The sequence below is a fragment of the Trachypithecus francoisi genome, unplaced genomic scaffold (genome assembly GCF_009764315.1).
Source record: "Trachypithecus francoisi isolate TF-2019V2 unplaced genomic scaffold, Tfra_2.0 Lachesis_group10, whole genome shotgun sequence".
NCBI classification, from domain to species: domain Eukaryota; kingdom Metazoa; phylum Chordata; class Mammalia; order Primates; family Cercopithecidae; genus Trachypithecus; species Trachypithecus francoisi.
Genome location: NW_022681455.1, coordinates 50,708,630 through 50,852,808, shown reverse-complemented (window position 1 = coordinate 50,852,808; position 144,179 = coordinate 50,708,630). Strand labels below are relative to the sequence as shown.

General features: G+C 38.0%; 1 protein-coding gene across 1 annotated transcript; it reads right to left on the bottom strand.

Moving 5' to 3' along the window:
- Positions 1 to 31,480: 31,480 nt before the first annotated feature.
- TFAP2D (transcription factor AP-2 delta) lies at positions 31,481 to 91,730 on the bottom strand. The gene is made up of 8 exons (XM_033219904.1): positions 91,166 to 91,730; positions 89,644 to 90,141; positions 86,143 to 86,203; positions 76,279 to 76,444; positions 75,991 to 76,109; positions 59,433 to 59,574; positions 53,324 to 53,437; positions 31,481 to 31,863 (listed from the first exon to the last, which is right to left on the bottom strand). The coding sequence occupies exons 1-8, from the start codon at positions 91,202 to 91,204 to the stop codon at positions 31,644 to 31,646; spliced, it is 1,359 nt and encodes a 452-aa protein (XP_033075795.1). The 5' UTR covers positions 91,205 to 91,730; the 3' UTR covers positions 31,481 to 31,643.
- Positions 91,731 to 144,179: the final 52,449 nt, after the last annotated feature.

The following is a 144,179-nucleotide window of genomic DNA, read 5'->3' as shown; positions in this document are numbered from 1 at the left end:
CTGGAAATGTCTGGGAACATTTTAAAATTCTCAGTCTGCCTGGAGGGTGGTGCTGCTTCTGGCATTTAGTGAGCAGAGGCCAACAATGCTGATAAACATTAAGTAATGCATAGAACAGCTTCTATAAAAAGGAATTATCGGTATGTCAATAGTACTGAGGTTGCGAAACCCTGGTATAGGGTTTGCTTGTCCAACCTCCCCTAACTAACACCAATAATTAAAAAAAGACATTTGGGAGGGAGAAATGAAGAGATCATCATCTAGGTTACAAAAGAACATGAAAGAAGTCTTAGTACTGGTAGATTATTTTGTGTCCCTGCAATATCTGAGGAAAAATTCTATAATGTAGTTTTAGAGTGGTACACTTCATATTTTAATACAAATTGAATATGTTATTCAATATGAATTGCAATTTAATGTCAGTGAACTCTAAGGAAGCAGAATGGGATTGAATAGTCAGTTCTAACTCTCCTATGTGAGGACTTTAAAATCCCAGTGTTGGAACAGAGAGGATCATAAGGAACCATTATATCAGGCCTGTCATTTTACAGAGGAGGGAGTCAGGGCTCAAAAAAATGAAGTGACTTGCCTAAGGCCATAGATGGCTGAGTTGAGACAAAATCCCAGTTCTTCAACCTTCTAATTCTCAGTTCTTTCCCTCTATCAAACTTGATGCTGCAATTTACTATTAACACCAACCATCAGAAATGACTTAAGCATCTTTTTCTTTAATTTATCAGGTCTATTTGTTAAAAGCACACAAGAGGCAAGCACAAACCCTGACACACAGACATAACAACTTACAGATTCTTTTCAAAGTTTTGTAATAGTTAATACAATATCCCCTCTTTCTTCTGAGGAAAGAAATGTAATGATAATAAAGTACTGCATTTGATTAAATCAGATTATAATTTTGCCATTATGGTAGTCGCCAAGCCTTTATAATTCACAGTAGTAGTAACACTTTGGATTCACTGTTTCTCTTAATTTAATGCAGTTTTCAAATATGTCTTTCTCATCAGTGTAACTTGAGCATGGAATAATAAAGCACAAAAATTAAAATCAGAAAAATGAATGAACTATGCATTAATATACAAACATTTATTAGATGCCAACTGCCTGTATTGAGCACCTCAGATTGTGACAGTGACAACTAACACTTAAATGCTTCTCTGTGCCAGGCAATGGTGTAAAGTGTATGTGTTATGCGTATTAACTCATTTACTGTACTAACCACGGTCGGATCTGGAGATGACAAGAAACTAAAGGCCAATTCCTGTCTTTTGAGAATATGTATTTAATTAGAGAAGCAATGCATATGAGGCTGATACTCACTTGTACATAGAAATGTCTGATCAAGCCTAAAAGGAAAACCAATAGGAGACAAAGCTAGTATTAGTAAGAGCATGATTTTAATCAGAGAGGGTTTCTGGGAGAAGGTAGATGTACAATTAAAACTGAAAGTAAGCAGAGGAGAGGGAAAACACAAAGCAGCACAGGAGGATTGGGTGTCAGTCATTGTGAAAGTATAAAGAACCCTCTCCCAACTGCAACTGAGAAACCACATTAATGATATTGTAATATGTTTTTGATTAATTGCTATTTTTTCATGGTTATATTCTAAGGCAAAGTTCTAAAACTAATTAAATGACTCAGGGTGAATTGAATTCAACTTGACCTACCTGAACATGATACCTGAAGCCTTTATCTGCAAGCCAGAGGGGAAGCTCCCAGAACTGGGAGGGGATCTAAGCCGAGGATCCGGGGTTCTTCCTGAGTGTGAAAATGAATGTTGTTTTTCCCTCCAGGCTGGTTCTAAGGAGTTAGCTCACACCTCCAAAAGGCATCTAGTGGTCTGTCTCTTCAGCTAGCTAACATTTTCATTTGGCGGGAGATAAAAACAACAACAACAAACCACTATTTATTTTCCTGTATAACTGGCAAGGTGTACAGGATGATGGATTAATTGGCTCACTGATGTAGTCAAATATTTCTTGTTCAGAGGTGCAACTCACTCAAATATTATGTGCAGAGTGAGGTGATAAAAAAGCAGCAATAATACCACCTTTGTTTTAATATCAGTTAATTATTCTAAAATAATATTTTAGAGGAATTGTAAAATCCTAAAGCCTAGATATAAAAATTTCATATGTGGTTGACTACAGATAAGGTAAAAATATATTATGCTACTTATATTTACAAGAAAAAAAAAACAGCACCACTAAAAAGTAGGCAAAGGACATGAACAGACACTTCTCAAAAGAAGACATTCATGCAGCCAACAAACATATGAAGAGAAACTCAACATCACTGGTCATTAGAGAATAGCTAATCAAAACCACAATGAGATACCATCTCATGCCATGTCATGGTGATTATTACAAAGTCAAGAAACAGCAGATGCTGGAAAAGTTGTGGAGAAATAGGAATATTTTTATACTGCTGGTGGGAATGTAAATTAATTCAACCATTGTGGAAGATGGTGTGACAATTCCTCAAAGATCTAGAATCAGAAATACCATTTGACCCAACAATTCCACTACTGGATATAAACCATTATATTACAAAGATACATTCACGCATATGTTCATTGCAGCACTATTCACAATAGCAAAGACATGGAATCAACCTAAATGCCCATCAATGATAGACTGGATTAAAAAAATGTGGTACATATACATCATAGAATACTATGCAGCCATAAAAAGGAACGAGATCATGTCCTTTGCAGGGACATGGATGAAGCTGGAAGCCATTATCCTGAGCAAACTAACACAGGAACAGAAAACCAAACACCACATGTTCTCACTTTGAAGTGGGAGCTGAACAATGAGAACACATGGACACAGGTAGGGGAACAACACACACTGGGGTCTGGCAGCGGGTAGGATGTCGGGGAGGGAGAACATTAGGAAAAATAGCTAATGCATGTGGGGCTTAATACCTAGGTGATGGGTTGATGGGTGCAGCAAACCCCCATGGCTCACGTTTACCTATGTGACAAACCTGCACTTTCTGCACATGTACTCCAGAACTTAAAATAAAAAAAAATTATATATTATATATTCTACTGATTAATCAGAACAGTTTTGGGGAGAGGGTCTACATCTAGTTGAACAAATCCAGGAGAGGCTTGCTTTAATTGTTGCTTTGTAGAGAAAACAGAAAGAATGGCATGGTTAAGGGACTATCTTGGGTTCACAGAGTAAAAGGCATAATTTGTACCATTAGACAGTGGACTATGCTGTTTTGAAAGCAAGCCTGACTCTATTTTTACTTACTGATACGTGTTGGCTCTTGGCTTTCCCCTGTTTGATTTTTTTTTTCAGTGGGTCTCACTTGCCCCATTCATTGAATCATTATTAATGTAATCTTTAAAAGAACATTATTAGAAGTTGTTGACATTACCTGTCCAAGAGATTTGAGGTCAGGAAGAAAATACATTAAAAATCATACTTTAAAAGTTCTGTATAAAGTTAATCTGCAATTAAAATCAGAGATTCCAGATTAACCTCTGTTATAAAATGAAACAAATAAGATAAAGGGAATATGGTGGTGAATGAAGATAAATAATAAATGCTGATAAATAAAACATGATTCTTTTCATTACTTAGGTAGCTTGGGTTTCATAAGGAATGGGGAATGGCTCTGAAAATTTAAATTTTGGCATAGTTTGCTATTAGACCATGGGAATATTTTAGCTTTCATTCTCTATGCAAATAATGTCAATACTATACTTTGGGCATTCATGGGAAAAGAGACAAGATTAATTTTAACAAATACTTTAAAATCTCTTTTTATCTTTTGTTCAGAGTGAAGAAACACAGAGCAACTTTAGGATGTGGTTAAAAAATAACATAATGAGCAATGTTCTCTCTTTCAAAATCTAGAACATTGGATGGGAACTAAGTTTCCCCTTTAGCTCACCAGATTCTGGGTTTACACTTTTATATACAAAGAAAGAGTAGAACACAACTGGTTAGATACAAAAAGTGGAGGAAATTATGGAAGCCTAGAAACCCAGATATGATAATGAGTCAAGAAAAACACCTGGCATCATTTTCTTTATAGGACTCACCTTTTTCTTTTCTCACAATCTAAATCTTGAAGTAAATAAGATGGTTTAATTTAGTGCCTGAAATAGAACCACACATGGTTCATCACTCAATTACAACAGATAGATAGTGTAAGGGAAAAATCTTTTTGCTTGAATAGTTTTAGCATATTACAAGAAATAAACATGAAATGAGATTCCGTTATGCATTTTTGGCAGGGATAGCTTGGGAATTATGTGTTGTCAATTGCATCATATCAAAGTCAAATGATGTAAGCCTGTCCCATTGCTGGTGATATTAATGTTGATTGCTTCGTTAACATAGTGTCTCCTAGGTATCTCCATTTTAAAGCCATTCTTTTTCCTCTGTGGGGAGGAAGCACAGAACTAATACAATATCAGAGATACACTACAAAATACCTGTTAATAATCATAAAAGGAGGACTGAGAAACTATTCTATATTGAAGGAGATTAAAGAAATGACAACTGAATGCAAGATGTAATCTGGTATTTTCTTTTGCTATAAAATACATTATTGGTATATTTGGAGAAATCTAAATAAGTTAGTAAATTATAAGTAGTATTTTATCAATACTATGTTTCTGATTTTGAAAATTAGGGTGTGGCTATATAAAAACGTCTTTGAATTTAGGAAACACACACTGAAGTATTTTGGGGTAAAGGAGAATTATGTCTGTGATTTATTCTCAAATGGATATATAAAGCAATTTAGGTAGAATGTCAATATTTAGAGAATCCTAGTGAAGTGTATGTTAACACACTCTTCAGCAATTTATAAGGCCAAAGAAAAGACCCAGTTCTGACAGCTGGTTCTTGTTTTGATTTCTTGTCTAATCCTGGGAAAAATACTTAGATCCTGTTCTTTAACTATCACTGTCACCATTTTTCACTTTGTTCTGTTCCCATTTGTAGTGAATTTATATTCAGACTTTGAAATTCAGTTTCTTTATAGCCTTAGTGAATTCATTTTTACTAGGAATAAACCTTGCTGAAAGACTGTCTTTTCCAGCCTCTGATGGTCATATAGTCATATAACCAGTGAACTGTAAGTGCAATGTGATGTGAGACTCTAGGAAGGCTGTTCAAACGGAGCAACTCATCTGAGACGGGTACATTTAGTTCTTTGTCTCTTTCTCATTCCTCTTGTCTGCAGTGTAGGTACGAATGATGCCATGTATTGAAACTTAAAGATGGAAGCTTGTGTTCAGATAGTGGAGCTGAAGGACAGAAAGAGGCCTGGACTACTGATGAATGAAGTCACTATACCAACCCTGGACTGCCTGATTCTGTACTTCTTTTATATAAGAGAGAAATAAACTTTTTCTCATGCAAGCCATTTTGATTTTGGATTTTCTGTTAAACCTATTCTTAACCCATTGACCACATTACTCTGAGAGTCTTAATATAGTAAGATAGTTTCTCCAGCCATCTCCTACATTTAGGTATCAAATGTATATTAATTGTATTTTCCCAGTCTTTCAAGTTTGGAACGCTTTATGGAATGACCATGATCGAAGACCAAGCTATTCTTCTTTGGCTTGAAAGAGGAAAGTTGAGTCAAAAGTTTTGCTTTACTTTTAGGGTCTTCCCAAATAGGTAGAGAAGGAGGATCCAGTGGTGTGGTGATGACAGGTTTCTTCAGAGCATACATATGTTTCTCCCCGTCTTCCAAGACTTTAGGATTTTGCTAGGTCTATAAAGGGAAGGCTTCTAATAATTGGAGGAGGCTGACAATGTCAGGACATGCTTATTCATAAGAGAAATTCATAGCAGAAAATCAGCATCTAGTATAGACTCTCCAAAGACAGGACTGTCAGCATCTCACTTTCATGCTTGAGATCTCCATTGGCTCTCTGTTACATCAAAACTTCTTTTAGGACTTTAAAGCCTCCCAGATGTTTTTTCATGACTTTTACTTCGCCAATTATTTCTCCCATTTCTTATTAAGTAGTCCTCATTGTTGTACACCAGTTACATCATATCAATTCTCATCTCTATACTTCTCTTACTCTGCCTAACCTAAATATTACTCGGGATTCAGTTCAAGTTTTACCCTTTTCTTAAATCACCCTCTCATTACTCAAGTGCTCATTGATTTCTCTGACTACAAGCTAGAGTCAACAGCAAACAGCTTGGTAATTAATCATCACTGTATGTTTTACATCACAGCCATCTCCTTGAGCAAGATTAAGACTTCTTTGAGGTTCATCCTCAGTATATCTTATAGATGTCTCTTACATGCTTTTGTGTATATGGCGTTCTGTATCTATGCTGCTTTATCGAATTTCAATCCACCTAAATGAGGCAAGTAAAAGCTATTTTTTTAATTTTAGGTTTTTAATTATTATGGGCACATACTAGGTGTATGTATGTATGGGGTACATATGATTTTTGATGTAGACATTCAATATGTAATCATGATATCGGATAATTGGGTGTCTATCACCTCTAGCATTTATTTCTTTGTTTGAGGAACATTTCAATCTCATCACCTTAGTTACTTTAAAATATGCAATAGATTATTGTTGACTATAGTTAGTTACCCTGTTGCATGATCAAATACTAGATCTTATTCATTCTAACTATATTTTTGCACCCATTAACTATCCCCATTCATCCCCACTCTCCCTCATCCCGCTACCAAGAACCCTCATGGGCTAAACCTCACTTTGAACCTGGCCTGCCCTGCAGCAGTGTGATCATAGCTTACTGCAGCCTTGAACTCCTGGGCTCAAGTGATCCTCTTGACTCAGCCTCTCAAGTATCCGAGACTGCAAGTGCAGGCCACCAAACCTGGCTAATTTTTTATTTTTATTTTTTGTAGAGACAAGGTCTTGCTATGTTGCCTAGGCTGTTCTTGAACTCCTGGTCTCAAGTGATCCTCCCACCTTGGGCTCTCAAAGTTCTAGATTATAGACATGAGCCACTGCATCCAGCCTATTTTCTTTTTAAACAGTCATTTAATAGGAAGGAAAGCTGTGAGGTCAAAATAAGTAAAATGGGTAACAGAAAATAAGTTAGAAGATAAAGATTAGAACCCAAATCTTCTTTTTTTTCCAGATATTTCTCTTCCTGTTAAGCAACACAAGTTAGAATGTAAGCTCAATGAGGGTACAGTCTTTAGGTTTGCTGTTGTTGTTGTTTTGTTGATATATCTCCAGTATCTAGAAGAGTGCATGGCACCTACTAGGTCTTCAATACATATTTATTGAATAACTAAATGAGGACTTTTGAGGCTAGAGAATAAATTTTTCCCTTTATTATAAAAGACCATAGATGTATAAGCTGATTTTTCCATATCTTCAAGAAAGTGTCTTACAGTTAGATAGGAGGAATAAGTTCTAGTGTACCATGGCAAACTATAGTTAACAACAGCATGTACATTAATAATTCATCATTATTGATAGATGGTGAAACTCCTAGATAGAAATATTTACAGGGGTAGGAATTCAGTGCTTTCTTTTTTCTTATTTTTTTCTTATTTTATTTTATTTATTTCTTCATTTTTTGAGATGGAGTCTCCCTCTATTGCCTAGGCTGGAGTGCAGTGGTGCAATCTTGGCTCACTGCCGCCTCCACCTCCTGGTTTCAAGTGATTCTCCTTTCTCAGTCTCCCGAGTAGCTGGGACTACAGGCGCGCACCACCATGCCCGGCTAGTTTTTTTTGTATTTTTAGTAGAGATGGGGTTTCACCATATTGGCCAGGCTGATCTCGAACTCCTGACCTTGTGATCTACTCGCCTTGTCCTCCCAAAGTGCTAGGATTACAGGCGTGAGCCACTGTGCCAGGCTTTGGGCATTTTTTTTTTTTTTTAAGATATCACATGCAGCTGGAATGTATCAATTAGTGCTGTGGAAACTGACTTGAAACTAACTGGAAATCCCCTCAAATGTTCCAACTTAAAGTTGTACAAGCCTATTTTACCAGAGGGTTTATGAATGAACTATATAATTTTGCAGCTCATAAATAATGTATAGTAATGACACCTTCCCATTTGCTACTTACTTACACAGGTAGAAGCAGCAGACACATGAAGAAAGATCTGAAGAATATTTTGATCCTTTGGAGGAACCACATCAAACATTTGAGGCAATCAAGGGTGTAAACATTCTGTAATAGAGGTCATATTATGGAATGGTTAAGGGGTTAATAGGGACTGAAGACGTTCTGTCGGTTGAGGAGAGGGAAACAAAAGACATCTTTCCTAATACCATTGAAACTTCAGGAGGGCAACTTGTGTTGCCTGAGAAAACCGTATCAATCAGGAATGACAACTGTAACACACTGTGGCCTCTGGGTCTGATATTGCTTTTAAATAATGATCCATGAGAATGTATTCATTTTCAACTCTTCTGTGCATTTTGTACATGTAGATTCTAGGCCCAGAATTATGTAGATAATGGGATTGGCCCATTACTTAAGGTGTAAGAGTGGGAGGTAGAAAAACCTCACCCTAACACCCACTCTAGCTGTGCACGCAATTTCAGTCCAGTAGGGAAAGGAGAAGCCATCTTAGGGCTCCATCAAACCCACTTGGCCATGGATAGGTGAGGGAAAAGAAGCCTGGGAAAACTGTGGGAAAGAAAAGCGTATTCAGTGAAGAAAAGGGTCCTTTTCTCTCCTTTCCGAAGCTCCATGGGGACTCCATTTTCTCCCAGATGGTCACATTTTTACAGGCCTCCACCTTCCTGTCAATTAGCCTTCCGGTCTCCTGCCCTTCCATCCTTCGGTTAGCCTGGACCCTGGTAGTGCTTGAGCTACCTGAAGGAGGTGGGTGTCCTTTTCTATGCTCCCTTCTCTCCCCTGATTCATTTTCTTAGCAGACTGACCAAAGAGAGGTCCTTGAAACCCACTAGCCCCACAAAGTCCTGAAGTGACCTTATTCTGTGTGATTAGCTCACCCCAAATGAGTTGCTCTTTAGGGATGAACTGCCTAGTTATTTCCATGGGAGATTTTTGCCAGTGTCAAAAATAAATTTTGATGTTGAATTTGAATATGCTACAATAAATAAAGAAATGTGATTAAAACCAACAGTCCCTGGCACATACGTATACCTTACCATAAATACTGATCTGAAATTCATAAGCATCTTCTAGCCTATACAGATCCCATTTTTACCAATAAAGCAAAAGGCAAAAGAGAAAGAGAAAGAAACAGAGAGAGAGAGAGAGAGAGAGAGACAGAGACAGAGAGACAGGGATGGAGAGAGAGAAAGGAAGAGAGAAACACACTATGGGCATGGGGGAAGGAGTGGGAGCAGAAAGGAAAATCAAAGAATCAAACTCAGCCCTGGGAATGTGGGCTTAAGATGTGTAACGTACTTTCCTCTGTGCTCAACCATAGTTTTCTGCCCTAAGGTGATAGTTTTCAAGCTTTAGGATGCTTTAATGGGAGTATGAATTTAATACCATTTCTAAGCCTCCACCTTCAGAAATACTGATTCGGTTCATTCTGTAAATCAGGAGTAGAGTCTAGGGATTTTCATTTTACTAAACTTCAGAAAATTCAGATTCAGGTGGTCCCGTGAAACTTTGTAGGGGGTGGTATGTGTGTATAAAATTTCCTTTCGAATAAATGAGCCCATACTAGAAATTCAGGGTTGATTACTTGGACAAAGGAAAAATAAAGCATGTATAAGTCATGGAAGGAAATTGAAAATATTTTTTATTTGTGTGCTGCCATGATATCTAATAATCTAATAGGGAAGATATACCATAGTTATTTTTCTATTGTGCTTTTTCTTTCTTTTTTTTTTTTTTTTGAGACGGAGTCTCGCTCTGTCGCCCAGGCTGGAGTGCAGTGGCCGGATCTCAGCTCACTGCAAGCTCCGCCTCCCGGCTTTACGCCATTCTCTCGCCTCAGCCTCCCGAGTAGCTGGGACTACAGGCGCCCGCCATCTCGCCAGGCTAATTTTTTGTATTTTTTTTTTAGTAGAGTCGGGGTTTCACAGTGTTAGCCAGGATGGTCTCGATCTCCTGACCTCGTGATCCGCCCGTCTCGGCCTCCCAAAGTGCTGGGATTACAGGCTTGTGCCACCGCGCCCGGCCCTATTGTGCTTTTTCAACTGATAACATGTGATTTGATGAGGTTTACCATCATCTGAGCTCACATAAAAGGCAGTCTAGAATTTCTCACTAAACTTGCCAGAAGTGGGGCTAATCAGATAGCAAACTATATCAGGAGAAAGCACAGCATGATGGGAATGATAAACCCATTTGACCATGAGGGGCTCTGGGGTCTGGTTTTGGTGTTTCTTTGGGTAAACCTCTGAAGCTCTTTGGGCATCATGATTCTTACCTCTAAAATGAAGAGTGTGGGAAAGATGGCCTTTTGGTTCACTTCTAGAGCTGAATTCTCAGAAAGACTTTGTGATTGCCCTTTCGAGTAATTCATTGCTTTCAGAAACTGGATAAAAGTCAGGTAGTCCTTGAGTATCCAGTTATTAAGGCATAAAATACTAGCAACAATTTTATTCAGCACCTTTTATGTACCAGGATCTCTGCTTTATGCTTCATATGCATTTGCCCCAATCCTTCCCTGAATTCAGTTTGATTTCTCTACTATCATTTTATGTATTAGGAAATATGATTTGGGGAAGACAGGCAGTGCAATGTAAGGTTTAAGAAGAAGAGTTCTAGAGCCTTTAGACGTGGACCCGAATCCTGACTCCACCACTCAATAACTATATGACTCAGTATATAAAAGTTATTGAACCATCTCCATGACATAGTTTTCTCATTTGTAAAATGAGCATTATAACTGTTTTTCCCTCATGGGGTTGCTATATATGGTACACGTTATGCAAGTGTTTGCTCTGACAGTTATTAAATATTTTGTTAGAGCTGAGATTTGAATCCAAGTCTGTTTGAATATGAAACCCATGCTAGTTCTTAGCCCAGTGATTGAAACCACATTGCTGAGCCAGTGTTTGAGTCCAAATAAAGATTCAGTGAGTCAAGATGCATCATTTAGACTCAAAAATGAATGTCAAAAGTAACTGGCAAGGAAGGATACAACATGTTCCCAAACTGGGACCAATTAAGATTTTAAGCCATTATATTTCACATAAACCTTCTGGAAACTTTGAATTAAATCCATGATTCAAATAAAGTTATGAGATTAAACATAACATCCATATTGTAAGAAAATTCACATACACACACACATACAAAATAACACACACTGTTTATTTGTCACCCTCAATATGCTTGTAGGGTTGGAGGAAAACTTTCTACTTTAAAGATAAGAGAACCATGGCACAGAGCAGTGAAATTATTTAGTGAACATTGCATTAAGTGCTCTCATAGACTTTACAGTCCAGAGGACTCTTAAATGGACAGAGAAATGTAATAAAGAATTATAATGTTATGATAAGGTCTTCAGCTACCCATCCATTTATTCCTTCTTTATTTATCTGACACCAATTTTCCTGTGTTCTAACCTAGATCCGTCCCTTTACTAAGAAGCTTCATTTTATTAATTATCTGCACATTAGTTAGAATCAATCCTTCCATATTCCCCACTCATTAAATGCTTGTCGCTTGTCATTTTAAATGTATTGTCTTATTTTTATTTTGCAGGTTTGAGGAAGTTCAACTTTCTTCCATAAATAAATCTAATATAGTTGTAGAGTACAGAGAACCAATCTTGTCTCTGAATAATATTCTGAATCTGTATATTGATAGATCAATCTACCAACTGATCTATCTATCAATTATCTGGTACATTGTCTGGTAGGTGATAAACACCTAGTTGTTGAACGGATATGGGAGCAACTTTTTCCTTCACTTGCTCCAGCAATCCCGTTGATGAATGATAACTCACTTCATCTTCCAGCAGAGGGCAGTAGAATACACTCTGTAGCACCAAGACGTTGGGAAATACTGGTGCTATTTTGAAAGTACTGTATTCAGATATGTTTGAAGATAGAGAATAAGGTGACGGTTTTTGGTGAAAAAAAAATTAGAGAAAAAGAGACGTTATATTAATTCTTGTTACAAGTGAAGCAAAAAATTTTTCATTGTAATATTTTTCTTCTTCAGGGAATTTGTAGTTGGTATGTGACTCAAAACCAGAGAAGCCTATACTTTGCAATTGCCTTTGTTAATTCTTTCTGTATTTAAATACTATCTACACAGTATTTCCTTTGTTGAATGAGTTATAGGGAATAGGAACCAGTGGGTAGAGAAGAATTATAGGGAATATAAATATGCCCCTGTGATTACTAGTTTATTTAACAAGGTAAATGACTTTTTGGTTTTCTTCTAGAGCTGAATTCTGTGGAAAGACTTTGTGGTTGCCCTTTTGAGTAATTCATTGTTGTTACAAACTGGATAAATTTCAGGTAGTACATAAGTACCAAGTTGTTAAGGTATAAAATACTAGCAACAATTTTGCTAGTAGTTGCTAAAATATGTTATAGTCAGATAAATCTGTGTCCTATAATTATAAGTTTATTTATTAATTATTGAATAAACATTTTAAAAGTAACTTTAAAGAAAGATTTTTAGGGCAGAGATCTTTTTCTAGAGTTCTGCCTGCATAGATAATTTTTTTCCAAACCTTGTTTGCTTATGCCATACTTGGAAACATGTTAGGATATGCAGAGAGTTGTCTCAGCACTTACTCTTTGATCTCACCACCTGCTTGATCATATTTCATATGCAGACACTCACATGTACACATCTCTATCATCCACGACATCCACACTGTCCTTGTTCCTCCTTTTATTATGGCTATCTCTGTCTGTACCAAGTTTCAATTTGGAGGACAGGAAATAAAGGAAGTAGGAAAATCTAAATATTCTCCCAAACCACAACTCCTTGAGGTATCTCATTATTGGAGACTGTCAGGCAATGCCAGCTATTTGTAACTCAGCTACCTTCTAGCCATGATGAAAGTGAAACTGGAATTTGAGGAACCAGTGGGTAGAGAAGAAGAGTGGGCACAATGGAAGAGATAGGAAGAGTATTCTGAGCAAAGCAATATATACAGTCATTTTTAATAGTGGTCCTGTATGAGATTTCAAGTCCATATCATTTCAAATACTGCTTTTTTGGTAAAGGATTAAGCGGCTATATTGCATTTCATCTCTGGTTCACTTCAGCTCAAAATTATTTAAATAGCTCCTCTTATGTGAGTGTTTGAGTGGTTTGCTATAACAATCTTTATCATTACATCAACAATTCTTGCTGCTGTCCCAGGTACTATAGAAACAAGAGAGGTGAGGTTCCTGCTTTTAAGACTTTGTAGTCCGGTTGGGCTCATAAATGAATAAATAAATATAATAAAGAATTATAATGTTGTCCCTCCATTTATTCTTTACTCATTTGACTAATATATTTGTTGATGACCTACTTTGTGTCAGGTACCCCAATCCCATGGAGACAGGAAATAAATCACTAAACAAATAAATGAGATAATTTCAGATAGTGGTAAGTGCTGTGAAAAAAGTAAACAAATACTACGCAAAGGTAGTAGAAGAGTGTGCTCTTATCGCAGCTAATCTTGGTTTAGTTGGTAGTTTTAGTTGGTAATTACATGGTAAGGGATATCAGAGAATGCTTACCAAAGTATCTGATATGTAAACTAAGACCTGAAGGATTCCTAGGTGTGAGAGGTAAAGGGGAAGGAGGTGGGTAAAGAGCATTCCAGGCAAAGAAAAGAGTATTTGCAAGATGTAGATGGCATGACTTGTCCTGTCAAGTTGCTAAAAGTGATCCAGATCTGCCCAGGAGCCCTCAGTGAGTCTGGGTGATAAGGCTGGAGAGGCTGGCAGGCCAAAAAACAAATGAAAGGTCTCTAAGCCGTGTTAAAGTTTTCAAATTTTGGCCCATGAGCATTGGGAGCCAATATTCATTAAATGGAATTGCTTAAAGTTCTAAGAAGTATTTTCAGAATATGTTTTAATACAGGGCACCATTTTCTAGTTTATAAACTGTTCCTCTCAGAATGCCAGAAATTTTACTTTATTTTTTGGCAAAACCCCTGTATTATGCATGTATTTTCCAAATAATACTTCTAATTTCTTTCATTTATTTATCAATATTTAGGTGACACTTCACATAGGCACTGTTTGGGTGATAGGAATGTATCATTGAACATAGACTAAATCCTCCCACATATGTAGATTTATTTAAAGGTATGAATTAGCAGAGAATTCCTCAGGGAATGGTTTTGTCAAGAAATGTGAAGAGATTCTACTTGCAATCTAACAAGTTAGCCTGCCACCGTTTCACATAAACTGGCAGAAGACACAAGACTTGTAGGTCAGAGACAAACAACTTTATTACTCGTAGTAACAGAAGTAGCCAAAGTATAAGCCTTTGTGCCAGTTCCCAGTTTTCACAGAACAATGTGAAGAGGGTCAGTTGACACCTATACATGCAGTGGGTTGTGTTACAACAGGGCAAACCTGAGCTTATGGAACACAACTATTTTATAACGGGTAATAAACAGAAGCATGCCTATACTGTGCTCTGGAGGAAGATATCATCTCTACCTACTAAGGCTATAAGCAATCCTGCCCTTTACTCCAAAGGGAAACATTATCTCTATCTTCCACAATGGTACACAATAAAAAATGTCTTTGAAAAGACAGTTCAGTACAGAAATAGTCAGTGCAAAATACATGCAGAAACACAAGAGACCCACGGAGAATTGTTTCCTAACAGATTTGTCTTTGTTTTAGTTAAAGTACAAGCCACAAAAGTATTATGCGGCCAAAACAAGACTGAACATTCATCTGCTTCTTTCATTAAAAATCGTTTGTTCTGGACATATCCCATAGTGGGTCTGCATAGGTGAGATTTTGTGAACAGCTGGCCTTAGTGCATTAGATCTGTGTAGCTTGATTCTGTCTGCAGATGTTTTCTCAGATTGGATGATAATTGAGGGTTCCATATACTCACTTTTATCTGCCTTTTCTGTTAATGTTGAATTTATATGTTTATATGTAAAGAGAAGAACCAGGTATAATAAAATATAGTCAAATCCATTTCTCCTTAAAAATTGTTTTGTAATTTTTTAAATTTTTAAAATTGTTAAGGCTTAAGAAGCTGTCTGGGAGAATTTTCTGGCCAAACTTAACAGATATTTAGGAGTGGGGATCCTTTTAAATGGCTACATACCAGGGCCTTTAAGTGGTTATCAATTGTATATATAATATTTTAATTATTATTTTTAATTCTAGAAGTCTAGTTAATTTGAAATTTAATGTTATAATATTTTTCATATAATATATTTAATCCATAAGTCATAATTATTAAAATGAGAACTGCTATACTTATGAAATATAAGCAAACTCTTTTTGGGGTTATGTGTATAAAAGTATTTTCAAAATATGATAGCAGACAAGACCAATGGTTTAGAATTTTTTTTTGTTTTGTTTTTTTTAGAAATTCTAAAGGCAGGACATAAAATCTTTTAAAAAAAATCACACTTGAAAGATTAGTTTTGTTTTAAATTATTGATCAATCCAAAGCAACATTCAACTTCACATACCAATTTTACCAAATTTCCATATACTACAGTGGCTTAAGTATAAGACCAGAAGTTAAATCTCTTGTCCTTTACTTTTTGGGTAAACAATTGTATTGTAAATCTAGATGACTTTTACCTCAAGGATTTAGAGGGGGTAGTTTTTCTGGTTTTGTTTGTTTGTTTTTCCTCTAAAAGAAGGCAGAGTTGGCATTTTGCTGATGCCAATGATGTTTATATTTCTGAGGGCTGGGCAATTGTTTCTTGTTCACCTGGTCCCACTTGCACATACTTGGTTTCCTAAAAATATTTTAAAACATTTATTTCTAAGCTCCCCAAATCGCCTACCTATTTTGCAGCCAGAAGGAAATTGGAAGAAAAAAGTTGTGAGATAAGAAAGCCAAAGGGCAAGGCCGGGCGCGGTGGCTCAAGCCTGTAATTCCAGCACTTTGGGAGGCCGAGACGGGCGAATCACGAGGCCAGGAAATCGAGACCATCTTGGCTAACACGGTGAAACCCCGTCTCTACTAAAAAAAAGTACAAAAAACAAGCCGGGCAAGGTGGCGGGCGCCTGTAGTCCCAGCTGCTCGGGAGGCTGAGGCAGGAGAATGGCGTAAACCCGGAAGGCGGAGCTTGCAGTGAGCTGAGATCTGGCCACTGCACTCCAGCCTGGGCGACAGAGCGAGGACTCTGTCTCAAAAAAAAAAAAAAAAAAGAAAGAAAGAAAAAAGAAAAGAAAAAGAAAGCCAATGGGCAGACATTAAGAGCCTTTGAAGAATGACAGGTAAATTGGGTTTCATCACTTTCTAGATTAAAACTCCTCACTCCCTGCTTATTGTGTTTATGATGAAATACAGGATGTAGAGTGAGGCCACATGGACCTGGACACCTCTGCAGCCTCCTCTCCACCTATACTCCTGGCTCACCCACTGCTGCATGGCAATCTCACTGACCTCTGACAGTTTCTACAAATCCCAAGCCCTCTCCTTCCTCAGGCGACTCCTCAGGATCAGCACATGCTATTCCTTCATTGGAGGATGCTCTTTCCTTCCCTCTTGGACTGGTTAACCCCTCCCTCAGGTCACTGTCCCTTCCATTAGAGAGGGTTTGCCCTACCCCTCCAGGTCTAAGTTAAATATCTGCCATATTTTTCTTCATAAAAGCATTTAACATAATTTGCACATTTGTTAATTTTGATGAAATTATAACTGAATGAGCATTTACCGTGAATCAGGCATATGCTATATATTCTACAGAGTTTATCACCTTTAATTCTCACTATGTCATTTGTCCCACTTCACATAAGTTTTAGAGGGGTTATGGAACTTTTCCAGGGTACAGAGCTAGGAAAGTGGTTGAGCCTAAATTCTAATTGAAACAGTCTGACTCCAACGTGCTCATCACTCCTAATTCTTTGGAAAACTGCCCTCAAAATGGCTTTTTCCATGCTGGGCCCTCTCTTAGGCAATTTGCCTGCACTCATTCAGTTAAGCCTCACAACAGTCCTAGAAGGCAGTACTGTTAGTATTATCATCCTCATTTTACAGATAAGAAAAACAAGGCATGAAGAGTAATTTGGTTAACATTATGCCCAATTTGAAAGCATACATCTGTAGGACCTCATAGGACAGTGGCAAGCCAAGGTCACAATCTGGGAAACTTGAATATAGGCTCTCTTTTTAATCAGTCTTGTACATGGGCCCTAGTGCTGCTCCCTCCCTCTGGTTCCATGGATGCAGGGGCCATTTTGTTCAGCACCACATACCCAGCACTGTGCTCAGACGAGTAAGTCAGTATATATTTGTTGAATCAGTAAATAGAGAGTGTTGGTATTTTCAATCTTCACTGAAAATTTTGTTTGCTCAAGCCTAAATATATATATATATATATAGGGGTGTGTGTGTGTGTGTGTGTGTGTATAGTTTGCTCAAGCCTATCTGTCTGTCTATCTATCTATCTATCTATCTATCTATCTATCTGTCTGTCTGTCTATACAGCTGGGACTACAGGTACATGTCACCATTCCTGGCTTATTTTTTAAATTTTTTGTAGAGCTAGTGTCTTGCTACGTGTTGCCTAAGGAGCTAGTCTCAAACTCCTGGACTCAAGCAATCCTCCCACCTCGGCCTCCCAAAATATTAGGATTATAGGCATGAACCACTGTACCCATCCCAACATATATTTTATCATCAAAAACTATTTTCCAAAACCTTGCAGATATGCTTGTTATGTTAAATTATAAAACAGCCTTCACCACCCACTTTCGTCATTGGTCTGGTGCTTTTGGCTACTATATGGGGTATTTCCAGCAGATATATCATCAGCTCACTCATAGAAGAGGTGAGAAATCCTTCATTGGCCCCTCATTTTTTCTAAGAGGATGTCAATCCATTTCCAGTACAGCAGTTTTAAATTGGCACTTGTCGATTACATATTTCTAGATAACAAACTACCCCAAAACATAAGGAATATAAACAGCAACCATTTATTATTTTTGAGTCTCTGGGTTGGCGGGGCTGTTTGGCTGATCTTGGTTGAGCTCTCCTGTGCTTGGTTGGACTTGCTCATGCATCCGTGGTAGTCTGAGAGGTTGGCTGGGAACTCTTCTCGTTTCCACAAAGTCCCTTCTCCTCTGGCAGGCTGGTCTGGATTTGTCCTCTAGGTAATGGGGATGGGGGATGAGCAAAGATTTTTCCAGTATCTGCTTGTATTGTCTGTTACTATCTCATTGCTAAAGGATTTCACATGGCTAAGTTTAGAGTTGGTATAGAAGAGTACCACTAGAGGGTGTGAGTGAATGAAGGTGGAAAAATTATGACATCAGTACAACAAAAAAAGTGTAACATGGAATAATATTTACTTAGAAGGATAATCTTGAAATCACAGCAACCCAGTATGTATGAGAGGTTCAACTGGGAGGAACAGCCTTAGAAGTCCTGATGGGTGGATATTAGTTAGTTACTCTAAATACAACCTTGGATTAACCTAAGCCTATAGAAAGCTGAATAACTGGACTATTGTTCTGACCAAAAATGCTCTTGTTTTCACTGAATTGTATTTTGACATTAATGCCATTTGTCTAAGAAACAGTCTTTTCTCCTTGTTGGATCTACTGCAGTGGCTCATAAAAGGCAAGGTATGGGGGTGGGGAGATGTGAACTTTTGGCCATCAGGGCACATTTGGCAATGTCTGGAGATGTTTTTGGTTGTCCCAGCTGGAGGAGGAGTGCTATTGTCATCCAGTGGGTAGAGGTCAAAGATGCTGCTAAACCTCCTACAATGTATGGGACAGTCTCCCATGGGACAGACTCCCTCTAGTCAAAATGTCGATGATGCCAAGGTTGAGAAACTAATCTGCAGAAAGGATATTGTTAATAGGTTTTCCAGAAACTCTTTCAAAACACTTCTTTTCCTAATTATGTATCAGAAATAGTTGTGCTGAACAATTGTTTTGGTTTAGTCTTAGACACAAACACTGTAAATTGAATAAATGGTCAACTTTTCCATTTTGCAATGGCTGTTAGGATACTCATAGTCAAATTTGTTACACACCTATAGAAAATAGTCATATCTCTATTTTTGTTTCTTTTAGAGATGAAATCTTGCTATGTTGCCTAGGCCGTAGTGTGGTGGCAATTCACAATTGTGATCATAGCACACTACAGCCTCAAACTCCTGGGCTCAAGCAATCCTCCTGCCTCAGCCTCCAAGGTAACTGGGATTACAGGCTCACACCACTGCATCTGACTTTTGTTTTTTATTAGGCTCATTTTTGGCTCCATTTTATTGCCCTACCATTAATTTTCCTTTGTCTTTTTCAGCTATTTCTAATTTATGTATTTTATTATTTTTCTAAGTTCCTGGAAGCTGTCTTAAATCTTATTTTTAAAAAGATCTAGGGGGCATAAATGAATACATACTAGCATAAAGTATTTCTAGTCCGTGATCAAGGGTTTACTCAAAAATAAGTACAGAATGAGAATTGCTATTTGTAGCCACTGGAAATGAACATGTGCTCTCAGATCTAAGACCCCAAATAAATTTGAGTCTTAAATAAACAAGACCAATGACAACAAAAGATTGAATAACATTTAGTTTGAGTGTTGAACTTACTCAGCACCTTCTATTATGTGTCTAATGTATTGACTGTCATACAGTAAGTTCTTAATATGTATTTGTTGAGTAAATAAATTAATGAGTTTAATTTTATTCCATTTTGATAATGACAAGATAATTTTTTCAAAAATTTCCAGATTCAAAAAGGTCTTTGTTGACTAAATATGATGGGTTACTGATGGTTAGAATTTTAGCTTTGATCAATTTGTGAAGAAATCTAGAATTTCTGAAGTTTTTATTATGTGTTCTAGGAGATATGTGTCTCTGTAACAATTAAATTCATGTATTCATACTGGATAGATTTAGCCAGACCATAGGGGAGAAAGTTATGAGCAGTGTGCTCTTAGCGTAGTCCTGCTTTTCCTCATGATCTAAGGAAGTCACAAACAATCTTCTCCAGAATCCCTTCAATAGAACCATTACAATAGTATCTTGTTACAGAGTTATTATAGCTTTCTAACCCTAGGATAAAAGACCATAATTTCCAGTGGACTTCTGTCATTCATTAAGAAAACAAAAACCTATAAAATGGAAGCTAATTAATTAGGGTAAACATTTATAAAGCCAGAAAGGAAATGCAGCTTTTCCTTATCCCCTCCACTACTCCCAGGAAAAAACAAACAAATAAACAAACAAAAAATCTTGACTGTACTAGTAAGTAGGCTCCAATAAATAATGGAAACAATAAACATATTTATATCCATTTCAGGATACAATGATGGTATTTGAGGATATAATAATTTGAACAAAGAATGGTTTGCTGTAGATGAGACGATAGCCATCAGTTTTATTTTCCATTACTATTTTATCTAAATCTTGATTTTTAACAATTTGCTTGTGGAACTTATACATTGGAGACTGAGCTTGATACTGGCTTTCTGTATTAATATATGAGATATTTTATACCTATCACTAGGGGTGTATCTAAAAACGCTTCTAGGGCATCCAATAATTTATGGTTGCTTTTATTTCTCCCAGGTAATCATACATATTTTCTCTACATACCTTGGGCTAGTCCCTGAATTACAAATTCCGTTCCTTCATATTCCATCATTTATGACAAATGAACGAACATGTGACAACCATGTGCCAGGTAGACACTTGGGCTAGTGGTTGAGAATGCAATCCTAGGCAAGATATTAATACATGATTTTCTCTTCAAATCCTAATGACATTTAGCAGTAACAATTCCACCACTTATCATAATATTAACAGCTGACATTGATTGGGCTCTCACTATGTTTCAGGCATTATTCTTGTTTTACATGAAATATTTTATTTAATACTTATAACAACCCAATGTTGTAAATGCTATAATTGTCCTAATTTTATAGTTGTAAAGACTGAGAATTGTTTGCTTCACAGGAGAGATAATAAGGCAAATGATTATTTTAAAGGTCTTTAATAAATGACATGGTGGGCCTGGGTGCGGTGGCTCACACCTGTAATTCCAGCATTTTGGGACGCCAAGGCAGGTGGATCACCTGAGGTCAGGAGTCTGAGAGCAGCCAGGCCAATATGGTAAAACCCTGTCTCTACTAAAAACACAAAAAATTAACTGGTCATGGTGGTGGGTACCTGTAATCCCAGCTACTTAGGAGACTGAAGCAGGAGATTTGCTTGAACCCGGGAAGTGGAGGTTGCAGTGAGCCGATACGGTGTCACTGCACTCCAGCCTGAGTGACAGAGCGAGACTCCATCTAAAAAAAAAAAAAAGTCATGACCATGATGAATGGTGGCATGGGAGCATAAAGGAGAGAAACAAAACATAGTTTAGAAAATTAGAGTTGTCTGCAAACGGCAAAATTGTAAACATGAACTCCCAAGATTCCTCATCCAAATCCCTGGGACTGGGAATATAATGTGATATCACACTTATGATTATATCACCTTAGATGATAAACATTTTGTAAATAAAATTATGGCTATTAATCAGTTGCCTTCAAATTAATCAAAAGAGAGATTAGCTGGGCGGGCATGATCTTATCATATGAGTCCTTTCAAAGCAGGGATTTTTTTTTCCCTCTGGCTGGTAGAAGAATAGAAAGTCAGAGAGATATTTGTTGGTTGGATGCACTGTTGCTGGCTTTGAACACAAAGGGTACTATGTGACAAAGGCCTGAGAGTGGCCCCTCAGAGCTGCGAACAAGCCCTTACAGCCAGCAAAGAAATAAGTACTTGGTCCTACAACCAAATTAATAGATTTTGCCAACCATCTGCGTGAGACTGAAAGTGGATTTTTCCCTAGAGCCTCCAGAAAGGAGCCCATCCTGGCTGCTACCTTGAGTTAGCCTTATGAGTATCTAAGCAGAGAACCCAGTTGAGCATAGCTGAGCTTTTGATCTGTAGAAATGTGCACTAATAAATGGATTTTGATTTGGGCCACTAAACTTGTGGTAATATGTTATGCAGCAATAGAAAATGAATACAGCTCTGTTGAATTGGTGACTTTTGAGCTGATTGAATCATAAGTAGGAGCTGGATAGTGATGGTGGAATATAACGTTCCAAGCTGTGAGAACCATATTGGCAAAGTCTTAGATTCTGATGAGTTTTAGGAATTCCAAGAAGCTTAATGTGGCTAGACAACGGATTGTGTGGGGTGGGGGATGATATGGGGGAAACAGGGAAGCAAGATAAAGCTGAAAGGGACTGGAGAAGAGAGCAAGGCCAAGTCAGAATGATATATTGTCAATTGTATAGAAGTTTGACTTTGTCATAAGGGCAATAGCAAGCCATGAAGAGGATTATTTGTGATGTGCAAATCATATTCACTTTTTACAATAAATCTCTCCAGTGAGGAGAATGGAATAAAAAGCAGGACTGGAGGCAGAAAGTCTAGTTATGAGGCTATTGCAGTAATGCAATCACGAGTTGCTAGTGCCTGGAACTAAGTGATTGGCTATCTGATAGTCATTCACTAGGTCCTGACAAATTACTTACTTACTTACTTACTTTATTTATTTATTTATTTTGAGACGGAGTCTTGCTCTGTCACCCAGGCTAGAGAGCAGCGGCGTGATCTTGCCTCACTGCAACCTCCGCCTCCCAGATTCAAGACATTCTTGTGCCTCAGTCTCCCGAGTAGCCGGGATTACAGGTGACCACCACCACACCCAGCTCATTTTTTTAATTTTTAGTTGAGATGGAGTTTTGCCATGTTGCCTTGGTTGGTTTCGAACTCCTGAACTCAGGCAATCCCCACGCTTTGGCCTCCCAAAGTGCTAGGATTACAGGTATGAGCCACCTCACCTGGCCAATTTAATTTATTACAATATTTTATATTAATTTGTCAGAATCTAGTGATTAACTATAAGAGAGGATAGAGATAAGGTTAGTTAAGAGGACTCACAAGTTTCTGTCTTGTGCAACTGTATGGAGTTGTCTTTCACAGAGATAGAAAATTTGAGATGTGTAATTGGTTGAGGGAGGTTGATTAGGATTCCGTATTTTAATGTGTGTTGAGTTAGAAGATGCTGTTTTTTCATAAGATGATAATAACCATTGAAAATGGACAACATGGATCTAGAGTGCAGGAGAATATTATGGATTTATAATTCATTAGCGTTTTGCTAAGACAGGCAAGCTACAGTAGTAAATAGACCCTCCTAGCCTCCCTCATCCCGATTTCAGTGGCTTAAAATAATAGATGTTTAGGTCAAAGTAATGTGTGCTTCTTCTCCATGTGGCCATTCAGGATCCAGATACTCTCTATCTTGTGTCTCTACCATCTGTAAGACAGTGGCTCTCAACTAGGAGTGATTTAGCAATGTCTGGAGATAATTTAGCTCCTTATAATTGTGAGGGATGCTACTGAAGTCTGCATAGAAACCAAAAATCTACTAAACATCCTGCAACACACAAGATAGCTCTCATAATAAAGAATTATCTGGCCCAAAATGTGCCAGATAATTCTTTATCAATAGTGCCAAGGTGGAGAATCCTTGCTCTGAACTTTATCATATAACTCATGTAGAAGAGGACAGAACACAGAGAAAAGTGCATAACCGATTTTTACTGGTAAATCCTGGCAGTAGCAAGTATCACTCCCACTCTTCCTCTGGAGATAACTTAATCACATGGCTACAAACAGCAAGAAGTTTAGTCTAGGTCAGAGACTGGCAAACTATGGCCCTCAGGACTAATCCAATCCGCTGCCTATTTTTGTAAATGATGATTTATTGGAACACAGTCATTGCCATTTGTTTACATATTGTCTATAGCTACCTTCATGCTACATCAGCAGAGTTGAGTAGTTGCAACAAACACCACATAGCCTGCATAGACTAAAATATTTACTATTGGGCCCTTTATTTTTAAAAAATTGCCAACCTCTCATATGGGAATATACGGCAGGACAAAGGAAAAGTGGACTTTGTTAGATGACGATTGGTCTCTGCCACAAGAAAAGACACCTGAAGCTTAGCTATGTGCTTGGGAAAGACCAGCTTCAGAGGGAAGAAAACACAAAACTGATGGCATAAGATGTTACAGAAATACTTAGGAAGATCTTAGACTATAACTTCAAAAGGATGCCATTTACAGCAAACAGAGTTGCAAGGGGTCCACACAAAATGCATTTAGACTGAATTGATGACATTATATAAAATAGTGGAATTTCATTGCAAAATGAGCTACCTAGAAGCCATTTTTGGGAAAACAACCACTTAAATTTAGAAAAGAATTTCCAATAGGAAACTGTAATGCAATAATAAAATCCCTGAATCTTAAAAAAAAAAAAAAAAAAAGAAATTACGGTAGCACATTATGTTGCCCAGAGAGAATGCTGATGGTGAGAAAACAAAAGACAATATTTAAACCCACAGTTAGGATTTATTGACAGTAAGACATCATGACTGAACTTGGAAGGAAGACTAAACATAAATTTATAACATACCTCAGTGCCTGTTTTCCAAATAGCTCTTGATATAAAAAAAGATTAAGGAAATGTAATATTAAAGAATAGCTTTGAAAACTTACATTAGGTTCTAACTGGCAATAACCAACATGGCCACATTAAACTTTCTTTCTTCTGACCTTATGGGGATTTATTTAGTTATTTCAATTTTTCTTTTTTCTTTTTTTTTGTTTTTGAGACAGAGTCTCACTCTGTTGCCCAGGCTCACCGCAAGCTCCACTTCCCAGGTTCAAGCCATTCTCCTGCCTCAGCCCCCCGAGTAGCTGAGACTACAGGTGCCCACCACCACGCCCGGCTAATTTTTTGTATATTTAGTAGAGACGGGGTTTCACCGTGTTAGCCAGGATGGTCTCGATCTCCTCACCTCGTGATGATCCGCCCGCCTCAGCTTCCCAAAGTGCTGGGATTACAGGCATGAGCCACTGCGCCCGGCCTTCTTCAATTTTTCTTAAGTGTCTTGGTCTTCTTAAATTATGATGCAAATGAGAAGTAGCTGAAATAGATATTTCACTTGTGTAACAGGTATAAATGTCTGCCAATTTGAATATATGAGAAATGTCACTTTATTTTCTATAATGTGACTTAATTTCTATTTTTGAGCCTTCATTTGGAAATGTGGCCAAAATTAGCTCTCAGTACACTCAGGGTCTCCTTGGGTTACATATGTTTCCCAGGGTTGCATGGGGATCATCTGGCCTAGGTCTTCATCTGTTGATGCTGGCTTCTATATTTTGTGGTGCTATTGCTGGAAGTCTGCCAACTACATTTCTCATAACCCTTTGCAAGCTGGATTCTAATTAGGTTATGCAATGGGGCACATGTGGGAAGTGGAAGGAAGAAAGAGGGGAAAGGATGCTCTAGCGTATTTCCAGTTCCGGCTATCATCCCTCCAGCAGAAGAGGTAGGTTAAGTCTCCAGCCTCCAGCTTCTTTTGCTCTCCCAGCATTAGGACCGTCTACCCTCTCAGAAGATCCACCAGCGTTAATCTTGAGGTGGGTTCTCTCAGAGAGAGGTTCAAGTAACACCCGTAGGTAGAGGCTTGCTTACTTCAAAGTTCCTACGTTCAAGTAACTTTACTTCCTTACTTTTGTTCCCCCATTTCTGGGGATGGTAGCTGCTTTTCCAGTTATGAGTATTTGGGTGATTACTCATAATTATTACTCATAAAAGTGTCCATTTTTGCTCTTTCGGCCTTCTAACACTTATTTAACTTGTTCTCTTTGAAATCCTTGAGTAGGGGGAAGGTCTGAATTCCTGTCTGGTCTTTGATTGGTGTGTCTCAGGTTTTTCTTGTGTGTTCTTGTTTCCAACCTATGAGGACTCTGCATACTTGCCAGCTATCTGGATTGCTCTCCAGTGAACCTGAAATATTCAAGGGCTGCTTCCTTTGTTCCTCTTGCATCCACATCATGCTAGTCTGTCCCTGCCATCTTGAAGTAAACTCCTTAGGAGAAATGTGAGGCTGTCAGTGCCACCTGCCTAGATGCATATCACATAGACAGCTCTTTGCTTCTTTACTGTGCTGGGCTTTCTTCCTCCCCTGGGCTTTTCTCTGGGATGAGGACATAATTCCTCCTCTATAAGATTCACACCCCAACCTCACCCCCAGGACGTGGCCCTGTCTCAGAGATGCAGTGCTACACTAAGCTTTAAAAAAGTTATCCTTTGGCCGGACGTGGTGCCTCATGCCTGTAATCCTAGCACTTTGGGAGGCCAAGGGGGGTGGATCACCTGAGGTCAGGAATTCAAGACCAGCCTGGCCAACATGGCAAAACCCCTTCTCTGCTAAAAATACAAAAATTAGCCAGGCGTGGTGGCACATACCTGTAATCTCAGCTACTCAGGAAGCTGAGGCTTGAACCCAAGAGGCAGAGGTTGCAGCAAGCCGAGATCGCACCACTGTGCTCTACCCTGGGCGACAGAGCGAGACTCCGTCTCAAAAAAAAAAAAAAAAAATCTCCTTCTTCTTTGTTCTTTCCCCAACCACCCGTGGATTCCTTTCTGGTCTCCAGTGTGTGTGGTGTTGTCAGGGAGTTTTGGGGGCAGGTGGAAGTAATAAGGTCTTGACCAAGATGCTTTTAAACCTCAAGTCCCCTCTAGAGCCTAAGATTTTGAAACTGAAACTGAAAATTTTTAAGAAACTTTCTTCAAAAACTTTTGTTGCCTGCATTCTTCTGGGTCACATTCCTTCCCTGAGGCAGTAAAGGCAACATGTTAGCTGCCCCAGAATGTGGAAGGAAGGGAGGAATATCCAGAAATACAAGGTGTGTCTGTTAGTTTTCAAAATAGCTTACTGCCCCAAATGTTTTTAAGTCTCCTGGAAGGCTAAAGCTCCTTTTCCCTGGTCTCTAGCTTCCTGTTTCCCTGATCACAACTCTCTTCCTCAATTTTTCACCCTTCCATCTCCTGTTTCCTAGATCCTGGTCTGGCTTGTACTGGGCACCCTGTGTGTATTTTCGTCATGACACATACCATATTTGAATAGCTATTATCTTCATAGGAGATTATGAGAAGCTTGACATCAATAAAAATATTCTATTTCATTCTGTATCTTCAGTCTCTAGGACGAAGCCTGGCATAGAAAGGGTACAATAAGCTGAAGACAAACTGATCTCTGGATAAAAAAATGATTTGTCCAAATTCTAAGTATTAAAGACAGTAGCTAATATTCACATAGCACTAACATGCCCCTTTTCTGCTCTAAACAGTTTAGATACACCAAGTCTTTGATTCTGACAGTAATTCTGTGAGTAGGTATCTACTATCATCCTCATTTTGCAGATGGGAAAATGGAGGCACAGAGAGGTGTGGCAACTTGCTCAGAATCACACAGTAGCAAGTAAGAGAGCCTTGATTTGAACCAGGTAGTGGCTTCTAGATCATACTCTTAGACACTAGGTCATGACACCTCTCACATATTGACTTGACTTTTGTAAGGAGATGGTACACTCATTGTGTAAAGAATTCAGATATGTATATATATTTTTAAATTCCACTGCTCTAAAATGCTTCCAAAGAGGCATAGAAGCAAGAAAATATAGGAAAATGTTTTGTATTACCTTACTCATTATTAGCAAGAGTAGTTTATTGTCACATTTATCTTAAAAGCGCTAAGTGACAGAGTGCTGAACTCTTATCACCGTCACACTTGGTTCAGGGTACTCATAGGTCCTAAAAGGTCTTATTTTATTACAGACATTGAAGATTATATATTCTCAAAAATTGGGGAAAAAGGAACTGAAAAGCCGGAAAGGATTATCTCTATTTTTAAGGCATCTAAAAAGAAGGCAGAAGAAGAATAGACGAGGCACGTTTGCAGTGCTCTGATCTTTCCAGAGAAGAAAAATAGAGAGTTGCCGGGCGCGGTGGCTCAAGCCTGTAATCCCAGCACTTTGGGAGGCCGAGACGGGCGGATCACGAGGTCAGGAGATCGAGACCATCCTGGCTAACACGGTGAAACCCCGTCTCTACTAAAAATACAAAAAACTAGCTGGGCGAGGTGGCGGGCGCCTGTAGTCCCAGCTGCTCGGGAGGCTGAGGCAGGAGAATGGCGTGAACCCGGGAGGCGGAGCTTGCAGTGAGCTGAGATCGGGCCACTGCACTCCAGTCCGGGCGACAGAGCGAGACACCGCCTCAAAAAAAAAAAAAAAAAAAAAAAAAAAAATAGAGAGTCATTGAATTTTCATTAATTTTTCTAAAGCCAGCACACTTAAGTCAAATGGTAACTCTGATGACATATCCATGATAGTTGCATTAAATGAATTATAGAAACAGTCTTAAAATAAGCATATCTTTGTATAAAAGTTTGACTTATTTCATTAAGTTTTAAATATAAAACTGTTATGCTGTCATTAATTTGGGGTAAGTATGAGAGATTTGAATATATTTTCTGGGGAAGTAATAGTTTATCTGAAAAAATATTTCCATTATTTATCATAATATTAAAAATCAGAAAGATTTTTTCAAGCTATTTTCTTTCATTTTTTATTTATTTATGTTTTTTCTTTCCTTTTTTTTTCTAAGTCTCACTCTTGTCACCCCAAGCTGGAGTGCAATGGTGCGATCTCAGCTCACTGCAAACTCCATCTACCAGGTTCAAGGATTCTCCTGCCTCAGCCTCCCGAGTTGCTGGAATTACAGGCAACTGCCACCACACTCGGCTAATTTTTGTATTTTTAGTAGAGACGGGGTTTCACCATGTTGGCCAGGCTGGTCTTGAACTCCTGACCTCGTGATCCACCCGCATAGGCCTCCCAAAGTGTTGGGATTACAGACGTGAGCCACCACACCCGGTCCAAGCTATCTTCTTTTACTGTAAACTATAATAAAGGTAATAACTTCACTTTTGTTGAAATCCTAATACCTAACTAGTGTTCTTTATTGTTCCATATGAAATATATCTATCTATTTGAAACCAATGTGTCATCTTGGAAATATTTTCTTATTCAAATAAAAATAATTATTCATAAATTACAATGGAGGAAGCAAACCAGATTAAAGCACTGAGAACTGAAAAAAAAAATCAAAATTAAAAGGTCCTTTGGCCCATTTTGGACAAAGAACACACACACATTCATTTATTCATTTATTTAAAAAGTGGTGAGTACCTATTATATACAAGGCAAAAACTGGTATGTTAACAATGTCTATTAGAATATGATAATGATTCTAAACATGACCAGTCCATCAATTCTTTTATATCCTAATGGCTGGTTAAGTTAAAACATGGGTGCTGTCCATTTAAGGCTCTTAAAACACCCAACATCCTGATAAATAATATGCACTGTAGTTATATTTTTGTTTCCAAGGCTAGTAAGTAATAACATCCCATTGAGGTGTTTAGAACCCCAACTAGTCACAGGTAAAGGTGAAAAAGTAAGCTGGTAATATAAGCCAGATCTAATTTTTTGTCTGCTTATTGTTGAACATTTGACATGGTATATAACTACATAAAGTACCTACCAGATATGCATATCAAAATGCCATATTAAATACATATGTATTGTTAATAATAAATAGAATAAAAGCAAGTTAATGTGGAAATTTAATTGAGGAAGTAGTCATCCACATTATCTGTACATAACTTTCCTACTACTTATTAAACTGAAATATTGATCATTTTTATTTCATGTGTATATTTTACAATATGGGAAATTTCATGTGAGATTAAATAATATATTTTGTGAGAAAATTTGGAGCTGCAGCAGAATTTTGGCTTTATTCTATTTTATTTCAAAAAAACTTTAAGCCATGAATAATAGAAAAATTTTAAAAATGGAACTAAACACATGAAATCACAATTCATTATTTCACATTTCTTTATTTTAAGCTCTTCTATTATGGAATTCCTTAGTAGTGTTTTCTGTTAATTAAATTTAAGCTAGGAAATTTAATTTTTCATTGGTATGGTTCTACTTTTCTGTACAAGATTGAAGATCAAGGTCAAATAATTTTTAAGAATTATTGTTAGGTAAAAATAGTTTTTGTGATCTCTACATGAAAATTCTTGAGCTCTTTCCCCTCAATTAAAAATAATACTAATATTTCCCATGGGGTTATAATATGATAGAGGCTTTTAAAGAGTAATTAAATATGTTAATGAGAGGAGAATGTTCTCGTCTTAAACTAAGTGTCAGGAGTCCACACATTAATAAAAACATTCTTTTCTTCTTTTTACATAGACAATGACTTACATTTTTATTGGCCTAGAAGCTTGAGAATTGTTAACAGTAGAAAGGTTAGTACAATGTGATACCAGTCAGGTTTCTTGACATGTTCAGGTTTATATGGACCAAACTTTCATTCAATTATCCCCTTGCCTTTGCAGCCAGGAACCTCTTGTTTTCAGTGTCTTAACTAAAGGACAATGAAGTTATAAAAACAAGCTATGAAAAAAGAAAGCATCTTAAAAGCAAAAGTTTTCTCTGATCATTGTTTCTGTTTTCTTTATTGAACTCAGACCTGAATGCTTTTGTGCCTCTAAAGGTTTAGAACACAGCCATCGGGCAGGTAGAAGAAGCACCAAAGCAGAAAAAAGAAGGCTCTCATCTTAACCAAACAATCGTTGGCCACCAGCACTTCAAGGGGCCTCCCCTAGGTCCCTGTTCTCTTCTGGCATCTCTGAGAAGCAGGACTTCCCAGAAAGATCACTGTTCCTATTCCTATGCTTTTCCAGGCAAAACAATGCCACTGCTTTCCATCAGGAGCCCAACAGAGGCAAAGCTACTCTTTCCTATATCCTGCCCTGACCCACTAAATGCAGTGGGTCTGTTTTCTTGAATTGCTAGGGTGGTGATGTGAAGAGAATGGATAGAAGAGTTCCTCTCTTATCCCTTCAGTAATATACTTTTCCAGTATCTGCTTAGCTATTGGGGTGGGGTCAATGGACCTGGGATTGGGTGGGAATGTCATAGATGTAAGAAAGTTTCCTGGAATTTTTAAATACCACCAAGGCACTGGTAGTTAAGTGGGCTAGGGGTGATCAAAATTTTAGATCTGTTGTCAATTCACAGATTCATAACTGCCCTTTTCAGTTACCCAAACATTTATTAATAGACTAATTTCCAGAGTGATCTATTCAGTGGAATGAGGCACTCTTCAGTTAAAGGGAGTTAAGTTGAAAGACTGGAGCTGTAAGTACTGGTGGTAGATTCCAGTTTGGTCATGCTTTCTGATCCCTACCTACATAGTTGGGTAAGAAAGTGCATCAGTTAGATGTGAAAAAGCAAGTGCTGCCTCTCCAAAGTCCAGAAGTGCTTAAAAAACTGTGGTGTATATAATTCAGACAATAAGTTACGTGCACAAAGGAGTTTATCATAACATAAAATTAAAAGGTGACAATTTCATCACACAGTTACACTGCTGTTTTCCTTTTTTTTTTCTTTTTTTGGTTTTGTCCTTTTTTGTTTCATTTTTCATTTCCATTTTTGTTTTTTATGGAGGATTGGGGAAGGGTAAGATTTGGTCCACTGAAGATTAGTCACCCTCAATGATATATATATTAGAAAAAATATCAGCAGCAAGACTCTCTGGGAATAGATTCTGTTTGATGTAGCTAGTCTGTCTTTTCTGTTTTGCCCTCTTTCACAGCAGCCTCTGAAGTTTTCCGCAGGGGGGCTTTCTCCGAGTTGGCATGTCCTTGGCCAGAATCCGCTGCTCCGCCGTTTTTGTGAGTAGTGTGTTTCTCCAAGTAGTTCAGCATTTCACTGAGAACTGTTTGGAAAGTGCTTAGAGCTGCACATATTGCCGGAGTCCCAAAGCCATGAGTGATCAAACTGGAAATGAGAAGTGACAGGAAAAAAGAGGTGAATGATTTGCAGTATCATGTGAAATAGCAAATCCCTCCATATAATTCAGAACATTCAATTAAACGGGTATTTATTGTGTTCCTAAATGATGCTAAGCATTGTGGAAGATACAACACAGTTGAAGGTATTGCTCTCAACTACATAAGAAATATAGGACCCGTTTGGAAGACTTGCCATTAATAGAGCTGATATGCACTAATTATTACCAAGTCTAAATATTCAACACATGACTTGATTCTCTACCTCATTAAGAAGTAGCTAGAAAACACACCTTTAGATTCCATGTGTGGAAACATCGTGCTTTCAAGAATGCCCTATATGGCATAGACTATACATGAAGAAATTATAATTGGCTGAGTGTGCCTCATGGCTAGCTGTCCCTCTGACTTCATTCTCCTTTTCCATAGAAATGCACTTTTATCCGGGCATATGGCCATCCAGATGGAGACTACATTTCCAAGCTTCTTTTGCAGTGAGTTTTGGACATGGGACTTAACCTACCCACAATGTAACATAAAGAGAAGTGATACATGCAATTCCCACTTGCTTAAAAGGGTAGCTATGCCCTATGTAGATAATCACTTAAGTGGCAGGGACAAAACAAGATAGAAGGAAATGATTCATCTCTAGACTCCTAAATGAGAGAGAAATAAAACCCCGTCTTATGTAAGCCACTCAACATTTAGGTCCCGGAAACTAACTAACCAGTAACAAAAACTAATAAGCAAATGTAAGGAATGTTGTGGTAACCTCAGCATAGGTAGTTCTTCCAACCATGACAAATATCATCTTTGGTTGAACAAACACATAGCTGTAGATTTACTCTTTTTGTGAGCAGAAGCTACCCAGATTGTTCACTTATGTTAACTGTCCTGAAGTGACACTCTGCCAGTTTGCTTCCTATGTCTTGTAATAATATAGAAAAACATCCTTGTCACATAGAATGCCCACGTTATAATATATATACAACATTGTGCATATGTGTATAGTACATTTAATAAATAAAGCAATTAACTGCTTACGTCCTAGTTTGTAACTGTTATTAGGACATTAGTAGTTTTTAAATCAGATAGTACCACCCTTCGTAATACTTTAGCTACCTATAGTTATCTTTCTTAAGTTACATAATCTTTAACAGCAAAAATAATAATATTTTATAATAATGCAAATGAAGGATTTGGGGTTTAAGGCAGCCTATTAATATGCCTCAGTTGAGGTAATAGTAGGATCTACCATGTGGGGTTGTTGTTTTTATTAGTCTACGCAAAGGGCTCAGGAGGATGCCAGATCTAAATGAAGTCTTCGATAAATGATAGAGATTGTTGGCTGGATATATTTTCTGGGTAGAGGGTAAAATTTCTGCATGTCCCTCCTTATTCCACAGGTTGTTACCATCTTTCTTCCGAATATATTACAAAGTTTGCCCTATGCCTCCATCATAGTTAACATACATTAAAAAGAAAAAAGAAAATTCCAATCTCTGATTATGTAGGAAACAAGAATGGCCAATGCTTAAGCAATTATGTACACCAAAGTTTATAGTGTAAGACATCATCACTGCTCAAGTACTATATCCACACCTCTGCTGCAAGAAATTGCATTGCCAAGCAGGAAAAATAATTTAAGCTGTATTTCTACAATGAGACAACTAGAGGGGAAGTCAAATAATTTGAAGTTTATCTGGGATCTTGGACAACAAATGGAATTGTTGGAGTGGTGGAAGAATTAATCATGGTGATGCCCACAAAAAGAACTGGATAAAGCCAACCATTAATGTCCAGATGTTTGGCCCCAGGCACAAACTGTCTCTTTTCTCATGTTTTATTCCTATTTAGAGCTTCTTTTTTTTATTTTCTTCTGTATTGGCATGTCCTCTTTGTTGTGACTCACTTCTTCATCTATAGCAGAATATAAAATATTATTTAGTTTCACTGGGTATTATTGAAGTTAATATCTCATTTTTGAGTTCTGAACATATGTCAAGTCCTATTCTAAGCTTTTTAAATCTGTATCACTTCATATAATTCTATTTACAACACTAAGAACTAGACAATATTATTTCCATTTTACAGACCATCTGAGTCCCAGAGAAGTTAAATAATTTGCCTGAGAAATGGGATATTCTGTACTTATGCTCCTCCCAGGCTGAGGGTACATTTTACTCCTCTTCTCTGAGAAATCACATTTTCTGTGGGCAGTTTAACTCAGTTCCTCTGACTTAACTTTGTACTTGGGCATCCTTGTTGGCTTGTAAAATCAGATGCTTTTTACTCACTTTCCTGTCTAAGAGCAGCGTTTTTAAAATCAAGCACAGGTAGGTAGTTATACATAAATGCTTTTATTATCCACTTTGAGAAAATAGCTGTTTCTGTATTTAAAGATTCCTCTTAAGCTGGTATCACCTCTTGACTGATGGGCTTTCTTGTTCCAAAATATGGATCTGATCATTAGCAGTTTGCATTGTCATCTTTGCCTTGGATTGAGAACCAAGTGTACCAAGTCCTCACATTGGCTCTGACTTCAGGCACTTTGTGATTTGGGGGAAGTTATTTAGCCTTGTAAAATGACAGTAGTCTAACAAGAACATCTGCTAGGTTCTTTCCAACTCTAAGCTTCAATTTAAGAGTATAACATGTTTGGCCGGGCGCAGTGGCTCACGCCTGTAATTCCAACACTTTGGGAGGCCGAGGCAGGCGGATCACGAGGTCAGGAGATCGAGACCGTCCTGGCTAACATGGTGAAACCCCATCTCTACCAAAAACACAAAAAATTAGCCGGGGGTTGTGGCAGGCACCTGTAGTCCCAGCTACTCAGCAGGAGAATGGAGTGAACCTGGGAGGCGGAGGTTGCAGTGAGTCGAGATCGCACCACTGCACTCCAGTCTGGGCAACAGATCGAGACTCCGGCTCAAAAAAAAAAAAAAAAAAAAAAAAAAGGGTATAACATGTTTATGGTGTTCTTAAAATCAAGCACATGGACAGAGGTTACAGAAGTTGAAAAACCACTTCAGGGCTGGGCGCAGTGGTTCATGCCTGTAATCCCAGGACTTTGAGAGGCCAAGATGGGCAGATCATGAGGTCAGGAGTTCGAGACCTGCCAGATTAACATGGTGAAACTCCGTCTCTACTAAAAATACAAAAAAAATTAGCCGGGTGTAGTGGCACATGCCTGTAATCCCAGCTACTCAGGAGACCCTCTTGAACTCGGGTGAGATCATGCCACTGCATTCCAGCCTGGGCAACAGAGCAAGACTTTGTCAAAACAAAACAAAACAAAGCAAAAACAAAAAACCCCACTTCATTCAACAAAGAACTCTAAAATCAATTGTAGGATATTCAATATAAAAAAAGTCATCTTCACTTTCATGACCTTAAATGTCATCTTTCAATATGAAAAACATTATGTAAATTTTGTTAATTACCTTAATTTAACATTACCTGCATATTAAAAATATGCATAGCACTCTGCACAGAATGATAATAAATGTAAGGCAGAGATTCTTTTCTAGCAGGTTTCAGAGAAATTTATGAATCCCAATAATTAAAGTAATCTAATGTACTACAATAATGTAAAAAGAAGTATGCAATCACAGTATGTTTTAAAAAGTTCTGGGAATATCATGCTATGCTTTTAGCCCCAGTCATTCCAGAAAAATAGGTGTGTATCTCATTCACAGTGACATACAGAAAAGGAGAGGGCTGCGTTCAGTGGCTCATGCCTATAATCTCAGAGCCTTGGGATGCCAACGAGGGAGGATCGTGTAAGCCCAGGAACCTGAGAGTACAGAGAACTATGATTGCACCATTCATTGCACGCTAGCCTGGGCAACAAAGCAAATCTCTGTCTCAAAAGCACAAAAAAAAAAAAAAAAAAAAGGAGGGAGGAATAATGTAGAACTTTGGGAGGCCGAGATGGGCGGATCACGAGGTCAGGAGATTGAGACCATCCTGGCTAACACGGTGAAACCCCGTCTCTACTAAAAATACAAAAAACTAGCCGGGCGAGGTGCGGCGCCTGTAGTCCCAGCTACTCGGGAGGCTGAGGCAGGAGAATGGCGTGAACCCGGGAGGCGGAGCTTGCAGTGAGCTGAGATCTGGCCACTGCACTCCAGCCTGGGTGACAGAGCGAGACTCCGTCTCAAAAAAAAAAAAAAAAAAAAAAGACTAAGGTCACCTGCAAGGTAACAAACTATAGTCAAATCTTCTAACTCTTTGATAATAGAGATGATTTTCACCTTTGGAAAATATTTTTCAGTTACAGGTTTGATGTTTAAGTTACCCTTGGCATTTGCACATAATTTCATCAGATTACTGATGAGAGCACATTTCACATGCAAATATCACCAAGGTTAAATAGCAGCCGTGATGGTTTGAAATAGGCAGTCAAAATATAGAAGTTATTTTAAATTCTAAATTCTAAAACTCTATCCTCAATGAGGCCATGAAGACAACTTGCATTGTGTTAGATAAGTCATGTCTATGCTACATTTGTAAAAGAATAGTGACTATAGAGGATTCACAGGTCATATCAGGTTTCTTAATGTTTCTCAAGTTGCCTTCCTTCACCCTATGTAATCATGTGCTCTATTACCTTATTTTTTTAAAGTTTATCTCAAGTTTATTTCTTTTTAATACCCAAACATGACAGTTATTCCTATTTGTGTGTGTTGTGTGTCCGTCCTCTCTCAGTCAATTGAAATTCCACTCAAAGAAACTCACAATTTCTTTGATGATACTGATGAAAAATGGATTAGTTTCCTCGTGCCTGGCTTAAGATGTTGAAAAACAGCTGTGTTACTTCCAAAGGATAGAAACTTGCCAAAGTGATGAGAAGACTTAAATAAAATTCTGGGGAGAAAGAAGTAACAATCCCCAAACAAATGTAAAACTATAGCACAGAGAGGACAACGGGAAGAAAACAGATGAGGCTAAACTCCCACTCACCAAGTGAGGAAGAGGAATGGGAATAACATTGGTAGCATCAGAGCATAATTGACAATCAAAGTATATCAGATTTTTACTGCAAGTGGTAAATCATGTCCCTCATAATAAAGACCATATATGACAAGCCTACACCTAACATCATACTCAATAGTAAAACGCTGAAAACTTTCATCTAACATCAGGAACAAGAAGACGGTGCCCACTCTTACCACTTTTATTGCTATTTAACATAGTACTGGCAGTCCTAGCCAGAACTATTGGGCAAGAGAAAGAAACAAAAAGCATCCTAATCAGAAAGGAAAAAGTTCAGTTGTTTCTGTTTGCAGATGATATGATTTTAGAAAATCCTAAAGGCTCTGTGAAAAACTGTTATAATAAATAAATTCAATAAAGTTTCATGACACAAAAATCAGTTGCATTTCTAAGGAGTACCAATGGACTATGTGAAAAAAAGGAATTAAGAAAGCAATCTCATAGTATCAAAAGGAATAAATAGTATCAAAAAGAATAAAATACTTACGAATAAATTTAACCACAGAGGATTCAAGATCTATACACTAAAAATTATAAGACACTAATGAAAGAAATTAAAGAAGGCACAAACAAATGGAAAGAGATAACCTGTGTTCATGGATTGGAAGCATTAATTTTTTTAAATGTCCATACTAAAACCGATCTATGGATTAAGTGCAACCCCTCCCAAAATTTAAACAGCATTTTCACAGAAATAGGAAAAACAACACTAAAATTCACTGGGAACAACGAAAGACCCTATCTGTCTTGAGAAACATAGATAAAAATATCATGTTTCTGATTTCAAATTATATTATGAAGCTATAGTAATCAAAACAGTATAGTACTGGCATAAAAACAGACACATAGACCAATGGAACAGAATGAGTCTAGAAATAAGCCCTCATATATGTAGTAAGCTAATCTTTGACAAGATTTTAATGAACACATAATGGGGAAAGGATGGTCTCTTCAATAAATGGTTCTAGAAAAACTGAATATCCACATGCCAAAAAATAAAATTGGATCCTTATCTTACACCATACACAGAAATGAACTTAAAATTGATTAAAAACTGAAATGTAATAAAAGACCTAAACTATAAAGCTCCTAGAAGAAAAAATAGGAAAAAATATTTTTGACATTGGTCTGGGCATTATTTTTTGGATATGACACAAAAAGCACAGGCAACAAAACCAAAAATAAGTAAATGGGATTCGGTCAAATGAAGAACACTTCTGCACAGTAAAGGTAACAATCACAAAATGAAAAGGCAACCTACAGAATGGGAGAAAATATTAGCAAACCATACATTTGAGACAAGAATTAATATCTAAAATATATAAGGAGCTCATGCAACTCAATAGGTAAAAAAAATAACCTGATATTAAAAATGGGCTAAGGACACAAACATACATTTTTCCAAAGATGACATACAAATGGATAGTAAGTATATGAAGAGATGCTCAACATCACTAATCATCAGTGATACACAAATTAAAACCACAATGAGATGTCACTTCACATCTGTTAGGATGGCTATTTTCAAAAAGCTGAGAGATAAGTTGTGGTGAGGGTGTAGATAAAAGGGAACCCTGTACTCTGTTGGTAGAAAAGCAAACAGGTGCAGTCATTATGCAAAACACTATGAAAGTTCCTCGAAAACCTAAACACCAGAATGACAACATGATCCTGCAATCCCGTTTCTGGGTATATATCTAAAGAAATAAATATATCTGAAAGAGATATCTAAACCCCATGTTCATTGTAACATTATTTCTTTCTTTTTTTTTTTTTTTTGAGACAGAGTCTTGCTCTGTAGCCCAGGCTGGAGTGCAGTGGCTGGATCTCAGCTCACTGTAAGCTCCGCCTCCCGGGTTCACGCCATTCTCCTGCCTCAGCCTCCCGAGTAGCTGGGACTACAGGCGCCCGCCACCTCGCCCGGCTAGTTTTTTTCTTTTTTGTATTTTTTAGTAGAGACGGGGTTTCGCTGTGTTAGCCAGGATGGTCTCGATCTCCTGACCTCGTGATCCAACTGTCTCGGCCTCCCAAAGTGCTGGGATTACAGGCTTGAGCCACCGCACCCGGCCTGTAGCATTATTTCTAATAGTCAAGATGGGGAAACAACTTAAGTGTCTTGTAGAAGACACTATATATATATACAACGGAATATTATTTAGCCATAACAAAGAAGGCAATTTTGCCATTTTGACAACATGAATGAATCTGGAAGACATGATGCTAACTGAAATAACCCAGACACAGAAAGACAAATACTGCATGGTATCATTTATATGTGAAATCTAAAAAAGCCAAACCATAAAAACAGAGTAGAGGGTTGTTGTCAGAGGCTAAGAAGTAACAGAAATGGGGCGATGTTGGTCAAAAGGTACAAACTTTCAGTAATGAGATGAATAAGTTCTGGGCACCTACTGAATAGCATAGTGGCTATAGTTAAGAATCATGCATTATATATTTGAAATTTATTTATATTCAAGATATAATTAAGAGAGTATATCTTAAGTGTTGTCACCACACACACCCAAAATGTTACTATGTGAGGTGATGGATGTATTAGCTTGATTGTTGTGATCATTTCACAATATATATCAAATCATCATATCCTGCATCTTAAATATGTATAATTTGTATTTGTCAATTATACCTCAATAAAGCTGGTAAGAAAATAAACAGGTCTGAGATGGAAAACTGTTATTATCAATACATACTTCACCTGACATTATCTGCCAGCAGTTGGGTATTAGTCACCTCCAGGAAGCATCTAGCCTGGGGAAGAAGGGGTGGGGACACCAGTTTCTGGAGTAATATTTTTTTCCTTAAACAATTTTATTTATATTTATTTTAATCACAAAACTAATTCCTTTATTTTTATTTTTATAGATTTAAGGGATATAAGTGTAGTTTCATTGTATGGATATATTGCACAGCAGTGTATGTAATAACTGAATTAAATGAACAGCTAAATGTTTCTTGGTTTCATTTGGGAATCTCTGATGCCCAAATCTGTAGGTTTTGTTTCAAAGTTTTGCTCCAAGAACGAGAAAAAGGAATAGTGCAGATAGGCCCAATGTTTGCAGGGAAGAGTATTCTGTTAGCATATGAAAGATTAAATAGTAACTAAATTTTTTGCTTTCTTTTCAGAGTTCAATCTTTAAAGCTGGCAATAGTATGATGAATGAAGTTAAGACCTTTTTGTTAAGTCTAGAAATCACCTATTTATGGATAAAGAAAACACAAGCACATGTTTCAGAGACAATGAAGTTGTTAGGTAATCTTTAATCTTTGAGAAATCCTGGAAGATGAGACATAAAGTAGTAAAATTAAACAGAGAGACATGACTTAACAGTTAAAGCAGGGGGGAAAAGATTTTAGAAACTCTGGGTTATTAAATTATATTTAATTAGTCTAACACATTTCTGTAATGGGATAGTTTCAAAATTTGAATTTATCAAGATTGAATTTGCATATGGTAATATTTACTCTTTTCAGGTTTACAGTTGGTTGAAATTTAACCTGGTTAACTAGTTTACAGTTTACAGTTGGTTGAAATGGTGGTGTAACTACCACCATTACTCAAATCTCCCAAGCCCCGGCTCCTGGCAATCACTGCTCTAGTTTTTGTTCCTATAATTTTCATGTTTCCCCAGTTTCACATAAACCGAATCATGAAGTCTATAGACTTTCATGACTGGCTTCTTTCATTTAGTATAATAATTTTCCGATTCATTTATGTTGTATTTATCAATATATTGTTTCTTTTTATTGCTGGCAAGTATTCCATTGAATGGATTTATGACAATTTGTTCACAATAGGTTATTAAAAAGCTGAAGTGTTAGTATTTAAAAAGTAGAAGTAGGCCGGGCGCGGTGGCTCATGCCGATAATCCCAGCACTTTGGGAGGCCGAGACGGGCGGATCACGAAGTCAGGAAATCGAGACTATCCCGGCTAACACGGTGAAACCCCGTCTCTATTAAAAATACAAAAAGATTAGCTGGGTGTGGTGGTGGGTGCCTGTAGTCACAGCTACTCGGGAGGCTGAGGCAGAAGAATGGCGTGAACCCGGGAGGCAGAGCTTGCAGTGAGCCGAGATTGCACCACAGCACTCCAGCCTGGGCGACAGAGCAAGACTCCGTATCAAAAAAAAAAAGAAGTAATCACTGAAATGCTGCATGGATTTAGTAAGTTATGTAATAAAGTAACTGCATTTCCTTTTACAAATGAGTTATTAGAGCAGTAGCAATATAATTGAATGCAGGATTTCAGCAATGCATCTAACAAAGTCTCCCCACATACTGTATAAAAAGTTGGAGGGGAGGAGGAAGGTAAGCTAGATGACAGCAAAGTAAGGCAAATTCACAGCTGGTTGTACAATGACACCCAAAGTGTGGATGTAAGAGCGGTTGTCAACCTTGAAAGATGTCTCTTGTGGAGTGCTGCAAGGCTGTCATTAATCCCACTCTGCTGGACACGTTAATTAACAATGTGATTGAAGCCATCATAGATTTTTAGCTTAATGGCTGGTATGAAAATAGAGAGGAAAATTCCTGCATTGTGTAACAGAACCACAGTTCTGAAAAACCTTAATGTGATAGACAGCTTAATTGGTGGGCCAAAATCAATGATAGGAAATTTAGGGGAGATTAAGGAAAACATGTCCATTTGGGTAAAAAGCAAATTAGTGTTGCAATATACTAAGAAGGAGATCTGACTCAAGGGCTATTCATAGGAAAGAGCTTTACGAAATCAGTAAGTCTAAATTAAAAAGGCAAAGGTCAAAATTTGAGGTTTGGAGCATAGTTAGGCGGACTTAGAGACTACGTCTACCTTGGACTATATTCTCATTCATTTTCTCTTTCTTTCTGTCTCTCTCTCTCTCTGTCTCTAACTAGATTACAGCTCAGTGATTTCATTTTCCTATTACTAATTTCACACTGAGGAGCAGAAAGGCTCTGACAACTTGACTGTGAACAATACCATCACCTACTGAGAAAATTCAGACTAGGGTAGTTTATGGCACCTGATGTTAGGGAAAATGTAACTTATATTTAACAGTCATCTCCCTAATTTTATTCATGGTTTTAAAAGCTCCTATTTTGCTAGACCTCCCAATTAACATTCTCTAAAGTACCTTTCTTGCAACATAAAGCATCTCCTCAAATTGGCTCAGTTCAGGAAGGAGGTAACTGTTTACTGGATTCAGGGGTGAAGCTCTACTTTTCCGTTTTCCTCTTAAGTGTCAGGTTTCTTCCCTAAGTGTTTACATTTCAATGACTGAAAGAACACCACTGGGTAGAGTAGCCATTTCTAGGGAGCTTTTGCACTCGTGTGTGTAGTGTGTTTGTGTGTGTGTGTATGCATATATGTGTGAAAGAGAGAGAAAGAGTGTGTGTGTACCTGTAGACTTGTATTGGTTTTGCCTTCTTATAAAATGGCATCTTCTTCTTGGCCAGTGGCCTTGACCTGAATGTTTTACTGATACAGTCTGTAACTTTTTACATGGAAATGTATTGCAACCATTCAAACTGTATTCTCTAAGGTGGGTGTCAAAACTATAGAAATTGAGGCTCAGAAATGAAAGAGAAGAGGTAGAATAGAGGGTGGAAGAAAGAGACTGCTGTTTAAAAGAAAATATATTTTAATCCTTTCTTCTTTTTCCCTGTGTGGTTTTGCTAATAAGATGGTAGCAACAACCCATTTTTAACTTGGACAGTGTTTATACTTAGAAATCGCTTGACATTAATGACAAGAACCTATCAGAAAATTCCATATAATAGGAATTTCACAAACTTCTATTCGCACCTTATAATCCCTGGTTAACTGCATTTCTTGCTCATGGTCAAGGCCTTACCTACATTTATGTTTAAAATCTCCAAAGCTTCAGTTCTTACTTAGAATGTAAGCTAGTATAGGATTCTGAATGTTAGAGGAATAAGAGCCATTTTACTTTCTCTAATCTAAGTAAGTATAGTTTACATTTCACTAGCTTAATTGTATGCTAGATAAATTCTAGAAAGCTGTGTCCATATTTTTCTAATTGTCCTTCAAAAATGCTTTATATTTACTTTAATTGATTTGTCTAAACTAATTTAAATTAGACCACTAAAGCAATTTCTAAAACAGAGCCTGAAGCAATCTTCTATGGAATCCTCTCCTGAATTCTTCCTATCTTGGCAAGAGTTGTGCCTGGTATCCAGCACCTTTCTACCTACTAATCAAACACTGATCCAATATGTGTTATAAAGGAAATGAAAGTCTCTTTAGTATTTGTCACTGAAGATTAGATCACTCAGTTGTGTCTGCCAGCCATAGATAAATTTTTCTAGCTTTCTTTTGGGGTACAAAAAGCTGGAGGTAATAGACACTATCGTGCTACAAACTAGAAAACTGAAAATCAATAGAAAATAGCCTGCCATCATCATTTAAGTAATTTGACTAAAAGCTAATTTCATTTTGTAAAGTTTCAACTTTTTACCTGAAAAAGCAAGCAAGCCTTTTTCTCCACTTTTTTTTTTTTCTTTTTTGGTGTGTGTGAAGGTTGAAATGGTGTTTGGGTTATTATTCCTATTATTTTGTTATATTGCGTCATTCCAGTGGGTGTTTACTATCACTAATCTTTTGATTCCTAGAATAGCATACCGATGTCACTCAGTTCTGCTTTTTGCCTTCTGGGAAGCATGCAAACAGTAAGATTTAAATGCAAGACAAATCTCCTTTTCCTTTCCTCTGAGATTATTCAGTTACTACAGGCTTAGGTCCAAGTGCAGTCTATAATCTCACCACAGTGTTAGGTGGCCACCAGATAAGGGCCTTTTACTCATGAGAACAGCCCAGTAGAGAGGGAGTCTGGGGAACAGACCTTCAACAACAACAGCAAAGAATTATAGGTCTTCTCCGCCCCACCTTACTTCCTCTCACAGCTCTGAGTATTAGACATTTTATTTCTAAAGCAGCACAACTTCTAAATGTAGGCCATGAAAAGAGACCCTTACATGCTTGAGGATAAGCATGTAACTGAGGCTTATCCTCCAGAACTCAATGGCATCTATTCTTTGTAGCCTAAATGATTCAGAAAACAGATGAAAGGTGAAACCAGTTGATGGTGCTTATTTTCTATGTAGATTATCTTATCTCATGGTCCCAAGTACTTTTACAATGGAATTGAATTAAGATACACAGTTAAAGTATCTAGTTCTCTGGTGGTGAAGAATCATTGACATCTACTCATTAAGCAAAGCCTTGACAACACCCCCAAATGTTCTGTGGTTTCTCAGTTGGTGGTTCTCAACCATAGATGCATATAAGAAATCACTCACAAATCTTATTTCAAAAATAGTAATATATGGACTCCACCCCCAAGACCTTGATTTAGTTGGTTTGGGATGAATCCAAAGCATCAGTATTTTTTAAACAACCCTCATTCCATTTAAATGCAGAGAAAAAATTCAGTATGTCTCCTTAGGACCAAGAAATAATGCCTAACTATTATGTCTGCATTCCTCCTTGGGAAAAAGAGGATGATAAACTTCTGCAGCATTTCCCACAAGACCTTCTGCAGAATCTTAGTGTTACGTAATGTTAATATGTACTCTGAGATTTAAAAACAGTTTTCATGATCAAGTTTTAGAAACTGTGGCTAAGTGTTCCCTCTTTTCAAAAAGGGTTCTGGGAGTCTTTGGTATGCCAATATGCATTGTCATACTTCAAGATAGGTACAATAATTAGGGTTTCTTGAACCAAAAAACTCTTGACCATGAAACACTTTCAGAGAGCATCTCATAGGGCTGACTAGTGCACTATGAAACTCGATTTGGGGAAGTATGTTTATGACTACCCCGAATCTCTGTCAGATTGGGAGATGTGTGTTCATCCACTGCCCTAAAGTCACATTCCTTCTGTTCTTCTCAATTACTTTGAGGTCCCAAAGGGGAATGAATGGGTCCTTGTGTCTCCGTTTTACCTCAGTACAGCTCAATAGCAAAGCAGGCTAACATTAGAAGAGACTACAATCAATTACATCCAAGTCAACTTCTTGAAAGTGATAACATTTGATGTTTGTACTATAATTTTTACATATGAGAATGGAGATTATAGGGACACATTAACCATCTTGTTACATTTCTCCTTATCAGACATATTTTCTATTTGGAATAGAGAAATGAAAATGCTAAGCTTTTTAAAATGGTTTTTATTGAACTGTTGATGTTTTAAGATGACTAAGTTGACAAAACATAAAAGGAAGATATGAGATGATATAGAAACTCAGCATAAGGAATGATTTTAAATGAATCTGTAAATTAAGAATGGAGTAAAATATTATTGATCTAGAAAGAACCTTAGAAATCACCCAGCTTAACTGCATTGACTCATGAACATGCAGAAGTCACACGGGTGAAATTCCTATTTTAAATTCACACATCTAGTTGGTAACCAAGTGGAGACTGAGTTAGGTCCCCTGACAATTAATCCTGAGTGCTTCCCACCGTGCCATATTGTCTTTTGTCAATTTCTCTTCAGTCCATAGCTCAACAAAGATAGACAATATTTAAATAAAAATTAACCAAAACTCTTCCACAATGTATGCGTTCCCCAAAGTCAATTATTCACACATGCAGTTATTACAGGGTCATGTTTGCAACTTTTAATTAGAAACAGTTACCTCTGGCTGCTATTGTTTTAACCACTAGTCTCCTATGTGCTAAATCTAAAAATCCATAAAAATGTCATCAAAAGCCCTGTAACTGATGCTTTAATGTATGTTCCTCCTGACAAAGATTCATTGCTTTAGTAAACTTTAGGCAGGTTTCTGAACCTTCTCCTAGTCCCATCTTTGCATTTCCTTGTAAAAATCCAGTTTTAGCAAGGAAGATCTCCCACAACTCATATCTGCTGACCCTTGCTTTTGAGATCACAGATTTAATTGAAATTTCATTGTCTCTTTTCTCACACTAAAGAATGCTTAGTGAAGAAACTCGCCCACTGTTGATGACCTTCCCAGCCACTTTTCCATCTCAAGAAAATTTTAACAAAATAAAAACAAAAAACGAAACCTATGCACACTTTAGGCTTCTTGGAGAAAACCAAACATGCTCACATTTGACTAGAGACAAACATCTGCTTTTCAGCATGTTGCCAAGAACAGAGCAATCAGAAAATACCAGTTGAGTTGACAGTAAGGCGTGTCATATGTGGAACCCTGAAGGAAATGGGAATGAATAACCCTTGAAGAGAAAGCTAGGGAAGACATGAGAACTGCGTTTAGAAAGTGGGAGGGAACCAGGATGAAAGTAACTCTGTAAAGCCCGCAAGAAGCGGGCATTGGGAAATGGAAGGAAGGCATTTCTAACAGAGTTGTCAGAGATAGAGAGCAGTCTATTATTGAGAGTTTCCAAGCTTGAGATGGATGATAACTTGACAGAGACGTTGGAGAGAAGGTCTAAATGTTGAAGAAGAGTAGGAAATGTTAGAGGCCTTCCAACACTGAGAATCATTGAAGAAAATTTAATCACCAGCAAGCACACAGATGTCTGGGACTGCCTATACATTCCTTATTTCCCAAGGCAGTAGTAAGAGGGTATATTTCTAAGAAGGTAGGCTGTCAGGATAATTTATGAGTTAAATAGGAGAATTAAGCACGTTGATCATTTTACTTCCCTAGTCCATCATCCAATTAAAACATCATGGCCCTGAGAATGAACCAGTGGAGAATATACACAGGACCCAATTGAGATATTATTGTAATCTACATTTATTTACATATATTTATTGCATGCATACTATTCGCTAGGTACTGTGGATAAAAAGAAGAAATTTCCTTATTTCCCCAGGTAAATTACCAGTATGCTTAATCTTCTATTGTAGCATCACTCTTGTATATTATAAGCCTATATATATCTATATAGAATAGTTATATCTATGTTCTATAGATATAGAATAATTATATATTCTCTCTCTCTCTCTCTCTATACATAAAATTATTCTCCATTTTAGAAGTTCTAAAGAATGGGATAATCCTCTAGTCATCTTTTCACTACCTGCCATTAACATAATAGAAACCATAAATAATAATTCTACTAGAAATAACAGAAACAACAAAATTTCAGCCTCCCAAGATACATGCTGAGAAAAAAAGTTTCCTCATTTTTTGGACAGGGTGTCTTCCCTGAACTGAGCCTCCAAGAATCCAAGATAGTCTGACTCCTTTTTTTTTTTTTTTTTTGAGATGGAGTCTCGCTCTGTCACCCAGGCTGGAGTGCAGTGGCATAATCTCAGCTCACTGCAAGCTCCACCTCCCGGGTTCACAATATTGTCCTGCCTCAGCCTCCCAAGTAGCTGGGACTACAGGCGCCCGCCACCACGCCTGGCTAATTTTTTGCATTTGTAGTACAGACGGGATTTCACTGTGGTCTCTATCTTCTGACCTCGTGATCCACCCATCTCGGCCTCCCAAAGTGCTGGGATTATAGGCGTGAGCCACCATGCCCGGCAAGATAGTCTGATTTCTTATTACATTGTCAAATGTGCTTTTGCTTAACTTCAGATTCAAGGAGATTATGAGAACATAAGAGACAAAGAGGGGAAATTTTTAAGATTTCCTGAAATCTCAAAGAGGGAAACTCCTAATATTTCAAAAAAGTAGGACTCTGGGTTTCCATCTGAGCTGAGGCTACTCTGACCATGAAACCCCATGCCACCTTCGTCTAATTGCCACCACTCTTCCCAGGAACTGTAAGTCTATGGGGTCTTCCGCAGATGTCAATCAAATCTTTTCCCCCTTCTCGTGTGTGTTGTGGTGTCTGCTGTGTTCTCTACAACAATACACACTGTTGATGGTACTCAGTAAATTATAAATAATGAATAAGCCTGCCTTCTGTCATTTTGATGGAAACAAGAAGCTTTCCAGGCTGTGAATTCTGAGAAGGGTCACTGCTATGCATACGGCTTCCCAGAACACACTGATATGTCAACTGCCATGGAAAACTAGAAGTAGTTATCTGTGCTTTGTCTGGACATATTAAATCTGCTGAAAGTATGCCACAGTTCTCAAGGCACCAAATTGGCCAACCTATAAGGTATATTTTTAAGTGGTCTGCATTGGGAAGGAGGTTTAACTAAATAAAATAGTAACACAAGTTGATGTTACTAATTAGAATATTCTCTATGCCTATCCAATTACACTCCCTCTTCACTTCTTTCCCAGCTAGCATTCAGTAAAATACGGTGGAAAATCGTACTCTGACAATTGTCCGCTTTCAAAGTCAGATGTGATATGTCTCCTTTGTAATTCATCTTTCTCTTGAGCTTATGGTTCTATCGAAATTACAGTTGTCACTGTCAGCAGAAAATTTTAAAAGGGACACACTCGGCCCGGTACAGTTGCTCATACGCCTGTAATCCAGCACTTTAGGAGGCTGAGGTGGGCAGATTGCTTGAGCCTACAAAGTCGAAACCAACCTGGGCAACATGGTGAAACTATCTCTATAAAAAATACAAAAAAATAGCCAAGCATGGTCGCACACGCCTGTAGTCTCAAGAATCAGAATCTGAGCCCAGGAAGTCTAGGGTACAGTGAGACATGATTGAGCCACTGTACTCCAACCTGGGTAACAGAGTGAGATCCTGTCTCACAAAAAAAAAAATAAAACAAAAATAAAAAAGACACGCTGTATGCTAACACATGTTTTCCCAGATTATTAGTAGAATCATCAATGTCGAATCTTTTTATTTTTAATTTTAAAATTTTTGATAGAGATGGAGTCTCTTCGTGTTGCACAACCTGGTCTTGAAGTCTTGGCCTCAAGTGATCCTTCCACCTCGGGCTCCCAATAGAATGTTTTTAATATGTTAGTATACAATACAAAACTTGATAGAATTCTCAGTGACACTTTAAAAGTGAACTGGAGTTTTTCTTCTCCCAAAGGGGGAAAAAAAGCTTATAGTTACAGAATATCCTAGAACTGTGGTTCTTAAACCTGCCTAACAATCAGAACCAACTTCAGAGTTTTAAAAATAACATAGATACCTGAGTCCAGCCCTAGAACTACTGAATCAAATCTTTAAATATTAAATAAGTCCTCCAATCCTTGAGGTTTTTTTTAGTTTCAAGAGCAATTCTGATATAAAGCCAAGTTTAACAAATACACTTGTAAAGTGCAGAGTCTATTTAAAGGCTAAGCAACAAGCTGACTTTTGCTATCCTATTGTTAACATATTCTGTTGATGCCTTTTAAAATAAATGTGCAGTAAAGAAATTACACACATTTAAATTCAGTCTACATCAGGAACCTTCACTTTGGGTTTCAATTGGAAATGCCAATCATGTATCTTTTGTTTAAAATGATAAAATTTAAGACATGCAAAAGAATGAAGTTGGACCCTTACCTTACAACATAAACAAAACTTAACTCAAAATGAATCAAAGACCGAAACAAGACATACAACTGTAAAACTGTTAGAAGAAAAAATACAGGAAAGCTTTAATGCATTGTATTCGACAAAGATTTCCTGGATTTGACGCCAAGAGCACAGGCAACAAAGGTAAAAATAAACGAATTAAACTACATCAAAATTTAAAACTATGTACCAGAGACACAATCAACAGATTAACAAAGAAATGTACAGAACGAAAAAAGTATTTGCAAATTATACATCTAAGAAGAGGTTACTATCTAGAATATATAAAAACCTCCAGCTTAATAAAAAAAAAAAAAAAAAAAAAACCTGGTCAAAAAGTAGGCAAAGGACTTAAACATTTCTTCAAAGATGATATAGAAATGGCTAACAAGCATATGAAAAGATGCTCAACATCACTAATCATTAGAGAAATGCAAATCAACAATTAAATATCACCTCACACCCATGAGGATGGCTACTATTTGGTGAAGAGATGGAGAAATAGAAACCTTGTACATTATCTGTGAAAATGTAAAGTGATGTAGCAGCTATGGAAAATGGTAGAATAGGTCCTCAAAAAATGACAAATAGGCCGGGCGCGGTGGCTCAAGCCTGTAATCCCAGCACTTTGGGAGGCCGAGACGGGTGGATCACGAGGTCAGGAGATCGAGACCATCCTGGCTAACACGGTGAAACCCCGTCTCTACTAAAAAATACAAAATCTAGCCGGGCGAAGTGGCGGGCGCCTGTAGTCCCAGCTACTCGGGAGGCTGAGGCAGGAGAATGGCGTGAACCTGGGAGGCGGAGCTTGCAGTGAGCTGAGATCCGGCCACTGCACTCCAGCCGGGAGACAGAGCGAGACTCCGTCTCAAAAAAAAAAAAAAAAAAAAAAAAAAAAAAAAAAAAATGACAAATAAAATTTCCATATCATCCAGCAATTTCCCTTCTGGGTGTGTATCCAAAAGAACTGAAAGCAGGACTTTGAAGAGGCATTTTCACACCCATGTTCTTGGCAGCACTAGTCATGATAGTCAAGAAGTGGAAGCAACCTAACTGCCATCAATGAATGAATAGATAAACAAAATGTGGCATATATAGGCACATACACACTTACACACACACACACACACAAACAGAAATGTTGTGCATCCTTAAAAGGAAGAAAATTTTGGCACATGCTACGACATGAATGAACCTGGAAGACCTTATGCTAATTGAAATAAGTCAGTTGCAAAAAGGCAAATACTATATGATTCCTCTTATATGAGATGTCTAGGGTAGTTAAATCCACAGAAACACAAAATAGAATGGTAGTTGACAGAGGCTGGGGAGAGGGGAAGATGGGAAGTTGTTTAATGGGTACAGAGGCAGTTTTACAAAATAAAAAAGTTGTGGAGATGGGTAATACAACAATGAAAATATGTTTGACACTACTGAATTGGTTAGCAATGGTTAAGATGATAAATTTTCTGTTATGTATTTTTAATCACAGTTTAAGAAAAAGACATAGTAGGAAATTTGCCATAAAGAAGTCTTTGGTTATGTGATTTGTATCATCCTACTACTTTTGTTACGAAATCAGAAGATTTTATCTAAATAAATAATTTTGACTATAATTAAAGAAAAATAAAAATTCTGGCAAACATTTAAAAAGCATAATAAATAGGAAATCATAATTTTCAAATATTCAAAATATTCAATATATAAATAATACCAACATGTTATAGATGATACTATCGTAAGTAAATATGTCGTGTTAGAAAGTTTTAAGATACGGTTATGCTTGAAATTGTGATTAAGAAACTGAAGCAACATACAATCTTGAGAGTTTTACACCTCCAATAAAACCTCACTTTCTTTTCACTAGGGGTGAGGGTAGCCATTTACCATATAGTTAGCTGCACTCTGAGTAACACCAGCTTGTTCCCATATTCTGTACAGGGAGGTAAATAAGAGCTTATAAAACCCACAAAGAAAATGTGCAGCTCACATTTTCGAGTCGGTTTTCTCTAAAGAGTTCTGTGGCACTAAGTTGGCAACTGACTAATGTATTGACAAATCAGCAAGTTGTGCCTATGCTAAGAAGACAAATGTTTTGCCTATTTATTTCACACTCTAGCTGATGTTCGACCAGTGCTCTATTTTGTTTTGAGCATAAAAAGAATGGCTTACTATCTGATGAAGGTCTCAGCATCTGTAATTGGAAATAATCTAGCATACATGTCAGAGTCTCATTTCTCTGTACTTTAATAGTATGCTCCTTCTCGAAGTAAAATTGTAATTTAACACACTTCTTTAAATCCAGAATCAAACCTCAATGAAAATTAAGTTCTGAGTTGATCTTTTGTAAAAACTATAAATCCCTTTATTGTGCACACAAACAAAAATATGAGAGATATTTGTGTAGATATAATGCTAGAAACAAATTTAAACTTGGATCGGTGGTGAAGATAAATGAAACATCATTTACTGAACGCCTACTTTATATTCTTTATCTCATTTTAGCTCACCTATGGCCATATAATAGAGTGGTTCTTATCCTATTTAAAGCTGAAGAAATAAAGGTTTGGAATGAGTGGGTGAGTTACCCCAAACAACCCAGCTCACATACATAAAGGCTCACAGACACAAGGATTTGAAAAGGTTTTGACTCCAAAATCTTTTGCTCATATCATCTGGGCATTTTATTTTCCCACAATTTTATTACACTTCCTATCACTAGCTCAACTGAGTGATAGGAGAGAAGTCCTGTGAAATATATCCTACATTTTGTGCATTTTTGGAAGATAAATCCTAAGTTGAGTCTTCAGAGATGTGTGTCTATTACATCTTGAGGAAACTTGTGACATATTGTAAAATAGAATATTCTATTTAACTGTCTCTGATGTTGCAGCCTAAATTTCAACTTATTTAAACACTTGTTATTTTATATAATGAAGTGCCCTCCTCAACAGCTTTACAATTTTTGACAGGTATTGAAATCACGTTAATATTTAATGTGTATTAGTCTTTCATTAACCATTGTTTAACTAAATGATAATAACTAAGAAAGGATACAATATGCCTATCATGTAGGCATTAAAATTCTAGAGTTTTAAAAATGTAAGGCACCTGAGTAATTACCATGTTCTTTCTCACATTCCATCTGGGGCATAAACCAACCAGATAAAAAATATTTTCTTCATTCCCAAAACACATCAGAAAATGAAATTTAAAATATGCTTCCAATAATACATTTCATGCTCTTGTGTGGTCTAACTTAAGAACCATTTGCAGTTTCTAATTGCATAGAAATTTTTATCATAGTTCTGGAAAACCAGTTAGTGATATCCTGTTAACTTCTGTCATGGCATCTTTCCATCAAACAATTTGTGTCACCAAAATAAAGAACGATTTAAAAGATTTCAGAACCCTCATCCAAAAATGCTAAGTATTATTTGAAATAATACTGTTCACTTTTATAAAGTAATGATTTCCTAACAATGCATAAAGATATAAAATTTTCCAATTTAAAATGCTTCATGCATTGTTATTCTCTCAATTTGATTTTATAAGCTTGGAATTTCAAAAAATTCAGTCAATCACTGCTATGGTCTGAATATGTGTGTCCCCTTTACCCCACTCCAAATTCATATATTGAAACCTAATCCCCAATGCAATAGTATTAAATAGAGTCTTTAGGAGGTGATTAGCTTATGAGGGCAGAACCCTCATGAATAGGATTAGTGCCCTTATAAAAGAGCCCAAGGGATCTTATTTGGCCCTTTCATCATGTGGGAGAAAATTGAGACAGTGCCATCTCTGAAGCAAAGAGCAAGCCTTTATCTAACTAACTCTGCTGGCACCTTAATCTCAGACTTCCCAGCCCTCAGAACAGTAAAAAATATATTTCTATTGTTTATAAATTACCCAGTCTAAGGTATTTTGCTATAACCCATCTGAAAGGACTAGGACAGTCACCATATAAATATATAAGTGATATCTCTAGATAGAACTGTGATAGGAATACAAGAGTCTGGGTTAGTAAAGAATTTGAGCAATCTGGAAAACCAGTCTTACCTGAAATGTGTTAAATGTCTCTGGATGTCAAGGTCTAGAATTGGAGTGGGTCTGGAGGATCCCAGCGGTGATCTATCTTGGCTCAAGAGGTCTTGGAATTCTTTACAGATTTGTCTAAAATAAAAGAATCAAATTTAAAATTGAACTTTTGAAATTGGGCTTTAATTTCATCCCATGATATTTAACCAAAGACTTGTTCTCTCTTTTAAAAGCAGTCTAGATAACATTGCATAAAGAACCTCAAAAGTTCCATTCATAGCATACAGTTGAGGTTCACAATGGTGACTTTGCTCTTAACAGCTGTAGGATAATCATACAACATTTCAAACAAATAACAATCCACGAGCACTGATAAGGCCAATGTTCATTTTTAAGATGACTATTCATAAATTAACCTCAGGATAATGGAAACCCCATATGAAATGATCACGATGATCTTTTTAATTGAAATGTGATTTTTTTAGACATCATATCTGTAAACAAATTTAATTAAAGTTATAATCTTACTTCAGAGCCATGATTCAAACAGACTTCGCAAAATCCTTTTTTCCCAAGATTGCATTAGAATTCATATTCTTATGAGCTAACTTTATATGTTAATATTTGAAGCAGATAATCACCAGTAATTTAGTTCACTAGCCTCACAGAAATGGTTGTATTATGTTCCATGTAAGCTAATTTCTTGCAAAAAGTACCCTCAAGGTAACTTTTCTGCTGCATTTTTTTGCTTTAAGTGGTTATGGTTTTAGGTCATTGGTTTCAGTTTAATTACAGTATTAGCATGTAACAATAGAGCCCTTGTGATGTGCAGTGCAAATGATATAATTCTAAAGAAGCAGAATACACTATACAAAGAGATTTTGTTTTTGTTTTGTTTTTTAACAACAAAACACTAAATTAGTCCAGTCTCTGAAAAGTAAAGGATTGCCAAGGAATTGCTTAAAAGCATCCATCATCTAAAGTGAGGTGACTCCGTAATCAAGGGATAATATGATAGTAATTAGGTTTTTTATCTGTTTTTACAATGGGCAGTCGCAAAGTGTAATATTGTAGTCCTGACTTTGACTATCAATGTAACAAAAGACAGGTATAGAAGGGTCAAATTATTTCAAATGAATATGAACTCGGCCATTATTCTGCTGCAAGCCATTTGTGTCATTAACAAATGACTACCAAAAAGTGACAAAATATCTTGAAGTACAAATAATTGATCACTGAGTCAAAATCAGTGGAGACTTCTTAATCAGGTATCTAAAATTTATTGAATTCCATCAAGGATCGCTTATGATATTTTAAATGAACAATGAGGGTCTGGTTTAATGCCAGTGTTCAAATATTGTGTCATTTCACAGAATTGCCTTATTCGTGTTTGCAGAACACAGGTGAAAGTAAAAAAAGAGTCAGAAAAAGGAAAAAAAGTCCTTATTTGCTTCAATGAAATAAGATACTCCACATCCCCTTCCTAAAGGACCAGTTGGATCTCTGAGATACAGTATCTGAATACACGCTTTTTAACAACTGTGTGTTTCTACTTTCATTGAGAAGGTTTCTTTTGAACTCCTCACATTTTTTGTTGTGAGACTCAGTTGCTTTATGAAATATACCCATTTTCAGGTGTATTGCCCATATTTTAATCAATGAATGCAACTTAATCTAAGTGTTTAGTGCCATTTTGAGGAGTATATCATCATCTTTTGTGCTTTGTGTTATTTAATATAGATTTGTTGTCTTTGTTTATTGAAATTTCTAACTAAAATTTTAAATTTAGCCTCATGCTATCATTTACAAATTACTGTATGGTAGGTCATCATTATGATCCATTCTTACAAAGAAAGATTGGTGTTGTTTTTAGACTTTTGTTTTTAGCAGTCTTTTCGTTTTAGTTTTTCTATCAGATTAAAATAAATTTTAAAACATTAACATAAAGATTGAAACATTGCTTTAGTTATTATGGCATAATATCAGAATTAATTGGATAATGGAATAAACTTTTAAGTTGACAAATCAACTTTGTTCCTGTATAAATAATACAGCAAGTTATAATAAAATTGATGAAGAAATTACAAAAAGCTAAAGAGGTGGAAAAATTTAACTCATGCTGAATAATTCACACATGAAGCTCCACCAGGAGTAATATTAGAACTCTCCCCCTTTTATATTTAATTCTACAGCTTAACTCACTCACTTTCAAGTTTAGACTTGAAAACAGATGACAATCCTGTAGATTCCCCCTAGGCAATTATCATCATCATCTCATTATGGCACTTACAGAATTATGATTTTATGACCACTTTCATTCTTATTTAAATTTTTATTTATAAATCTACAAAAAGAATCTTACATCTCAAGACAAAATGTCATATTATGAATCATGTAACACAAAATGATCTTCAGTGAATCATACATTCTAACTTTATCACTTACATCATTGTCCTTAAGGACGTAAGTTTTTAGCTGATGTCTGAAATCCACGTTCTCTATTTCACCTTTAGATGATTAATATTATGGTAACACTAAAAGTTGTTAACTATTCTGCTTTACCTTAATGCAAATCAAATGTTAGACATATTTAGTTCTAAATTCAATGAAAAAGTTTAAATATGTTTTCTATTAACCAACTAAACACATGTTTTGTCTGGTTCATTTTTAGAATTCAAAAAATGTTTCAGTTTCTATTCTTTCACCTAAGTAAATGTCTAAATTACACCAAATATTTAATCAGCAAAACACTGGAAATAAAGAGGAATTCAAAGACTAATGACACTTAATTAGTAGACTCTTTACACAATTGTATACTTGGCAATATACTTAAAGACAACTGAATCTGTAATTCATGGAGGTAAAAAAGAAATATGTAGGCCAATCTGACAATGCAGATTAGCAACTGGATCTCTCATTCAATAAATTTTAGATTTCATGTATATTTTTTATAAAGTTGTTCAAGTCTTATGAATAAAGGTGAACTGACCAGGATGTAATGAATATCCATAATAGGCTAGTCAATATTAACTTTTACCATTTTAATTGACGAAAATATCCAATGCTTTACCATTGGTGTAAAATTAGAAACTTCTCAGAACACATTGGGTCCATTCATATGTTGCACAAAACGGGTATTATTTCTACACATCCCCTAGTTTATCTAGTTATAGTGATTACTGGTTATATTACATATGTTTGCTATGACTGCAGTCTCTGATTCTCTAATTTTTATTTCACATAGTCCAATAAGAAGATAGGATGCATATAAATAACAAAAATAAAAAATTATAAAGCTGTATTATAATTTTCAGATGTTTATGCCTATTTACTCTCTGTAAAATAAGTTAATTGAAATGAGTGGAATTCTTGCTTGACATTCAATGGTCTGCAAATTGTGCAGCTATAAGCAGACAGATAAAAGAAAATTACATGTTCTCACAATGTTTTATGAAATCAAAGTTCAAAATATCACCTAAAATAATATATGTTACTTAGATCCCAGGTAAAAGGAAAATACTACTACCTAGTCAAATACGCTACTCGAAAATAGATGTCTCAGTACAATTTTGACAAATATGAATGCATTTCTCTTATTTCCCTCAAATTCTTCTAGCATTACTTCTATTAAAACAAAATCTCAGTGCCAATTTGAATGTACTCAGAGGCTACCACAGACTTCAACAGAATGATGGGAATCTCTAAGAAAATAGGAATTGTTATTTATTGTGTCAATGATGGTAGTGGTGAATACTTCCAAAACCATTCCTGGGGCAAGAAGCACAGGAAGAAGTGTTTCTCTGGATTAAGGAGTGAAAGTCTTTGAATATGCATGATAAAACCACAACCAAGTCATTTTGAGGTAGAAAAAATGAAGGTGTTTCTCTTGGAAATTTGTATTTTGGGACAACAGTAAAATTCACATGGATACGTGCATTGGTAAATCTGCATGATTCTGCCAGCTAGGTTGATATGCTATGGAAACACCTGGGAGATATTACCTAAATTCTAGTACTGTATAATTATCTTGCTCTGTAACAAGTCTTTATCTTTCTCCTACGGTAATGTAAAGGATTCAAACTAACTATATGTGCTTTCAGCTTCTTCTGGAGAAACTGAAACATGACTGAAATTATTTGGAAAAAAAAAATTTATTCAAGAAGTTATTTGGAAAAGGAAAAGAGTCCAGAGTAGAGGTAAAGACTCCCAGAAGACACACTATGCAAAAGGTTCAGATTTAGGTCTTCCTACTAGCAAGTTTTCAGGGGCTTCCACATCACAAAATTTACTCCCAGATTTTAAGCCCAACTTTCATACCTGCCTTATAATTTTCTTTCTCTATCTCTTGGTCTTCATTCTGTCTTTCTGCTATTCCTTTCCCCTTAATCTTGTTTTGCTTTTTTCCTCTATTCCTTCTGCAACCAACTTTTGCTTCTCTTCTCTTTGGGACAAGATGAGATAATCTAGTACTTTCAGAACAGCAATAGATAAATAGAGTCCTAAGTCCAAACAGTGCCAGCCACAGCAGTGTGTAAACTTCAATTAAGGGATTCAAGTGTCTTAGACAAACCTGTGAGATGGTAAGTATCCCATATACTCCTTAAATTTGTAAAAAGACCTGTGTTACATAAGAAGCTGGTAGAAAATAGAATATTTAGTTTTGGTTTTATGCATTTTGAGCCAATTTAAATTTTAGCCAGTATGTTGTAAAGGCATTAAATAACTACTTTTTATCAGTTTCTAAGAAGTAATGTTTTTAATACTCTCTGCCCTAGATTTTCTCTTAAAAAGTTTTCCCTAAGGCTGGGCATAGTGACTCATGCTTGTAATCCTAGCCCTTTGGGAGGCCAAGGAGTGCAGATTGCTTGAACCCAGGAGTCTGAGACCAGCCTGGGCACTATGGCAAAAATGTATCTTTACAAAAAATACAAAAAACAGGGGGGCATGCTGGCTCATGCATGTAGTCTCAGCTACTCAGGAGGCTGAGGTGGGAGGATCACATGAACCTGGGGAGGGTGAGACTACAGTAAGCCATGATCGCACCACTGTACTCTAGCCTGGGCAACAGAGTGAGACCCTGTCTCAAAAAACAAACAAACAAAAAAAAAACAACAAAATACTTTTCCCTGAATAAAAAATTAATTCATGAATGACAGTTATTAACCAGCTGAAACTATCAGTTCTAAAATCTTAATATAGAATTAAAAATTATTTAAGATTCTTAATGGCCTATATGTAGCAATAACTTATTTCAATAAAGAGAGGATAACAAGAATTAGTTACTACCAGAAGGATTTTCCTCTAAAACTTTTGAACATAACCTGCAGTGCTACCTGCGGTTCTGTTGGATTTTTACACAATAAATGGTAGTATTCCTACTAATTATCGAAGAACTTTCAAGTGTCGGGGAATTTAAGTCATCTCATGCAAGCTTCCCCCTTTTCTATTGTATTGTCAAATTTGTCTGTATCATTTTCCTCATTATTTTAGTTTGCATTTTAATTAGGCATTTTACAATTTCCAGAAGCTTTGAAATATATTATACCTTAAAAAAAAAAAAAAGACAATAATACTATGAAGCAGTACAAGGATGATTTGTTTACTCATACACAAGACAGGATGGGGGCACTCATGGTGATCCTTGTCCCAGAGGTCTCCCTGGTACCTCTCACCAATCCGTGACCTCATCTTCTGTCACATTCCCCAAGCATTTATGGTGTTTTGAGAGCTTTACCCTCATTATTAAGGCAAAATGAGTGCCTTAGACCAAATTACACAGCAACCAAAGGCATATTTGCCTGGGATCTACATTTCCTAAACATGTTTTTCTCCAAAGGATTTCTGCATATTCTGGAGAGGTCTTCCAAGAACTTTCATCAGTTTCAATGACAGCCGTATCACTAATCAAGGGCAGTTTGTAAACCTTGCCTGGGTACCAAAGGGGGGAAAGTCCTTGTTTAATATATTTAGCTGCTGGTGTGTGAGACCTTCCTTGTTTTAGAAAATGGGTGCCTTCTAGACTTGTTTTCCTCATTTCAAAGAAAATGAAAAAAAAAACAAAACAAACAAACAAACAAAAAAAACAAAGACTGAAGACGAAAGCACACAGAGGTTTCCCTGTTCTGCTTACTTGGTCGCCAGGATCATCTTTTTTCTTGCTGTCTGTTCTTTCTGTTCCATATGTTGTCTGGCAAGATGTTCTCCTACTGCTTTGGCTGGAAACTCTGTTTCACAAGTGTAGCCAAAATCCCGAGCCAAGTGCAAAGCCTCCCCTGTTGGCAGGTAACACAAGTGAGTTTCTCACCAGCATTCAACCTTAATAACAGTAGTGTCTTGCATTTTGCTCAAGCCTCACTCCTGGCTGTGGTCAGACAAATCATTTTTCCTACTTAAACTATTCAGGAAAAAAGACCTTTTTGGGGGGAAGAGGGGAGGTAATGAGGAAGAATGAGGGGAAATCGAGGAACAGAGAAGTGACTTAGCAGGCAGGGATAGGTGGAAAATTGAGGGGAAAAAAACAGAAACACAATCCAGAAGTGTTGACACCCCTCATGGTTCTGGTCATTAGACCAGACTGACTTCCCAGGTTTCACACATGATTCCCAAGGGAAATGGTCCCATGGACAAGTCATTTTGTGCCTGCTGAACCTACAACCTATTCTTAGTGTGTCTAAACTATTCAGATGTCTTTTCCATGAGACCTATTAAAATACCTACAGAGGATCCAGATAACTTTTCAAGGAAGTTGAAGAACTTTGGAAAATCATGAATAACTTTGTTCTCTCACAAAATCCTAAACTCAAGTAAATTTTTAGGAAGTGGAGTAAAAATGGCTTCCCAGCAAAGTAAAATTAAGTGATGAAAATCAATCTGGAAAACAATGGTATTTTTAAATCTCAGTCGGGGCAAATCTTACCTGACCACTAAATTTTTTTTAAAAAATCAAGTTTTCTAAACAAAATGTGGTACATATATACCATGGAATACAATGCAGCCACAAACAAGAATGAGATCATGTTCTTTGCAAGAGTAGCTGAAGGCTATTATTCTAAGCAAACTACCACAGGGACAGAAAACCAAATACTGCATGTTCTTACTCATAAGTGGGAACTTAACAATGAGAACAGATGGACACAAAGAGAGAAACAACAGACACTGGGACCTACTTGGGGGTAAAAAGTGGGAGGAGCAAGAGAATCAGAAAAAATACCTATTGGGTAGTAAGCTTATTACCTGGGTGATGAAGTAATCTGTACACCAAACCCCCATGACACAGCTTACCTATATTACAAACCTGCACATGCACCCCTGAACCTACAAGTAAAACATAAAATCAAGTTTTTACTGTATATCTGTTAATACTAAGCATTTACTTACCTACTTTATTCAAGGCACAGTGCTAGGTAGGAGTAATGGGGAATATAAAAGAGTACCAAAGATTGCCTGTCTCTAGGAAAATGACAGTCATAACAATAATAGTAGCAACAACAACAAGTATCTTAGTTGCACTTCATACTTTTTATTGAACCTATATGAATATTACCTATAATCTTGTCATGTTTGTTGTTATTATGGTGACAGTATATAATATAAGATGTTATATTACAAGTACCAAGAAAAAATGAAATAGCTGATAATATGAAGAAAAAGGAGGAAAAGTTTATAGATATACAAAATATACAAAAGGGAACAGTTAATATCAATGAAAATACCCTTAGTAAAGATGCTAGCAATTTGGGAGACAGAAGCAGGAGGATCCCTTGAGCCCAGGAGTTCGAGACCAGCCTGGGTAACATAGAAAGACCCCATCATCTCTACAAAAATTTAAAAATTAGTCAGATGTGGTGGTGCATGCCTGCAGTCCCTAGCCACTCAGGAGTCTGAGACCAGAGGATTGCTTGACACCATGAAGTTGAGACTGTAGTGAGCCATAATTACACTACTGCACTCCAGTCTGGGTGATAGAGTAAGACTCTGTCTCCAAACAAAACAAAACAAAACAAAAAGATACTATTTTTTTCATTCCCACAAGGTGAGACCTCTTGTTCTAGGCCTTAGCAAAAAAGTCTAGTTTAATATAAAAGGTATTGCAATAAGTAAACATATTAGTGTAGTTAATGTTTTGTAAACTCTGATCGTGCCCCTCCCCACACATATTTCACATAAGCAATGGCAGGTCTTTAGCTGCGATTTTAATATTTGTATGGTGAAAAGCATCTTGTTTTTTCTTTTATTTTAAATGGAGAGATGATGTAACTAAATGGAAGTGGTCTCTATATTAATCTGAATAGTGCTAGTTTAATGAAGTCACGGTTTAAGGTAAGAAAATATGTGAGTATTTGGCAGAAGAAATGGCACAAAGGTGTGTGTGTGTGTGTGTGTTTTAAAGTCATTGTTTTGTCATACAGGACACTCACTGTTGCTTGAAAAATGATAGAAGGGAGATTATTTGAGAAGTTTGAAATTTGGAAGTAAAAATGTTTTAAAGCTTGACCCATCAAATAATGCTACAGCACCTGACCAGAGGATAAACTCATGTGGACCTTAGGATTCAAAAGTATCTTGTAAATAACAGTATAATACCATCAATAGTGTCATCTTTGTCCAGCAAGTCGAGTTACGTATATTAATATAGCTGCACATCATTATTGTTCACACCGAAACAGATATTTAAATAACATTTTAACAGAGACTATCTATCTATCTATCTATCTATCTATGTCTATCTATCTGTCTATCCATCTATCCATCCATCCATCTAATCCTTTTGCTTTACTGTTTGCACAATAGTGGGAGAGGTAAAACAGGGCAAACAAGAGGATGGCAGCACGCCTCTTGAATTTTGTGCTGAAACTTGATTCTTGCAGATCTGTCCCATTTTATGCAAAGCTCTCACCGTGTGGCTTTTAAAAACAGTTTGAGTGGGACAGCTGCTATTTACATTTACACGGACAGCCAGATTCTTCCTTCCCTCAGTTCTGTTTACTACTTTCTCCTGCTTGTGATATAACATTGTTACAGGATGTATAGCAATGCTACATCAAAAGAAGTGGCAAGTGAAGACACTCTGATATGTAGTTAAAATGTGTATATCATGCCACAAAAGCTTTGTGTGTGAGGGCCCAAAAATGAATGAATAAATGGATCCATTAATTAAAATACACATAGTATTCAGAAACAATGACAAATCTATAGTTAAGTCCTTTACAACAGATGTCTTAGTCAACACGTTTAAGAAACTAGACATTTTACAATCAGAAAAGCATATTAACATGACTGTAAGGAGTTTGATTTGGGAAAATAAAAAATCCATGAGCTCCTCTGTCTCTGTGGTGGCACAAGATGTCTATATGAACAATGAACTGAAGTGCAATAACCTGTGGTGGAAAAAGCAATCCAGGAAAGCCTGAGGACATTTTCCCTTCAATTCCCAGAACAGCAAATATGGCTGCTATCACCTCACTTCTGGGAGAGAAGTAGAGCACCCTTGTTCCTTTTTTCTTTCCTTTCTTTTTTATTTCAGAGCTACTTTAAGCTATGCCTTTATTTCAATGTATTGCAGCACTTGGCCATCTACCTTTTTTTTTTAATTTAATACAACTGAAGCAACACACTAAAGTTGAAACACCTTCATTTTATTCCATATCATTTCAAGAATTACATATTTTAGAAGTAGGATAGAATTGTATTTCCATCTTTAGGTCTTAGGCCAGCATCCTTAGCAAACTAGCACAGGAACAGAAAACCAAATACCACATGTTCTCACTTATAAGTGGAGGCTAAATGATGAGAACACATGTACACATAGAGGGGAGCAACACATACTGGGGCCTTTTGGAGGGTGGAGAGTGGGAGGAGAGAGATCAGGAAAAATAACCAGTTGGTACTAGCCTTAATACCTGGGTGATAAAATAATCGGCACAGCAACCCCCACAACACAAGTTTACCTATGTAACAAACCTGCATCTGTACCCCTGAACTTAAAATAAAAGTTTAAAAAAAGAAGTAGGGTATATGGGTGTACAGGTGGATCAGGTTGGTGCTTGGAGAAAAGTATTCCAAGAGCAAGGGTTCAGGCTCTATGTGCCACGTAATAACCCCACCTCTAAAAAAGTGAAAACCATGAAGGATATTCAACTTTTCAACAGTAACAGAACCAGATACTTAATACTTGTATTAAATATATCCCTTAAAAAGCAGGCACAAATAAATTCCAGAACATAGCAAGAATGTAAAAGATAAATTTGCTTCTTGATTTTAGAGAATTCATTTTTCCACACTCCAAAGCAAAAAGTAAAAAATTAGGAAGAAATATTAGGAAAAATTTAAGTGACATTCATTGGTGTTGCTCTGAAATAGAAAGTTAATGGCAAAATGTTTTTTAAGGACAAACTGATTGCACATTGTGCCAAGATCCTGGGTTTTATAAGAAGCAGGTTTAAATGCATTTTAACAATAAAAATAAATATACCTGACTTTCAATCTGTTATACAGTCATTAAGAATTTTTCTTTCTTTAGACTGGGTGTGGTGGCTCAAGCCTGTAATCCCAGCACTTCGGGAGGCCAAGGCGGGTGGATCACGAGATCAGTTCAAGATCAGCCTGGCCAAGATGGTGAAACCACATCTCTACTAAAAATACAAAAAAAGAAAATTAGCTGGGTGTGGTGGCAGGCACCTGCAATCCCAGTTACTCGGAAGGCTGAGACAGAGAATTGCTTGAACTCGGGAGCCGGAAGTGGCAGTGAGCTGAGATCGTGCCACTACACTCCAGCCTGGGCGACAGAGTGAGACAATGTCTCAAAACAAACAAATAAAAAACAAAACAAAAAAATCTGTCTTTAAAATTATGGTATTTTTAAAAAATTACTTTACACAACAAAAAAATTAATATTTAACACTAATTTTTACTAAGCAGTACTTAATATTGTTATTCAATAGATAATTCTCATCAACGGTCACTCTAACAATATGGCCTTAAAAACAATTTATTTTAACTTAGTCTTACAAAACCCAACGTTATTAAATGAAAATAATAATTTGTATGTGTTAAACTCTGGTTGTGTACTTATGATTTGAATCTTATTTTCATGTATAGGGAAATAGCGCATTTCAGTTCTATGAGATTATTCCAAGAAGTATCTATTAGAAAGTAAATTCGAGAATTAAGTAAATTCTTATAATATCGAGCTTTAGCAAAACCTGGAGCTGAAGGACAAAGTAAGTATATCTGATGCCCTGACTTACAGATTTCCCAGACTATTTGAAAAGGAATGCATTCTACAGCTCTATACATCATACGATCTATGGCATGAATAGGTGCCTTATAACATAATAGTTTCACTAGTTTGATGACGCTTTTGTCAAACACCAACACTTTATGTTTCAAAGTGAAAGTTTCGTTCCCCATTCAATATCCTGCACTTAGCACAGCATCTAATTCACAATAGGTACTCAGTAGACATTTGTTAAATGAAAAAGCTTTCAAATTATGTTAACAGTATATTAATTATGACAATAGTTTTGTGAAGAATCCCCTCCAAAGAATATAGGGAAGAACTAGAGCAAAAGAGATTCGTTAGAAAGAATTAAATATATACAGAAAAAACCTCTGAACAATAGAAAAATAGAGTATATCCCTCTATCAGTGGAGCCATTTAATAAAATAGACTATACTTGAAGGCAGGCTTTCTCAACCCTTGCTACTCCCATAACCTATAAACTTGCTTTAAAAAATGTGTTTCACCCCATATCAATTAATCTCTGGTGCCAGGGCATCTGCAGTTTTTGAATGCTCCTAAAGTAATTCTCTCAAACCAGAGTTGAGAAACCACTGTAGTAAGATAAAGAGAAAGCACTAGGTGAGGATGAACTGTATATCTTCCAAAAACATGAGGATTCTATGACTAATACAAAAGGGAAAGCAGCCACTAGCGAGTTAATATGAAACTGTAAGAGCCTTTGTCTGGATGAGTGCTTGCATGATGAGCCCTCCCTTATTTGGCTAATATGGTATGAACTCTACAGACAAAAGAGAAAATGTGGTAGTAGAAGTAGAGATAGCATTGTTAGGGAAAGAAAGACTTCAGCCTATTGGAAAAGCATATTTGTATAGGTGGATTTAATATAAGATGAAGCTTGCACTTAAAGTTAGTCGGGAAAAGGTAGATTATCAATAGAAAGTGGTAAGCCAACAAAGTGGCCACCTGGAAAAAAAACAAATAAAATTGAATCTATAGCATACATTTAGCCATGAAACAAAGTCCAGGTGGATCATAGATTTAAACATAAAAAAATGAAACCACATAGTAATTAGAAGATAACATGGTTTTTTAATGATCTTGGAATTAAAAAGGCCTTTTACAGTGTTGCAATTGAAACTAAAAGCCATGAAATAAAATATGAGAATATAATTACATTAATGTAAAAAAGTTCTGCATGCAAAGACCTCAATAAACAAAACAAATAAACAAAAACCCATAACAGCCAAATGAAAAATGAAAGTATGTCATATAAAAGACATACTAAGATGTAATAAGCCAATTTTCCTGAAAACTTACAAATAAGAAAAGTACAAAAAATTACTCCATAAATACAAAATAAGTAATAGGAAAGCTCATAAAAGTCCAAGAATATTCTCAGTCTCCTTCATAATAGAGGTTTTTTTTTTTTTTAGTCAATCAAACTAGCAAAGATAAAAAAATTGATAGTCTCCTGTTTAATTTAGAGTACAGGAAAGTACTATAATGTCAATGCTTTCTACCCTCATTGCTAATAGGATTATAAATTGGCAACCACTATTAAGAAGAATCTGCCAATAATCAATCAAAACTATAAATGCAAATTATCTTTTGACCCTGCAACGCCATTCTTAGACATTTATTGAAGATATGTACTTGCATATCTGTGGAACTATTTATATAAGTTTGAGGTTCTTCACTGAAGCACTATTTGTAGTAGCCAAAGACTGAAAACACCTAAATGATATTCAGAAGAGGACTAGTAAAATAAATTGCAATATATTCATTCAGTGAAATACTGCGAGTGTTTAAAAGAACAAACAACTTGTAAGCGCTGAAAAAAAAAGAATGAACACAAAGATAAACTGTGAAAAAATTAATTGCAAAATAGTGTCTACAGAATGCTATAATTTGTTTTAAAAATGAATAAAAGAGGTACACACATATATCCTTGGAAGAAAAAAGATCAACTAATAACATTTGTTTTCTCCTGAGAGGGGAACTGAATGGGGAACAGAGTGAAAAGGAAGTATTTTACTGAATACTTTTCTGTAACTTTGAATCCTGAACTATCTGTTTGTATTATTTATTTAAACTTATATTATTCAAAACGTAAAATTACTCTTTGCCTTATTCTTAGAAAGATTTAATTCTGAGCTCGATTATTTATTGTAGATGGAACATTGGTAATTCCAAGTCTTCCAATGTTATCCAATAAAATTTAGTCATCACTAAGAATAATTACAGTCTGCAATTTGATTGGAATACCTACAAATTTCAATAAATTTAATAAATGGAGGTCACAGCTCATTCCTATAATCCAGCCTGTGGGAGGCCAAGGCAGAGGGTCACTTGAACCAGGCCAGCCTGGGCAAAAAAGTGAGATCTCCATCTCTACCAAAAAATCCAAAATTAGCCAGGCATGATGGCACATGCCTGTGGTCTCAGCTACTCAGGAGGCTGAAGCAGGAAGACCCCTTGAGTCTAGAAGGTAGAGGCTGTAGGGAGCTGTGTTCACGCCACTACACTCCAGTCTGGACAACAGAGCTCTTAAGACTCTATCTCTTAAAAAAAAGAAAAGAAAAAGGAAAAAAAGCATTATTTGATCCATTAAGTTTTGAAAGGACGAATCACAGAAAAAAGAAAGACACTAGGAAGACAATTCAAATGTCTTTTTAGTGAGCATCACTATATGCAAGAGTGAATAATGAGCTAGATCAAAGGTGGCAAGGGAAAAATGAGGCAAATTGGTTTGGCTATATTTGTCTTTATGTGGCACAGTCACCATGAGTAGGAACAGGAGATTATGGACACCCAAGCACATAGTCAGACATAATGATGTATATATAGTATCCTATTCCTTCTGCCTCTACACGCAAATACCTTTCCCCCCAGAAATGAATGAAATCTTAAAATTCAGCCCAGGGGAGTGATATTAGAAAGTTTGCAAATAATTGTAAAAGATATACTCTAAGACGGTATAGATTTATCCATAACATTGTGTGATACTATTTCAGGTTCATTGAGACCAATTTTTGAATACTGATAAATGTAAGTTTCTAGATAATAGATAACAATAAGTTCTATTATCTGATTACCAATTGCCAAAGCAGAGTCTCCTAGAAAGAAATTATTCTGTGCTTAGAATAAGACATTTATGGGTGATACAAAATCTAATAGTCTAAAAAATATATTTTCTTGGAGAAAACACTGTCTCCAAGAAGATACTGTGAGTGCCAGGATGTGTGTATGTAAAAGGGAACAGCAGAGTTTTTCCAGGTGAGACTGTCTGACTAAAGTGAACATCAATTAGAGCTATTAATTCAAGAGGTCAACTCACTATACTTTTCATATCAAATACACTTTTGGAAGAAAGTTGAAAACCTTTCTCCCAAAGGTGGGACTAATTTGGGAATGTAGTATTAGGAGAAGACCAGTGAAGGAGTTACTTGGGAAATGAGGTCCATGAGTTCCTCAAGTTTCATATGACTTTTAGTTTCATATCTCACCACCACCACCCAAAAAAAAGCTCGTTGTTGGTATCTGTGTAAGAGCAATGAGAATATTAGCTTTGTTCTAAATTCTATGAGAAGAATGACTTACGACGAGCATTCCCTAAACAGATGTTATCCCTAATAATTGGCAAAATGATTCCGTTTTTTAAGCCTACAAGTCTCATGTAGTCAAAGATACTTCCTTTCAAAGTCATAGACTAATCACATCAAGAAAACTTTTTTGGTAGATCTTATCTGTAGGAAACAGTTCATTGACAAATCGGTTGTTTTCTCTTGCTTCCTTGGAATGCAATAATTTCGGCTCAAGATTAAAGGCAGAAGGGAAATACCACCAAGTGGCAGGATTTCTTTCTACTGCCTTTTGGCAGTTTGGCCAGACTGGAATAAAAAGGTTTTGTAGGGGAATCTTGTAACTAATAACTTACTGAATTGGCATCCTTTAAAAAGTACAATGGATACTATTGATAATTATTCCAGAAGAGATTAAACCAAGATTTAATGTCCCCCTAAATTTGATGGATTAAATAGAAGCAGAAGGTTCATCAGGTTTTAAAAACCCTGTACTGGTGGACAAAGTTTTTGAAGCCTGGACACAAGAAGTTCAAGAAACTTGTCCAGGGTTCCTAGCAGGAGGGGAGGACCAATCTAATGTGAAAAATAGGCTCAAAAACTGATAATCTTTTTTCTATCCCTGAGTTTTACTTTAGTTAAATTCAGAAGTAACTCAGCAATGAAACTTTTCATGATATGTGCCACAAACACAAATCCAAATGGAAAATATGCCATGATGCTGCAAACCAGAAGATCTGGGTTCTCATCCTTGCTGCGCCCAATTGTGTAATCCTGTGCAGAACAGCTATTCTCACCTTGCTTTTAGTTTTCTCATTTGAGAATAATGATAACTGAAATTTATTAAGCAATGATTTTAGGCTGGGTACCATGGTAAGTGCTTTGCAAACATTCTGATTTAACCCTTGCAACAATCTTATGAGAAAGGTATTATTTTTTAACACTGCCTTATAAATAAGGACACTTATGCTCAGACAGATTATGTGTCTTCCCTTACAGCAAGTGTAGAAGTGAGTTCAGACAAGTTTGTTTGACTCCAGAAACCACGCTCTAAGCTACTATGCTCTAGTGCTTAGACTACTCACTCTTAATTTTCCTACAGGGCTTAAGTTTTATGACTTTTAGTAAATTTCACTATTAAGCAGCACTGTTATTTAGGAGAAAGGAAACTAGGACACATGTACTAGTTTTTATTTAGTGGCTCTATGAGGGGCCTATTGTGCAAATGTTTAATCTATGTGAATGTAGTTAATCCTACAAAAGAGACATAGGGCAGATGTTGTGGTAGATACGGGTGCTAGACCATACAATTTTTATCTTTTCTTTGTATATGATAGAGTTGTTTCTGAGAAGACTCTGCCCAGCTAGAGATTACATTTTCTACCATATCCCACTGTCATCCTCATCATAAGGTGTGATCATGTGACTAGTTCTTATAGAATGTGAATAGTAGTAACTGGGTAATTTCCTGGCTAGAGTGGATAAGAAGCAGTATACTTTCACCACCATGCCTTTCCTCATCTGTGACAGAAATGAATAGGACTCCTAAGACTTAGGCACAGTAAGTCTTAGGATGGATGGATTTACTATGGATAGAAGAATTCTGGGTCCCTGGGTCTCTGAATGAGACACTGACATTAAAAAAGATCCCTGATAATGAACATTCACATCAGACTGTGATGAGTGAGAAATTAGCTTCTATTATGTTAAGCCACAGAAATTTTGGGAACTGTTATAACAGCTGGCATTATCCTCATCAGTATAGATATGATGGTCTTTATTTATGAATTAGGAAAATGAAGCTCATCTAGGTTAAACAACCAGTCCAAAGTCAGGCCCTACTTCAGAGATGATATTATTCTGAGGATAAGAGGTGGTAGGGGGAATACCAGGCAAAGGGTTAATAGATTTTCAAAGTGGCACAAAACAACTAATTTACATGAGCTAAGATGTCCAGGATAGGGTCTGAGAGTATATATTTTGAAAAGAAAGAGAAGAGCAACAGTTACCAAGGATTTAAACTGAGAAAGATTGATGGAGATCATACACAATATTTGAAACTGGTTTCCTTTCTTTTGCTGACACATATTTATACCCTTCATTGTCCCACACTGTTTAAACATAAACAGACACACACACACACACACACACACACACACACACACAGAGAAAGAGAGAGAGAGAGAGAGAGAGAGAATTTGATCTTCTATCATAACAAATTTCGGCTCAAGGTATTTGTATTTACAAGCTTAAATAATCTGTACTTTCAGAACCCTGAGTGTTGCCTGAGAATGTTATACAAGCTTTTGCAAATGCAGCAAAACTGTCCCAGGAAGCACACCACTCAAGCAGATGGAATTTCCTCTTGGTAATACTCTACAATATCATTCATCTTGGAACATCCTAGGTAAGAAGGGAGTGATATGCAGGAATGACAAGATCATTGACTCCTTGTATTTATTTGAATAACCACCATTTCTGCAAACATTCTTCTGAAGTAAAATATGGAGGAGGCATCCACAGAAGTTGCCAATTCAAGAGTAATAAACATATAACAAGAGTGTTAATATTAGTCAAATTCCTTGAATGTTTTCGAGATAGAATAATTTCCACTCTAGAAGAGAATTATTTCCACCCTAGAAGAGTAAAATTATTCCAATGTCTCTTCAAGAAGATCAGTTAAGCAAATCCAAGCCACTGTATTTTTCGGAGACTGACATCTTTCTGATATTATGGATACTAGAATGGGTGAGAGCAATGTAATTAGCAAAGGAAAATTGAAAGAAGAGACTTGTAATAAAACAGCATACAAGGAGTTATACCTAATTATTACCTATAGATTTAAACCACTTAGATGAAGACATATGGGTTAGAAAAAAAGTTAAATGTGGTATTACTTTCATGGGACTCAATTTAAATATTTCTATCTCATTCAGAATAAAATATATCTATGTTACGTAGACCCCCCCAAAATCCCCAGTCTAAATATCTGCCTTATGAAAACATTCACTTTTCAAACACTTTATCAGGTGGAAAAACATTCAGTCAGTCAGAAGTTCTTCATCCCATTTGTTAGTAGGTACAATAATATGTGTAACAGAAAAGTTGTGAATTATTGGAATATAGTATAACTTTGCATCAAATAACCCTGTCTTATACATCCCTAAAATGATTTCTAAAAATAATGACTAATATGTGGGCTTTGAAAACAATGCTAGGAGCTATTCATAAAGTGACTCCATTTAAAAGGAATATAGGAAAAATGATTTCTAAAATAATTTTTCTTTTATTTATTTATTTTTTTTTTGAGACGGAGTCTCACTCTGTCGCCCAGGCTGGAGTGCAGTGGCCGAATCTTGGCTCACTGCAAGCTCTGCCTCCCAGGTTTATGCCATTCTCCTGCCTCAGCCTCCCTAGTAGCTGGAGTTTTTTTGTATTTTTTAGTAGAGACGGGGTTTCACCAGGTTAGCCAGGATGGTCTCTATCTCCTGACCTCGTGATCCGCCCATCTCGGCCTCCCAAAGTGCTGGGATTACAGGCTTGAGCCACCGCACCCGGCCTCTAAAATAATTTTTCAGAAGTGAAAACCAAAGGCAAGCATAGAAAGTTAGGGATATGCTAATGAAACCTGTTATGTCAGTAACAAGTGTTGTTTTTGAAAAACAAATGTTCGTTTGCTAATTTGAATCCCTGTCATAAGGCACCTTATTGTTCATTTATTGACTCTTCACAAAGATGACATCATCTCTGTGTGGAAAGCCTTCCAGGGTCCCCACATACTATTCCTTCATTGGTATTCCATAAAAATATCAACAATGTCAAGGCTGTATTCAAATCTTCCCCGGAAAGAGGCAGAGTCAAGTACTGCAAAGTCATAGAAGTTTAACCTTCATGAGATTTATTTCTAAGTCTGCTCTATGAGGAATACAATCAATTAGATATTTTTTTCTCCTATGCTCAATATTATACCAAAATGGGGGGGTATAATTGAACCCCAGTAATGTATTGGGTCATCAGGATGTTTGAGAAACTCATCTGGTCATGGCTAGACTATAACAATTTCAAGCAACAGTTTCAAGGGATAGTTAAGAAAAGCTAAGTTACTAGCTATTGGTAACTAAAATGCAATATAAGTTAATGTAGAAAATCCAGAAGATAAAGGAGAGATTTCAGTTTAAAAATGATGAAAGAAATAGTAGTATTCTTTCCCACAAGACCATAGAAAGGCCGTATAAGAAAGCCAGACTGGATTAAGAAAATGTGGCACATATACACCATGGAATACTATGCAGCCATAAAAAAGGATGAGTTTGTGTGCTTTGTAGGGACATGGATGCAGCTGGAAACCATCATTCTCAGCAAACTATCGCAAGAACAGAAAACCAAACACCGCATGTTCTCACTCATAGGTGATAACTGAACAATGAGATCACTTGGACTTGGGAAGGGGAGCATCACACACCAGGGCCTATCATGGGGAGGGGGGAGGGGGAGGGATGGCATTGGGAGTTATACCTGATGTAAATGACGAGTTGATGGGTGCAGCACACCAACATGGCACAAGTACGTTATGCACATGTACCCTAGAACTTAAAGTATAATAATAAAAAATAAAATAAAATAAAAATAAAAATAAATACATTTAAAAAAAAAGGAAAGCCAATGGACTGTTTTAGACACTAGAAACCTAGTTTTTGAATTTTTGAAAATGAAAATGCCTAAAAAGTTTCTGGCTCTTGAAAAATACTTGATTGAGGGGGAAAACATTACCCAAATCACAGTCAATTCAAGAATTTATAAACATGAAATGCTAAGTATGGTGAAATTCACACAGGAGTAAAACTGTACGAATGGAACAAACATTAGACCCATGTTGGATCAAGTTGCCAAAAATGCTGATAAACATCAACGATTTCAACGTCCCAGGAGGTTTGATGAATCAGAGTTAGGTCACGATTATTCTGTATACACCTAATACTGTCTGCAGGGTTCCAGGGGCCATGACCTAGTTCAGAAGATGGCATCTTGCTGGCTGGAAAGGAGTAATCAGCTGTTACCACCAACCCAACCAAAATATGAGGATAAAAATATAAAAGAGAGTCATCAACAATGAAGTCACTCTTCTTGTCAGTTCAGGGTTATAATGAAGCCTATTTCAATTTAGATATAATGTCCTTGTACGTCAAAGATTAAGCTCTCCTTATATCCCAGGATAATTCATAATTTTAAAAACTGTAGGTCATGACTCATGACTCGACAGTGAGTTGTGAAATAAATTTAGTGGGGTTACAATGAATATTAGAAGAGAACACAAAATATGTAATCAAATTAAAATGTCAGAGAATATTGCATATAAGCACTAAAACTTTAAAGAGTGTGTGTGTGTGTATGAAAGTGGGTTTGAGAGTTCTTACTATGTGCGGAGTGGAGGGATGCAAAGGGTCCATTTGAGTCTAAATCTGTTTTCTAAGGTTTCATCAATGTGCCTGGAATTCAATAATGAAAGATTTATTTCTCTATACCCTGAAGATATTGGGGATTTCAAAAGCACACAATTAAGATAAGATGCTCCTCAAAAGGATAAAATCTTGTTTCATTAGCCAAGGCTGATAGCTATCTGTGAGCAGAGGCCACAGGAATAGAACACAAGTCAGGCACTTTTGGGATAGGAGAGGTATGCTGAAAGAGTAGGATGGTAAGACTCCAGAGATCATCCTAGGATTCCACACATTTGACCTGCACCCTTGCTGCTAATACAGATTGACGATTCCCACACAGGATATTCCAGTGCTCCTGGCTACCATAAAAATCAGTAAGAATTGTGAACATACTTTTTGTGGCTCTTCCGTTTTGTACTGACCAGTACTTTCATAGACAGCATGGAGAAAAGTCTTTACTGGGATTGATAATTTTCACACTAGTTAGAAATTTCATGAGCATTCATAAACAATCATCCTGGGTAGTGAAAAGGATTCCAAGGAACAATTAAATCAATGATATTTAAACATCATTATACATCAGAATCACCTGGGGAGTTTTAAAAACTTTAGATGACTAAGCCATCCCCACAGAATGAGTTTCAGTTGATTTGGGGATGAGACCCAGGCACTTTGTAAAAAACCTTTTCAACTGACTCTACTGTGGAGTTGGGTTTGAGGACTACTCAAGTCCTACCATCCATATGATTCTTGAATCCCCTCTATTATCCTGAGCAAGTGTTTTGTTGTATTTTTAAACAACGATAACTATAATTTTGCCCACATTTTTACTTAAAATTAGTAGAAATCTGTCTCCCTTTGGAATCAACCCATTAGTCATTTTTTTTTCTCCTTTGCTCTTCCCCAGTGTGGGTGTATGATAGGTTACAGCCATCTACCATATGCCAGCCTTTAGTACCAGCACACACAGGCAAACACAGCACAAGACCTAGAACATGGTAATAGTAACACAGTAAATGTCAGTTGTCAATAATATTATTGTTGTGGTTGTTATTATCATGACTACTATCAGGGAACACAGCAAAGATGGCTGTTAAGAACAAAATCACTGGCCGGGCGTGGTGGCTCAAGCCTGTAATCCCAGCACTTTGGGAGGCCGAGACGGGCGGATCACGAGGTCAGGAGATCGAGACCATCCTGGCTAACACGGTGAAACCCCGTCTCTACTAAAAATACAAAAAACTAGCCGGGTGAGGTGGCGGGCGCCTGTAGTCCCAGCTACTCGGGAGGCTGAGGCAGGAGAATGGCGTAAACCCGGGAGGCGGAGCTTGCAGTGAGCTGAGATCCGGCCACTGCACTCCAGCCTGGGCGACAGAGCGAGGCTCCGTCTCAACAACAACAACAACAACAACAACAACAACAAATTAAAAGAACAAAATCACCAAAACAATTCTGCCAAGACAAATGTCAAGAACGCACTACTTCTCAATGTTGTACAGTAAATGCTACATACTGAAAATCTGAAAAAATTATAGATATTTGGTTTTGTGTTTCACTCATTACTTCCTACAGTGCCATATAGGCAAATAACGAATACATGAAGTAACACAGGTATGTTCAAGGTGAAGCTTGGCAAAAGTCCTCTGCCTTTTATATTTTAAACAATAGCATTCTGCATGATGAAAGAACTTTCCTTTGACATTCAAAAAGTTCCCCACAATTAAAAAAAAAAAACTTTCAATAATACCTCTCCTTAAAAGAAGATTGAATAAGAATATGTAAAGTTTAGACCTTAATAGGAGAAAAAAAGGGAAAGGTAAGTTGGATAAAAAACAACTTCTGGGAATACATTTATTTCCATTTCTCTTTCTTATACTACTGGTTAACCTCAACCTCTCTCCAACTGAGCTGAGCTTATCCACCCTTACAGCCATAAAAGTTCACCATGTCTTTAGAGAGGTCTACTAGGATTAATACAGTACGTTTTCAGTCTCAGTATCATGCCTAGACCCCTGTGAACTCTTCATAAAGGGTTATTTCTCCTGTAGATCATGTTGTACTGAATTACAATGAGTTAAGTTAGATTTACTTAAACTCTACAATAAACAATAATGCAAATGACAAGAGCACTGCCAATTTCATGTTGCTGTTACTTAGAGGCTATTTGGAGAAGTATCCAAAACTTCCATTGTCTTATTTCCTATTACTACCAAGATTAGTAAATTAAATGATATTTTATGAATTATCTAAATCTTACATTAAGTCTAATTGAATCATCATTGTCAAGATAATTTAGGAAATTTACCTTAACTGTTAACTGACTTGCTTAATGGTACAGACAAAAATAAAACAGCGTAATCTAACAAACCTGAGTTTCAAAGACATGCCAACCTTCCAGCATTATTTTGCTAAACTGAGAAGTCATACCTTCGACCAAGGAAGTGAGGAGGGTGACATTAGCTGCTTTCCGTCTTCCTGCTGGTAAGTTTAAGCCAAGCCTATCCAATTTCTCTCTCAGGCAGCGGCCCCCATTCTTCGATTTTGCTCTGTACAAAAACAAACAAAAACTAGGTTTTAAAAATTCACATTCTGATGAAAATTATGAGATGACTTGACCACATGGGGAATATACTATCAGATGGGAGACATTATGACTAAGGATTGAGGGTATGATATCAGTTAGAAATTCTGTGCCAGAATACAGCTTTGTCTTACCTTCTCAAAATGCCTCCCAAGAGTGAAGCATTGAGGCACTCAGGTGGGGAGAGGCGCCTCTTTACCTCAGCAATGGTCACCTTGTATTTGGAAGTAGAACTAAGAAGGGACAAACGGCCAGGGACAGAGCAAAATAAGTCTGTGGGGTTGACCACACAGGTGCCACCTTGAGAGAAAAAAGTATAGCACATGTTAGTGACAATGAAAGAAGCTAACTGCATGAGAGGCAGTTAACATCAAAAGACTGTACTGGATTTGGGAATACATGCTAACAGTTGTACTTATATATCCCCCAAATCATCACGGAGAGCTGCTCTGAATGTTCTTTCAAATACTGCTCAGGGTCGTGTCTTTTCAATGTTTGTGAAGATGTCTGTGAGTGTACAATTGTTAGGAAACATTGGCATCCTATGGAGTGTAGACTGCCTCACCAGTGTTAATTTGGCAACATTCACACTAAGAAACACTTCAATTAATTAAAAACCTGAATTCCAATAGTTAAGTTCACAAGGAGTAGGTATTACTTATACATGGTTGTGTGTGTTTATGTACACACACAGATGCACAATGTACACAATGGATGGAAACGTTTTATCCACAATTACTGTCTTTTCCAAAGTGTTTGAAAACTGCCATATTTTCCTCATCCATCTGTCAATTAAAGGCACCACAGTCACTCACTCCCAGGCACTGCTAAAAACCAGTTACTCATTGAAAATTTCCAATCCATACAGGTGATGGTAGGTTAAATACCTCTACTGTATGCCAGCCCTCAACATTAGCAAAATACCTAGAACACAGTAATTAATTATTATTAATAATTTAATAATTATTAAATGTTAGCTAACAATAATATTGATGTTGTAATTTTCATTGTCATTATTACTATTAGGGAGAAAAAATATATAATTGTCAGTAGCAAAATCATCAAGGCAATATTGCCATGCTGGGGTTCCTGGAACAGAAGCTTTCTGTCTCCAAGCTCCAGAAAGCCCCCTGAGTTTCAATCTCCTCCAGGAACAACAGTATATGTTCCCTATCCTCCGGCAGTCAACAAGAACTGAAGAGGACTTGAGGATCCAAGGGTGATCATCTCTGAGAAGCATTTCCCGCTGTCCAGTTCCTCCTCCACTGCAAGACTTTGGAGCCAATGTCCACCCTGCTAGCATGGTGTCTATACAGTTCCAGAATCCAAAACTGCCTCATGCATTGAGCAATCTGAAGCCAGAGTTTTTAAGGGTCTGAAGCAAATTCAAAGTTGGCTTTTTGATCATGTTTTTACTTCTTCAGTTAGGGGCAATCTTACGACCCATATCCAGAAAAGGGACAAGTTCTATGAGAGAAAAGAGGTTTTAAAAAAGTAGGTGGGGGAAGAAAAATGGGTAGAAGAGCATTGTCTAAAATATTTTTACTTCTCAGCATTTTAGAAGCGCAAAATCTCAGACTCACCTCCAAACTTTTTGAGTCAGAATCTGCGTTTTAATGAGAGCCCCAGATGATTCATGTGGTCATTAAAGTTTGAGGAGCACTGAACTAGGACTTACCACTTGCCTCCCAGGTATCTCCTACCCTCATTTACTAACTAGCACATACGGAATGTTACATTGGTGGTAGAAATTCTGGCATTCAGATTCTGGTATTTTCCCTGGGCTGGGTTGCAAAAGAACCTGGGAGGACATTTTAAAAGGCAAAGGGATCCCAAACCTGAGGAGACAGAAAAAGTTAACCTTGCCCCACTCTTAAAATATTTCCACCCCTGTACCTTCTGGAATTCTCCCTGTCTTTTGGTTACCCAAGTTTTCCCCGCAAGTGCTGGAGACCAAGGTCTTTCTCCCTAAGCATTCTAAAGCCCTTCCAAAAAACAACAACAACAAACCAACAAAAACCAGGAGAGTAAACAGTGGGAATGTCAGGGTAGCCAACCATTTTCAGGCTAGAAGTTGGGTCCTGTGCACTCTGCCAAAACCTCCATGCTAGTGCCTGAAAACCTGTTCTCAGTTAGAAATCTGAGAGTTCATAATCTCAATTGTCAAATTAAAATCCATTTCTTGACATCAAACTTGTAGCCAATACAACGGCAAACCATGTAAACACCTGCTTTAGGAGCTAAAATCAAATTCTCCTGTGATTTCCCCCTCTTCATATTCTTAGTGAGTTTAAAGCCAAAATACAATAATAAAAATTTGCCCCAGATTCCTGGACCTAAAACTACGATTTCACTTTTGTTATCAGTTTCACTCTGTACTTACAGATGCAACATGTATTTCAAAAACAAATTCTTAAATGACTTCTTAAAATTTGAGATGAACAGGAAAGCAAGGTAGGTATTAATGAATCTGTATTTTAGAGTCATACTGTGAGAATTATGATCCTGATTATTTTAGGAATTAGATAAGTCTAAACCAAATATATTAAACAAACAGAAATCAATGTCTTTATGCAAAATTCACATAGCCCTCTTCTAAAAATGGATCTCTACTCACAGTCACTATGAATCATAAGCAAATTTATATTCTTAAATAAACTTTCCTGTCTTGCATACTAGCCAGTATACAAATGAGGACACAAGGAATCTCACCCAGTTGCCAGTTAGCTTCAAGTTTATGATGAGTGAGAGAACAGAGCGTTTGAGTATATGTATGAATTATTTGCTTGGATGCTAAGGGTAGGGAATAATACAATTTTAGAACTTTCTTATCTTTACTAATCTTCAGCAGATTAGAAACCTAATTTAGGGAGATATAGATGATTATCATTTTTAAAAGAATTTGTTAGATCAGGCTCTCCCCAACTGGAAGACTTTTGGCAAAGTGAACCTTATGTGTTGAAAACCAGCTGCTCCCAGGGAAACCACTTAGTCTGCTACCCACCCACGCACCAATTCCCTGGGCCCAGAGTCTCCCTCTCCTACATCTAGGTTGGGCTTCTGGCTTATGCTCGAGTAGACATTTATTAGGTAAGTTACACAAGCTGCATATTAAGAGTATGCTTTATGCACACACAAATTGCCTGAAGGATTTATTTTGTATTCAGGATTAGCCATCAACTATAGAGTCTTTTATTTTTTATGTCACAGCATCTTTAAAGGAAATTTCTGTTGCTTTGATACTTGGCATTGCTGCAGCCTTGGGGAACTCTCTAGTCCTGGCTAAAGATTTGGCAACTTGTAGAGTTTACAGCAACATGGGGAACCTGATATCTTTCTTCTCAGTGATTTATTCTTTAGAGAGGTGGAAAAAAGTAATAGGTCAATATCACCAGGGTTTTGTCTCTAGATTGAAGGTACTGAGGGAGTGATACTTCTTTAACGGAATCCAGACTACAGATGGTAATGATGAGATCTCAAAGAAGAATGTTGTGAAACATTGGCCCACACCAAGTCATTTACAGTAGTCATCCCCAGTGTTACTAGTTGAACTTCCTCATGGTGCTTGTGTCGCATGTCAGCTCTTACTGAAATTATGTGATAATCATTCTAGAGTCAGCATCCCAATTAGGAATCTCTTTGATTCTATAGCCAGTGTATTCATGCAGAACTTCCCCAGAGTTCATCCCTTTTCCATATACAGTTCACAGAAGCAATACTTTCACAAAGTTCACTATTTTTAAACTTGGAATTTGGAGATAGGGCTTTCTATTTTCAGTGATGCTGCAAATTCTGATGGGTAGCTATGGTAACAGCGGTAAGAAATCAGAAACTATCTACTCAAGGTCGTTTGCCTAGGACACGGCTTTCATAAAAGGGATAACTTTGCCATAGCTGCAGGAAGAAGTCAGCCAGAGACTTCCGGCTCAGGTGTGACAAAACTAGGCACAAAATACATGGATGCAGATCCTCCAGCTGCCATATGTTGTTAGATCTTATTCGGTTTGAAGAAGCATGGAGTGGCTCTACCTTCGCTGCCTTGGCATAGCTGGGGACGTCTGGACAAGTGTCTGCAGACAGTGTGGAGCAGTGGAAAGAGTACTGGTCTATGAGTAAGAATTTGACCAACTAGCGACTCATGAAACTTTGGGCGAATGACTCTGGGTCTCAGTCTGTCCATCTAAACAATGAAGACGCTCACACTTGCTCTACTTATCTCCCCACCTTGTAAGGGAGGTGCAATGGGAAATGGATGTACGCACTCTTGGCAACCTGATTATAGGCCACCCAACCCCGTCATTTTTATTTTTTTTAAACAACTACCCCGTTGCAGGGTGTGAACTGCGGAGTAGGACAAGAAAATCCCCCCACACCCCGCTCTCCCCAACACACACACACACCGCCACCGTCTGTGCTGCAACTGGATGGGAAAGACAAGCGCCGGCGCCTGGGTGAGCTTTTTCTCTTCTCATCCCAGGCTATTAGGGCAGAGGAAACAGCGGCGGCTGTCTCCAAGGAGCCACGAGTCCCTGGAGCCTCTAAATCTGCCTCTGAGCCACACGCACGGCCTCCGCGCCTCCCCCCTCTCAGAACGCACCCGGCTGTGGCGAGAGGCCCCGCGCGCTCTGCAGGTGCGATCAATACTTCCTAGAGGGCTTCCGGGCGCTGGGCCGGTGCGCGCCTCCTCTCCAAAGCCACAGCGCCGCCCCACTCGTCGTAGCGTCGGTGTTGACATAATTAGACCAAATCTTGAGAGCAAAATAAATGTTCTGTTCGCCTTACAGCCAAACAGATGTTTACAATTCAAATGAAAGAAATACAAACGGCAGGGATTTTTCTTCTCCCCTTCTTCATCTCCAGTGATCGCTCGTTTTTTTTCTGACACATTAAAAATGTGTAAGCGATTACAAGAGTTTCCTGTCCCTGTTTGTTCTGCGGTTGCATTTCTGCGAGGTGCACCTGTGAGTTGCGTGGGTAGAATTATTCTCGGCTGCTTCCCCTCTAGCCTCTTACCCTTCCTAACCCTCCTCCCCCATGTTACCCCTCCCCCACGGCAGCAGATATTAATTGTAATCAAACAGCAAAGGATGCGGACTTAATTGGAATCAAGTAGGCCTTTGATGATGTGTCAGGAACGAATTGTGCTGTTTGGGGGAAGGGTATAACATTACAGATGTAGCTGGATTACCAGGGCCGAATGAGCTTCTTCTTTTGTAGATTTTAGGCAGAACAAAAGAAAGAGAGGTGTGCGTGAAGAGACTGGCTGTTTTAATGTGGTAGGTGTGTAATGGTGTATATTAGGGTGTGTGTATGGCGGGGATGGGGGGGAGATTAATCCCCATTCCCCAGTGCAGAAAGTGTTTTGGCTTCTGTTGATTTTCAAAGCAGTTAAAGAAATTAGAGAAAAGGCTGTAGGCTGTTCTTCCCCTCTGCAACCCCCAACCCCCAAAAAGATTTCCAACAAATCATGCCTCTGGATGCTTTGGTACAAGAGTTTTAGATTTCATATAAAGGAGACTGAATTTCAAACCTGCAGAATCTGCACTGGGGACCAAGGAGGCAGGCGAGGCTTGAGGTGTATCTCCGGCTCTATATTCACCCATAATGGATGAACCATAGAGATGAGTTTTGGCTAGCCAGAGTAGAGATTCCAGGTAGTCCATCTGGAATCCGAAGAGTACGGACAAAGGAAGAAGGGCAAAGCTTCCCATACTCCTCCAATTGTACTCCTTCAGGAGCTGCTGAAAGAGCCAACGGTTTTCTCCAACCTGGATTCCTAGGCTCTGCGCCTTCTTGAAACCCAGAGAAGCAGAGGAAACCGCGTCCTCCTGCCAAGCAGCCTGCTGCCGGCCTTGAGGCCGGCTAAAGGGAAAAGCGGTCAGGTCCTTCTACTCTGTTATTGGCAGACTGGGCAATTGAAGCTAAGGTTCCATTTCAAGCATTTCAAGGAAGCATTTTTTTTTTAAAGAAATTAAATCAGATCTGACAATGTTTATACCGCGGCGTAAATGCCTTTGCCTTGGCGTGCCAGTCACCTCTAAGCGATCTGATAAACTCAAACTCTCTTAAAACGTGCAGAGTTCAGATCATATTAATTCCCCCAAAATGTTTTGATTCAAAGTAGTTTGTATTTTGTGTAGCCACGGGCAGGAAAGCGCTCCTGCCTGCCCATGGCCGGGTCCGCTCCCTCTTCGCGTGGCCCAGAGGCTACGGCAGTATTTAAGCTTCTGAAATTAGCCTGGGGCTGCAAGGCAGAATGATCACAAAGCGAAACAAGGGCGCTTCCCCTCTCCACTTTTTTCATTTCTTTCCTCTCCCGCCCCCCGCCCCCCGCCCTTTTTAGTTGCCATCCCGATTTCACGAAAGAGACCAGGGCCAAAATGTCACTTTCCACCCACGTAAGGAAAAGCTAGTTCTTCTCATCTAGCCCATTTCTGAGGTCCACAGCCACTATCCACTTGAACCCCTACCCTGCGATTCCAATATGGATCCATTTATTATGAGCTTCATAATCACCATCGTCATCAACATTGTTCACTTATTATTAAATACTCAGAGCAAGAAATGAAAGGGACCGGTGTCTGACAAAGGGGAGGGGGCCATAAGGGAGCCTCAGAAGGTTCAGGGGGGAAAAAAGAGTGGGTTTTTCTTTCTTTTTTTAATGATTAAAAACACAGACGACTCCTGTAAATAGAAGCCTCATTTCTTCAAGAGATGCCTTTTGAAACCCGGTATCTGAATATTCAACGAAGGCAAAGCTCCACTCTGTACGTACAACATTAATATGATCTCTGCAGAATTTGCTACTCAGTAATATTAACATATCAAAGCCTACGCCCGAGGCGAAAGAAGCTATCGATACGCGAGCACAGGGTAAAGTAAAGATTATTGGTTCTGATGGTTGGAGTGGCGGAGCTGCGGGCAAAATCGCGCACACCATTAACCGAGAGTGAGCGCGCAGGGAGCTGCGCCTCCGAGGCGGTGGCAAATATTTTATCTAGGTGGTAATTACCTCGCTGCTGCCCCCTCTTCCACGAAGTCTTTGGCTATCGGGCCTTCATTACAGGCTAAAATAATGTAATTGCCACTTAACAAAGTGAGTCAGGGCGACGCTATTTTGTTCTTTACAAGTTGAAGTCACCAAATGTAAAGAACAACTGAGAACGCCCGAGCCCTCCACACCACTGCAAACCAGGACAATGTCCGTGATTAACTCATGTAAAGTACATAGGCACCTATATTTCTTCAAGAACACCATTTGGGGTCTTTGAAAGTGGAATCTTTTTTTTTTTTCCTCCCATAGTACATTCTAGAAACCATTAGAAATGTAAATTGATTCGGGAACTTAGCAGAAGAGAGAAAATGGTGAAATGTTGTGCTTCGCAATAAACCATGTTTTATGTGGTGAGTCATCTGTAAAGCATGAACTGGAAAAGAAACACAATTTTATCTCAGCTGTTAGACAATATTGGGTTATATGAAGTATTGCAGTATAGTAGAGCACTTGAGTTAATGTCTTTCTGATTTTTGATGAACACAAATAGTCTGAGCTGTTGATGTTAGGGGTCCTGTGTACTATCATGACAGTTGAGAAAATAGGCTTCTTTAGTGTTTTGTGAAAGGGAGTTCTGAGATGAGGGGCTGGGCAGGCTGCAGCAAAATATACACCCTCTTTTGGGAATACACTTTCTTGCTACCCACTTGTAAATTGTCATGAACATTGATTGTTTCAGAGTAAACAGGCACGTATAGACACACACCCTCCTTTCCACGGGTCAACTAGGTTAACTGGCCTTTCTCTAAGACACGTGGAAATGGAATAAACTCAGCAGCTAAAATCTGAATTTCTACGAAGGGGGATTTAGTCACACAAGACAGATGTAAACCCCAAGTTACATTCCCTTTCTCTCTGTAGCTTCACTGTTCTCATATGACATCAATATTTGGTTTCAAGTAGCAGATTCAACGACGATTTTTAGGTGAAAAGAATAGGGACCGAATTCTACAGGAATAATAAGGCATCACCTAAGGAGGATAATTTCTGTGACTCTGATAAAGTAGCTAACATTTTGGAGATACTTAAGAGCTTTGGCCTTTCTTGGGAATTGTGTGAGGGGGTGAGAGGGTGTCCAATAAATCTCTCCTCAGAAATTCAATTGATTCCAAAGCCTCTTCCTCTCCAGCTCCCTCCTCAGCCTCAAGTAATTCTACCCTCTATCAGATATCTTATGCTCAGATGCAGTTTCCAAGCACACGAGAAGGTGATCTTCGTATAAGTGTGGAACTGAATGCAAAACTGCAGTAGCAAAAGGCCGACTGTGGGAGAAGCGGGCTCCCGTACCTAATTAGTGGCGCTGTCCTTCAGCACCACCGACGTCTCTACGCGCCCTGAGTGCTCTTGCCTCACCTTATTTTTACCCGTCCCAACAGACCCCTGATCAGCACATCTCACCTGGTCCCCTGTTCACTGTGTAATTTTTTTTTTTGCCTCCTCCAACAGCGTGCATTCAATATTCATCAGTCTTGAGCCTATTTTATTCCATTTCAATATGTCTGAGTACCAGCGTGGATGGCAAGCTTAATACTCCTCATTTAAAAAATATTTGTGGAGCTATACCACTGGTGTGTGTGTGGTGTGTGTGTGTGTGTGTGTGTGTGTGTGTGTGTGTGTTAATCTCGATAGGGTGAACCAACAAGAGTTGAGGAGCTCTTTTAAATTTAATGTAAACTACCCACATCCACTAGAACAATACCCAAGTTTCAAAGGGAAAGCACTCTTTGTTTTCTTTCCCCGTCAGTTTAAATGGAGTTTACATTGGACATTGGGATGTAAAATCTGCAGTTTAAATATGAAAGAATCACTGATTTCTACCAGCACATTTCTCTATCCAGAAAAGCAAATCTTTCAAGAAACTTTCAAAGGGATGGAGAGGGGCTGAAGGACACTTATTTGGTCCCATCTGAAGAGACTCAGTTTTTAGTGTTCTGTTACTGCAGACAACTGTGGTCCTGTAGCAGGAATTAGTCTTGGTGAATAGACCACATCTTATTAATTCGTATGAAGTTAGGATAACAGCTGGTCTTTCTTGCCTTGTGTGCTGCTCGGGTTACTCAGCTTGCTAGGAAAATAAACTTCAGAAGCTTTGGGTACAGTTAAGTAGGGGAAGCTAGCAAAATCTGCACTGCCTCAAGGCCCTGAGAACGTCATAGTTCAAAACCTTTTGTCAAAATGGAACATCTGAGATGCAGCCCCCTTTAGTGCCAGAACTGAAAGCAACAGCTCTCTCCTCTCCTCTTGCCTTCCCCCACCTTCCAACTCCATGGGTAACTCCGGATTCAGATGTTTCCCTCAACAGATGGGAACAAGAAAGCTTTATCCAGTACAGTTAACACCACCTCCTCCTACCCTCCCTTAAAGAAAGAAATGTTCTGGACACTTAGAAAAATAAGGGCAGCTACAATATTGGTGTTTCATTAGCCTCCCCTAAAGCCTCAATGATCTAGCCTTTCACAGAATCCTTCAAAGCCTCAAGCTAACACCATCACCTCAAACACCCAGGCTGTGGCTAGCACATTTAGGGCTAAAAAAGAAACTCTGCTTGAGGATGTGGTATTAGTGCTGGGGGAAGGGGCTGTGAGAAGCTTCTTTCTTTCTTTCTTTTTCTTTCTTTCTTTCTTTCTTTCTTTTTCTTTCTCTCTCTCTCTGCCTTTTTCTTTTTTCTTTCCTTCTGCCTCTAACTTTGATTCTGTTACTGGTCTATGAGGAGCAACAAATATCTCCTATCACAAGCCTTCTGGGCACAGCCTGGGTTTAAACCTTAATGGAAGAAAGGAGACTTTTAAATGTGGATATGCCAGTGTTGGACTAGAATAATTGACTAAGTATAATTGTTTTCTTAATCATCAGAAAAGGAATCTGATGATTTTCAGATCTTCTAAACAAAGTCACAGATAGGAGAAGAATGTCTAGGGTTAGCATGTTATTACTTGTTACTTACCTCTTCTTATCACTCCACCTTGGCCATTGAGAACAAGCCCACACTGGGCTTCCACAGAGCCCTTAATAAAAGAAACAGAAGTAACATTACTTAAATGGATACTCACATATATGACCATGTAGGTGAAGTCTTTTAGACTAGCCCATTTCTGAACTCTGTCTCAGTAGACATTTAAAAGCAAGCATTGAGCTGAAGCAAGCTTTCCAGCAAACATAATTTTTTAAAAATTGCAAGAAAAACCACAATCTAAAAGTTGTATAAATCTTAAGGTATATATTTTACATCACCATACAATATTACACTTCAAAGTGCCTGGGAGTCTTTCATCTTGGCATAAGAGAATGAGAAGCCCTTTGAGTCCCCATCAAGACATACAGCATATATACAGACAGTGTACACTCAGCACTTTCTGAGTAGAGCAAATCACACCTAGAGTGTCAAGTCTGGGACTGTGGGTTTCTTGAGGACACAGAGGAACTATTTCATATGCAGGATTCAGGATGTCTTATAGAGGTTCTGTTTTACCCCAACTGTAGGAACATCCTATAATGCCACCCAAAATGGACCTTATGAAGGAAAAACCTTCAGGTTCACTCACTGTAGACCTTCAAGATCCTAATGGATTGAGGAATCCCTGGAGCTGGAGAGATGGAAAGGGTTTGCTGATTTTTGATTAAGAAAAATAAAAATTTCTCCCTGTCTGTCCTTTTCTTTTTTCCCAAATCGAAATGTGTTAAAGGCTCATTTTCCTTTACAAACAAACGAGGTATTGGACATGAAAGAGGGCTTGAAGGGTGTTAACCTACCCAACAGCCCGTGAAGAGTTAAGTAAATGCGGAGAGAGTCGGTGCATAATAAAAACCCACTTTACAAAACAACCTTTACAACCCTGGCTCCCTTTCGCCTCCCCATTTTCACCATATTGAGGCAGGCCTGTAAGACCCCCCTTTTCAACCTACTCACGAGCTCTTTCTTATTTTAAATGTTCTGCCTTAAAGTGATTATCAAATCAATATGAAAAAAAAAAACTTGGAGACTGAGCATAAATTAAAGCGGTGATGGGAAAAGGTGTGACAGTTTCCTTTGTTGGCCATAGCAAATCTTTTTAGGGGACTCAAAGATGGAACTGAAGCCACAAGACTGTTTGCATCTGTTAGGCAGACTTAGACCGCCCTCCAAACCATTGGACTTTCACTTAAAATTCTGTGCAGGGAAAAGTATATTTACATTTGTTGCATTTGAAATGAGGCATATGCTGATGAATGTTTTAAAAAGGAAGAAATAAAAGGAGAGAGACGGGTTTCTCCCACACACGCCCTCCCCATTTCTTGTTTTAGAAGTAGCTATGTCTCTTTCTTTTTCATTCTGCCAACTTGGTGCAAGAACAGTGGAAGAAAATAACTTGTCAGATTTACAAACTTGCTATATAGCATTCATAGATTAGATAGATAAAGATGGATATATATTATGATATATACATACATGGATATACCTATGTAAGGGTATAAACGTATATCACACACAGTACTATATTTCTTCTAGTACCTTGGAGTGTGTCCCTTAGTAAGAGTAATCTTGCTTCAATATGAGTAGTAAAAGAGAAAAGGGACATTTGTATATGGAAAAAGAGATAGGCTGAAGAAAAGGTTTCAAAATATCTGAAATGTAGATGATAAACGGTCTCAAAGCTCTCCAAGGCAGTGAACTACTTTTCCTTCCACTCTCTGGCGCACGGTTACAATGTTTATTTTCTTAGAAGAAACGAACCTTGGTTTCTTCACTTAACAAACTTTTTTCCCTCATAAGTAAAACATGTTGTTTGGTCGGATGACATTGCATAAATGACCAGTTGAATGGCACTAAGTCGAAAATGGGATAAACTACGGTGTCCTTTTGCACGGGATTCGCTCTTTGTCTAGTGCTTGCAAATGTTCTAATCCCCTCTTTTGAAAAATGCCCGGCTTTGTGCCTAGCACAGAAAAAAAATTTGTACAGATACAAAAAAATCAGCAACAGACGCGGCTATTAAAAGGAGTAAATAGGTTTTAGTTGAGTTAAGCATTGAATGGCAGATTTTTTCCCTCTTGAGACATAAGGGGATCCTTGTGAAAAATGTAAAAATGCCCTGAGCGTATAAAATTATTTTGTGAATATAAATGTAGAAAGTCAAGGTTTATGCAGCCAAATCTTTTTTCTTGTGAACCGATCTTACTGCTATGGCTCTTTGTTGGAACTGTAAGGGCTTTCACTTTAATTTAAATATAATCTCTTGCTCAAAGGTAAATGAGGAGGAAAGATTTTCTGTGCGCAACAAGGGATCTCTTACGTCTCCAACTTGTGTTCTTAGAATATTTCCCTATTTGTCCTGGAGAGTGTGAAGAAGGTGGCCAGCTTTGTGCAGACAGAAAAAGTAGGAACTCACAGATAGAACTGCACTTTCAGCTAAAAAGAGCTAAAAATACGGGTCTTTTGAATTCTTTTCTGGGTATTTATGGGCTCATTTGTTTTAAATATGCCTATGGCAACATAATTGCATACTCATAAATTCTATTGTTGGCAAAGAATGTGCAAACATGTGTTAAGAAATAAAATAGAAGAGGGATCATCTGATTGAGTGATGGCCTCCACAGTGTCTGAATACCTGCCTTCTTTCCTTCCTTCTTCTTTTTCTCTTCTTTCCTTCCTTTTCTCCTTCTTCCCTTTCTTCTTTATTTTTCCCCTCTTTCGCTACCTTTATTGCCTCATTTTTGTCTTTTTAAGGAGGTGCATTTTACATAAAATGTAATGGCTTGAAGAGCAAAAATAAACTTGTAAATTACCTAACTGGGCTGCAGTTTTGAGTGCACATCAGGCAGAGAGAATTGAACTCAACCTACACCCCGGTAAAGTGCACTGTGCAGATTATTTCCTTGGGGTAGACCTTTGAGATTTTCATTTGCGATTCTTTACTTTCCATAGATATCTAGTGAATTTGGTGAAACTTCTGCTCCCAACAATTTTCTTAGAACAAGCCTATTTGTAGTAAAATCTCCACAAGCTCAGTCTGAGACAAACACCTGGGACGCCTCGGAAGACCCTGTAAAGTGCGGAGATTGAGGGTACGATTGGTCATCAATTTATTGGGTCTTACTCTGAGTCCATTTGGCCCAACCCCAGACTTCTCGATCTCCTCTACCTTATTCCCTCAGGGTCACAAATGTTGATTCACATAAGACTTCTGTGAGAACAAACCAAAGGTCGAGGGCCGCAGCCGCCCTGACTCCCGCGCGTCCAGGTGAAATGCCTGCATCCAATGAGAGGAAAAGAACAGGCACACTCCTCCTCTAATTGTTTTGATAACTTTCCATAAGTGGTGTGTGTGTGTGTGTGAGAGAGAGAGAGAGAGAGAGAGAGAGAGAAGAGAGAAGAGAGAGAGACACTTTACAGTCGGAGTCTTAATGGGGCGGGAGGGGGAGGGCAAAGAGGGGAGGGAGCAGACAAATTCGCTGCATGCTTATTTACCTGCAAGTCGTCTGCTCCCGCGGCGGCCAGCCCCAGGCTGGGCCCTGGCAGGAGTCTTTGATCTGGGTGCATTCCATACTGAGAGCCATGGCTCATGAGGGACAGGTCGTGGCGGCGGTAGGCATCGAGGCAGCCCAGCTCCCGCCTCTGCTCGTCCAGGCAGGACGACTTGAGCGCCCGCGCATTGTGCAGGTTAATAAAGTCGGTGGGCTCCCCGTGGTGGATCTGCTGGTAGTACTGTTGCGAGTGGTGGAGCGAGTTCAGAGAGTAGGCGTCGGGGGTGACGGCCGGGTGGCTGTGCTGAAACTCGTAATGGAAGGACTGGTGGTGGAGCGGGGTGTACTGGTGGTTAGTGGAGAAGTAGGGGGACGCAAACTCGGTGCCGGTGGTGGAGTAAGTTAAAGGAGAGGAGGAGGAATAGGCGACAGTGGAATTGGCTACGGACTCCAGACAGCCAAGCTGCATCAAACGGTAGCTGTTTGATCCGTCGTGACGTATCTGGAAGGAAGAGGGGGAAAAGGGAGAGCAGAAAAACTTGAGGTTTGTCATTTTGCAACCAAGGCACCGCTCTCCCGGAGCCAGGAGCTTTCTCTGGCACTCCAAGGAAAGCGAGCGCGTAAGACTCGGGCCGAGCCGAAGCCAGGTCTCAGCGTCTTCACCAGAGAGCCTTTGCGAACAGGCGAACTGGGGGTGGGCGGCCTCGTCCTCATAGTCGAGAGAGCGGAAAAAAAATCCCCCACACTATATAGGTGCGGGTGACACCACACACGCACACACACACACAGACATACACGCGCAGACACACACACAGCCCCTGCCCAACTTGTGCAGGGAGCTTGGCGTTGGGATCCAAGTTTGCAACTGACTCCGGGGCCGCGGTAGCAGAGGAACGAGTCCACCCGAAAAGAGCGCTGGCCCGCGCCGCCTTGCCTCTCCAACTAGATCCCAGCATCGAAATTCTGCGCCTGTCTATGCCGAGATGTTCGGCCCGGGCTGCTCAAAATCATTGTCCATATATTTTTAAAAATCCAGTGTGCAAATCGTTCAACTTCCTCCCTTCCTTAGTCATTTGAGGGAGGGAATCCGACTCCCTCTTTTCTGCTTCCCTTTCCTTGAATAAGCCCATTTCAAAAGGGGTGCGTTTTCCCCATCCCCCTTGTCCACCTACTGCTCCCCCATCAGTCCCTTTTCTTTGCTTTTCTGAGAATCTTTTTTCCGTCTCTATCTCTTTCTCCTCACCGCCCCCCCCTTTTATTATTAGGATTATGTTTTCCCGCTCATTATGGCAAATGTTTCTTAACGTGGCAGAGAGTTGCCCTCCCTGGCGACAGATGTCATAACGAACTTTCTCCCCTTTCCTTCCTTAACTTCCCCCGAAAGGCAGATTATAATTAAACGTAACGGTCCAATATAGATTAGAGACAGGGGAGGCTGCCACCGCCGCCGCCACCGCCGCCGCCGCCACACACACGCGCGCTCAAAAAAAAAAAAAAAAAAAAAAAAAAAAAAAAAGTAATAATACCTCGGCATCGTGGACTAGTCCCGGAAAGGTAGTTGACATGTTGGGTTTCTCCGAAAGCTTACGATGCAATTTCCCCCTCCAAAAAAAGAATCGGGAAAAAAAATCCAAAGTTCTTGTATTTTCCAATTTTTAAAGGAAAAAAAATGTTCTATAGATAGATATCTAAATTGTAATGGTTTTGCCCGGATCAGATAGCTCCTTGCCTCGTACCCACTTAAAAACCTGTAGGAACAAAATTTTCCCTCTGCACAAAAGCAGCTCCCTGGAACAGATTTTGTACTTGCTGAGTATTTCTTTGGCTGATGTCGTAGGTCCCTTGGTAATATAGAAGTTTTGAAAATTAAGCATCAGCACTGAGAACTGGGAGGACAATAGGCAGAAGAGATTTATCCCAGGAGACAAGGAATAAATATTGTATCTTCGCCTAATAAGGAACTGGAGGTTCTTTCAACATTTTTATCCATTTTTTCCAACCTTTATCATGCTTTTCTATACCGACTGAGGTGGGGACTCATCTCTGTGGAGAGTATTTGCACACATTTATTGTGAAGCTAGATATCTAGCTCCAATATATGTATATTAGAGATAGAAATATATATTAATTAAAGCTTCCTTTTATATGGGTAAGTGTTCATTCCTATTGGTTCCACTCCCTAGATGCTGAAAGCTGCTTTTTCCAACAACCACCGAATCAATTTTGCCCAGATTGGGGTGTCTGCCTTTGCCCAAGTGGAAACAATGCTGGTCTTTCCATATTTACATTGAATTTGGGTTCTTTCCCCTTTTTTGAAAGGCAAAATCAGGCGGTGGCTTACACTTTTCAGCAGCTTTAAAAATAAATAATGGTGATGGACAGTCCCAAGTTTCCATCATCAGGAAATGGTGTAACTGGCAATGCATTTAGGAAAAATGCAAGGGAATAAAGATTTGAGACAAGATTCTACATTTAGGTAAAATGTTGTCTTTCACTCCCCAACCAAACCATATCCCCCCTCTTTTGTGTTTTTCTTCTTTCCTTTTGGAAACAGCACTGGTGGTGGTGGGGCGTAGACCGTTTAGCAGTAGCATTAGGTTTTGGAACACGATTACCCCCAAAATAACCCTTAAACGCTTGGAAGTTATATTTTATAAATAGAGGGCAGGAAGGAAGCAGTGCACACCTATTTCCATCTCTTCAGTGGATTTCTTGACTTTCAAACAGTTTTTGAGCTTTCCTTCGTTCAAAATTCAGCTTCCTTCACCAAGCTGTCTAGTGCCTGGAGGGGGTGGTGGTGGCTATAAACCTGAAAAACTGAGGCTTTGCTCCTCAGTGTCTATATTACAGGAAAGAACTGGCTGGCCCCACAGACTCATCTCATAGATAGAAGGGGTAATTCAGTCTTAATTGCCATTTCATTTGGTTTGCTTTCAAGTGTTTAAGCTGAGAAGGTGTCTTAATAATAAGCCGCAGGCAAACAGGCATGTGGCTTTTTTTTTTTTTTTTTTTTTTTTAGGTTGGGGTTTGGGAGGGTTTATTAGGATCTGCTCATGCAGGCTAACTGGGGCTGTCACTCAGAGCTCTTTGCTTTATACAAATGGACAAAGGCACACGACAAGAATTGAAATGTATTGTCTGAAATGGAGATACACGATTCTTCAGCCCCTCATGGGGTCAGCAGCCAACACTTGCTCCCTATTTCAAGGTGTGCCAGTGCCGCCCGCCCCACCGCCCTCCTTGAAATTCCATATTTTGGCCTAATGAGGTAAGGAGACTGAGAGACCAATGATGACAAAAAGGAAGAATATCCAACTTGATCTTTAAGTAAAAGGGGTAAAATGAGTGCTGTTGGCTCTAGGGGAGTGGGGCCTCCATAGCTTACCAAGAGAGAAAATAACTAATCTAATCATCTCTGGTAGGTGGAGACTGCCCCCACGACCTTAACCCAGGCACCCCAGTCCCTGGGAAAGTGCAAACCACTCCCAGGAAGAATATGTAGGACTCACAGGTTATCTTGGGGAATGCCCAAGTGTGCTTTTCCTGGTGGATGATATTGGCTAGCCCTTCTCAGACAAGTTGCAATCTCCTTCCCAACCCCTCTACTGTCAGATACCTCTTCATTGAAGGTGAAAGTACCTTCTTTTCCCAGTTTAGGTCCAGGCAGCAGACATAAAACCCTCTCCCTGGGGAACAACAATGGGGAGGCTCAGGAAGATGTGGCCGCCTGCTCTGCCTGCTGGCCCAGCGTGTTTGGTCCACATGTTTGTCCCTGTCTGGAATAAGAGCCACACATAACCCCCTCACCCCTGCCACCACACTCAGAAGATGTAGCTTTATGATAGTCTTGGTAATGAGCTCTAGCCTTGAATTGAGTACACCCCACGGAATGACCCCCAGTAGCCCGGACCCTGTGAACATCAGGACATCACCAACTAACTGGAAATCATCCCATTCCACCCCCTAACCCCACTTTCATGGTTCACTTTCCTGAGTGATGTTTAGGTATCCAAACAAAGAGTGTCCAGGGTTTAACTTATGTGCTTGTTGAACTCTTGTGGACTTGAGGGGAACTTAAAGATACTGAAGAATGAGAAAAAAAAAAAACAAAAAACCTTTCTTTTGTACTTAAGGAAAATGAAGCAGGAAGGATAAAATGCCTCCTTTAGTTTCGAGATTTCCTTTGCCAGGGCCCTTGACCACCTTAGAAAGCGTCTCTCTTAACCCTGTGTCTTGGCTTCCCACATCAGCATCTGAACTGCAGGGAAACTTCATTTGGCCAACTGCTCCCTCCCACCTCATCCCAACTTAAAAAAAATAAAAAAGCTGTTTCCCCCTGAAAGAAACAAAGTTGAGGAAATCATCCATGCCATATGCACATACTGGTCAGCGCTCCCTTCCATCTGCTCTGGGGTTGCTCAGCGCGCCCCTTTTCTAAAGAAACTCATTGAGGCAGGTGTGTGGTGTGTTCTGTGCCTGTGTGTGTGTGTGTGTGTGTGATGTGTGCATGTGTAGCGTTCACTTCTGTCAGACAACCCCCTATCCAATTAATAGTCTTGAGCAATTAATAAGTGTGTGACTTGACCCAAAGACTGGGCATTTTAGCAAAGTTGATTCCTCTTTCTCTGTTTTGCTTCTTTTCCGGAGAGTGATTGGCCATTCATTTTCCAGCGGGTGTCGTAATTAAATTAACTGGCCACAGCACTCTGGAGACTCCGTGACTATTGCCTGGGGCCCCCTCCAACAGGGAAACCATGGTGCGCATTCCAGCCTCAGTCAGAGGCCAGGCCGGCATCAGTCACTCAAAATAGCCGGCAAGAGCAAGGTGGATATGCTGCTGGCCTTACACCCCAGAAGCTGAAAAGGTTTTTCCTCAGCACTTAGTGCTCCTGTTCTTCCTTCTGGTTCCATGCTCCACATGCCAGGAAGGAATGTCTTCTGGCAGTCACTTTAGGAATCTGCAAAGAAATCTTTATATATATCATTACTGTCTTGTTTAGGATCCAGAGCTGGAAGAGTTTTGGGGTAGACGCAAATTCCTTCCTGGGCTTTTAGGCCAGTGTCATTCATATCACTCCAGTTTTCATCCAATCTCAAACATCTTCACTGAAAGAGTTTGCCACTCCACTCTGTGTTTGAGGTTGCTGAGCAATTACAAATGAACTCATGCCTATCCTTAGCTTTAATAAATGTGTATTTCTTCAGGTTTCTTTCTTTTTTTCTTTCTTTTGGTACTTAGGGTTTCCTCTGCTATTGCAAATTGATTTTGTTTTTTTATTGCTTGAATACACTTCTCCCACAATATTGCCTATATAATACTGAGCAAAATGGAATAATTATTGGAATTATTTTGGGCATTTTGAAACAAAAATATTTTCTTGGATGTATTTAGACACATGAATCAACCAGAATATGTTCTTTGCTCTCTCACTTTTGCCTTCCCTCCCCTTTTCTTTCTTTCTCTCTTTCTTCTTCCTTCATTTCTTCTCTTTTTCTTTCCCTTTTTTTTTTCTTTTATTCCTTCCCTCCTTGCTTCCCTCCTTCCCTTCCTTTTTAACAAAAGGTAGATAGAGGCGGGATTGAATCTCTTATACTTATGCCTTAAGCAAGCATGTGTGTACATTGTCTAAGAATGAAATTTAGTGTATTCTGCTCCAGTGGGAGATGCAGCTCTATAACCAGACATGAATTTACACAAAAGGAAACAATTTCCATGGTCACAAAGCCCTGTCTTTGAAAGAACAGTGGAGCACTGAGGATCCCATATAGGTGAAGGATGTTCATTCCACAAAGCAAAACAAGATATGTAGGTCTGAAAATCAGCACCTCTCCTTACTGCTTCCAGCTTCTTTCCTTCCACTCCTTTCTTGGATGAACATGAAGAGCAGAGGTGCCTTCAGAGAACCCACAGTAACCAAAGGACTCTTGTGACCTATCTAGGGGTGTTTTGTTCCATCTGCCCTGGGACACCCTTTCACCATTTTGAGAATCCCCAGCCCTCTCAGTGCCTCCACTTGGTAGGCTTCCAAGAGGCACTCAGTCTGGGGTCTTCTAGAGCCAACCACAGAGGGAACCCTCTGGCCCTTTTATAGTAGGGTCTGAGTTTCACAGTCCCTCAGGATTCTAATGGTTCAGAAACGGCTTCTAGTCCAAGGACCTCCTGTGGTGTGCTTCTTCTAAGCTCCTAACCTCTCCCAGTCACTTCTATGGAGACCGGATGGGGACAATACTTCCGGTGGTGGAAGAAGAGTGTATTGGGTTCACCATGCCGTAACCCAATCCCTAGTTTATTCATTTATTCCTCACTAGTCGAAGTGAAGACAGAAAAGTGCTCCAAACATCAGGGCAATTCTGGGCAGAGACAGCAATCAAAAACTCGATCCAGTTGTATGGATGGGAATATTCGGAGAGAAAAGGCATGGTAACAGCATTCATGCGCAGACATGCGAGGTTTCCCCTCCCAGTGATTGCTTCCTTTCCTTCTGGCTTGTGCTGATGCCGACTCTGGGTCTCTTTCGAAAGATTCCTCCCCTTTCCAGTTATCAAATCTGATGATTCTTAATAAATTATCAAGTAATCAAACTTGATAACTATTCTACTTCTTCTCGGTATTCCACACCCATCCCACTTTCTATGACAGAAGGACCACATTGTGTAAAACGTTACCTAATTGCAAACAAGAAAAGGAGACTTTTTTTTTTTAATTGAGACGGAGTCTCTGTCCCCCAGGCTGGAGTATGGTGGCGCGATCTCGGTTCACTGCAACCTCCGCCTCCCGGGTTCAAGTGATTCTCCTGCCCCAGCCTCCCAAGTAGCTGGGACTACAGGCACGTTCCACTACGTCCGGCTAATTTTTCAGTGGAGACGGGGCTTCACCGTATTAGCCAGGATGATCTCGAACTCCTGGCCTTGTGATCCGCCCTCCTCGGCCTCCCAAAGTGCTGGGATGTAATTACAGGCGTAAGCAACTGTGCCCCCGCAAGGCAGGCCATTTTTTAAAAGAGCTTTAGGATGTTTAGGGGAAATTAACATTTTTGACAGACTCTGCAATCATTTTAGTTTAAGGGTTGTCATTGATTTTTTTAAACTCATTTTCCTTTCTTTTCTTTTCTTCCTCCTCCTCCTCCTCCTCCTCCTCCTCCGCTGCTGCTCCTCCTCCTCCTCCTTCTTCTTCTCCTTCTTCTTCTTCTTCTCCTCCTCCTCCTTCTTCTTCTTCTTCTTCTTCTTCTTCTTCTTCTTCTTCTTCTTCTTCTTCTTCTCTTCTTCTTCTTCTTCTTCTTTTCAAAACCTCCTCCTTCACGACCCTATCCCGCCCCCTGAGCTGTTTGTTAAAAGTCTAACACGGATCTGTATTCCTCCTTAGCCTTGCAGGCGACAGGCAACACGGATTCCATAATCGTACAGAGAAAACGCATTTGCAAGCAATTAAAAAGCCTTGCGAACGAATTAGTGGAAAATTAAGTGGGAGAACTCCCTCGTCTGAAGTCTTCTCTTTGATAACAATGGAACTTGGAGCCCAGGCCCTCATCTGAGACAGCAGGCTCCCTTCCCTTCTGCAACAGCTGCCAAGCAGTGCTCAGGCAGGGCGCAAACTCACCCGCCCTCTGCACGAAGCTCGGGCGCATGCAGAGCCTGCCTCGCCAGCCCTACCGCGTCAGGCGGGACGTTCGCTCCCAGGCAGCAGGGCCGGAGACTGGGAGGGCACAATGCCCTGGAGGCCTCCTGGCTGGTTGCACGCCTTCAGGCAGGAAGCCAGCTCTTCTGGCTAAGGTCTTGCTCCCGTGGGAAACTTGTCCCTTTCGGCCAAGAAATGTTTGAGTTCCGAAAGAGGCTGCACTTTTTCCTCTTTTTCCTCTTTCAGTTGTTTAACCTTGCAGCGCTGTAAAGGGCTTTAGAAGTCCGTCTGCCGGCCTTCTGATTGCATATGGAGCCTTAGTTTACCAGCGCTTTAAAAAGTATTGATTCATTTGATCCTGAGAACACTCCTCTTTTCTGCCATTCATGTATAATTATTACCCTGTTTGTATAAACGAAAAAATAACAGCAAAGTAGCAGCAACAAACATTTATTGAGCTCTTGTCATACGTGCCAGGTCCCGTTCCCAGCCCTAAGCATTGTATCATTTCATTCTTTCAACCCTTGATGTAGGTGTTAGTGCAAATGTATTCCCCTTGCAAAGGATGAGGAAACGGACGAGTTTGGCGGCAGCTCATCCCAGGCATCACTCCCCCTCAGCAGGTCTGTGAGCTGGCGAAAGTGAGACTCAAAGAGGTGTGAGTGATCCCTGGGGTCACAGGGGCTGTGGCCCCAAATCCAGAAATTCTGCTTTGCCCACCTCCATCTTCTGGTCTTTACTGTTGCATCTAAACTTTTCCAGGTTTTTAATTTCCTCTTTTTACACCCCCGCCCCCACCCACCGTCTCCATCCCTCTCCAAACGCCTGAAAGAAAACGCCCACACAGAGGCCTGGTCCAGGCTTCTTTTGCAGTACAAGTCATCGTCACACCTTCCAGGGAAAGTCGTCTGGACTACTGCGGCCTCAAATTCAACCTCCTGGATCTTACCGCTAGCTTTGCAGGGGACTGACAAGGGTGCGGTGCTCCCAGGGTTGCCCTCTCCTCTGGCTGGTCCACCTCTGGTTCTCTTCGGAGTCGGTGGCTCCAGCCGGCCAGTCGAGGATCTCGGAGGCTGTGGCACGCACCAGGGAAACCAGGCCGCAGGGAACACCGGATGTACCTTCCAGTCTCCCGCGCCCGCTTCGCATTCAGCGGCAGGCAGCTGCGGCTTGGTGAATTCCGCACTGGCCCCGGGACCCCCTGGTAACTGAGGTTGCACGAACTGAGCCGCAACCACAGGGCCTAGGCACCAACCCTACTTGGGCATCTACTCGGGCATCAGTTCTACTTGAACAAGTTACTTAATTTTCTCACCTGTAAAACGAGAAAAATAATACACTTAGCTGGTCCAGCTGTTGTGAGAAGTAAGTGAATATATATATTGCTGAGATCAACGTGGACAAGGTATGCCTTTAGAAATATTGGCTATTATTTGGAAAGAGGGAGAGTTGTTAAGGAGGCTACTACAGAGAGACGGTATTAGGGGAGACTCTTGCTTCCCCAGGGCCCATTTTGTGAGCCTTGGACAGATGGTACCAAAGAAAATTCGGCTGGAGGAGACTCCAGAGGCCATCAGATTCTATCCTCTACTGCCGTATAGGGTCACACAGCCAGTGGAGCTACAGAGCCAGGGCTGGAGCTAGAACTCAGATGCTTGCGTCCGCTCAGCCCCAAGTCACTGGTTCAGGATTCAGGGAATGGACCGCGCGTAGTCGGGTCGTTTTTTTTTTTTTTTTTTTTTAATGTTTATTTTGTATTTCCTCATGGCTTCATTAACATTTTGGCCTTTAATTTTTTTTTAAATTTCATTGTTTCTTCTTTCTTCCCCTCCCTTCATGTTTCTCTCTCTCTTTCTCTCTCTCTTTCTCAATTCTTTCCTCCCTCTCTCATTCTCCATCTTTCTCTCCCTCTTTCTCTCTCCCCACATTTACCCCTAGCCTCTCCTTCCATGCCTTCCTGTCAATGTATTCAGGGGTACCGCCTCTGCTTTCCTGGAATTCTGCTCCGGCTTAACTCCCTTCTAATCTCCCTCCCTTCTAATTTCCAAAGGTTTCTGTTTCATTTTGCCTGAACATCCTGTGCATGGTCTCAGTGAAGTGGGGGCGTGGAAGTGTTTCTTCATCGGCAATACTTCATGTTCTGGTCACCCTGGTACTTAGCTCCTCTCCTAACTTCTAACCAACCCCTGTGGATCTGTCTTGTTGCTGACCCCAAGCTCCTGCCTCTTCTCCTTCCTACTAGCCTTGGGGAGCTTTGAGGCAACCAAGGCCTCCAGTTACTTTTTTTTTTGTTTTCTAAAAGAGCTTTGTCTGTTTCTTCTGTCAATTACCCTAGTAGCCTCTCAGAGGCCACGTTTATTTTTCCATTGACCTTTACTTCCTTATGTACTGGAACAATGCCTTATTATTTTATTTATCTTAATCTCTGGTGCAATCGCCCTTTTATTCTTCAACTTGACTGTGCTAGTGTTTGCCTTTACACTTTCTCGACTTCATTGTGTAATCTTGCCGAATCTCCACACTCTGTGCATGCTGTTTAGACCTCACGTCTGTCTTTTACTTACCCTTGAAGAGTTATGTTTTGAAACTCCTGGCCCATTCATATTTGCCTTAGTCCTTTGTTTCCTACTATCTCTTTGCTGCCTGAAATGCCTATGTATAGTGTCCAGAAATCTGCACAGTATCTGCTTTATTACAGATCTGACCCAACAGAACATTCCATTAAAAAATATATTTTCCGGCCGGGCGCAGTGGCTCAAGCCTGTAATCCCAGCACTTTGGGAGGCCGAGACGGGCGGATCACGAGGTCAGGAGATCGAGAGCCTCCTGGCTAACACGGTGAAACCCCGTCTCTACTAAAAATACAAAAAAAAAAAAAAAAAAAAAAAAAACTAGCCGGGCGAGGTGGCAGGCACCTGTAGTCCCAGCTACTCTGGAGGCTGAGGCAGGAGAATGGCGTAAACCCGGGAGGCGGAGCTTGCAGTGAGCTGAGATCCAGCCACTGCACTCCAGCCTGGGCGACAGAGAGAGACTCCGTCTCAACAACAACAACAACAACAACAACAAATATATATATATATTTTCCTACTTTGGCCCTGCCACTTTTGGTGGTCTGTGATAATGCCCCTTCATCCTAAGCTAGTTCTGGTTGTAGGCACCATAGAGACATTAGATAATTGCTAGGATGACTTTCACTCCTTTGATTTCCTGTTGAGCAAGTGGAGGACAATGGAGTATTCACTGACTTTGCCACTGATTGGCTCTGGGACCTCAGACACTTAACCAGTCTGCTCTCTTTCACAGCCAGGCTGTATTAAATGAGGACAAATAGGTATGAAACAACTTTGGAATTGATAATGTACTTTAAAATTATTTAGTATAATTTATTTCTGCAACTCACGTTCTTTCTGGTAGGTCAAGTCTCCTGACTGGCTTAATATCAATCGTAATAGTGATGAAAAGTATTGCTTTTCTTCTATGACCTCTCCTTTCCAACATTCAACTGTGGTCTGTCTGTCTTGATCATAGTTATTTCTACTGACATCCTTGTTAGAGTACTGTCTTTCAAAAGTCTAGATTCAGAATGTGATACTTTTTATTCAGGCCTCTTCTCCATTTTGGTGTCATGAAAAGCCTTGAGGAAAACAATAGCCACCCTACTGAATCCCCTCTCTATCTCTCAATGTCGTCTGCAAAGGATGGACATTGTAATCCCAATAGGAGACTACCGCCACTCCTACTCTTTGATAATCCTCTCTTGATCAATTTCTACTCCTACTGTCAACTACCCATCCTTTTTCCAGACACTATTCACTCCAGTGATTCTTGGAATGTCTCCCCATTAGGGGCAACCTGGCAATCTGGCTTGGAAGAGGTCATGTAATGGAAAGTTCATTTTAAGTTCAGTAAAAGGGGGCAGTATAGGTTTTTGCTTTGCTATCTTTAGATGTGAAAATGTCACCTCTTGCACCCCCTTTTTTTTTTTTTTGAGACAGAGTCTTGCTCTGTTGCCCAGGCTAGAGTGCAGTGGCACGATCTCCGCTCACTGCAAGCTCTGCCTCCCAGGTTCACGCCATTCTCCTGCCTCAGGCTCCCTAGTACCTGGGATTACAGGTGCCTGCCACCACGTCCAGCTAATTTTTGTAGTTTTTTTTTCTCATCATCAATATTTATTGAGCATTTACAGTGTACTAGGCACAATGGAACATACAGAAAACATTGTCCCTGCTCTTGAGGAGCTTACATTCTAAAAGAAAAAATACACCTCTTTTAAAATGGCATTTTTGTTTGCTGTTTTCTGCAAAGTACTGAGGAAATATTTTGTAAAGTGAGCTTTGGGTATAACTTAGCCCCATCACTATTTAGGAGAATAGAGGAAGAAGAAACAGGGAGGATTTTAAAGGCAGACAATGACAGACCATTCAGGATAGGTAGGATTTTCAAGGGAGATAAACACAACCTCCTCAACTAAGGAGAGATTTGCTGCAGTAAATAGGATGAGGGAAATAGTCTGTGGGATGCAAGCAGAGGAAGCAGGGTGCCTTAAACATTGAGTGGAGCCAGAAAGATCATGAGTCCTTTTTCCAAGTACATGGCCACCAAGTAGGAATGGTTAGTGACAAGATAGAAGGCTAAAAAAGGAAGGTAATCTTGTGCACCTGACAAATAGAAAGAATAAAAGATCAAAATCGAAGGCAGGCTATAAGAGTATCAAGAAATTCTTAAAAACCAAAAAGTGATTTGGAAGCACAAAACTTATAGTTAATGCTACCCAGTGTCATGATGGGGTTTCACCATCTTGGCCAGCCTGGTCTTGAACTCCTGATCTCGGGTGATCCACCCACTTCGGCCTCACAAAGTGCTGGGATTACAGGCATGAACCACCATGACCAACCATCTTGCACCCTTCTTTACAGAGAAATTATAGACCAAATCTAGCATTGGAATTTATCCCTAGTACAAGACACCAGAAACAGGTGTAGACTGTGATGTATTAAATATGTACCATATATTAGAAATATCTCTAATGAATGCAGACATTCTGATAAATAATACAATGTAAGGCTCTTTGTATGATTGAACACTATCTACTTCTCATATATTTATGTGCCAGCAGTTAAAGAGAACAGGTTTCTTTCCCTAGTTAAATACGTTGAAACAGCATTAGTCATTTAGAAGAGCGTTCCAACCTGAATGCAAAGATTTAGATGGTGGCAAAACCAAGCACATGTAGGTGCTCTGCCCTGGCACATTCAATTTTTACTTAGAGAAGGAAGTTCTCCCATTAATTATCTGAACTCTGGTGATGGAGGACGGGGAATAATGGAGAATGTTATAAATGCATCATTTTAATGAGCTTTTAATTGACAAGGTCAAGTGTGTTTCAGATGCAGTTGACAGCAAAGTTCAAAATCCTTGAAATGTAGAAATTTTATACCTTGACAATATACTTGTTTATCATTATAATATAGGTTATGGTGGCTAAAGTTGCCCAATGTTTAAGGACTGGGGATTTTAAATTGTTAATTCTAACAATTTTGACTCTTTTTTTCAAAATCAGCAAACCAAAGGTCACTTCACAGACTGTGTTTTCCCAGAGAACAAGGAACCTTTTCATACTTCCACAGATAAATATGACTACTGCCTTATTAGAAAACGAATATGGGACGCTCATCTTGTCTTTCCCCAGGATGGTATATTTACATGAAGATGAGTCTATGTTATGACTCCTACTAGGATGGGAAGAATGTCAGTTGAGTGGCTTGGAATGACAGTTAGGAATTTATGATGCCATAGATTGTATTTTATAAAGAAGTGATTGATTGACTAGATATTTAAAAATGCTAAAGAGTAGGAACATATTTTACTTACTTGATTCAACTGTTCATTCAATGGCACCTTAGTGCAGAATAGAGGGCCATCTCAACACCTAATTATAGAACACTTTACCATGAGGTCAGTACCTTACATTATAGGGAAAGAAGATAATGAAATGATAAACCAAAGAAAATCCAGAACTCCCTTTACCAGCAGTAAAACTTGCAGAATATCTTTTTATTCTAATGAGAAATTTTCTCACCCAGTATGAGTGTCTAACAGATGGACACAAGCAATATCAAATTGTCTATAACTGTGCTGTCTTATGCAGTGATGGCAGCCACATGTGGCTATTGAGGACTGTCATGGGCTGAATTCCTATCTTAAAACTCTAACCCCAATGTGACTGTATTTGAAAATAGTCCTCGAAGGAGGTTAACTGAGGTCATAAGGTTGGGTCCTAATCCAAGGGGACTAATGTTCTTATAAAAAGAGGAGGAGACATCAGAGGAAGGTCATGTGGGGAAACAGCAAAACAAAACAAAACAAAAAGCAAATTGCTATCTACAAGCCAAGGATCTCTCCTCTGAAGAAACCAAATCTGCTGAAACTTTGATCTTGGACTTTGAGCTTCCACACATGTAAGAAAATAAATTTCTGTTGTTTAAGTTCCATAATCTGTGGTATTGTATTATGGCAGTTCTAGCAGACTAATACAAACACTTGGAGGAAACAATGACAGCATGCTGTGATATCAGGAGTTGGCCTAGTACTATCAGTGAGACCTTAGCGTTCCTGCAAGCTGGTTTGGCACTCACAGTTAGGTCTTGGTGCTCTCCTGTTGAGCACAATCTTATAGAACGTCAATATCAGGCAGGGCCACTCTGTGACCATGATGGATCAAAATGAAAGTAATAACTCTAGTAATGTCTGCACACAGACAAAACATGAACATTGTTTAAGCCACAAAATACCAAACAAGTATTTTACACTGTATAAAAAGTTTGTTGAGGTACCCAACCAGAGTTCTTCCTGCTTTCTGAGATAATTCAATACAGTGTGAACCACTGCTTTCTTGGACCATTCCTGAAATTATCCAACCAAAGTCCAAATCCTTTCTAACACTGTTTTACTCTGAGGTTCAGTGGTTTCCCATGACATGTGCCCTTTCTTGCTGAAAGTTATAAACCAAATTTCAACTACAGCTGTGTGCTTGGTGGTCTTTGGTTAGAAAGCATTGGCAATTTGAAATAAAGCTAGTCCAAACTGAGATATACTGTGAATGTAAAATGCACACTTGATTTTTAAATACTTAATATGAAAAAGAGAATGTAAAATATTTCATAATTTCATATTAACTATATGATAATATTTTGGATATGCTGATAAAATGTACTATTAAAAGTCAATTTACCTGTTCTTTTTTAATGTAGCCACTAAAACATTTAAAATTACATATGTGACTTGCATTTCACTTCTGCTGAATTTGCATTGTTTTATAATGTCCCAGAAAAGCCAATAATTGACCACCCTGACCATGCATACACAGCATACAACTTTTTTTTTTTTTTAAAGAAGTCAATTAATCGTATTAGGAGACACTATATTGTGAGTAACAAACAACTCACAAATCTCTGTGGTTTAACACAACTAAAGGTTATTTCTGTCAAACACACAATCCATTGTGAGTCGGAATACTTCACCGGGGAGCTGTTCTCCATTTGGCAGTACAGGGATCTAGAGGGATATTTATTTCTGCATTGCCATAAGGTGGAGGGTGCTGGAGGGTCTTCTACAAGTAAATAAGTTATTTGTTTCAGAAAAACATTGGCCAGATCTAGTCTTGTGGCTCTGCTTAATCATAGGGCATCTGGAGAGTGTAATCTCTTCCCCTATTCCCAGAAGAAGGAGAGAAATGAAAATGAAAAGCAATTGTAATATCTGCCATGAAGAGAGAAATGTAAATAGAAATACATGTTCTAGATCTCTAGTTTAACACAAATGTGTGACATATTTGACATATGCCTAATGTATTTTGCTTAGGAGGCCTGGACTCAGAGGGTATCCACACTGATACTGAAGATACAATTTTTTAAAAACATGCTTAAATCCTCTAGTTCATATTTGTATGTCAACAATTTGAAATGTTTAGCTACTTAGATGAAATGCGTAGTTACCAAGAGCTCGCAATTCTTTACCTCTCTTTCTCATGCTAAGATAAACTTTCAAAACAAAGTTAAAGTTATGTTTTGAAAGTGTTATGTAATAAGATTAAATAGAAAAGAAGAAACTTTTCAGGATCATTGACTTTTTAAAGTTAAGTTGATAAGGCTCTGTATTTAAATCTACATCTATTTCTCTACCCTCATCATATGCACACACACACAGACACATACACACACACACACATACACACACACACATACACACACACACATTACTTTATTCAACAAGGTTTCATAACATTAAAAACAAAGTGTGATTCTGGAGATTTCATTAGTTAAAACCCTCCTATCTGCGAGAAGGTTCCTAAAATGCAGGCGAATTTGCCCTTCTTATCTTCAAAGGTCTCTTCCTAGCATCAGAAAAGTTGTTTGTAGTAAGCCCAGGGGAAGGAGGAGGGTCTGACAAGCTTTCTCCTCCCCTTTTGTGGTTGAACTGAGAAGGCTTCTAGTATGACTAATTCTACCAATATAGATCAGTAGGTTAATTTCTGGAGGAGGTAAGCCTATGGCTGTGTGGGGTAGAAGAAAGGGGGGCTACAGCACTTGATCTCATTTTCCCGCCCCGTCCTTTTCTCCTTTCCTGTCTCCAGGGTCTGCCACTGCCTTCCTAGACCGCTAGCCCCCAGCACACAGCCTGAGAGAAAGGAGCTGTCCGTTCAGTACCAGGGCCACGTGCAACCTGCCCGCCAAAACACAAAGAACTGAAATATTAATTAAAAAAAGCCAATCTGCTCAATCCTCCGCCCGCAGGCAGGCTCTAACGGAAAACCGCATATGCTTTCCCTTTCTCCTCAATAAATCTTCATGTGGGTATTAAAATACCTAAAAGGATTAGTCATTAAATGCTTGTACATTTGGCTTAATTCGCAAGAAACTGTATGTCACAGGGTTACATCAGAACTACAGTTTAATCTAATTTGCAGTATTTGCGTAAATGCTTTATTTCTTCTGCTGATTGTTACAGAGGATAATATTAATATCCCAAGTGTCCAGAGGGAGAAGGTTAACACACCAACACGGAAATGAGCTGGATGCTGAGTGATGTATAAAACTATCAAAGCTTCTTTTAAGGTGAAACACAAAAAAGAATAAATGGGAGTGTGGCTTTTCCTCCTCAAGCTGCATTTATTATTATTATTTATTATTTGATCCTAAGGTAATAAGGAAAATGCTTTTTTTGAAAAGGGTTTTTGCGCTTCAGTTGGATATGCTGTCCTACATATTGCATTCAAAAGCTGTCTATATGGTGACAGTGAAACAAACCTTCAAAGGATTTAATTGCAGAATCATTCTTATTTTCTTCTGAGGAAGTTCTTTGTAGCAGCAGCATCCAGTCCAGTTATATTAGCCACACTCCATCCCCCTCTCCCCCATCCCCCACCTCCCCACCCGTCTAGCCCCCTCTCTAAGCATTTCACCTTCCACTGAACTACTGGAGCATGTATTGTCTGTATTATGTATCTGCATCTGGCCCTGATAATTTACTTCTTGGTCCACCTACTTATTTTTGGACATAATTTATATAATTTACTGGTCAGTAAGTTCCCAGGCAAAAAGGGATCAAAACCTTTATCTAGAAGAATGTGTTTATTCATTAAATAATTCTGTGCAAGCAGCCTGCTGATTTTTACTCACAGTAAATTTTCTGAATTTTTGCTAATTACGTTATTTTGGAAACATCCTAAATTAATGAAAAAAGCTGAGTTCTTGCCTTCTTTGGCCAGAACACCATGAAGTACAAGTCAATGAATTAATTTAAAGATACGTGTTTAAAAATTAAAAGTTTGCATTAATTTTGGTGGAATTAGTTTTTAAGAATACAGTGAGATATTTGAATATACAAATCAACACTTGATTGTCCAAATTTTATCTCTCATTGAAGTTCGAGTACCCCTGGACTGGTGAATACATGCCAATCCAGGTTTTTCCTTTGTCCATCATGTGTTTTACAAAAGGGACAATTTGATTTCCTCTGCCCGACAGGAAAGCTGGCAGTTAATACTTTATTGACATATCTTGCAGGAGGTGAAAAGAGACAATAAGTGGAAAATTTGAAGCATTCCTTGGAAGAGAAGAAGGTTGTTAAGGAATTCAAAATAATAGAGTTTACAAATGTGCCAATGTGCATTATTCTTCATGATAGGTGAGTGGATATCTGTATATTGTTATAAAAAGGGCACTGGAAGAGAGATGTTTTCTGTTTCTAGTTTAGTCACTAATTTTCATACCCATGGTAAATCTCAGAAGCTCTCTTGGTCTTAGATACTCCGTTTCTAATGTTAGGTAGGTATACCAGGCATCTTTAAGATTTTTTTTTGTTTTGACCTTCTTTGATTTTTTCTTTTTTTTTTTGAAATGGAGTTTCACTTTTGTTTCCCAGGCTGGTGTGCAGTGGTGCCATTTCAGCTCACTGCAACCTCCACCTCCCGGGTTCAAGTGTTTCTCATGCCTCAGCTTCCCAAGTATCTGGGATTACAGGTACATGCCACCACACCTGGCTAATTTTTGTAATTTTAGTAGAGATGGGGTTTCACCATGTTGGCCAGGCTGGTCAAGTGACCTGCGCACCTTGGCGTCCCAAAGTGTTGGGAGATTACAGGCATTAGCCACCATGCCCAGCCTGACCTTCTTTGGTTATAACTGAACATCTTCAACTCCTGAAGTTCTCATTCCTAGTCCTGTCATGCCGTTTGCCATTCTTCTTTTGTTTTTGTTTTCATTTTTCTTTGAGACAGAGTCTTGCTCACTCTGTGGCCCAGGCTGGTGTGATCACAGCTCATTGCAGCCTCAAACTCTACTGGGCTTGAGAGATGCCATTCTCATATAAGTTAAAAGTTGTCTTCTTTGAGTCACTGTTTTTAGTTTGTTTCTATGTAAACATAAATAATGCGGAAATTTTAGTCAACAAAGCTTAAATAATCATAATTATTTCAACTTTTATTACTTTTCTCTGAAAATTTATATTTTGTTTGTTATATTTACTCCCACAAACCTCCTTTATCTTGTATTATTGTGGAATAATTAATCCTTTGTTAAAACAAAATCATTAGTATTGCTTTCTTAATAGTTAACCAGGGTCTGACTTGATTTATCATCATAAAAATTTGTTTTATTTTGAAGAAACTAGTTATTCAAAATTAAACTGATTCTGATAATCAATATTAGTTCTTTTACCTTTCTTTAGATGTAAGTTTAACATCTTGATTTGTAATAAGATAATGAAGTTAAAGTCATGACAAGTAGTTAAGCATCAATTATGTTTATATACCTGTAACATCAGATAGTAAAGAAAACACTGAAAAATACATGAAACATTTATTTTTGCTGTTTGGGGAACTTAAAATTGAGTTGGCACAACAGTGTGTACATGGAAAAAAGTTAAAAATACATAACAAAATATTATGAATGGCAAACTGTAGTATCAAAATGTGACTTCATAAAGTGTAGGTTGAGTTTTCTGGGGTGTGGTGAAGAGGGACATGTAAAGCAGTGTGGTCATAACCTAGGCATTGATATGTGGTATTGAAAACCAAAGTAATAGAATTATAATAATTTACTCACATTTTCAACATCTAGTTTTTCTTCTATAGATTTTATTTCTTCCCACTTTAATATTAGAGCACACCTATCATTTTGTCCTTTATATAAAGCCTTTTTCTTTCTGGGAAACTCTCTTTTTTTGTTCTAAGAAAGGAAATGATACTCACATTCAAAGCATAAATCTGAAATTCCCACAAGACTGCTTGGATGATAACTAGATAAGAGAGATACATTAGGGCAGAAGTGCAGGTCATAGCATATCAAACTGAAAGCATGAGGCTAGAGTCAAGTTTGGTAGATTTTGTTTGTATGTGATCATTTTCAGGCCAGCTCTACAATTTAGACTTCCTCAAATAAGAATAATATTCCTGGCACTGAACAATAAATTGAGTTTCTTTTAAAGCAATAATGTAACAGATTACTGCAGACTCAGAAATTAGACTTGATTCAGAATAAATTGGGATGAATGACTCCTAACAGAAATAATGATAATTAAAATTAGTGAGCCATAGAACTGCCCATACGAGCTTTTAGGCTAAAGATGCAGATTTGTAAAAAATACACAGTGTCTAATGGCAATTGTAGGGCAGGAAAGTTTTGGGAAACATATCTACAAGACTTTCTAATACCATCTGTTGTCTATAATATACATAACATTTACATCTAATTTGTATCTTGAAAAGTTATTTTGAGAAAGTTTCTGCTATGACAAACATGTTTTTGCTAATATATTCTGTCTATTACATCTGAAATATATTTACAAACTTTGAAAAGAAGACTTAGGGTAAAGGATGCCATTATAATTAAAAAATATATACTATGTACTGTGTAATAGCTTTGCTTAAATAATGTTTGATTTATAGTATTAGAAATATGTGGTGTGTTCAGTAACTCAGGCCCAGAATACACATATAAAACTTTAGGACCTTAGTCTACAAATACAATAACTTATCGAGTGAAGGTTTTATCACTTGTTCACAAAATCTTTTATATTCTTTCCACCAAGAAGCATGCTTGTGTGTGTGTGTTCTTTACCCTTGAACCTAGATTGACCTTAATGTTTCTTTTTAACTAACAGAATGCAGTGAAAATGATCCTGAATGACTTTTAAAGCTGGATAAAGGTCCACCATATGGGCTGGGATGCTTACCTTTGGAGCATTTTTTTTTTTTTTAGCACGAGAAATCTCACAGTATTTCCAAAAATTTTAAAGTTGGAGGGAGCAATTAATAACTGCTAGAATTTTGTGACATATATTCTCCAGGTAAAATTTTGAAGTAGTTCTAGGTGGTCAGTTCTCTTTTATTTCTATTTTTGTATGTTTATATTTCTGCCTTTCCTTAAATGCCCTCTACCAATTATAGTAGTCCTTATTTCATCTTTGGTCCAGGTAAAGATTTAAAAAATATGTTTATCCTTACAAAGCTGAATACTACTTTTTGGCTTTACCCAACCCAATGGCTAATGATGTTGGTAACTGCCATGGTGTCCCACTCTCACTTCCCTTAGGAAATCAACAGACCTATATTTGCCGTATTGCTTTATCATTTGCCCTTTGTCCACAGAAATGTAGTTCTTAGTAATTATTGATTTGACACACACTATGTTCTAGACAATATACTAACTATGTTAGCATAAAAAGCGGGTCTTTTTCATGCTCTGCCATCTTTACAATTCATCTGGCCTTAAATGAATGCTTCACCTCTATCACATCTACCATTTAGCCCATGGAAAAGTGAAAGAGCAAGAAATGGCCCTATTCCACATTTTAAATACACTATCAGGAAAGTGCAAACAGTGTTTTTATTCAAAACATGGTCAGTGGGTACATCTAGCTTCAGTGGAAGTTGGGAAATGTAGTCTTATTTGGGGAAACAGTGAGACAACTAAACTTCTATTACTCTAAAAGAGAGGAGAATGGATATTGGAGGAATACATAGCACAGAATATTTGGCCATAGTTAGACTTATTGACTTGGCTTGATGGCTTCCAGTGAGAATTGTAGTAGAACAGAGATTTGTAGATTACCTCTGAAATTACAGTGTGGAGCTATCAATCTCTTGGATTCCAGAAAAATCTTCCCTGAAGAGGTAATATTTGATTTAGATATTTAATGATGACAAGGAAAGAATGAACTAGAAAATAGATGAATTACACTGTATACTAAGAAAAGCACATTGGAAAAGTCTTAGAATAGATAGAAAGTTGTATAGTGTATTTGGTGAAACCTAGTAGTTTAACAGGACTATCATGGATAATGTTTTTGCACAAGTGAAGTACAAGTGCCTTTGTTGAAGCTAGACGGAATGTGTCAAGTAAAGACGTTGACAGTTAATCTTGGAGACGTTGAGATCAACTAAAGATTTTAAGCAAAGGATAGACACATTACACTTGTTATACAAAATAAGTCAATATTAGTAGAGCAGAGCAATTTTTTCCAATTTTAAGTTTTTGGATTACCACTTTCTCAAATTTTGTTATACCTATTGAAGAGTCCAATTCCAGGTCAAAATACCATGTGTGATCTTTCAGGCTCTACTATAGGCAATGACAAAGGGTTTGCATGACAGGCTTTGTAAGGGACAGTTATTCTCCCCATACTAGGTTTGTTGCACAGCCAGTGCACTATATTCTTTTAGAGGGAGTTGCAGTCAAGGACTTGCACTGCCACTTCCTCCAGAAAGAACTCCAGAAGAACTTAGAGCCTCTTCAGTTTGTTTGGGCTTCCTAGAGAGTGAGACAATCCTTCCCACCTGTGCTGCATATTATCTGATCCTTTCCTGGTGCTGTTGCATGGGGACATATAGAACATTAATAAACTGGTACCTATTTCTGTCTCTTGCTTACATCACCACGGTAAGTAATTAAGGGGTTGGTTGTTGCTTGAAGTTTGACTTGTGTGAGTGAATTTTAACACTTGGCGCTTTAACACCTATATACTACTTTTCCATTATTTACTTGTTGCTTTTTAAAAAATAACTTTTAAGAAGTTTTTCAAGGCAGCCTCATCTTGAACACAGGAAATCATGGTTTTGTGAATAATGCTATAATGAATATTTTCATGTCCGTTATAGCAATCTAAGTGTTCATCAGTGGATGAATGGATAAAAAATGATGTACACATAATAGAATACTATCCAGCCTTAAGAAAGAAGAAAATTCTGTCATCTACAACCACATGAATGAACCTGGAGGAAACTACGTTAATTGCAATAATCTTGGCACAGAAAGAGAAACACCTCACACACCTGGCATAGTAAAAGAATCTCCTTTATGTGTGGAATCTAAAAAAGTTGAATTCATAGAGACAGGGAGTAGAATGGTAGTGATTAAGGACTAGGAGATGGAGGGGACTGGGGTGATGGACTGGGGTGATATTTGTCAAAGGATACAACATTTTAGTTAAATAGGAAGAATGCTTTCAAGGGGGAATGCTATAGCTACCATATTGTACAACATAGTGATTATAGATAATAACAACATATTGCATACTAGAAAATTGCTAAGAAAATAGACTTAAAGGATTCTCACCACGAATAAATATGTGAGTCAATGCATATGCTAATTAGCTCAATGTAGCCATTCCACAATGTATACATATTTTAAAACATCATATTGGACACCATAAATAGATAGAATTTTAATTTATCAATTAAAAAGCAAATAATAAAAAAACTAAAATATAAAAGAGTTGGATATTTAAAAATGCATATTGCTAAGTGAAAAAAGCCACTCTGAAAAGGCTACATACTGTATGATTCCAACTATATGATATTCTGGAAAAGTCAAAACCATAGGAACCGATATGTCTGATGGAAAAGGAGCAATTTGTTAAGTATTTAAAAAGATTTGTGGTTACCAGTGATTCACAGAAAAGGAGGAGTTATGAATAGGCGGAGAACAGGGCCTTTTAGAGACAGTGGAACTATTCTGTATGATACTATAATGCTGACTATATGACACTATGCATTTGTCAAAACCTATGGAACTTTATAACACAAAGTGTGACCCTCATGTAGACTATGGATTTCTATTAATAATAATAATAATGTTGAATCAGTATTCGTCTATCAATTATAACAAACACACCACACTGCTGTTTTTCTGTAAACTCAAACTGCTCTAAAACATAAAATCAATTTTTTTAAAGTTGGTTTTCACTATAAATCTCAAGCTACAGTCAAGCTAGTAGAATGCCTTACAACTTGAATATAAGCACTCAATTTTTAATTTTTCTACTAAGTTACTGAAAATTAGTTCTAAACATAATGAAAGTAAGAAATAAACTCTTAACCACACTATCTTGGTAGTTGCACATAGACTTTGGGTAAATGTAAAAGGAGTGATGGAGCAGATGGCTCTCAGCGATTTAGTGGCACACATTAAACTCAATTAGGAAACAATAATGGGAGTTTTGTACCATACAGAGAGAACTGTGCGTAATAACTTTCCATGGCAAGAATGCTCTCTGAGCTTATTCAGTAGGAAAGTACGCAGAGTGAGGAAACCAACATATTTGTGCTGTTTATTAAGGACAAGGCACTCTTCATATGCTTTTTGAATCCTCATGACAGCTTTTGTATAAGATGAGTAGTTGTTCCTTCATGTGCATTCTCCCTTATCCCATAGTTATGTTGATGTTACATATGGCTATCCAGCTGGAGACCTCATTTCTCAGCCTCTCTGGCAGCTAGACATGGCCAAATGATTAAATTCTTTCCAACTGAATGTGAGTAGAATTGATGTGTGTAACTTCTACATTCTTCACTTAAATGGAAATTACCCACTTTCCATGTATTGCCTTCCTCATTCCTTTGGTGGCCATCACCCAGCTTCAACCAAATGGATGAAGACTATACCCAGAAAACACTCCAGGTTCTTGTTACCTTGTTGCTCTTTCATACCCTGCAGGAGCTACACACATTCAGCAGGAGCTGTGGTCAAGGCAAGGCACAACTGCTGCCAAAGACATTAGCCATTATTGCCAGCAACTGAAAAATCCAATTAGATAAATAATGGTCAGGGAGCCCAAATGATGCAAGCTGCAATCAAGCCTACTAGGGAACCGAAAAAGGCACAGGAGGGTGTAGAATAATTTTTTTTTTTTAAAGAGGCTAATGAAAATAATTAGCAAAAGATGTTTGCAGTCTGTTCGAGAGGTGGGAGTGGTATAGAAACCACCTGTATGGGTAGTCAGACTATAATTTTAGGAATGTATTTTAAGTCTGTTAACTTTACATAAAATCTACACTCCTTGCTAAATATTAAAAGTAATGGCAAATCCCACAATTACTTTTGCACCAACCTAATAATCTAATTTTAAGGTAAGCAGCTATTACCATTTTATTCAAGTAATTCTGACTAGGAGGTTGGTTATATGTTATGGTTGCCTCATAGATTGCCACATACTACAGCTAGCATATTTCATACCTTGATATCTTTTCTGCAAAGCCCTAGGTATATTTAGTCAAGATTCCTTACTACAAGCAACCCAAATAGATTTTAAGTGATTATGCAGGAGGGAAGGTTATTTAAAAGATTTTGAATGGTTTATTTATTTATTTATTTATTTTTTGAGACGGAGTCTCGCTGTGTCGCCCAGGCTGGAGTGCAGTGGTGCGATCTCTGCTCACTGCAAGCTCCGCCTCCCAGGTTCCCGCCATTCTCCCGCCTCAGCCTCCGAGTAGCTGGGACTACAGGCGCCCGCCACCGCGCCCGGCTAGTTTTTTGTATTTTTAGTAGAGACGGGGTTTCACCGTGTTAGCCAGGAGGGTCTCGATCTCCTGACCTCGTGATCCGCCCGCCTCGGCCTCCCAAAGTGCTGGGATTACAGGCTTGAGCCACCGCGCCCGGCCTGAATGGTTTATTTAATTGTCAGAAATTGGTTTGTAAAACAGGCAGGGTAAAAGTCCCAAGAAGTGTGAATCTCAGGGATAAATCATGCCTCAGAGTTATTTGGGTGAGGACAAGATTGTCCTTGCTTGTTGAACACTGGATACTATCCTGAACCACTGCCACTGCCTCCAGCATGGATCCTCCAATACCCCTGCTTTCTATTCTGCTAGCTCCTGGAATCAAACCTGGGGAAGCTATGTCTGATTAGCCAAGCCTAGTTTATGTGGTATGTTGAGTTGTAACGAAGGGCAAAAGAATTAGTATCTAGTTTTTTTAGCCTTTTTTCCTCATGGAAGACAGGTTCTGTCTCCCTTTTTTCGTTTTTGTTTTTGTTTTTGAGATGGAATCTCGCTCTGTCACTCAGGCTGGAGTGCAGTGGCCTGATCTCGGCTCACTGCAACCTCCATCTTCCTGGTTCAAGCGATTCTCGTGCCTCAGCCTCCCAAGTACCTGGGACTAGAGGTGCATGCCACCACACCCGGCTAATTTTTGTATTTTCAGTAGAGACAGGATTTTACCATGTTTTCCAGGCTGGGACAGGTTCTTCCTCTTATCAGGCCTTACAAAGTGAGGAATTCCTAAAAATAGGGGTGGGATTAAAACACTGGGAGTCACACGTGTTACTCTTAGATAGGAACCACCATTTTGCATCTATATCCTAAGAATATATATATATATATATATATATATATATATATATATAATATATATATATATATATATAATGTGTCCAGATGATATTAAAAAAAAACCTTGTATCTTAGGGGAAAAAGACAGTAACAGTTACTGACTGATGTTCTTCTAGCTCTAAATGTAATATTGATCTGTCACTGGTATAATAACTTCTTCAAAAACCCAAAGAGGTAATGCTGGTGTAGAGCAAATGGAATCATTTAACTCTTCCATACGCTGGGCATGGTGGCCCATGCCTGTAATCCCAGCATTTTGGGGAGAGTGAGGCGGGCAGATCACTTGATGACAGGAGTTCAAGACAGCCTGGCCAACATAGTGAAAACCTGTCTCTACTAAAAATTAAAAAATGAGCCAGGTGTGGTGCCAGGGGCCTGTAATCCCGGCTACTCGGGAGGCTGAGAGGCATGAAAGTCGCTTGAACCCGGTAGACAGAGGTCCAAGGTTACGCTACTGCGCTCCAGCCTGGGCAACAGAGTGAGAGTCTGTCTCAAATGAGACAAAATAAACAAACAAACACACAAACGAACAGCCACTTATATAACTGTCTGCACGGAAACCGAGAAATAGAACTCATGCATCCCAAGACGTGCTTAGAAGGCTCACATATGATTAATGAAGCCTCATAAATTTAATTTGAAATTTCTGTATCATGGGTTCAACCAAATGTATATGTTCAGTTTTAGGTCATACAGATTATGTATTACATGCTACTCACAGGGACATTTTAATAGTTATGCCATTAAAAGGGCCTAATTATCAACATACAAGCAAAATTGTATTTATTTTCCAACTCAAAATAATGCTTGAAGCAGTAGGGTTTTTTTTTCATATTATCCTACAGATTTGAGACTAAACCAAGACTTGGACTCCATTTCAGTATTTATTTTTCTCTTTCTATGCTTGAAGAGCAAGTACTAGTACTATTTTTCTCTAACTGGAGAAGGTGCGTTTTTAGTTATATCTCCCAACCTCTTGAAAACTTGGCTATGATTACATAATAAGAAAGTTGGGTTTCTTTCGAATAGGGTAGACAATGCTGGAGTTTAAAATTTTTATTTTGAGCTGACACTAAAATATATACAGCACAGCTTAGATGTGGACATAATATGCCAGAAATATTTCATGTTTAATTTTTGTGTGGAGGAGCAAGGGTCTCTGCTTTGAATAGTGATTCGGAAATAATTTGCTAGTTGGAGAGACAATATGCTTCAAACATATGTTATTCAATACTGGAGCAAGTTTCTGAGTCCAGTCTTAAATTATTTCTGAGACTATCCTGTGGAGGGAAAGTGAATTAGAAAAGATTTGATAAGAATAATTCATTTGCATCTGCTGTACAGCAGAGAACCTGTTGAATGACATTTAAAAGAGGATTAAAGTTGATTTCTTACAAGCTGTAGGATAATCATATTTCTAGGCTAAAGCAGAATTAGGACTTCCAATTCATTTACAAAGTAACCAATATCATTGGCCAGGGCCCTCACAATACATTTGACTGTAGACATATGATGCTTGTATCTTTTTACCTCCTTAAGGCTTTTGCTTTTATCCAATATTTTTCAGAGAGAGGGGACTAAGAAATGTGTTGCTATTGACATACAAACTCTAGAATGGTATTTTACAGTCAGCATAAATTAGGCCATGCCATGCTTCTACAAGCTCTATTCAATTTATTTGAACAGAATATATCCTTGCTTTAATAAATATTAATTTAAAGACATAAGAACACTGTTGAATTGAGCTTGTTCTTCGAGTGAGTAACAATGTGACTATTTTTGTGTTGTCAATGCAATGTGCGCTTTTGAGATCATGCCACTATCTTTTTGAAAGCTCCAGGTGATGAAGTCTATTGGATCTTTTTGGACATAGTCTGATACTTCCGTTATATTTTTCCCTGTGTATTTGTCAAATTTGACTCTTTACTTTGAAGTGAAACAGGAACCGTGAGTACAATTTGTAGCTATCTTGTTTACAATGAGAGTCCTTTCCCACACCCTTCTGTCTTTTAAAATTCTGCTCACCTTTGGTAACAATTGGAGTGATCATTAGGATAGTTGTTCAACATATATTCGCCCCCCTCTCTTTGCACTGAGGATGGAGTGTACTTTTCTGTTCCATTTAATGTTGGCCTTGGCCATGTGACTTGGTTTGGCCCATGAAATGTTATAGAGCCCTAAAACATGCTTTCATATTTGCCTTGTTATATGTCCCTGGTGGGGGTTAAAACTCATGGAGCAGGTCTAACCCAGACCTTGACCTGGGCCAAACCCACCTGAATCTGTCTGAGATTACCAAAACTTCAACCTCACCCCAATGAGTGAGAAAAATAAATATTTATCAGTGTAAGCCACCAAGACTATGAGGTTATTTGTAATGCATAATTTTTGTGGCATTAGCTGATTATGTACAGTAGTAAAGTTATTGATCTAACATTTTATGATAGATATATGAAGACAAGAAGAAAGAATTTTCAGGTCTAATTGAATCTTTAAGAGGATGCTGGGCCTATCTCTTTATTTAACTTGATAGTAAATTGTAAATAGCTTATTTTATGTTATTATGGAGGAAACTTAAAATCAATTGAGCAATTACTATATATCCTGCACTGGGCTAAATGCTTTACATGGAGTATCTTATTTAATCTTCACAAAAACCCTGAGAGGTAGGCTGAGTTATTACTATTCTAGAGTTAAGAAAACCCTAACAGAAGTTAAGTGACCTGAGCAATCACTTAGCTGGTTCGTTATGGATCCAGGATTCAAACAGAGGCAAGTGGGCCCAAGAGGTCATGCTCCTGAAATAATGCCAATGAATAAATCGTCATTATTCTCTGGGTGAGAAAAATGGTCCATTGATCCCAATGTTAAAACACTGAGAGTAAGGCAAATAGTATATTATGTAAAAACATCCTTGTCTTTATTTTATTGTGTTTAAAAAATCCCTCATAACCAGATTCCCTTGTCTAGGTTTATCATTTTGATCTATTTTCCATCTACATACTTGTATCTCTAGTTTATGTTACTATTCGGTGTAGTCCATATCATAAATTTACCCCTCACAAAGGTGATTTATTTATCCTAAAAATATCTTCTTTGAATTTAATGGTTCTGGTCCTGCATGTAAAATTTTGGAATTTGGAACCTTGATACTTCTCACATTTAAATCTAAGAATCCTCTTACTTTCTAGTTACTTTAGTTATAATCTGTTTAATTTCCTCCAAACTCTTTCCTCACAGAGTAGTCCTTGTTTTGAACCAGAGTGAAGTAACTTCTGGTTACTTCACTTTTCACTTTTTCACTTTTATTTCAATCTATTTTTCTGGAAGATCTTCAAGATTATTCTGAACCTGCAGGACTCGGACTTTACTATCTTCCAAGATGTACAGGCTCTATAGGGGAAGCTGACCTTCTGAAAGGGCAGCAGTTAAGTCACATTTCACCAATGATACTTCACTTTTCCTTAAAAAGTTTATCAAAAGATTATAACAAGTTACATTTGAGGTTCTCTCTCTGATAAGGATGCTGAGGTTGCAACAAGGTTTTGCTGGCTTCACAGTGCAAATACTGAGGGAGCAGCTGCATATATTATAGCTACTTTGAAAACACCACTGGTAAGTATTATGTAACATGAAGATTGCAACCATGTCTTTGCCAGGGTACATGTTAGGTGGTTCATGTTAGTGTGGTTCTGGAGGTGGGGGTGATAGTGGTGATGGTAGCGGAGGTAGGAGTGGTAGTGTTGGTGGTGATGGTGTTGATGTGGTGATGAAGGGATAATGGTGGTGAAGGCGATGGTGATAATGATGGTGGTAGTTGTGCTGGAGGTGGTGGTGGTGGTGATGTGGTAGTGGTGGTAATGATGGTGATGGTGGTGGTGATGTGATGTGGTTGTGGTTGTGGTGGTGTTGGTCGTGGTGAAGGTGGTGGTGGCAATGGTGTTGGTTCTGGTGGTGACTTTCAGAATAAAAGTAAAAAGTGTGTCCTGTTTCTTTTTGGCTATGATCTTTTAACCATGACATAAACAAGAGAGAACAAAGAAAATTCGTGACCAGAATCAGGTGAGATTCGTATTTATTTAGGTCAATTACAAGCAATTATGTGCAATCTAAAGCAGAGTCTAACAAGTAGATTGGAGCTGGGGCTGGGATTTGGTTCAATATAGAATTAATTAATTGTGATTTGTCTGACTTCCTGCTGCTTCAGTGGAAATTTCTTGGATGGCCTATGTAGTGAAGATGTAAGCCTTCCAATGTCTACAAGTAGAAAATAGCAAGATAGACAAACACACACACACACGTGCGCGCATGCACGTACACCCCCACAGATACACATGCACGCCCATATTCATACTTGGCCTTTGTCATATGTCAACTGGATTACTACTACAGATTCCTTTGGGTCAAGTTTTCAGAAGTCTATGGTATGGGGTTTCAAGGCTTAAAACCAGTCATACGGTAATATAACCAATCTCAATAGTTTTTGTTTTTACCCCCTTTGCTGGTTTATTGTAAGTGCAAATTGAACCCACTTAATAGGAAAGAAAAATCAATTCACAGCTATCCTAATGGCAAATACAACATTTACATTTTTATAGTTTATATTTTGAAGAAAGACTTACAGCCTTAAATAAAACTACAGGGGATGTGGCAGCCATTGCATGGCACTTTATCATGTGATGGAGGCTGGTGCACCAAATCAAAGCTTTTACCACATCCACCAACACAAATGCACAGGTATGTAATTAAAAGAAAAAGAAGAAATTATATATTTCCTATGAAAAAGGGGGAATACTTCAGAGGCTAGATAAATGATTCTCAGCATGATTCTTCGTATTGTTGTTACTTTAATTGAGGATTGGTTTTGGATGGAGCTAAAGGTTATGCACATATAATGATGGTTTTTGTGCAAGGTTATGTAAAATATTCTTATACTGATTTCTTTTCCTAGGAGGGGCAGAGGCCTTCATCTTTTCTCTGTCACTCAGGTTTATGACTAACTAGAGAGGAAAACTCTGTAGGAACTAGAGGGACATTTTTCTCCCTTTCTCTTCTCTCCAGGGAGACTTTCAAAGAGTAAAAAGTCAAAACCACTGGATATCTACTACTTATTTTTCTAACTGTAGCTAATTTCTGCCCATGACCATCGACTTTATATCCTTCTTTTTATCTACCTGTATGCACTCTGGATAATACTCTGAAAAGAAGGAGGCAGGGTACTTTGATGGGTAAATGAAAAACGGTCTACCAAACAATGGATTCAACAGTATCTTTGAAAGAAAGTAATATAATGTCAGGAGGAAGAGTAAATCACTGAAACAAACAGAAGTAGCAAGTCACTTTCTGCTTCCACCCAATTTCAATCGGCAACCCTCATTTCGAGGAGCTTAAATGCAGTTTGAGAGCTCATTTGGAACCAGGAGAGTTTGACCCTCTGGATTAGGAACTAATTTCATAGTTCTTAAAAAAAAAAAAAATCCCCACAAACCGAAAAACCTCTTTCTTTGTTCCTAAATCTCTCCAGACTTTGCTGAACTTCAGTTCTTCACTGTCATTTCAGCAGCTCATATTCAGAAGCTTCCCTCCAGGCTAAGAAATCATCAGAAGGTGGCCAAACATCTCCCCTCAAAAAAAAAAAAAAGAAAAGAAAAAAAAAAAGATTGTATTTCCTTTCATTTAACATTTACTTACATCATATGATGTAAAGCTACTAACCAAGTTACTAATGTCTCCCTCCTTAATATTCAGCATTCAATTAAAAATTTTAAATTTAAATTCGACTATTATTTGGTTCATGACTTTTGCTTTTCAGACTCCTTATATTTAAAATATTAAACATATACAATAGCAACTACCTTAGATAACTCATGAAGGTAATGTCTCAGTAGCAAATCTTCCTTAAGAAACAGTAAGAAAAGTCTTAGGTTTTATTTTACTTTGTGACTAGCTCCCTTTCTGGCAAAAGTTATATAATTGGAAAAAGATTTTAAATTGCTTATAAAAACACTGTGATTATGAGATAAATAGTTTAGGCAGTAAATTATAAAAATACTTTATAAAATAATAATAACAATAGTAAACCAGAAGAAAGAACCTTCATTTTACTATGTCCCTACTATGTATATATTAGGTGGATTATATAAGTTTTGTTATGTTACTTAATTTTATTTTCTTTAACTGGTGAAGATCAAATTCAAATTAAATATAAACTGCTTGCCTGGGTCTTCTCAGAGAAAAGAATGAATTCTAGTTTAAGTCTGTAGCAAAGATAAATAATCAGTAATTCTGTAAAATTATCTGTTAATATTTTTCATTCTCAAGGAGAATTCTTTTGAACTATTTTAAACATGTTAATAGCATCTGATTGTTTCCGAAAGAATTATATGCCAATTATAAATAACTCTTGTCTATTAATTAAAGACTTAAGAAATCTTAAGAGAGTGCTTCATGAATCTCTTGGAGGCATTTAAAAATAGATTTTATTTCTAAAATATTATGTCTAATATAGACTTTGTGTTATTGCTATCCCCTTTTCTTTAGTTTATTTTCATTAAACAAATGCTTATCAAGATCTTACTATATTCCAGAATATGGCAGAAAAAGGGGATAGACACTGCGGGGATTGACAGGGAGGAGCTGAAATTTTATATAGGGGGACAGAGAAGATCTCATTGAGTTGACATTTGAGTAATCACCTAAAGGAAGTGAGGGAGGAAACCACCCGGGAAAGGAATATTGTAGGCAAAGGAAATAGCAAGCGGAAAGACCTGAATAAGAGTGTACCTAGAGTGTTTAAGTGACAGCAAGGGGTGTAGGGCACTGTGGCTGGGAAGAAGGTACCTAGGAGGAATGCAGTAGGCCAGAGACACAAGAGGCCTGATAATTTTGATGAGGCTTTTTTTGGTGTGTGTGCCTTTACTTGGAGTTGAGAAAAGATTGCAATATTTTGTTTATTTTATTTTATTTTATTTTATTTTGAGACGGAGTTTCACTCTTGTTGCCCAGGCTGGAGTGCAATGGCGCGATCTCAGCTAACCGCAACATCCGCCTCCCAGGTTAAAGCAATTCTCCTGCCTCAGTCTCCCGAGTAGCTGGGATCACAGGCATGCACCACCACGACTGGATAATTTTGTGGTTTTAGTTGGGATGGGGTTTCTCCATGTTGGTCAGGCTGGTCTCGAACCCCCGACCTCAGGTGATCAGCCTGCCTTGGCCTCCCAAAGTGCTGGGATTACAGGCATGAGCCACTGTGCCCAGCCAAGATTGCAATATTTTGACCAAATTTGACATTATAGGATCATTTTGGATGCTATGCTGAGAATTCTCTGGAGGCAAGCAAGGGCAAAAGAAGTTAGGAGGCTATTGCAATAATTCAGGTGAGAAATAATGACATCTTGGGCCAGAATGGTGAGGGTAAAGATGGCAAAAGTTGTTGTATTCATGATATATTTAAAAAGATCTATCTGATATAATTTGATTACACATTGGAATGTGAAAAGAAAGAGAAATCAAGAATGACTCAGCTTATTGGCCTGAGCAACTGAAATTATGGAGTTATACCTATTTATTATGAAAAAAGCTACCAGGCACCTGTGGCCCACCAGCACTTTGGGAGGCTAAAGTGGGAGGATTGCTTGAGCCCAGAAGTCAAGACCAGCCTGAGTAACATAGCAAGACTCAGTCTCTACAAAAATAGTTTTTAAAAATCAGGTGGGTGTGGTGGTGTGCACCCGTGGTCCCAACTGTTCAAGAGATTGAGGTGAGAGAATTGATTGAGCCCTAGGAGGTCAAGGCTGCAGTGAGCTATGATCCTGCCACTGTACTCCAGCTCGGGTGACAGAGTGAGACCCGTCTAGGAAAAAGATTGAGAAAGAAGTTTACGACTTTGATTTGGGGATGCACTTAGTTTAAGAAGCCTATTAAACTTCCATGTAGTGATGTTAATAGGTAATTGAATATACAAATTTGGATACTATGTGGTAGGTTGGGCCTGAAGATAAAAATTTAGTATAAATTTTGAAATTACTGGCATGTGAGTGTTTTAAAACTCCATGGACCTGGGTCAGACAACATAGAGAGACAGAAGAATGAAAGTCCAGAGCCTGAGCTCTAGGGGCCATCACTTTTGAGAAGTTGGGCAGATGAGGACGAATCCACAAAGGAGGAATAGAAGCAGGGAAGCGACACTGGAGGAGAACCAGCAGAGTGTGATGCCTTGGAAGACAAGTGAAGAAAACATTTTAAGGGAGAAGAAATAATCAACCAAGTCACATGCTGCTGACAGATCAGGAAGGATGAGGACTGAGAATTCACAGTCATAACTTAGAAGGTGGAGGTCGTTGGTGAATTTGACAAGGGCAGATTTGGTGGAAAATGGGAGGTGTGATTGGACTGGATTCAAGAAGTGAAATAGAGCAGCAGTTAGAGGCAGAAGTGGGGTCAAAAGAGAGTATTTTTCTTTTCTAAGATGAGAGAAATAATCACATGAGTGTACACTGATGTAAAAGATATAGAGAGAGAACATACTGGTTCAGGAGAGAGTAAGGAGAATTGCTGAATGAATAATTGTACTTGTGTTGGGATAAGTGGATGGAATTTATTGTACAAATGAATGGGTTGACCTGCCCAGGAGCACAGGCTGCTTATCCTTCATAGAAGGAGGAAGACATATAAAATCCTGATAGAAATGTACATGGAAGCTGATGGATATACTCTTTAGAAGAAAGTAGGAGGTGCTGAAGATTTAGAATAGAAAATGAAGTCTGAAGTAGTCATCTATGGGTGTGCACTGAGTAAAGCAGAGAAATAGAGTTTGATTGCCAGGAGCACTGAGGGCTCTCTTGAGGTTCGTGGTCATGCATAGGAAATGAGATTGGTCAGCATGCTTCTCTTCCACATGCTTTTCTCTAGCTACTTAGGCTAATTATTAAAAAATGTTTAATGTCTTCATGCTAAAGACCATGCACTGAAGATAAAAAATGACTAAGACACAGTACTTGCCCTGGAGGAGCTCATAAGTCTACTGGGTTTGAAGGACCTATTAGCTCATAATGAAAAAATATTGTGATATAGTAGTACTACAAGGCTTGTTTACGGCATATACTCAACTGAGTGAAACTTAGTTTTTATGTATCAGTTGGTCATAACAAAGTAAAGAAAATCACTAGAAAATGGTTATTCACTTTGACATTGGGCATGTCAGTGTGAAATGTATCTATGCTATTTATAAATGATTGTGAAGTGTATGACTTAGAGAAATTATAAAAATTATGGAATATTAGAGCTAGAATGGAACACATGATTCAGTCCCTTAATTTTACTAATGAAGAAACTCCACCTCAGAGAGGAAAGGCAAATTGTTTTATAGGGCGTGCCTGGTTACTCTCAATCCAGGACTCTTTGGCTTCACCACTCCACTGCCTCATTCAACCCAGTTATTCTAACTGGACCTGACACTGGACTTCTCCCTTCTGCAAGGCTGCTCACCCTTCCTTTGTTTGAGAACATAAATCGTTGTGGTTTATTTCAGAGATTAAGCCTGAAAAGGACTAAAGCAACCCCAAAGTGAAAAAGAGATGAAAGAGAAAACAAAGTAGTGAGTTCTTCAGGACAGAATCACTTTAAGGAACTTAAGTTTTCTCTAGATTTCTGCCTTTTAATAGTAGAAAAATTAATCAATGAAGATTTATTATTTATCATTGGACATTGTGTAGCATGTAAAAGAATATAGAAAGAAGGTCCTTACCTTTGAGAAGATTAAAATCCATAGGCTAAGTGATAGAACCCATTTACTCCTCCATTCTGTTCATCTTCCTTTTGTCGTTTCTCCTCCATCTATAGCCCAGACTTACAAAAACTAATTATGTAAATAGAAATCTTATGTGTAATGAATCTAGTCAGTAGCTTTCCTCTTAAATCTCTGAAAATATCAAATATCAATTAACTTTGGGTAAACAACACCTGTGGAAATAAGAAAATTTTTTTCCAAAGGATTTATTAAATACACTTAGTCCAACCAGTCCCACTAGTCAACTAGTTAACTAATTAGTGAATTGATATTTGAGTCTCTGTTATACACCCTGAACACTTTTAGAAGGGACATTATACATGTTAATGATACATGTATAGTATATCATACATGAAACATTAAAATGGATGGTTGGTAATGAGTTTAAGTTGACAAAGAATAGTTCTTAAACAACTTTTTGCTTGTATAGTTGAACAGGAATCTTCGATTTCTCTTTTTTGAGTCACGCACTACTTGTTAATTAAATGAAATTATACAAGTTGGAAATATATCTGCGTTTGTATGAATATGTATATGTGTGTATACACATATATAGATTGAAACAGGAAAAAGGGGTAATGACAATGTAATCAATGACTCAGTTTGGTATTTGGGAGTGGAGGACTACCAGACTTTAGGAGAGCAGGGCCAATCAAAAGTGCATGAGAACTCCTTCTTAATGATGAGGAACAAATAACTGAATGAGATGTTTAATATTATTTATTTTTAGCTTGTGTTTCCCTATTTACAGACAAAATAATAAAATTGGAAAGCCACATTCATCTTGTGCCATTCTTTTTGCTTTTTCTTAGTTGTGAACAATCTTTCCTAGTTCTCCATTCCTTTAATTGGTCCTTGGAGAGTCCTCTCAAACCTTTTCAATGACATTCAGCGAACATTTGTGAGTGGTGCCAAGCCAGAATCTCTGTGATAGCTCACAAATTACAGATTGAACTAAAGCTGTATTACTTCCTTTTGCAATGTTTAATGCATGAGTTTTCTTATTTGCTATGGTTAAGCTGATGACATACATTCTTTTTTTCTTCTTAAAGCTTCATGAATTACTGTGAATATGGTTTAAAATACGTTCTTTAGAAATGATTACACTGCAAGTCTGTCCTTCTATTGTTTCCTCTGCACAGGATTTGAAGCCAAAGCATTATGCATGAATGCTATATTTCTGAAAACGTCCCAATACTCTGCAGAGATAAATTTAAGATATTTAAAAGTCACTGATTTTGCTTTGACAGTTCTACACAGAGAAAAGTGAGTTTTGAAATATTTTGCAGATCTCATCAATACCTCATAAATGAAGTAAATGGCATATCTTAGTACTTAAATTAACTTCAAAAATTTTTCAGCATTTTTTAGATACAGCTTCAGATATAAGAGAAAATTTAATTTTTTTTAAAAAAGAGAAGGAAAACAAATGTTAAAAATACTCAGGACTGATTGCTATTTTCTGTGCATTTCAAAATTTTTGAGCATATTGTGCATTAAAACCCAGCAACTGTTACTTTGAAAACACTAATTGATTCATTAAATAATGCACTTCCCCCTTGTAGTTCTTTCCTTATTTTTTCACACTGATCATTTTTGACCTTTTTTCTAAAACTTTTTTAAGCAACAGGATTTCTGTCACGCAGGCTGGAATGCAGTGATGCAATCATAGCTCACTGCAGCCTCAAACTCCTAGGCTCAAGCCATCCTCCCTCTGAGCCCCCCGAGTACGTTGGATTACAGGTGTGCATCATCACATCTGTCTAATTCTTAGATTTTTTGTAGAAATTTTTTGTAGAAAACCCATTATGTGGTCCAGTCTGTACTCCAACTCCTGGCCTCAGGCAATCCTCCCACCTTGGCCTCCCAAAATGCTGGGATTACAGGTGTGAGCTACCGTGCTCTGCCTGGACATGTTTTATATGTATTAGGTTTTTGTTGTTGTTGTTGTTTATGATATTTCTTTAATGACAAGAATGAGAGCTACTAGAGGCCACGGATTTGGTTTATTTTGTTCGCTGTTGTATCCCCAGTACCGAGAATAAAGACTATGAAGAGGTGAGATAGTCCCTATCTGAATAATACATGATGGATTCTCCATTGGAAAAGAGGAATTTTTCAGAGGAGATAAGAGCTAGCTTTTACCTAGACAGATAAGTGGTTTCCTAAGCATCTTTGTATGGGAACACACAGATAAACGCACATGTGTGCTTTTTCGGATTAATGACTTTAAGAACTATCCTAGTTGCTATACGAAATGCATTCGCCCCTCCCCAATGCAAGACACATATTGTCACTTCTAGCTGCCGCGTCTATCCCCAGTTCCAGATGTCTCTCATACGGTTGAGTCCAGATGTGCCTCCACATGATTGGACAATATATAAATTACAAATTTACAAGTCTCTAAGAGTCTCTTGAGGAAGAAGAACAAGAAATCTTTGCCTTGTCAGGAGTAATTGTTTCTTGGTGAGTCCAATGAAAGTCTCTGCCTAGTTGATTGCCCTTTATAGCCACAACTGAAGTAGATGGAGAGGGATTTATCTTCCAGAAGCTGCAATGCTTTTGTCTCCTACTCTCTGTAGGTATAGGTTTGTTGGGGATGGGGCAAAAGGTAGAGTATGAATTGCCTGGGCCTAGGGAATAGCAATGACAAGTCTCTGTTTGCCAGAAATAGATTTTCTGTTTTCTTTTTCAACAATACAAAGCCCTTACAATTCTAATCAACTACTACTTGATTGAGTTTCTTTTCCACTCTTTCAGCTCTCCACGACTTTTGGTGCTCTTATCTGGTCCTGGTACTTGACTATAGGCTATCATCAAAACCCTCACCCTTGCCTCCCGTTGCAGTTTGTTTATTAGTAACTGGCTGTAGAACTCTGCCCATTTTCCAAATCTTCTTACTGTTGGCTTGACTATTTGCCTGCTCTTTAGACCCACAGGAAAGAACAGGACTCTATCTCCTGCCCCAGGCTTCTTCTCAGTGAAAGGTGTTTATAATTATTACTTTTGTCAGGCCAGAGCACTTGTAGAAGAGGTTTTAGAGGGACCTGTCAGACCATGCTCGCCCATTTTTCTGGCTCTTCCCATATCACAACTTAATTTTTCCCGAGTCCTTCCTTCCCACACCTAATATTTGTTTAGGTTTTATTTGGCTTGAAACTGCCTATCAGGCTTTTGCAATTTCTGTAGAATGCATGATAAATCTGACCCTTAGAAGCTGGAATTTCTTGCTCCAAGCAAAAAAAGATCTCTTATAAAAAAGATACTTCCTTTTCAAGATATGTATCAGTCGGAAGAGTTTTCCTTTTGTAACACCTTACTGGAGTATCCAGCACAATCTAACTTTATGATGTTTTTCTCCACATCTCTCAAATTTCCAGTCTAGGTACAAGTCTGATTTGCAAGATATAAAATTCTGTAAAAATAGATAAGTAAGATTATCCTAAACTAATTATACCTTTTCTTGGCATAGAAAAAGAAACTTCCTAATTCTTTTCATAAAACAAGTATAAAATGGATATAAAAATCTGGCATAAATTACACCAAAGAGAAAACTACAGAGTATTAATGCCAAATTTATAAATTGAATATTAGCAAAAAGATTCCAAGAGTGCTTAAAAATACATCATGATCAAGTGGTGTTTATTTCAGGAGTGCAACTGTAGTTCAGTACTTGGAAGATCCATAATATTCTTAAATGTAAATAGAGCTAAAGAGAAGAAAAATCACTTAACAACAAAGCATTTGACATAACTCAATAAGTATTCATATTAAAAATATACAATTTGAAACTGATAATTACTGCCTTAACCTGACTATATATCTAAATTTATAATCATTTATATACACTCACAAGCCTTAGCCTAAGAGAGCTAATGGGTCTTTCTTAAACATCTAGAGATGTTTGATTTTTGTTAAGGTCAGAAAAAAGACAAGGATGCACACTGAGCAAAAACCTAAGCACAAAAAGGCATAAATATTTTTATCTTATACTATAAACAAAGGGCAATTAATTATTCTAAGATTTTTTAAAACTTACAAAAATTGAGAAGACTAGGATGGGTGTGGTGACTCACGCCTGTATTCCCAGCACTTTGGGAGGCCAAGGTGGGTGGATCACCTGAGATTAGGAGTTTGAGACCAGCCTGGGCAACATGGTGAAATGCCATCTCTACTTAAAATAAAATTTAAAAAAATTAGCTTGGCATGGTGGCACACACCTGTAATCCCAGCTACTCGAGAGGCTGAGGCACAAGAATTGCTTGAACCCAGAAGGCAGAGATTGCAGTGAGCGGAGATTGTGCCACTGCACTCCAGCCTCGGTACAGTGCGAGACTCCATCTCAATAAAGAAAAATAAATTGAGAAGGCCGATCACACAACAGATAATATGGACTAAAGACACAAATAGAAAGCTCAGAAAAAAATGCAAATAGCCCTTAAACTGATGAGGGAAGAAGCTTAATGTTGCCTGTAAGAGAAATGTAAATTAAAATTACAAATGAAATATTATATTCAACAATACAATAGGTACTTTCACACATTACTGTAAGGAATACAAAATTATATGTACATTAACCTTGTGATGAAGAAATTACTTCTAAAAATTTATCCCACAGATACACTGGTAAAACAAAGAAAGAAAGAAATTACGTATGCATGAGATAATTCATTGCAGCACACAGTTTACTATAGCAAAAGACTGGAAAACAACCCAGATGTCTGATTGAAAAAAATATATAGTGCATCCATACAAAAAAATACTATGAAGTTCTAAAAAGGTATGAGAAAGTTTTCCCTATTCTCTCATGGAGTGAGTACTAGTTCAGTCAAAAAAAAAAAAAAAAAAAAGGGAAGGTGAGAATAGCATGTATAGTCTGCTTCCTTTTGTGTAAGCAGTGGGTAGGATATGTGGTGGACTCTAAGATGGTTCTCAATGATCCTCGCCTCCTGTTATTCATGCCCCTAATACCCTTGGAATGTTGGTGGCAACTGTGACTTGTTTTCAACCAATGCAATATGGCGAAGATTTCCATGATTACATTAAATATTTTTTTGCCTTGTTAACATGTACAGGTTTCTTCTATCTTCTAGAACTAGTTATATGGTTATACAGTATCTATCTATCATCTATCTATCTGTCTGTCTATCTCTCTATCTCTCTATCTCTATCTATCTATCTCACATATCTTCTCCCAGTCTAGCACTTACCTTTTTACTGTATTAATTTTTTCTTTTTGGTAATCAACTAATCTTAATTACAATAAAGTGCAATTTACAAACATTTTATAATAGTGCTTTTGTGTCCTTTTAAATAAATCTTTGACTCTCTCAAGGTTCTGAATATATTCTCTTATATTTTCTTCTAAAGGTTTATATTTTAGCTTTCATATTTAGCTTATAGGATTTCTCAAACTAAGTTGTTTTTAATTTTTTTTCAAGGAGATAAGGTCTCTCTCTGTCATCCAGGCTGGACTGCAGTGGTGCGATCATAGTGCACTACAGCCTTGAACTCTTGGACTCAAGTGATGTTCCCTTCCCCGTCTCCCAAGTAGCTAGGACTACAGGTGCATATCACCATGTCCACCTGACTAATTAAAAACAATTTTTTTTTAAAGAGATGGGGTCTTGCTATGTTGCCCAGGCTGATCTCGAATTTCTGGCATCCTGCCTCAGCCTCCCAAAGTGCTAGGTTTACAGGTGTGAGCCACCATGCTCTGCTTAAATTAAGTTTTGTGTTTGATATGAATTAGGGGTCAATATTCACTTTTTTTCATATAGATATAGAAAATATAGATAAATATGGGTCCACATGACCCAGAACTCTGTATTGACAAGGTCATTATTTCCCTTCTGAATTAAAACAGTCTTCTAAACGGTTTCCTTGCCTGCATTTTTTCCTTTGCTACAGTCCATTCTTTCTTAAAAATTGTAAACTGTATATTATTATTTTATTCCTAAAAACTCTCCAATATCCGGTGTGGTTCCTCTGATGCTGAGAAAAAGCAACCACAATAACAAAACTCTAATAGCTTCTCATCATACTTAGTAAAACTAAAGAATCCCATGACCCACACAAACCTACATTATCTGCTTCATATATGATCTGACACCATCTCTGACCTCACGCTCTGCCACTCTTTCCATCCCTTCTTCTACTGTAGTCATACAAGTCCCCCTTGCTGTTTCTTAAATTTTGTTTCAAGTGTGTTCAGCCTTAGGGCCTTTACTTTAGAGTTTCCCTCTATTCAGAGTGTCCATCTTCAGGTATTTCCATGATTCATTAGAGGACAGCATTTGCAATGCCATTTCTCTGGACTGGTATTGTTCTAAATGGTCTAAAATAGCACCATTTTTTTCTATCCTTGCTTTGCTTTATCTTTCTTCATAGCACATTTCACTACCTGACATTATATTGTTTATTTGTTTGTTGTCTGTCCAACTCCCACATTAGAATTCAAGCTCCATGATGACAGGGACTTTGCTTTACTTATCTCTGCCTCTTAATCCTAGGATAGCACCAATAGTCAATATACTAGTATAGTATATAATACAGCATAGTACATAGTATTATAAGTAAATTATATATTTAATATATCATATAATATATAATAGGATGATAAATATAATAGTATAGAAGGTAATCCGTATTTATTAAATTATTGAATAAATTACAAAACAAAAATGGATGTCAATGATGTTGAAAGAAATGCAAGGATTCAGAGTGAAGAGGGGGTTTGAAAATATATTTCTTCTTTTCCTTTAAACTTCTAATTATTTTGTATCATGATATTTTTGCTTCCCACATGTGCTTTTGCAGTTATTAATATCGCAAAGTGCAAAAATGTTTCAAATCTTTTTGGGTTGAAATCTTGATTCTATTCTGTAATAGCTCTGTGATCTTTGAGACTTTCTGAGCTTCAATTTTCTATACAATGGGAATTAAAAATATTCCCCTTGGCCAGGCACAGTAGCTCATGCCTGTAATCCCAGCACTTTGGCTGGCTGAGGTGGGTGGATCACCTGAGGTCAGGAGTTTGAGACCAGCCTGGCCCACATGGTGAAAGACCATCTCTACTAAAATATAAAAATTAGCTGAGCGTGGTGGAGGGTGCCTGTAATCCCAGCTACTTGGGAGGCTGAGGCAGGAGAATCACTTGAACCCGGGAGGTGGAGGTTGCAGTGAGCTGAGATCGTGCCGTTGCACTCTAGCCTGGACAATAAGAGCAAAACTCCCTCAAAAAAAAAAAAAAAAAATCCGCCATTACAAATAAAATAGGTAAAATTCCTACAAAAATGCCTGATATGCAAAAACTGTAACAGTTTTTACTTTTATATCATTTCCCACTTATAAATTAAAGGAGGGTAGAACCAATTTTTAAAAAGCCATTTTGTATCCTCCACAGTTGTTCTTAGGATTTTTTTTTGTACATACTAAGAGCACATTATGTCTTGTTGAATAAATAAATACATGCAAATAGGCTCTTAAGAAATGAAATCACAAGAGGAGCCTGTTTCCTCTTTCTCTGTCTGTCCCACATTGATTTACTGATTAATAACAGGATTAATCTGTCCCTGTGCTAATTAGAAAATTCTCTGGAGAACAATTCCCATTTTGCATAGTATCTTAGTCCCACAAAATATTTTTGATTTGTTACTTTTTCTATAACTTTAGAGCTAAACCTTTTTGATACCTCAGTATGCATAAGTTGTATATTTCAATTTTTCTCAATAGGCAAAATACGTCTTTCTCCCCCTTCCCTTTTCACTTCTAAAACCTCACAAGCTGTTAAAATGTCCATCCCTTCTGCTCCATTTCCTCACCAAAATCCTATCACATACCATATGAATTTTTAACCCTAACACCTGTCTACCCACATGGTTCCAGAGGGGTGGATTAAAAAATATATTAAAAACAATAAAGCCCACATAAATCCCTATGCAACTAGCCCATAAAGTCTATAAAATATAGTTTGTCAACACTAACAACACTAATTGTCTGCTGTATACATAACCTTAGTGACCAGAAGAACACAAATGAAATGTATAAATGTCACTCCTATTCTACTTTTCTTAGTTCCTGACCAATGATTGTGTTATTCTTCAATTTGTATAGTTTCAAAAACCTTGCATTTTATGTTTTTGCCTCATTATCCAGGTGTCAAGCAATCCTCCAGGCTGCCAAGAAAGCTGATCTGTGAGAACTGCTTCCGCCTTAGGGTGTGGTTTATGATAGAGAAGGACAAGAAGGAAGTGTGTTATTGCCATTTTTAATTTGACTCATTAACTACACAAATGCCTGGTATAATAATTTGTCTCATTCTCGTATTGTGTGTAAGTAGGGGAGCCTTTGAAGGAAACTCCTTTATGAAGCCTTAACTCTGAATATTTGAAGTTCTATATACTGGGAATGAGTTAATGCCCCTGTAGGGCATCTGGAATAATTGACAAGTTTCTTCTTCAAGCCTTCTTTATTCTCTCATACTCCTCACACTAACCTCACTTTTCTGCATCTGATGATCCAGTTGGCAGCCAAGGGGAAGTGTTGTGTGGAAGCAGCCCATCTTACTGGTGAGAAGTATTTTATTAGACATTGTTCAGAATCGCTGGTACACGTTGATAAAAAAAAAAAAAAGCAGCTCAATTTTTAGTTGATTTTATCATTGTTTTAAGATTTTATATAGACAGTCTAATCTCTGATTGCTGGCACCTGGGGCACATCACTCCTACCCACCCTTGACATGCCACTGATCATATGCCAGAGTTAATGTCTCAAGAGACACTGAGGTATATTGTTGCGAGGCCAATTCAGTAATGAAAAGATAAATACTTTGATGAAAAAGAAACACCTATCTTAATCTCATTCTGTGTCAGGCATTTGATTTAGGAAATTGCATTTAGCTATTTTTTTCCGCCTTTGCTTACGTTTTTTCTTTTTGTTTTGGGAAATTTTGTGCTTAAGGGACTTACTAGTGAGGCAAAAGAGTCAATTTATCAATTATTTAAGTCCTCTGGTCTACCCTCTTCTGCCTGCTTTAAAGGTCACCAAGAAAGAATAAAATGAAAACAATAAATTTGATAAAGTATGACTTTATGTGGGAAGCAATGATTTCATCACTGATTATTAAAATACAAAAGAGATCAAGTTTGGGTATCCTAAGTAACCATTTACTTTGCTATGCTTTATAGCCTCAGACCACAATCCAATCCTAATCTTGATTTTTTTTTTTTTTTTTATCTTGAGAAAACGTGTCCTCTTTCACAAGGTGTTCGGGGCTAGAATGTTCACAAATACTATGATTCTACTAACATTTTGGAAAAACAACTCAAAAGACATGTCTTGTCCAGTGAAATATCATATTTCATTGTATCTAAAATACCTTTTTAAATAAGATCTTCCTTGATTTCATGTGCTACCAAGAAAAAAAGGATGCCAATTATGTATGGTCGTATGCCTTGCTTTTTAAAATTACCTAGATGTTTGTTTTAAATGTATTGCAAATAGTTTTTGAGGTCTATCTAGACATAAATTTTGTAATTGTCACACATAAGTATACAAAAAAATCTTTAAATAAAATGAGTTACTCAAGATAGCTTAAAATGTTTCACACTAAGAATCTATTGTACATCATTTAAAAGTGGAAAGTTGTCAATATCTATGTTTTTTCCCAAATAATATTACCTTATGTGTAATCAAGACTTTTGGTGATGTAGCATTTCTTTAAAAAGCATTCCAATATTGTTGCCAGGATTTTCTTTGATAATATTGCTCTTTTGATCTTATGGGAGGTGTTGGTCAAGCAGGGGCAACAATGGTCATCCTAAATTTAATGACCTCAGCTTCCACCTTATGAAACCAGAAAAAAGAAGAAAATAAAATCCAAAGACAGCAGAAAACAGAAAATTATAAAGGCCAGAGTGGAAATTAGTAAGATACAATGGAATAACATTATAGGGAAAATCATTGAAATTAAGAGCTGTCTTTTTGAGCTTAATAAAATTGAAAAGCACCTAATCAGATTGATCAGAAAACTAGAGAAAAGGCACAAAGTTAACATTATTGGAAATCTAAAAGGTAATGTTACTAATGCTACACAGATATTCAAAGAAAAATGAAGAAATATTATCAACTCTATGCCCATAAACTTGATGTCTTTGATGAAACTGACAAATTCCTTGGAATATACACACTACCGAAGTTTAGTCAGGAAGAAAAATAAATACAAGCCATCTAAATTGGAAAGGAAGAAGAAGAATTGTCTTTATTAATAGATGACATGATTGTCTATGTAGAGGATCCAGTGAAATCTGCAAAAGAGATACTAGAACTGAGTTTAGAGATGTTATAGGGTAAATGATCAATATAGGAAAATGTTCTTTTCTATATGCTAGTAATGAACTATTGGAATTTAAAATAAAAATATGACTTACTTATCAAAAATTTGAATAAGTAGAATATATTTTACAAAGATGTAAAAGACTTGTACACTGGAATCTACAAAACTTTGCTGAGAGAAATAAAGAATACAAAGAATATAAGGAAACTTCAGGGAGTGATAAACATGTTTCTTGTTTCTGATGGTATCCAGATATACATATGTGAGTTGTACACTGTATATAGGTGCAGTTTATCTATCATTTGTCACTTATGCCTCAATAAAGTTGTAAAAAATTAAAAAACAATTACAGTTTTTAAATTTTCTATGCTGCAAGGAATGGTAAAATAATTAGGGTTGCTTACCTATATTTCTGTTTCTCTTTCTTCTAGATACAACATAGAATTACATTTTTACATCTCTTTGAACTGAGGTATGGTCATATCCCTTACTTTGATTAATGAAATATGAGCAAAAGTATCTTATGTCCCTTTTTAATAGAAGCATTTATAAGTTTGTTGGTGATTTCCTGCTGCTATGTTACAAGTCGTGGTCCAGATATTAAGTCTCCATTAGCCTGGGATGATATGGAGCAGAGTTGATGACATGTGATTTATATTGGCCTATTGAGATATTAAGCTTTGTTGTTTTAAGCCAGGTGTTAGCAAATTTTCTTCTCTAAAGTTCTGGCTAGTAAGCATTTTAGGCTTTGCAATCTCTGTTGCAACTACTTAACTCTACCATTTTTGTATCAAAGCAGACATAGAAAAAATACAAAAATGAATGGATGTGGTTGTATTCCAATGAATCTTTATTTACAAAAACCAGCAGTTGTCCAGATTTGATCTGTAGGCTGTACTCTGCTGTCTCCTGTTGTGAGCCATTGAAATTTGGGGTTATTACCACAGTTTTAGCTAGCTTATCCTAACAGCGAAATTGAGACAGACTCATGCTAGGCTTGATATGGAGTACTAAATGGGAAATCAGTTTCCCTTTCTTCTTCCAAACCAGAGTAGAGTAGCAACTGTGCACATCCATGTGCATTCCTGAGACCAGTGGAGTGATGATTTCTCTGCCAAAGAAGAGGGGGTTACATGGCAGCACTGTAAGTGCCTATTTGTGAGTACATTTATAACAACACCTTGAGACACTTCCAAAATGATGAGGGCAACCATATTCAAATATATAGGAGTTTGATCTATTAACATATGAATATTTATTGGAATTATGACCCTATGTTTTAGTTTTCAGCTGGACTTGTCAGGAAAATTGGGTTGTAAATATCTTATTTAAGTCATTGTTAAAAATGAGTATTACTTACATGTTTAAAAATGGAGCCTAATGTGATATTACATATCTTTAATGTAAATGACTTGAATATAATACTTTAATAAGAATAAAAATTTTTTAATAATCTAATATTACTGACTCCTCACATTGTCAGTAAAAATAATATAAGACATGGCTTGTAAATTTTCCTTAACAATAGGTCATACCACATCCAGTAATTACTGAAAGTTTCTAGGATGATTACTTGCCATATGAAAACCTGACTTTCTTTTTTTTTTTTTTTAAAGAGTCTTGCTCTGTCGCCCAGGCTGAAATGCAATGGCGCGGTATCGGCTCACTGCAACCTCTGCCTCCCTGGTTCAAGCGATTCTCTTGCCTCAGCCTCCCGAGTAGCTGGAACTACAGGCGCACACCTCCACGCCCAGCTAATTTTTTTTTGTATTTTTAGTAGAGACGGGGTTTCACCACGTTGACCAGGTTGGTCTCAAACTCTTGAGCTCAGGCGATCCACCTGCTTCGACCTCCCAAAGTGTTAGGACTACAGGTGTGAGCCACCGCGCCCGGCCAAAAACCTGACATTCTATCTGTGCATCACAGACATACACAGGCAACATCTCACTATCAATCAGTCCTTTGATAAATGTTCTCTATTTGATAATTATTGGTCAGAGTTATGGACACCATTTGATAATTTATACACTTCTGTGAGAGCGGGAGGGAAATGTGAGTCTTGCACAGGCTCCTAATGATTTTCTGTCACCTTCAGTCATATTTCATTGGCTGAAGTAGATCACATGGCCATGCCTAATGTCAGAGTGAGTGTGGAAGTAAAATCCTATTTTGTGCCCCAAAGGAGAACTCAAACATTTTGGGGTTAGCCCTAAAGAATATCACAGTTAGGACACTTGTCTAACTCACTTGGCTACTTCTAGTTCCAATCTTATATACATGCATTTTATATATACCCTCTCTACTCTTTCTATTGTACTATGGATCAATATTGAGTCTGTTAAATAAATTATGAAGTTCTCTTTGACTTTACATGAGGAAAAAGTGAAAAGACTAAACACGGCATAAGAGGTTTGCCTTAATTATCCCTGTTCTCTCTAATGTCACCAGTCCTGACCTCTGCCTGATTTTCTTTGGTCTATAAATAAGCACACACTTGCTCTCTATCCGAAGAAAACTATTTTGGTCCTCTTGCCCAGACTAGCTAAAGTTATTTGCTTTCATTCTTCTGTTGGTTTTAGTAACATTTTGCTCTTCTGTTTTCTTCATATTTCTGACTGTTTCTTCCACGTCACACTTTCTAAACATTCTACTACTCTTCTGAGCTCCCAAACATGGGCATACATTAATGCCAAATTGTTAGTCAATAGCTCACTTTCTCAGAATAAAAAGATTAATGAGATTAAGTTTAAATCCCAAGTCTAGCCCCTACTATGTGTGAAAACCTAGATGTTGGTTCACCTCTCTAAGCCTACTTTTGCTTTGGTAAAAATATTACCCGATAACATTTTTAAGGAGGATTAAATGTGAATGAACTTGGTAAATAACAGATACATTCCACATGCTTTTTTTTCTTCCTTCTCCCTTTTCTTCTCTCAAGCTCCTTACTTCACACTTACTTTTCTTTTGCCAAAACCAGTATTAAGTGCCTTAAAACTGACTTTGTTGTTTTAAATCACTTCAGCTTTAATCCATTTTAAATACTATAGTTCCACTAGACTATTTTGTACAAGATGAAAAAATAAATAATATGTTTTTATTGCATAACAAAGTGATATTATGAGATGTATCTGAGGAAGATTAAAGTTCAAATCCATTCGGTAGGTCAGTTAAGATGAGCTCAATATGGTCTCAATTTACATCTTCTACCAAAATCTTATTAATTCTCTTACATAAACTTATACTTTGAGAGATCAATTTGTTGTGAATTCAAATTTATCTGCACATGACTTTTCTCTTTCTTGATTCATTCCTGGAATGTCTTCCATGACCTCTTTGCTTATTTTAGTTTTCTTTTTTTTCTTTTTCTTTTTTGAGACAGGGTCTTGCTCTGTTGCCCAGGCTGGAGTGCAATGGTGCGATCACGTCTCACTGCAACCTCTGCCTCCCATGCTCAAGTAATCCTCCTGCCTCAGCCTCCCAAGTAGCTGGTAGTACAGGTATGCACCACCATGCCCAGCTAATTTTTGTATTTTTTGTGGAGACTGGTTTTGCCATGCTTCTCAGGCTTGTTTTGAACTCCTGAGCTCAAGTGATCTGCCTGCCTTGGCCTCCCAATGTGCTGGGATTACAGATGTGAGTCACTGTGCCTGGCTATTTTAGTTTTTCTTATTTCAAATTTTATCTTCCCTTGTGAAGTCACCCAGGGCTACTCAGCCCACAGAGATTTTATCTTCTCTACTACTGTAGTGTTCTGTGTCTGTACCATTGATTTGGTGAAGTATCTCAAAGTGCACTATCATTCGTAAGTTTTTATATAATAAGAGAGTATTAGATAGGATAAGCTGTTGAGTTAATCAACTTAAAAATCACAGTAGATTTACAAAATAAAAGTATAAGTCTTGCTCATAGAATAGTTGGAGTGCTTTGGGTACGGACATCCACAAAGTGTTTCAGAGACCCAGGCGCCTTCCAGGTCAGTGTTCCACTATTTCCTAGAGCTATGCTGTCTAACATAGTAGTCACTAGCCTGCATATCGCTATTGAGCATTTGAAATGTAGCTAGTTCTAAATTAGATCTACTGGAAGTGTGAAATATATGCCCATTTTAAAGACAGTATAAAAATGAAAATTTAGATTTAATACATATTGATTACATGTGAAAATGACAATATTTTATATTTCTTGAATTAAGTAGATTCAATTAAATTTATTATTTAAATTAATTTCACCTTTTTGTTTTTGGCTATTAGAACATTTAGAAATGCACATGTATCGCGAAGGCCCGCGGCGGGTGTTGACGCGATGTGATTTCTGCCCAGTGCTCTGAATGTCAAAGTGAAGAAATTCAATGAAGCGCGGGTAAACGGCGGGAGTAACTATGACTCTCTTAAGGTAGCCAAATGCCTCGTCATCTAATTAGTGACGCACATGAATGGATGAACGAGATTCCCACTGTCCCTACCTACTATCCAGCGAAACCACAGCCAAGGGAACGGGCTTGGCGGAATCAGCGGGGAAAGAAGACCCTGTTGAGCTTGACTCTAGTCTGGCACGGTGAAGAGACATGAGAGGTGTAGAATAAGTGGGAGGCCCCCAGCGCCCCCGTCCCCGCGAGGGGGCGGGGCGGGGTCCGCCGGCCTTGCGGGCCGCCGGTGAAATACCACTACTCTGATCGTTTTTTCACTGACCCGGTGAGGCGGGGGGGGCGAGCCCCGAGGGGCTCTCGCGTAAAGACCATCGAGGCTAGGAAGAAACTGCATCAACTAATGAGCAAAATAACCAGTTAATATCATAATGACAGGATCAAGTTCACACATAACAATATTAACCTTAAATGTAAATGGACTAAATGCTCCAATTAAAAGACACAGACTGGCAAACTGGATAAAGAGTCAAGACCCATCAGTCTGCTGTATTCAGGAGACCCATCTCACATGCAGAGACATACATAGGCTCAAAATAAAGGGATGGAGGAAGATCTACCAAGCAAATGGAGAACAAAAAAAAGCAGGGGTTGCAATCCTAGTCTCTGATAAAACAGACTTTCAACCATCAAAGATCAAAAGAGACAAAGAAGGCCATTACATAATGGTAAAGGGATCAATTCAACAGGAAGAGCTAACTCTCCTAAATATATATGCACCCAATACAGGAGCACCCAGATTTATAAAGCAAGTCCTTAGAGACCTACAAAGAGACTTAGACTCCCATACAATAATAATGGGAGATTTCAACACTCCACTGTCAACATTAGACAGATTAACGAGACAGAAAATTAACAAGGATATCCAGGAATTGAACTCATCTCTGCACCAAGCGGACCTAATAGACATATATAGAACTCTCCACCCCAAATCAACAGAATATACATTCTTCTCAGCACCACATCACACTTATTCCAAAATAGACCACATAATTGAAAGTAAAGCACTCCTCAGCAAATGTACAAGAACAGAAATTATAACAAACTGTCTCTCAGACCACAGTGCAATCAAACTAGAACTCAGGACTAAGAAACTCAATCAAAACCGCTCAACTACATGGAAACTGAACAACCTGCTTCTGAATGACTACTGGGTACATCACGAAATGAAAGCAGAAATAAAGATGTTCTTTGAAACCAATGAGAACAAAGATACAACATACCAGAATCTCTGGGACACATTTAAAGCAGTGTGTAGAGGGAAATTTATAGCACTAAATGCCCACAAGAGAAAGCAGGAAAGATCTAAAATTGACACTTTAACATCACAATTAAAAGAACTAGAGAGGCAAGAGCAAACACATTCAAAAGCTAGTAGAAGGCAAGAAATAACTAAGATCAGAGCAGAACTGAAGGAGATAGAGTCACAAAAAACCCTCCAAAAATCCATGAATCCAGGAGTTGGTTTTTTGAAAAGATCAACAAAATTGACAGACCGCTAGCAAGACTAATAAAGAAGAAAAGAGAGAGGAATCAAATAGACGCAATAAAAAATGATAAAGGGGATATCACCACCGACCCCACAGAAATACAAACAACCATCAGAGAATACTATAAATGCCTCTACGCAAATCAACTAGAAAATCTAGAAGAAATGGATAATTTCCTGGACACTTACACTCTCCCAAGACTGAACCAGGAAGAAGTTGAATCCCTGAATAGACCAATAACAGGCTCTGAAATTGAGGCAACAATTAATAGCCTACCCACCAAAAAAAGTCCAGGACCAGATGGATTCACAGCTGAATTCTACCAGAGGTACAAGGAGGAGCTGGTACCATTCCTTCCGAAACTATTCCAATCAATAGAAAAAGAGGGAATCCTCCCTAACTCATTTTATGAGGCCAACATCATCCTGATACCAAAGCCTGGCAGAGACACAACAAAAAAAGAGAATTTTAGACCAATATCCCTGATGAACATCGATGCAAAAATTCTCAATAAAATACTGGCAAACCGGATTCAGCAGCACATCAAAAAGCTTATCCACCATGATCAAGTGGGCTTCATCCCTGGGATGCAAGGCTGGTTCAACATTCGCAAATCAATAAACGTAATCCAGCATATAAACAGAACCAAAGACAAGAACCACATGATTATCTCAATAGATGCAGAAAAGGCTTTTGACAAAATTCAACAGCCCTTTATGCTAAAAACGCTCAATAAATTCGGTATTGATGGAACGTACCTCAAAATAATAAGAGCTATTTACGACAAACCCACAGCTAATATCATACTGAATGGGCAAAAACTGGAAAAATTCCCTTTGAAAACTGGCACAAGACAGGGATGCCCTCTCTCACCACTCCTATTCCACATAGTGTTGGAAGTTCTGGCTAGGGCAATCAGGCAAGAGAAAGAAATCAAGGGTATCCAGTTAGGAAAAAAAGAAGTCAAATTGTCCCTGTTTGCAGATGACATGATTGTATATTTAGAAAACCCCATCGTCTCAGCCCAAAATCTCCTTAAGCTGATAAGCAACTTCAGCAAAGTCTCAGGATACAAAATTAATGTGCAAAAATCCCAAGCATTCTTATACACCAGTAACAGACAAGCAGAGAGCCAAATCAGGAATGAACTTCCATTCACAATTGCTTCAAAGAGAATAAAATACCTAGGAATCCAGCTTACAAGGGATGTAAAGGACCTCTTCAAGGAGAACTACAAACCACTGCTCAGTGAAATCAAAGAGGACACTAACAAATGGAAGAACATACCATGCCCATGGATAGGAAGAATCAATATCGTGAAAATGGCCATACTGCCCAAGGTTATTTATAGATTCAATGCCATCCCCATCAAGCTACCAATGACTTTCTTCACAGAATTGGAAAAAACTGCTTTAAAGTTCATATGGAACCAAAAAAGAGCCTGCATTGCCAAGACAATCCTAGGTCAAAAGGACAAAGCTGGAGGTGTCACGCTACCTGACTTCAAACTATACTACAAGGCTACAGTAACCAAAACAGCATGGTACTGGTACTACAACAGAGAAATAGACCAATGGAACAGAACAGAGTCCTCAGAAATAATACCACACAGCTACAGCCATCTGATCTTTGACAAACCTGAGAGAAACAAGAAATGGGGAAAGGATTCCCTATTTAATAAATGGTGCTGGGAAAATTGGCTAGCCATAAGTAGAAAGCTGAAACTGGATCCTTTCCTTACCCCTTATACGAAAATTAATTCAAGATGGATTAGAGACTTACATGTTAGACCTAATACCATAAAAACCCTAGAAGAAAATCTAGGTAGTACCATTCAGGACATAGGCATGGGCAAGGACTTCATGTCTAAAACACCAAAAGCAACGGCAGCAAAAGCCAAAATTGACAAATGGGATCTCATTAAACTAAAGAGCTTTTGCACAGCAAAAGAAACTACCATCAGAGTGAACAGGCAACCTACAGAATGGGAGAAAATTTTTGCAACTACTCATCTGACAAAGGGCTAATATCCAGAATCTACAAAGAACTCAAACAAATATACAAGAAAAAAACAAACAACCCCATCAAAAAGTGGGGAAAGGATATGAACAGACATTTCTCAAAAGAAGACATCCATACAGCCAACAGACACATGAAAAAATGCTCATCATCACTCGCCATCAGAGAAATGCAAATCAAAACCACAATGAGACACCATCTCACACCAGTTAGAATGGCAATCATTAAGAAGTCAGGAAACAATAGATGTTGGAGAGGATGTGGAGAAATAGGAACACTTTTACACTGTTGGTGGGATTGTAAACTAGTTCAACCATTATGGAAAACAGTATGGCGATTCCTCAAGGATCCAGAACTAGATGTACCATATGACCCAGCCATCCCACTACTGGGTATATACCCAAAGGATTATAAATTACTCTACTACAAAGACACATGCACACGTGTGTTTATTGCGGCACTATTCACAATAGCAAAGACTTGGAATCAACCCAAATGTCCATCAGTGACAGACTGGATTAAGAAAATGTGGCACATATACACCATGGAATACTATGCAGCCATCAAAAAGGATGAGTTTGCGTCCTTTGTAGGGACATGGATGCAGCTGGAAACCATCATTCTTAGCAAACTATCACAAGAAGAGAAAACCAAACACCGCATGTTCTCACTCATAGGTGGGAACTGAACAATGAGATCACTTG

Bases quoted from the DNA above. Each gene is read 5' to 3' on its own strand.
- TFAP2D (XM_033219904.1), bottom strand. From the start codon at position 91,204: ATGTCAACTACCTTTCCGGGACTAGTCCACGATGCCGAG. The intron at 90,142-91,165 runs GTATTATTACTT...TCTTCCTTCCAG, and splicing joins GACTAGTCCACGATGCCGAG to ATACGTCACGACGGATCAAA. The intron at 76,445-86,142 runs GTAAGTAACAAG...TTTTCTCTCAAG, and splicing joins AGGTGGAGTGATAAGAAGAG to GTGGCACCTGTGTGGTCAAC.